Source organism: Caretta caretta, chromosome 14 (genome assembly GCF_965140235.1).
Source record: "Caretta caretta isolate rCarCar2 chromosome 14, rCarCar1.hap1, whole genome shotgun sequence".
Taxonomy (NCBI): Eukaryota; Metazoa; Chordata; order Testudines; family Cheloniidae; genus Caretta; species Caretta caretta.
Window position 1 is genome coordinate 5,371,559 of NC_134219.1, and position 144,179 is coordinate 5,515,737.

Sequence of the window (144,179 nt, forward strand, 5' to 3'; positions counted from 1 at the left end):
CCCTAAAGCCCCTGTATTAATCCAGCCCTGCCTACAGGCTTAAAGTCAAAACTTGTAGAGTTTGGCCCTATGAAGCTGTGAATGTATTATTGGACTTATTTTGAGATGGGCTACTTTATGCAAACTGTGGTTTAAAAATATGAACCTATAAAAATAAAATATACATTTTCAACTAATTATAGAAAATGTTTCAATAACTGATAATTATTTCTGAACCCTAATGAGAGCAAATAATGCTTGTGATTTTTCTTGAGAGTTGATGCTATGATAAAATCCCAGTTGAGTAATTTTGAAGTATCACCGAGAAAAAACATTTTAAAAAATCCAGGCTCTATTTGTCGCTGTGTTCTTCCAGTTTTATGCCAGCATAATTCCTCTCAAATCAGGCCTTCTATTCTGAGATGTAGTCAATAAAAATAATTGAAGGAAATATCAGTAATTTATAAATCCTCTGAAAAATTTCTTCCAAAACCATTCAGCTAAAAACATTTGACTTACACAAAGCCATGTGCTAACAAATAAAAATATGCAGATCAACGTCAGTATCTCATTGACATCTGAAGAAACAGGATAAGTTCATTTATAATTCTAGTGCTATTCAGCACTCTGAAGTACATTTTATAACGAGTCTTTTAAAGAGATTATATCGCACCATCTGCAGGAGCTGAGGTGCACACATATTAAAAGATTTTTTTTTTAACGCAGTAACCATGCAGCTTATTAAAATACTAACATTCATCTTCTATTCCAGTCCTCATCCACAGTGAAGATCTTATCATTCATTTGACTTGTGAATGCGTATGTAGCTGACACATTACTAAATAAGAGAAGGATTCAATTATGCATCAGATGTTGTGCTTTTTACAGTTTGTGCCTGAAATGGTTCATATTCAAGCTAGTTTGACAAAACTTTTTATGTATCCTGCAGATATCTCATAACTTTGGTGTAGCACATATATTCAAATATTCAAAATTTGGAATTTACTATGTAAAATATGTAGTAAGGCACATGGAACTAATTTAGTGTCTCACTTAGGGTTTGTGTACATGGCACTGCAGTCCATACTATAGTGAATTGTAGCACACCGTAACTTGTTGTACTGTAACTGCCCCTAGAAGATCCTGCTGGCGCGGATTAAGCAGAACCTGGTATGCATCAACATAGTCTTGCTGGAAATTTGCGTGGTCACTTTAACAGCTTTTTGTGCATATGGGTTCAGCCAGTTAGAGAGTGGGGATAACACCATGTGACTTGGTAATCAATCACACAGTGCAAATCTGGAGCAGAACTTTGCTGCTCAGTTTTATACGTAATTTATATGAGTCCTCTCCACAGAACAGTGACCTCACAGAAAGCCACATGGGCCACTGAAGTCCCACATGAAAGGCTTATGTACAGCTCTAGCGGTGGTATCTCAGACCAGTTCAAGCCCTGCCTATATGCTTTGCAGTACAGCTCTGCATGGGCTGTGCACAACTTGTATACCACAGAGCATACCTTCCCCTGGCGTCTCTGAATCCTGTCATGGAGGTTACCTCTGGGGAATTAGCGCAGCTGGGGCCGGGAGATGCAGAGATCCACCTCCGTGAGAACCCGGTTGTCATTTCCCTCTGTGGTATGGGGGAGCAGGAGTGATGCACCCTCAGGAACGTAAGTGGAGACACAAAGCAACTCTGCAGGCATACCATACCTAGAGGGAATTCCTTCCCACCCTCCCATAACCCCCAGAATCTGTTGGTGCTCAGCCTAAATACTAGGGCTATGTATATGGGGCAAGATTTGCCCCACGGTGCATGCCTTTCACATACAGTGTGCCAGGTGAATGTGTGTGAAATGTTTCAATTACTTCTAAAATAATGTTTAACATATTCCAGACGTACGGCATTAAGCAAATGCCCAAGCAGTATTCGAAGCATATTCTGTTTTTCATTTTAATAGATTGTAAGTGTATTAAACACATGTTAAGAATATATTTCATATACTGCATTTGTAAAATATTATCAGATTTATATAGGCGGAAGCCACAGAGCCACCACAGGATGGGCCTGGGAGTAATACCATTTTGTAAGTTAACCTTTTCACACCATTCTATCATGGTTTTTTTAATAAGAATATATTAGTTAAAACTGAAAGTATTCTTTGACCACAATTGTGAACACTGCTGGCTGCACATGGTGCAGTGTCTTGATAACTGGCACCCTAGCCCCGTGAGTTCAGGATTCCTGGGTTGACATGCTGCCACACAAGTGAGGATAGCAGAATATTGCTGCTAACATCCTCCCTGTGGCTGTGCGATCCAAATTTTGCTCTGCAGTTTAGGCATTTCATCAAACAATTGGAGACTGTGAAGCAACTTTACAAAGAGGGAATATTGTACCGCTAGCAACCCAAAGCGGTATAAAGATCATTGTGAATTCAGAGATCAGCTCAGTCTCATTGTTAAGGTTTGTAAACTGTTGGAGGAAACCTGGATGGCTTATGGTTTTGCATAGAAGCCATGAGGAACAGTTTCAACTACTGCTGGGTCCTGGATCTGGAAACCTCAAGGCTGCTTTCAATCAGAATCCATTCTGGACCTGGATCTGATCTTTGGGCTCAGTCATAATACCAGATATCAAAACTCAACTCAAGAAAGCAGCATAGGAGAACTCTACGCAACCAACTTGCAGGACAATGCTCAAGCTGCTCCAATATATGGTGATATTGCGAGGGAGAGGACCCAGGTTCAGAATTTACAGGAATGACCTCTTGCTCTTCAGAAGTCAGGCGTGCTATTCAAGTGGTGTTTGCTACTGCCATATGAGGACGAAAGAGGTGTCTGGCTCTGTTTGTGATCTCTATTATCTGACCATTGAATGTCACTGATGGACAGCTGGTTGGAAATTTTAAAATTCAACATTTTTTAAATTAAAAAAATGCCATTTCTTCCAAACTGACATTTTTCACGGGAAAGAGTTAGCTTTGATGATTTTCTTGATTCAATTAAAAAAAAAAGGTTTCAAAATTGGCAAAGCAATACATTTTCAAAACTAAAAAAAAAAATCCAGTGTTCTGGGTCAAAATGGTTCAAAATCCAGTTTTCTGATTCATTTAGAAATTTAAGCTAATTAGAGTAAACAATTAATAATGGTCATCATCCAAATAAAGCATTTCAAAATGATCAAAACCAAACATTTAGATTAACCTGAACCAAAATATTTTTGGGTGTTCAATTTGAAAACAATTTCAATATTTTGACTTTTCATCACAATTTGGGTTGGGACAATTTTTTAGCATCTAAAAAAAAAAAAAACTGTAGGATGAAAAACTGTTTCCTGCTCAGCTCTGATTGATGAGTTCCAGAAGAAGCTCAGTCTAGTCCTACCTACTGGGAACTGAAACCCTATAATGGGCCTGGTTCTGATACCACATTGGTGTAATCCCTGTAATGCCATTGGAACTACTTCTGATTTACATCAATCTACATGAAACTGGTGTGAATGTTTAATGCAAACATATAGCTGCACAAATATTCCTGTTATGTTTGCAACATTTTCCCTCTCCACAGACATTCCTGTACACAACACTGCACTCAGACCAATGTTCACAAAAAGGGAACAGAACATGTAGTAAATAGTGACGGAGAGAATCTGTGGTTTTCACTCAAATGAATATTCACAAACATTTTCCCACCGACCTGCATATGATTATTTAATGCGGCTGGATGGCTAAATGAATGTGTTAGCTGGCTGTGAGAATTTAATGTTTCTGAGAGGTCATCATTGTTACTGAGAGGCAGTAGGTTCGAATGGATAGGACCCTGGACTACAGATATGGGTTGTATTCCTAGCGTTTCCATCAATCTAGTCTGTTACCTAGGGCAAGTTACCTCACCTCTCTGAGCCTGTTTTCCCTCTTACCCTTTGTCTATCTTGTCTATTTAGATTACTGTTTGGGGCAGGGTGAGTTTTGTGCAGCACCTAGCACACTGGGGCCCTGGTCTTAGTTTGGACCTCTAGGCACTATTATAAAATAAATACTAACAACAATGTAAGTTTCGTTACTTGTTTAGGTGTGTAGACCTTCTTGTTTTCCCCTTGTTTACATCTCAATTAACAAATGAAATAATAAATGTTTAGGGATGCAGTAGCCCCACTTCCACTCAGGTCTTAGAACCAGCCATATCTGGTGTCAGAGATTTGCCTTCAGGGACCATGCCATTTGTGTAGAACGCTACATTCTAAAGGTGAGGAGTCAGGGTTTTCCTTGCCTGGGTGTTTTGCTTAGTATTTGGAATCCAGTTTCTTTAGAGTTAGGGAAGCAAATCCATGTCTTCCTCCCCCACCTTGGAAAAATACAAGAGAGAGGAGAAAGGGAAAAGGGAAGGGGGAAGACGTGTATGTTCACCCAATGAAAATACAGCTAAGGAAGCAGACAACAGCAGAAGTCTTCGTGCATTTCTGTGCCTGTCCAGGAAAACAGCTGGAGCCAAAAGAGCTGAAACGATTTGCAGTGAGCCGTAGAAGTGTGCTCTTGTGTGTGTGTAATTGGTGGGGTTTTCACAAGGCTCTTTCACATGCCAAAGGAAATGTAAAAAAAACCCGCAGTGATGTTACTGTCCCCACCTTCAGTTGGCTCTCCTGCGGACCCTGGCTCTAAATTTACATGTGATGCTTCTGCTTGTTTGTCTGGGGGTTCTTTTATATCCACTGCCTCCTCCTAATTATTTTCATCTTTTTAAAAATCCTTTTCCCTTGCCAAGTAAAGTGGGCTGTTATAAATTTATCCTGGTGGTGGTAAACTGCAAGCTCTTTCTCATCTGAGCTTTGGTTAGGACACAAGTTTTAGCTGGGAGCCAAAAGAAAAAAAAAGCATAAAAAGCCTAAAATAGACAAAATTAGGTTTAATTTGGGTGGTTTGTGGATATTCAATAATTTGTACATGATCCCTTTTATATTCAGTGAAATATCTTAATATACACATTCAAGAAAGGTGCTCATGAAAATCAATTCAGATGAGAGGGCAGCCTGTTTGCTTTTTAATAATCTACTTCACACTAGAGAGCAGAATTTGGAATTTCTCTCTAAATATTGTATCACATTATCATCTGTCTGTATGTTTGGGCTACATCTCAGGCAATAAATTCATTGAGCAGAGGCTCTAACATGCTTTTCATTCTCTTCAGAGAAAATACTTTAATTCCCCATGTCCCCATATTCTGTGAAGCCAATGATCCTACTTTTGTACTAAGAACTGTCACCTGGACAAAAATTCTGTGTTCAGATTAGTGGACTCCTCTGGTGTTGGCATCTGCTTCAACAGATGTTCCATCATGACTTTGATTGTAAGTTCTTTGAGTCAGGGACCATTTGTTCTGTGACTATATAGCCCCTTGCACCATGGTCACTAACTACAGTAATACCAATTTCAGAGGGGTAGCCGTGTTAGTCTGTATCAGCAAAAACAACGAGGAGTCCTTGTGACATCTTAGAGATCACACTTTCTTGTCAACTGTCTGAAACGGGCCAATCTCATTACCACTTCAGAAGTTATTTTTCCTCCCTTGGTATCCTGCTGTCAATTGAATTGTCTCATTAGACTGACCTCACACTTAGTAAGGCAACTCACATCTTTTCATGTATTTATACCTGCTTCTGTATTTTCCACTCCATGCATCTGATGAAGTGGGTTCCAGCCCATGAAAGCTTACGCCCAAATAAATTTGTTAGTCTCTAAGGTGCCACAAGGACTCCTCGTTGTTTTGGTAATATCAATTGTTATTATTTTTGTTAAATTGGACTGGGTCAAAAATTAGCACGATGTTTCATTGCGGGAAGCGGGAGGGAAGTATCACACATTATTCAAGTCATATTCTTTTATGTCCTGCCTCTTAAAATGAAAATAATAATAATACAGATACTAAAAAGGGTAAAAAATGTTGTTTGCATTGCCTGTAAAATGGGGAAAGCCACATGATTTGCATCCCTGGCAAGCCCTTTGGTCTATTTCTAGTCAAAAGAGCATATTTGAGATATCTAAAGTCAAGGCCCTGATTCTTGTCTCACTTGCTCCTGTTTCAAATTGGTGAAACTCCATTAACTTCAGTGATGTTAACTCTTCATTTACATTGTACAAGTGAGAAGAAAACCAGGCCCACTCTCTAAAGAGCCCTGTGCAGCAACGAGCTAACGTACCCAAAAGCTTCCTATGTCTTTTTACAGCAGAGTTTATTCAACTACAGGAGAAGCACAGGCAAAATGGCTTTGGTAAAATAAAGAACTGCCCTTCCCAATCACACTCATTAAAAAGGCAAGTTTGCATTTTTTGGTTGTTGTTTTTCTTCCCAAAGGCTGCCTATATTTCTAATTTCAAGCTGGATCAAATGTTAGAAATTCTGAAACTCAGTCAGGCTCTCTCTATTGGTTGACTCTTGCTACTTTTGCAAAGCTAAATATTCTCCTTTAACTCAAGTGGGAGAGGCCTGCATTTTCTGTGCTGAAATCCCTGGGTTTGACATTCAATGCAAATTTCTCCATTGACTTTGATGAGAATATGAATGGAGTTCTTATATTCACTCTGTGGACAATGCTGTCATATTCCTATTAGGCATAATTCATGATTGAAATTAGAGCACCCCAATGGAAGTCCATTGAAGGTAGGATGAATACATGTCCCAGTTTATTTTTACAACATCCATTAGGCTATCTCATCTATATCATAAACTAGTATAGTCATTTACAGTTATAGTAGCTAAGTAATGAGGAGTCCGGTGACACCTTAAAGACTAACAGATTGATTTGGGCATAAGCTTTTGTGGGTAAAAAACCCACCCACTTTGGGTTTTTTACCCACGAAAGCTTATGCCCAAATAAATCTGTTAGTCTTTAAGGTGCCACTGGACTCCTCATTGTTTTTGTGGATGCAGACTAACACGGCTACCCCTCTGATACTTAGTAGCTAAATACTATTTAATACATTCTGATCGCCTACTTGATTGCTTTTTGATGTTTACCAAAACTGACTAGTGGGGCAATCCTAGAATGCCTTAGAAATTATTCCCAAATGTCTCATTTACATACATTAACTCTTTCTTTTTTTTTATTTTTTTGTTCTGACCATGATACATTTTTTCGCTCTGTGATTCCATTAGAGGTCAACCTCCCTGGCATTTTCTCAGCATCCTCTTGGGCAGAAAAGCAGGTGGCAAAGTCTATATAATTTAATTTGCTTCTAGTTTTAAAATTATACAGTAATCACACCACTGTGAAGTAGAGACATGGCACTCATAGATCTTTAGTTTATATACCTTGTATTTTTGGCTTGTCGGGTTTTTTCCCCCTGTTCCATTCAGACCCAATTTGCCCTTTTCAGCTTCATGCCCAGAAGCTTAAAGGAAAGTTTGTAGATTACAAATTTGAGTAAACTGCTTTTCAACAGTAAACAAGCAAAAATAACCACACCGGTGCCAGTACCTAATAAATATTAGACCTGACGTAGGTTGGGGTTTTAACTTGGACTTCTGGGTGTTGTTGCGTTCCAGTAATCAAGTTTTGCTAGGTTTTTTTTTTTTTTTTTTAATTAATGACTTGGCTAGTTTGATGTTGTACACTAGGCTTCAAGCACAGAGCTCATTGTATTCACGATTAAATGACAGAGTCTGAAACCTGATTGGTCTGACTGTAACCATGTCTTAAATAAACAGAACAACTCACTTCAATGTATTCATTTTCCTTTTCTAAGGAGGGGCGTAAGTTGAGGGGGAGCAAATTTTACAGAAAAGAATACCTTCAGCATGTTTCTTCTCCACCCCCAAAATTTAGTACCGCTGATGTACTCAAAGGTAAACTTTCTGTTTGAATAATAACCAGACATTCATCGACTGTGCAACGCATTGAGAAAGTTCCACATTAAAAGTTAGAAAGCTGCCAGAGCAGGAATTATTTTGCTTTAGGCAAAACTTTGGGCTAGGTTTTTTGCCCCGTACTCATGCTGCGTAGTACCTTACTACATAAATCTTGGGACAACTTTCAAAATAAGGTACTATTCACTGCACAAGAAATAAGGGAAAGGGTAAATATTGGCCTTTAGAAACTGGGGGAATCCCCCCCCCCCAATCCAATGTGTAAATGGCACAGAGGGAGGGACAATACCTGGGATAAAATCCTGAGGCAACGCAGCATAGTGTTCTGAAATCTGGGAGGGCTCTGACTATTTACACCACCTAAGTGCCCTGAGAACTGTTCCTCAGAATAGTGGCTAAAATAAGAGAGTGTGAATCATAAAGAAACCTGAGTGCACACAAACTATTTCTGAAGACAGCTTTGAGTGCCATGCTCTAAAAACAGGTGATTCTACTGGTATGGAACAAGAGGCTTTAAAATCTGTTTAGCTGCTGATTCTAAAAGAAATACTAATCAGGACACGGGACCTCTTCATAAATCTTCCCTGCTCAAAGGGCCAGATTCTGAAATCTTTACTCAACTTGGGTAGTAGTTTAGTCCTCTGGTAGTGCCATTGGTTTCAGTGCGATTATTCATTCGAGTTGGGTCATAAGAAATTAAGGGTTATGGGCCCAATCCAGCAAACTCTTATTCAACAGAGTAGTCTTTACTCATGGAAGTGGTCTTATTGATATAAATGAGATGCCTCAGGGGCCTCATCCAAAGCCCACTTGAAGTCAATGGAAGTCTTTCCACAGAGCAGGATCAAATCAGGAAGTAAATAATTCTACCTGGACCTGCCTGTACTATAGTCAATGGCAAAAATCACATTAACATCAATGGATGCAGAACAAAGGTTCATTGTGTCCTGAGATAACTTGAAAACCATTTGGAATGTTGAAAAATAAACACTGAATACTACTGAGATTATCTACAATATATATCATAACAGAGTTTCATAATACTATTGGCTGCGATGAATCTTTATTGCTTTGTTTAAATTGTAATTTAAAAAAAAATAGAGTTGGGGAACTTCTGCAAGAATATGACAGTGAATATTCATTTGAATTTTTAAATATTGTCAATACGATTTCCTTAACATTGTTTCCTTGTGCTCCCCCATCAGTCGGTCTCTATCAATCTATTGTTTCTTGGCCCTGCCCCAAAGATCTGCCAATCTACGGCTATGACATCTTTTTGTCATTTTTGTATATTTCCACTCTAATAGGGTCCTGGACCTAAGTATTACCACAGTAGGTAGAAAGAAAGAAAGAAAGAAAGAAAGAAAGAAAGAAAGAAAGAAAGAAAGAAAGAAAGAAAGAAAAGTTGTTTACTTCAACTGTATGTACTTCCAATTTCAGAGTAGCAGCCATGTTAGTCTGCATCCGCAAAAAGAACAGGAGTACTTGTAGCACCTTAGAGACTAACAAATTCACTTTCTGTGAATATTCTAGCAGGCGAATACACTGGCTTTGCAGAATAACAGTGAATTTTAAGGGACTATTGGAGAATTATTCATTATTCATGGAATGTGAATTCTGAATTAATAAATGTCAGGAGACTGGATAAAAAGAATTATGCTCATTCATTTGGTATTGTGTGACCTATGTAGACAATGAAATCTAACCAACACAGCTTCACCAGTTTTGAATGTCAAGTTCCTTTAACCAATTGATGAGGCTCGATCTCAATTCCAAGAACTATTTCTTCAGAAAAAACGAGGAATTCTTAAAAAGAAAAGGAGTACTTGTGGCACCTTAGAGACTAACCAATTTATTTGAGCATGAGCTTTCGTGAGCTACAGCTCACTTCATCGGATGCATACCGTGAAAACTACAGAAGACATTATATACACACAGAGACCATGAAACAATACCTCCTCTCACCCCACTGTCCTGCTGGTAATAGCTTATCTAAAGTGATCATCAAGTTGGGCCATTTCCAGCACAAATCCAGGTTTTCTCACCCTCCGCCCCCCCCCACACAAACTCACTCTCCTGCTGGTAATAGCCCATCCAAAGTGACCACTCTCTTCACAATGTGTATGATAATCAAGGTGGGCCATTTCCTGCACAAATCCAGGTTCTCTCACTCCCTCACCCACTTAATTCTTAATCTACCCATAGGAAACATAGTACGGGGGGGGGGGGGAATGGGGAAATTACTGAAGAAACTAATCACTGGGAATCATTTGCCCTAATTTTCTGACAGCCAGAGGTCTCTCATCCCAGCATTGCTTTGTCTTCAGGAAATCTGCATCCACTCCACATAAGGCTGTGGTCTAAGAAGGGTTGGGCATGTTTATTTGTACTTAGACTGGAAACCTCCATAAACAAATAAAAACCCAGGTGCAACAAGAAGTGATGCTAAGTGACTCAACAGGTGGCTCCTAGCCGACTGAGTCAATACTGGCCCGGCAAGGTGCTAGGACACACTGTGCTTCTGTTGGTGCCATCTGCTAGAGGAGACATAAAACAAGTGGTTGTTTGTAAAGCAAAATAGCATGGGACCATTTTTGTCATATTTCCTTTTTTCCCCATTGTCAGGTTGCATGCTTTGGGCATGCACAGGGGGAAATGGGGCTGTTGGAATCCACTCCACAGTGGTAGAAAGAAAGTACACCTGGTGTAATGGAAAAATGAAAGGAGTACAATCTGCCCACAACCCCAGCTCTTCCAAGTATTCCCGGAGCCTGCCCAGTGAGCCCAGAAAGTGGGCAGGGCCAGGGCATGCAGGAGATGGGCCGATTCGCCTTTGATCTTGGGAACTGACTGGAACTTAAAGCTGCTCCCACCTGGTGGAATCATTGGGGAAGGGAAGCAGCAGTAGCTCCATCTACCTTTCACTGTGGTGTAATTTCCCTTCTGATGTAACTGCCCCTCCTGGTGGAGGAAGTAAAACATTGCACATGCCCTGCAACCATCAGGGGTGAATCAAGCCTCATACTGATGTTTTTTGCTGCACAAATATTGTCCAGACAAAACACAAATCATTACCACTGGTTGCCAGGATGTCTCATCCACTCCAGAAATGGACGTGGCATCTCATTTGGTGGTCAAGCTGCAAATGGGCAAGGAACTATCGGTATGGGTGTGATCTCAGCCTTCTGGCTGGTATTGACATTGGCATCCCTGAGATGGAAAAGCAAGGGGCCAGTCCCACCTTCCTTCTGCATACAAAACACAATGGAAGCTGAGTTGAAACTGCCGGTGTGCAAGGAAGGCAGGCCTAGGCCCTACATTTCTGTTCTGATATGGACTGGTCACAGCTCCATTCACGCTGTCCAAAGCCAAGCTGTGACACTGATTGCCAGGGTGAGACATGAAGGCTAACGTGGCTTGCAGTGTGGCTGCCATGCTGTTTTAAAAAGATGCTTCGTGCCAGCACAACTCCATGACTCTATAAATCTATTGTCATACTTCATTTATTTGCCATTACATAATTTCCAGCTGCATAAATCAGCCCTCTGCGTAGAGACCAATTTTCCAGAAGCCTGGCAGATTCTAGTCGACTCTGAACATCACTGCTGGTCAGTTCTTTATTGCTTCCTCAAAGACTTAAATCTTTTTACTTTTAGAAGATACCCCTTGGTCTAAATAAAGTCTCCAGTCTCATTCAAAATTGCGTATCCTCTTTTTTTTTTCCCCAACAGAGGCAAGATCTGTGTGCTTTCTTATTAAACCATTTCATTCTTGGCACAGTTTATAAAAAGGCCGTACTTCAGCAATTTAAGCTTTTCTTCCTGGAGGCACAATACCCAGACAGGAGGAAAAGTAAGTCAAGAAGACAAAATAAACACATTTTTCAGAAGGACTCTAAGCCAACTGGAACTACCAGTGAAGGTTTGAGAGACTAGTTGCTTACGATATGTGCAAATGCCTGCCTGCAACACACACACCACGGAAGCACACACAAGATTGCTGTGTTTCAGAGGACTGAGGAACTGTGAAGGCGCAGCTGGAAAACTGAGGCAGACAAAATAATTCTGCCCCTTCTGCTCCACTAATAGGCCATGCACAATTCAGGAGCAGTTGTGCAAGCCTATCTGAAGGGAGAATTGAGCTCCTATTGTTCAGACAAGACTAGCTCCAGGTTGAAAGTGTAGCTTTTAAAATAGTCTAAATTACCCTCCCTCTGGGTGAGCAATCTTTAAGGCTGTACACAATTTTTTCTCTCCATACTATATTTAAAATAGTAGGTAGTGTGTATGTCTTCACCCACTTAAACACAAAGGTTCATTTTGGAGATTGCGCCAAAGCAACTTCATCCGTGGAGGTGATCCACATTTCCTAAAAAAAACCCCAAACCCTAAAAAACAGCCCAGATGCGTACAGCTATATATTAGTTTTGGAAATACACTGGTGATAACTGAAACTAACCGTCATTGACTTCAGTAGGACTACTTGCATCTCACTCATTGACTTCAGTGGGAGTAATCACTGTTACCAGATCTTCATCTGAGAGGAGGAGAAGCAGATTCCTACCAAACTGTGGGTGGAAGAAGGCATTTCTGATTGGCGTCACTATCAGGTCATCCAGGGTTAATGAACTAGCAGAACCTCCAGGCTCTATGCTACTTAAATGAATGGGGAAATGGGAGGGAGCTGTCAGCGACCTCAAACCACTGTAAGCAAACTGAGGGTGTTTTGGTCCAAGGTGCTGGGGGCAAAGGGAGGAGTGAATTCCAAAGTAGTGGTCCCTTCAAAAGAGAACTGAATGTCAGCAGCTCCCTCCTTTTATAATCCCTTTGTGGAACAGTTTGAGTTCTTCTGGTGATCACAAATATGGCAGTGCTGCAGAGGGTGCTAATGCAAGCCGTGCTCAAGTTTTAACGACTTTTACTGAAAATGTGTATGTGCATGTGTAGTTTAGGCCTTAGAATCTTATTCCATGTTCCAGTGTGATTCACAAGGGAGGCAGAAATACAATTATGGACTCAAGCCCAGTTTGAAGTGAACTGAGAAACATTGTCTATTTAGATAACTCTGCAAAATAAAAGGGGAAAAGAAACCTACCTCTGCATCCTTTCTCTTCCTCTATAACTGAAATTGAGTTTGAAGTTCAGGTTATGCAACAACATAGTATTGTCTCATTTTATTAAGGCCATCAGCTTCTGGAGGTCTTGGGCTTGTTATTGCTCTCAATTAACACACTTCTCCTCTTTCTCTCTGGAATCCTTCCTGCTGGTTTGCATTGTAAGAAAAACTCCATCTCACAACCTCCGAGATATATTTCAATTTGTGAGGCTGTAACCCACCAAACATTATCCACGGTCTCCATCCCAGCATGCCATGTTAATTAGAGCGAAATTAACAGAAGGAAAAAAATCACATTGCTTTTTATATTTTCCTTCTTATGGGCTCGTGTGTGTGAAGAAATCTTTTCTTTTACATATTAAGAAAGAAAAGAGTCAGCAAATGAAGCCAGACAGTAGCTGTGTCTTTTGGCAATGGGAGTAATCTAATAAAACATCACCTTTCAGAGACCAAAAAAAAAAAAAAATCACCTCTCTGGACACCGGGTAACGTCACCTCAGCACGAAATATATTCCACTTTTGGTTTGTGTTTTTTGGACCAATGCAGCTTAGGATGGTTGTTATCCCAAGACCATGCCACCAGAGTTGGAATTAATAATATAAACGGTGAGCCCGAGCTCTGATTGACAGCCCTGATTCTGTTAATACCCTCTAGTGAGTCTTCTACCACGGTCAGAAGTTAAAATTTATTTTGACAAGCTTTCTGCTGGTTACGGAGGCTAGAAGCTTTATACTGGGGTATCCCATGATTAAATATCTGGCATACATTATCAAAAACTATAGGGGTAGGCAACTAAGGCCTCTTGATGACAAACTAGAACCTACAGCGCATACAACTTGGTTTTAATTAAGTTATTTCTTTCTTTAATGGCAAGTAGCTGTGCCTTTGTTCTTGTGCAAGTCAGCAGACAGTTACTGAGCATGGAATGTAAGCAACTCAATTAAGTAAAGGCTGCCTTGATGGGTGCTGGGATGGACATGGAGTTCGCCCGCTAAAGTACCTGCTGGTTTCTGTTTCACTCAGTGGCAACTGCCTCTTTGCTGAAGGATTCAGGATTTCTGGGGTGACAATGTCAAGGCACATGAATTTCAACCCTGTAGGGATCAGAATGAGTAATTCATGATTAAGATGGGAGCTACTGGGCTTAATCAATGGAACCATAGTAATTAAAGACAGAACGATCTATGAGCTCATCTTGTTTATTCTCCAGCCGTTGCGGGATTGCTCTTCACAGTTTCTTTTCCTGTCCTCTGTCCACTCCTGTTTCCAGTGCTACATCAAACAAGATGGGTATTTCAAAGAGGAATCACATAACAGGTTTCTGTATTTTTCTCTGAATAATCTATTGGACTGATGGATCCAGCTATAATCTATGGCTAACAGGTGATACCCCTCCCAGTGAAGAGAGGTGAGAAAGGCCTGTTTGTCCATTAACTATCACATAATAGAAATACTGCAGGGGTGAATTTCCCCCAGCTTGTCTAGAGAACAAGCACTGACCTAGCAAGCGAGGATGGCCCTCACTATCATTAAGAAATACTTAGCCTGATTCTGATTTTGCTGACACCCAATTTACCCCAATGTAACACCACTGACTTCAGTGGAGTTACTGCTGAGCTCAATCCAATTGTCTTTTTTTTCCTTTTATGAAAAATAAATAAACAAAAACGTAACTAATAAAAACACCAAGCAAGCACTGAGGGACCAAAGCTGCAGGTGAGTTCATAGAATCTCAGGGTTGGAAGGGACCTCAGGAGGGCATCTAGTCCAACCCCCTGCTCAAAGCAGAACCAATCCCCAATTTTTGCCCCAGATCCCTAAATGGCCCCCTCAAGGATTGAACTCATAATCCTGGGTTTAACAGGCCAATGCTCAAACCACTGAGCTATCCCTCCCCCAAGTTGAAGTCAATGGCCCATTGAGCCAAATTTGGGGACCCAGAACATCATATTTGGGGCCCCATTTCACTTTATTCACACAGGTGTTACAGATGTTTGGGGGGGCCCTGACCTTGGGGCTCTAGTACAACTGTTCGCTCTCCCCCGACCTTGTCAGCCCTTATACCCTATAAGAGCATGTCCTAAATAAGCATTTTAAGATTGATGGCCCCTGTGAAACCTCCCTGCTTTTGCGGAATGGTTTAAATCAAACCCGTATACTCTATTCTACATGCTGCTAAAGAAACTCCACTGTTTTATTCTTAGTTTGAAGAGTCAGAGTTATTGGTCAGTACTGAACCTACAGAGAGTCCTTTCTCAGCATACGGAGAGAGCATTATTGCACAGCAACAAACAGCCTAGAATAAAGCAATACCACAGCACTATTTAGTGGGGATCTGGATGACTGCACTGAAGCACAGATTTCACATATGGTCACAAGAGTCCCTTGTGCAGAGAGGTAGCAGCCCAAATCTTATTGCAGACTATACACTTTACATTTAATTCATCAACAAAGAAACAACTTCCATGAATAGTTTACTGGAAAAACAAGGAATCAGGCTGATTTCAAAGCCACAAATGGAAGAATTGCCTCGATGATAGTCTACATATGCCTAGATCTTTAGGCTGTCTCTCATCGCTTTGCTTCACAAGGTATTGTTGAACTCAGAGCCTCTGATGTTAGAACCACTGAGGCAATAGATTCTCTGCATATTCACTTATTTAAAAAAACAGCAAAATCAGTTTAAGTGGCAAAGGCAAAACCGCACAAGTGATGCTGAAGGAAGGCCATCCAGGTGCTCTGCTACACTGAGTGACATTGACACAGATTCAAATACACTGGAGCCTGGAAGGGAAATTCAAAACTATTCAGGGCAGCGCAAATCCACATTCACTGCTCTGAATATTTAGAGTGGGAGTTGGCTATTATCTGCCTTATGGTAGGGCTTGGATGTCCCAGTCAAGATCAAAGCCTCATTGTGCTAAGCACTCTACAAACACACAGTGGCTGCCCTGAAGATCTTTTAATCCAAATAGACAAGAGAGGAAAAAAGGCTGGGGAGAAAGGAAGTACTATTAGTTCCATTTTACAGACAGGAAACTGAGGCTCAGAGAGAAAGTAAGTGGTATACCCAATAGGGGGTTTGTAGTAGATCCAAGAACTGAAGCCAAATCTCCTGCATCTGAGTTCAGTGCCTTAACCATGAGGCCGTCCTGCTTCTGCATGGGCCATAACCAATACCAACAATGTTCAGATGGAAAATAGATGATGGGTAAACATGGGACTCAGGTACCTAAGGACATGTCAACACTGCACACTAATCCTGGGATCTGACTCAGGTTTGAGCCCAAGCCCACCTTCTGTCCACACACAAATCAGTCTGACACTGCTTAGCAAGCACTCAGGACCTGGGTCCTAGGACCCTGCTAGAGGGGTGGATCAGAGCCTGAGTCACATTGAGACTTGGGTCCACTCTCTGACATTTCGCAGTGAGGACGCATCTCAAGCCACAGAGGTGAGTCAGAAGGTCTGTATAGTGACATATGGATGTGTTAGCATGGCTGTGAGAACTGCGTTCAGCAACTGTAAGCCCAGGTTTACACTCCATGTGGACTCTCAAGAATGGGCTCGGAAACAGAGCTCACAAGTCTTGTCTTAGTGTGCATTGTAGACATGCTTTAAGTGACGTAGGAACTTTTGAAATTTTTACCCAAAATGCAGGGCTCAGCTTAAAGAGGATCATGTATGTGCTTGAACAACTTTTCCAGTATATTAGACATTACTTGTTTATTAGGATTATATAAATATCTATAGAGATAAATAGAGATATCTCCATTTTTATATTATAAGCTATTAGATTCATTGCTTACCTGTGCCTGTTCCCTTTTCTTTATTTCTACTTGCATTTTGGTTACTATGATCTTGTACCAGATATTAGCCTCCTGTTATCCAGGTATAAACTTGAATTGGCCAGGTAGTTTCCAAAGAGAATGGAAAATTAATGGAAAATGCAGTGTCTGAAAAATTTAAATTTTCCACAGGAAAATTTAGATTCTGCCAAAACATTTCAATTTTCCATCAGGAAAACCAAGAGCTGAAATATTTAATTTGAATCATTTCAACATTAAACTTTTTCTTCCCCTAGTGCCACTTTGTCTCATGGGAATTGTAGCTCAGGTACTTCTTGGCTAGGTGACAACCTCCCTGAAGAAACATGGTCTCCCTTATCCAGTTGCATGGTGCACCATGGGAATCACATGACTGTAGGTGCATCATGGGAGATGTAGGGAATGTCAGGCCTGTTTATGAGGAGAAATAGAGGGACCTGGTTAAATCCTCTGAGATTTATGGCCAATACTCATCAAATTTCACCTTTTGACAGGGCTTAAAGGTTTTGCACAGCTGTCATAAATACTCAATACTGCTGAAGAAAAGCTATCTAGGTCAATGTTATTTGCTCTTCAAGCACCGTGCTTGATATTTTACTTGGACATTGATTAATATTCAGGTATCCTTGAAGCAATTATGAAATTGCACCTTTAGTATGGGAAATGAAAACCTGATCCCTAGATACTACTAGACTATGTAAAAGGAATACGTTTTAAACTAAATCCTTTGTTGGCCCTGAGACTGAGGTTTCTCATAAAAGACAGCAGCTATGGGATCACTGCAATAGCATGGCTGAACTAAACATGCTTAACAAAGTTTCCCTTTGTTGACAGCGTTTTGCTGAAGTTCCCTTGTAACAGTATGAGTATCAGACTTCAGGCCAATCTCCGTAATTCTTTAACTAGAGATTTGCACATTATTAAACAATGGTTTTCTCCAGGGCTGAAAAGTCATCATACGGTGGAATGTTCTTCATCATGGAAAATTCAGACACTCCCTTCTCCACATCAGAAGACCACTGTGAGGCATGCCAGTGTGGAAGAACAGAAATGGTAACTGAAGTCAGAATAAATTTCAGCTGAAATACTTCTTTTACCACATCTGCCCACGGAGTGTGTGGGGAAAGGCACGTTACTTGAAGTCAGCTCAAACTGCTTTCCTAACCATTAATTAGCCTCTAGTTATAATTATAGATTTTTGCAGTGGCCAGTGTTGTGTCCCTTCTATAACTGCTTAGTGCAGGCCAGGAATTAGCGAGACACTGTGTGATGTATTTAGTCTGTGTTAAATTAGTCGGGGAGCTGGAGAACCAAAGAGAACCACAGGGTCTGTCTGTGTCCAGTGAGCTCAATAAAGAATCCCCTTTATGTTCCTCTTCTCTACCAGAAGACACACTGCACTCACTACATTTAATCATGGTAACCCTGATTTGTCACAGTCCTTTTGCTTTTGGCGAATGTTCCCCTTTCATAGTTTGGAAGAGAAAATGTATTTGTCTGCTTAACTCTCTCTGATTTTCACCTTGGGATTTGATCAGGACTATCACAATGCTGATCTCAAATGAAATTCTTCAATGTGCCTTTGGCAATGCACTAGCCTTAGAGATGGTCAAAACTTTGTCATGGAAATATTTGGCTTTTGAACAAAACTTAAAATTTTCGTGGAAAATTTCTTTATGACAAAAATGTTCTGGGTTTTGTTAAACACAGAACCAAACATTAAAAGAGCTCTGTTTATGGCTTTCAGTTTCTTTATTTCTTCTCATATTTCATTGGGGAGGGAGGGGAGGGAGTGAAGGGGAGAAACACAAAAGGCATTTTTTATTTGAAAAAATGATGGGGTTTTTTTGGGGGGGGAGAACAAAATTATTTTTGGTTTTCATTTAATCAAAAAAAAACGCATATTTTGTTTGTTTGTTTTGCCCTTAATTTTTTTTCAGAAAATATATAGCAGTTTCAAAAAGTTCTAACTGGGCTGAAGAATGGGTAAGGTGTACTTTTCAAAGCTAGTCCTATAAATCCCTTAAAATGTGCTTCCTAAAGCAAAGTAACAGTGCAAAGAAAGCTATGATGGGCCTAACAATTAATCTAATGCCAGGTTGAACTGTAGATATGTGTTTTAGATCATTAAGATGGAAGCCCAATGAATTATGAAGAGTGTTTTCCAAGGAACGCCACTACGTGGTTGGCAATCGCAAGGTTGCAAAAAGCTTCAGTGTCATAAGATCACCAGTGATGGACATAAACCCTCTTAAGGACCCAGATAGACATAGACCAGGGTGGTGCTCGATCTGTAGGGAGGCTAGATCCCTTTGGAATTTGCTGTGGTGATGATGGTGATGATATACCAGCACAATACCATGGATATTTAAGGGTCATTGGAACCTCAATGTGTCACAATGAAACAATGCTCAATAGCCCTCAAAACTTCTCATTGCTTACTGATTGTGTTGTGGTCTAGTAGCTACCAAAAAAAAAAGAGACATTCTATGTACAAAGCACTAACGTGTATTAACATAGTTCATCTGCTGCACCAACTGACGATCTGGCCCTCTACATTTTATCATTTTGTAATTAAATCTCATCAGTTGAAAACTTCCTGCTAGTGGTAATGATTGCTGGATTTTGGCTCTTTGATCTTGGTGCGTTAGGTGTTTAGCCGAAGCATTGAATTATTGTTGAAGCCTCAATTTATGAGCACGTGCTTCATATCCTCATTTTAAGTCCCAAGTGAAAATGAGTTTGTTGGGTCCTCATCTTATTTTGTAGTGGATATTGGTTCACATTAAAAATATTGTCAAAACAATTGAAACATCTGGCACTATTGAGAGTCTCTGAGGATCAAAAGAAGCTCACACCTGAAATAGCAAAGTTATAAGACAGATTTAAGAGGATCTATATTGAGTGCTTGTCTTCCTATTAGGAGTGTTATCTGATCATCACTCTTATTTGCAGAAAAATAATAGGAAAACTAATTGTTTTATAATTTATTTGGGAGAATCTACATGAAGTGAATAATTGAAACTATCAGTGCAAAATTCATATCAGCTAACAACTCTTTGTGTCTTGACTATCTATTTGCAGGTTACCTACACTGCAGAATGAATCTCCAAACCTCTGGGGGATATTTTGGGTGCAAAAGTAGCACATGACAGGGCATAGGAAATGTGTCTAAGATATGAAGGAATGTTACACACTGGTCAGTATATGCAATTGTGATGTGACAAAGCAGTTTCAGATTTTAGGAACTTATTCAAAGGTCATTTTGGCAACCGTTCTACTGAGCCTGTTCTAAAACAGTTGCATCAAGATATCTTTTTTTCTTTCTTTAAGGTTGCATCCACAACTTCTAATGTTATCTTCTTTCTCTTTCATGGACATAGGTGCAAACATAGGCCATTACAATGGTTTTGCTTATAGGCAAACTCCCATTGGCATCAGGATTTGGCGTTGAGGCTTCATCTTGAATTCATTTGCGTGTGGCATTTGCATGCTGATTTCTTTGACTCCTGAATGGTTCAATTTCAAAGCACATCTTTCCCTTTTATCTTCAGCTGAATGAGACATCTCAATAAGCGCCAGATAAAGACGGAAGTCCTTTCTCTGAAATCACACAGGCATGGCCAGCTGTGATGAAAACTGGCTGAAGTTTCACAAGCTGCTTGTCTGCCCTCAAGCTGGTGCATTAGTTCCTTTCATTTTGGAGGAACAGAGGGGGGAAAAAAGACATTTCTTGCACACATGGTAGCCAAAACAGCTGAGCGTCTTCTACTGTTTATTTTTCCTTCCAGAAGTTATTTTTGATTAAAACACACACAGAGCATATGTAGTGACTAGTAACAATTAAATACATGATTTGCATCAGATAGGTTATTAGGTGATAAAACACTCATTATATTGGGGATAAACATTGCCTTTTGCTTTTGGACCTTTGAGTTGCATTATTCAGTTGTTTGACAGTAGAATGCCCTTGTGCTATTTTTTTGACTTCAACAAGTCCTGCTTTTATGCCTTTCCCTTCAGATATTCTGTTGAATACAAGCAACGAGCTGTCTGGCACTGAAAAAATAAAAGCTATTTTTGAACCGATTATCCATGAGTGAAATTCTCTCTAGTTTATAAAATAGTCAGCAGGCCCAACAGGATGGTTTTATAAAGGCAAGGCTCTAATTCAAGGTTAACAGAATGTTGCGTGTTTAAAATAATACCACGAAGAGCATTAGAAAGATTGACCACTATGGGCATACCATAGAGGGTTCAGTCCTGGGCAAATAATAATCACACCCAATCTGGCAGTGACACTAGAAATGGGCCAGAATCTTAACATCCACATATGCCAAAAAATCTACACAGTGAGGTAATTCCCCAAATGATCTGCCCTGGAGGAAAGGAGAGATTAAACTTTTTTTTACAATATTATTGAAAACATATTGCGATCCAGCCCAAGAGGTCTTGACACGTGGAGAGTAGTTTAAAACCTGAAAGGCCAAGGTGCTTGTTGGGATTATAGCCTGTGTAGACTGAATAGTATTTGCTGATTTTGGTCTCGTTACAGCCCTGTGTTGCGGTTTGCACAGATTCTAGTTTGGCATGAGCTGCTCTCTATAAAATCAGTGAATTAGACCCATTGATGCATCTTTGGCCTTGTTTTGCACAAAGGTTTGGGTGTAAGCACAAAGGCTAATGATGCTGCCAGACCAATGCCATTTCACGAGCCATTCGGCAGGACAATAAGGATACATGGTTCCCCAAGGAACTTCAAGTGGTTAAATTCCTTGGAAGAGGGAAAGTCAGATGGGCTCATCTCAAATAAGCTGCCCATCTGGGAAATGTCAAGGTTTCTCCTAATGTTTTTAAGGTTTTGTAATGTGGGTGATCGTTTGCATGCATGAAAATAGCATGGGAATGCAATATTTCCTAAGGTATGTGTGGTGAAGCCCTCTGGTCCAGCTGTATTTTCCTTGTCATGTTCTTGAATTCTGACACCATTTAGAACATGCCAGTTCCTACTGTAGAAAATGCATTTTCATTCTGTTCCTTGGATGAAAAGTGCATTAAGGCAGAAGAGAGAAACAGCAGCTTCTGGACCTATCAGTGAGGTCTCCTTTTTATAACATATCATTTCACCAGGGGATGGTGGAGGTGGGGGTAAAACTCAGCTTGACACCATCCTAAAAATGAGAATGTGAAAGTCTGGGCTGGATGCCACAGAGGAAGAAAGAGAATGATGACAACATTACTGTCACTACATTACCACACGCTGTAAATTAAAGTTAGCGGTAGGGAGTTTAAGCACTATTCCTGTTTGATTCATTAAAAAAATACAGTAGCTGTGTGGGCACAAAACTGTTTTTTATGTATCTGATATATGATTGGAAATGTGTATTATGCTCTATCCTGAGGGTGAGAGTCCTGTATTTTCGGTTACTCCTAGATTTGTATCCATTGCCTTCTGAGGGCAGAACCCCACACCTCTGAATTTTGACATGCTTAAGGGGAAGCCTCTTTGAAATCTGCAGGCCAGATCCCCAACTGGTATAAACTGATATAGATCCATTGAAGTTATTGATTTACTCCAGGTTAGGTTCCGGCGCTATGTCTGTGAGTGTCAGGAGGAGAAAATATTAACCATTAACCCGGGGTCCTCGCTATTTAGCCCTGGTGGTTTTCAGGGTCCCAGGGTAGTTAAAGATCCAAAGGAACTTCTTCAAAAAAACCAAAAAACGATACAATATAAATGAGTCATATGTCCACATGGTGGTTAGCATGACCATTCATGGAAGTTGTAATTGTAGTATTACTTAGTACAGGCTACATGATCCAGCAGGAAATGGGGTGTGGGTGGGTGGGAAGGGGAAATAAAGTATGGTGGATTGGTATGTATCTGTTTAACTACCTGCCTATACGGTCAACCATCATAATATTGGAGTGTCTTCTGCTCGCTGTCTGTCCTCTCCCCTCAAAATCCCATGTGTGTACAATATGCTACAAAGAGAAGCTGCTGAAAGAACAGGACAATAGCAAAATGTATCCATGAATAATTATCTGGCTGCCCTTGCTCCTATTTATGAGCTTTATGCTTGGGTGGTTGCTGCCATGTTTGATTTTACAATACATGATGCTAAGGGAATTTGAAAAGGAAAGCAAAGCAAAGAAAAGCAAAGAAAAGCAAAGAAAAGAAAAGAAAAGAAAAGAAAAGAAAAGAAAAATTGCTTTTTATATTATTTTTGAAATGATAAGAAATCTGCTATACACAGTGCCCCCTTTTACCTTCTTTAAAATATGTCCACATAAATAGGAGGAGAAAGCTCATCTGGCAGTGAAGCATGGAAACTAAAGTTGGAAAATTCTTCTTGTTATTCTTTACGTCTGCAACTAACATGATATTTCTGAGCTATGTGATTCTAAGGAACAGCGGTGGGCGCTTGCTGGGTGTCTGACCCATTTAAAATAAGCAGCTGCAAGCTTCCTTGCTCTGCACATTTACACATCCTGTCCAGAGACACTGCTGCGGCAGTCTCCAAAATGTAGGCTTTTTGGTGAATAAATCTTTACTTGACCAGACGAATGTTGTTGTGAGAGTCTATAGTGGGATTTCACAAGGGATCTGTCCTCTACCTTTCCCGGTAGCAACTTGTCTGCTGAGTCTCAGTTTGGATCTTCTGAATTCATTTTTACAGAGGAGTATGTAAAAAGGAACAAAATCCAGGAGTTAGAGTAAGAAACCATGAGAAAAGTTCTGGGTCTAAATCATGGCTCTGCAGGTGCATTATCCAGGAGAGAGCTCAGTGGAACCTTATTCCCTCCTATCTGATGTACCCACACAGGGACAGTGTTGTAGGACTGCAGTGAGAAAGACATAGGAAAAGGCCACCAACAGGTCTGATATTAACACCAAATCACCTCCAACTCTATTAAAGGGTTCTGGGCTCACCCAAAGAGTTTTTACCCGAAAAGGGCCAGAGGTTCCATGAAGTCAGCTGGGAACTTCTCTACTTGCCATTGATTTTATGTGGAAACTAAGGCATTCAGATACTATGATGATCTGTGGCATTATAAAACCCTAATCTAGATCCAGATTGATGCCCCTCCATTCAGTCTAGGTTTTTGTTTTTACTATTTGGCATCCTCCTTTTGTTGTCCTTACACGCTATAGCATTCAACAGTATTTGTCCAGAACACTACTCCTAGTAATGCTCTTACTGAAGTGTTTTGAACCCTGTAGCGTAGTACTATTGATATCATTGGACTTTACCCCCTTGGGAATAATGCATTGCAGGGGCTTGTAATGGAGAGTTACTCACTTGGGCTTGGAGTGCAGATGAGCTACACAAAATGCAAACTCTCCAGTCTTTCTGGTGAATCCTGGACACACTGGTCATTTACTTTGTCAGTGAAAGCAAGTTCATTCAATAAAAATGCACAAAATCCAAGATACCATATGAAGACCCTCCCCCCACTTAATTTAAACAGTGTGCCAGATTCTGCTCTCTTACACTGGTGACACCTCACTGAAATCAATGCGTTTGCACCAGTCTAGCTGCAGAACACAGTTTGTCTAACAGTACTATTTTCTGGTGAGCATGAACAAAGAAAAACATCATGCACACAACAATCTCACAATTAGTAACTGTACAATACACGAGACACCAAGGTTTCAGACAAAATAAATACACACATGAAGGAACAAGACAGACATATTACTAATCCCATCGAATGCCCTCTGCAATTAGATACTTCCAAGAAACAGGACCAAATTTCCTGAAGTGTCTTACACTTATCATTGACTTGTCATTTGAGATTTTCCAAATACACTTCGGCTTGAATACCATTCCCACTGACTTCCAGTTCTTGATGATTCATCTATTAACAATCACTCTAACCTTTGGAAAGGAGCAACCTGTGTGCCGCTCATCTCAAAGGGATGAGGTTTAGATCCTAAAAATCTATTCTAACCACAAGTAAAAAGAATCTAGGATCTAAAGAGCTAGTTCTCAGCATCCTCAGTGCTATGTTACAGAAAAGCCCAATGGCCTGTGTTAATTTTTACACACACAGATATTTTTAACCTGCAGCCACTGCATGATTCGGGCCAGAATTACAAGTGCTCAGGACCCACAATTAGCACCAAATTTTCAAAGCTCAGCTCCCATTTAGGCACCGAGATAAGGGCCAGGTTTTCAAAAGAACTTTAGCACTCAGTGTGTTGAGCATTTTTGAAAATCCAGATGCTTATTTTGGTGTCTAAATGGAATCTGACCTCTTTTAAAAATCTCACCTGGATTGGGGTGAACCCTTCCGAAAATTCTGAACCCTTCCGAAAATTCTGCCCCTAATTTGCAATCTAATTTTGCCTCTCTGTAAACTGTATCTGAAAATTCTACATAAGACACACTGATGAAGTGAGCTGTAGCTCACAAAAGCTTGTGCTCAAATAAATGTGTTAGTCTCTAAGGTGCCACAAGTTCTCCTTTTCTTTTTGCAGATACAGACTAAAATGGCTGCTACTCTGAAACCTGAGAAAAAGATGATCATGGACCCCACAGAACCAATAGGGGGATGCTGTGGTAGAACACACCATGTAATGTGAAATCAGAAATATCTGAGTAGGGCGTGTGTAGACAGGACTCACCTTTTTATGCAGGATTAGGAAAGTTAAGTGTTTATGGACAAAATTAAATTTATCGCTTGGATTTATTTATGTCTGCAATGGAGTATGTAGAATTCCATATAAAACAAAGTGGGTTATATGGAAAAGAGTTTCCTTATTAACATTTTATGGGATTTCCGAACAGCATGCATTCTAGGCATTGTAATATACCATTGAGAAAAGCAAGGTAATAAATGGAATAACATACACAATGCTTTGTGTATGCTGTCTAATCTGATTGTCTGGGATTAATTTCAGCGCTATGGGATAAACTATATTTATCATGCACCTTGATGCACCTCACCTGCATATTGGTACCTAAACATACCTTGTTTGCACAGATTTTAACATTCCAAACCTCTGAGCAACTTCAAGCCACCGCCTTTTAAAAAACCATAATACAAAATAAATTGCCCAAGCAATGCTTCCTTCTTTCTACTCCAAACATGGAATTTCCCTTAAAATTATTGTGTCCTTAGTCCCAAATCAAGAAAGATTCTGCATTAAACCAGTTGCAAATTTACCTTATTATTCACAAATGTGCTATAGCACAAACAAAATAAAATAAAATAAAATAGGACTTCCTCTTTATAATGGGATATAGGTTTTGGGTCAGATCTTCAGCTGATATAAATCAGCATAGCTCCACTGAAGTCAATGGACTCGTGCCAACTAATTATATGTATTACAATAACAAATAAAGGTCCTAATTGAGATCAAGGTGGCAGTATGCTAGACATTGTTCGTACACATAACAGGAGACAGCCTCTGCCCCAAAGGGCTTATGGTATAATACAAAAGACAGACAAGTAGAAGGAGGGGTAGCGGAGGAGGATAGATGTGAAATGATTTGTTTGTGTGTAAATGGTAGAACAGAAAGTCGAACCCAACTCTCCTGTTTCCCAGTTTAGTGTCCTGGTGAGTGCTGTCTCTACTGTCTGGCCCTTTGTTTCTTACCCTGGGAGACTGTGGGACAGTGGACCCTAAATGCACCCCGTTAGGTATGGAACAGGAATGGAAGCAAATTTTCATCTTTTTTTCAAATATCATATGCTTTTTCTGAAAGGCACGTACAAAGCGCTCAAGATATGAAAGACTTTGCAGGCAAAGGGATGCAAATAATAGTGCCAATATAATGTTGGAAAAATGTTGAAAACATTTATAAAATAATGTTTCTCAAATGTAAGTGTCAAATACAGCCTATATTATGGCATGAACTGGCCTAATCATTTAGATGACTCATATGACTCACATATCACTTCACTACTTGTGAATAGAGCTGAGGGGTTAGAAGAAGGAGGAAAAAAAGTGAGGGGGGGGAATTTGTGAACTTGTTTTGCAGTCTTCCCCCCCCCTTTTTTTTTTCTATTTCAGTCATTCAACATTTTGAAATTTCAACCAGGTTTTATCACTGGTTAAAAATCCCAGGGGGCCTGGGGAAGGAGGGGAGAAATTTGAAAATAGTCATCAGTTTTCCTGATTTTTTAAAAACTTTGAAATTTCATCAAAACTCAAAATGTTTTGCCCAATTCTACATGTGAATAACATGGCCAACCCACATCCAAGCCAATAAAGTCACATAATCTTTTCTTTTTTTCTCTTGCATGCTTACATTCTCTTGAATGCATATGCACATGGACACACACACTTTTTAAAGGGCTTGGAGCAGAGAAACTCTGTCCGCTGTCACGAAGATAAAATTAGAAAACGAATATTTGGGTCTTGTGCCAGTTCCAGCTCTTAAATCGGACTCTGTTCAGAAATGTGTTATTATGAATGCTTGCCCGGGGTTAATAAATGAGATATTTTTCTGAGATTTGATTTCACCAAATGTCATTTGAACGACTGCTGTGGAATTTTTAATATGGCATTGTTCGTATCAAGCTGCTCAGCGTGAGACAGCTTCTTGGAATCATCAAATACATTCATGAAAAGCATTCGGAAGGTCAAGCACATTAAAGTAGAAGGTCGGACATAATAATAGCCATATTTAGATGGCTGAACTGCTCTAGGCTCTCCCCCCAGCTGAATGGCCTAAGCAGCCAACTAAGAGTTTCTGTCACGGTCAATGTGCCTCTCTTCTATTACAACCTGTAGAGCTGGTAGAAATGAGCCAGCATGCACAGCTTGAAGAAGAGGCATCTGGTGGTGAGGAAAGAAATAAAAGCAGCTGTGGAGAGACCACTGAGGAACATCCTCAAGGATGGATCTCCTATGCTATGGTGTAATATACAGTGCATTCCTCTCTGCGCTATGGACACTGCACTTACTTATACCTCTTCTATAACAGATTTCTAGGAAGTGATGGGGTTTGCATATACTAGAATCCCTCAGTAATATTGACAGCCTGGATTCACTCTGATATCCATTTGAACTCTGTCATCTGTTGCAGGCAGGTCATCTGTATACCAAAGTGACCTGGGAAGCTGACATATAGGGAGAGGACATTCAGGAGTCAATATATCAAGGGTGAAGGAAAACCAATGGGACAGATCTTCAGATGGTATAAAAACATCATAGCTCCATTAAAGACAATGATTTCTAATCAGCCAACTGAGCATTTAGGGCAAGATGAACATACTTCTCTGTTGCCGCCTGGTAAAGATGAACAAGCGTGTGCAGCTTTAAGAGAAGGCATTCAGCGGGGATGAAAGAAATGGAAAGAGCAGCTAGTCATGGATACAGGACAATTTTCTCCTGCTAAGGATCTACCCCAATATCCTTAAAAGTCGTTGATGAGGTGGGCTATATAACAATCTCCCTTAGAGAAATCTGAGGCCAGCTCCACTAATTCCTGAACATAGAGACCAGGGAGAAGGATCTTGCATCTTGATGAAGCTCCTGACTTAAGCTTGGAAGAGACAAGGATTTGATCAGCACAGAGTTATTATCTTCCCCACTCCTTCAAACTCCAGTCCTGCTGAAAAGCCTCAGATTCAGAACCTGGAGCTAAGTGCATATGACCAGAAATGACCTGGGATAGTCCCCCTGCTGTCCCAGCAATGATGAGATCCAAAATCGGTTTTGCAGCACCCTCGTTGCAATTGCAAAGTTTTAGAACAAATGTTTACTAACCAGGAGGTATCACTCGATTTCTCCCCACCCCATTCTGAAATCCACAGTATTTCAAAACTGCAAAAACAAACACTCAGATAATAAAATAAAACCTGGTAAAGGGGAAAAAAATAAGTCCAACAAGATTAAAATAATTTTAACATTTTTTTTTAAATCTTGTCCTCCAAAATAACCCTCTACTGCCACCTTGAGGAAGGGAAACATTATTGTGCACCCTGCTTGCTAACAATGCTTATATAATTGTGTCAATGTCCAGGAAAACTAATGGCTGATTACTGGGATTCTTTTATATTGCTACGTCTATCTACATATTAGTGTGGAACTGAGGTATTTTATTTACTTATCATTAGGGGAATGGAATGCAATGGATAATATTTTGTGCTCCAGAAATTAAAAATTGTTTGAGCCTTTCAGGTGCAGATGAGATCAGATTTAGTCCTATTTCAATTATCTGACTAAGCCTCTGAGTTATTACACCAGAAGAGTGACTTGCCAACAATGCTATTAGACCAAATCTTCAATTGGTGGCAATTGGCAGAGCTCTACTGAAGTTAACGGAGCTATGCTGTGTGATCTGGCTATTGTTGTCAGTGGTGTTACGTCATGATACAGTGACTTATCTCATAGTATTGGAATCATAATCCAGCTAGACATTCAAGAACAAACTGGGTACATTATAGGGGTGTATGATGAAGAGGAGGGAGTTCTTCAAAATATGGGTTTGAGAGAGAGGCTAAATTATCCACATAGTTGTTTTTTTTTCTCTAGCCTTCAGATCTATGGCTGTATTACAGCACTCTGTTCTCTCTAACGTACCCATCAAACATGTCAGCTAGCTAACAGTGAAGGCTCTTCCTTTTTACAGTCCTATTCCTTGTTGTTGGTGTGATTTTAGTGCTTCTTTCATACAGCATTTTCTCCACAGATATGTGACACTGGTGACATATGGAGGGTGCATCTGAATCTCATCTTGCATATTGTGAGATGACTTGCAACTTGTGGGTCACAAGTCAATGCATAGTAAAATTGGCTAAAATCTGATACATCCAGTTAGATCACCATTCACAACACTTGCAGCCCAGCTCTTATGAATAACCCTACTATAACAAATCATTGTATGTGTAATTCCTGGTAATATGTTTATCACTTTTTAATTTCAATCTTGTGAGGAATAGACAGAAACAAATATTTAAAATGACACAAAAAGTATCTCAAAAGTATCCTTTCCACAGGGCATGGAGGGCAGGTAATTAGTTGTAGAAAGTGATTTTATTTTCCACTTAAAGTTGAGTTTGCAAGAAGTAAACAGCTGCTAAAGATGGCCTGTACTAAATGCTTCCCTAGTGAATAAGTGTTAGCACAATAATTGGGTCCTAAGCAAAAGGCCTACATAACGTTGGTGTCTTGGCTTTGCTATTATAAACTGTCTGCTTTGCTTCATTTCAAAACACTGGTGTCTGAAATTAATCACTGTTTTCTTTTGGTTGATACTTGTTTGCTCCACTTCTTAGCTTCTAATGATTCACGGCATTGACTCAGAAGTCTGTGCCAAGAACTGCATCACATTGATATGAACAAAACTCTCACAAATTCAAGCTGGCCCTCAAAATCCATTAGTGCCCTAGGAAATTCAGGAGTTGGAGTCGTGGCAATGGAGAGGTATAGATTTGGTTTACATATGTTGACATGAGGATCTCAGTTGCACCACTTATGAGAGTAACCGCACTTGGTGATGAGTGAGTAGGTTCTCTAAGGGGGAATGGAAAAATCAGAAATGGACCCTGTGTGGGAGCAATACACTAAGGTGCTGACAGCTTAACGAATAACTAGACTGTTATGACAGTAGGACACCTTGCAGTTCCAAAAGCAAATATTTGAAATCATATGCAATGCAGGAAATGTATGTATGTAGAGAATATGTGGCTTACCCATATCACTAACAGATGGGCTATGTTTTCACTTTAGAGGTTTTATTTTGCACAATGGTGAGTTACCGGGGTAAGAGTGAATCCATGGCTAGCAACATACGACCTAAACATGGGACAATCAAAGTCCCCTTTTTATGGTAGCCTTGTAGCTCAGAGGGTTGGTAAGAGCTAATGAAGCCATTTGCCTCTAAGCCACCAGAACAAATCTGACCCTGATCCAAAAATTCTTGCCAGCTTGTGTGATAAATGACGTGAAAAAAGTTGGGGCGCTCCATCCAGTTTATTGAAGATGTAGTTTCAAAAAAAGGTCAGCATAACTTGCTGTATTGAGAACTGCATCAAGTGATTTTGCTTCCTGAACAAGTCCAAGGAAAGGCCTTTGTTAAGCAGAGGTCAATGGAATTGCACCATCAAATAAAGAGGATCTCTTACAAGCACCATGGGCCCAGGCTGATTACTGAATACGACAATGACAATTGTTACCCACATGGTCATTTTCCTGGAAATCTGAGGATTTAAATAGACCATGGAGGCTGAACTCACCTCTTACACCAAGAGGTGTTTCCCCCAGGTCATGTTTGAGGAGCATTAGCAGGGAATTGTGTGAGGGTCTTTCACTATGATTAATGTATGAGTTTGGGGAATCAGTGGACTTTGCTTTCCAGGGTTATCATCCAGAACGTTTTTCCCACCTGAAATGTACTGACACAAATAAAAATAAAGTCTCTTTTTATATTAAAGCTATCTAGGCAGATGATCTTACCTGCAGTTGTTTTCACTTCCTAGTACGAATGAATGAACCTTTTGAAGCCAATGAATTTTGTGATCTTCTTGGATTATTTGGGGGTGGGGATCTCATAGGTTTTGCAGAACTAGCTGGATTTGGTGAACCTTTTCTCCCTCACATTTTAAACCTTTGGATTTTTCAAGGATAATGCAATTTTTTAATCGAGAAAGGCAAGTTGATTTCAGCTTGACGTTTAAAAAAATCGCATATTGTTTTGCCATAGAAGACTTTGCTATGTGTTAGGAATAGGATAACTTCTCCATTCCCAAAAGCTAAATTGGCTACAGTAGGTGCCACATTCATAGTATCTTCTTTAAGAAGCAAATTATCTTTAGAAACTGACCCTGGGTGACTCTAATGAGTATCAGAGAGAACAAGGTCAACACCTTAGGAAGGTATAGGAAGGATAGATTAACCCAATGCAGGTCCTTTAAAGAGGGTACTGAGTTAAAAAGGAAAGGATGGGGATCATAGAAAAATCAAGGTGCTCCCATAAAACTACAAATGGAAGAAGCAATTAAAGCTTGTAAACATATCATTAGGGTATTTTATTACTGATCCAATTCTAATGAGTCAATTTGGGAATGGAGTTCCACGGTTCATTCAAATTCGGATTTTATACTGAATATAGTATACTATGCCAATAAAGACGTTGAGCAAATGTTCAATACCATGTGGCATACATCCTTTCAACAACAGGCTCATTCCCTTCCATTGCCTTGCTTGCAATTGCCTCTTCTTTACTTCTTGAATGTTATGCATGCCTCTGTTAGCCTTGTGGGAGATGGCTTTCCACTCCCACATGTATGATATGGTTGGGCTCAATCCCTGGGGACAGAAAAGTCCAACCCAAGCATTTCATATGAGGCTGGCAAGGTAATTGTCTCCTGCAGCTGTCAGGACTAATTATTCAATGCAAACCAGGTCTCAGCATTCATAGCTGCCTGAGGCAAGCAAAATATCCATTGGGCTACAAATCAAGAGAGCAGCATCCTGTTGCATCATGAATCAGTTAAATTAGACAAGCAATTCTAGTGCTAAGTCAACATGGCTTGTGTAAACATCAGTTTGGAAACTGTATTTCAATGGTTCGCGTCACTTTATTTTTAGAAGTCAGTTTAAAAAAAAATAAAATAAAATCTAAGTGAATAAACTGCTGGGGTTGGACAAACCAGTTTGGATCAAATACACACCAGCCTGAAGCCTTCACACAAAAAACTCCAGCTGAAAATGAAACCTTTTTTCTTTTTTCTTTTTCTTTTTTTTTTTTTTTTGAGGTTTGGAAATGTTTGGTCAACTTTTCAGAGCATGAAATGTGGAGATTTTCTCTCATTTTGTTACAGACCTGAAGCAGAAATATAAGATGCCACAAGAAAATCTGTTCTTACTCATCTGAAACCAGGAGACATTAAGAATCTTGCAAGAAAGCTTGTTCACTTGAGATTTCCAGACCAAAGAGGTTGGGATAAGTTCAGATAAGCCTTGGGAAAGCAAGCATCCAAATACAGAGATGCTTACACCAACCAAACTGAGCTACTGAACATTAAGAACTTGTTAGCACCTCTTGTAACAGGTTCTCTTTACATGTATTAATTAAGAGGCACGGTCTGCATTTCTGTGAAAGATTCGCCATGGAGCTGCAAACAGGGGTGATCTGTACCTGCCGATAGTGGGGGGCCAGAGCGAGGGCAGCGGTTTCAGCAGATGTTACTGAGCATGTTCAGTCCATGTGAGCATGCTCAGTACAGGCCAAGCAGCAAGTCTGGGGGGACACGTGACCCAGTGTGCCCCCTCCCCCATCACCTCTGGAACTGCACAAAACATTTGTTACGAAACATGATACCAGGCAAAAAGTTACCTGTTTTCAACTTTCAAATCTTGAAACTTAGCCCAGTTGTCTCAAAAGAAGAGACAGGCTGAGGGTAGTGGGCGAATAATATATTGGTGGGAACCAATGAAATCAATGGGATTATTCATGTGTGTAAAGATAAGCATGAGTTTAAGAGCTTTGTTGGATGAGGTCCAGAGTGCTCAGAATTTTGCAGGATCAAGCCCAAACCCAAGGGAATTTACTCAGATAAGTTTCATATAAAACCAAGGAGTTTTGCTCTGATCCTGGGGATTCATCGAACCTCAAATGTTCACTAAACCGAAAGAAAGTTCCCATGTGAATCCTTGGAATTACTAATTAATTGAGTAATTATGACTAATTACTTAATTGTTTTACTGTATAGCAGCAGTGTGCTGAAGAATTCAGTGGGCTTTGGATCAGGATCTTTTAGCCGATAATAAAAGCAAATAAAAAAATAAAATGTGTCCTTGATTTCAAAATGTTTAGTTCATTATCTCATGCTTTTACAGGTTGTTAGAATGGCTATTTGTTAGAACAAGTGCAGCGGTAAAAATTACTAATATTGTTTTTTAATTTGTAACCGGTGTGATTTTTTAAATAGACTGTGCACTGTATCTTTCAACTCCCTTTGTCAATTTTAGTGAAATATCTGGGGTGCTATCACTGCAGTTATATCAGGCCCTTCCACAATTTTAGTGGGTGTATTGAACTGATAAAATTTGTTGCACAAAAAGTTGCCATGTGGGCCTGAAAAGAATTGCATAGGGAGTAACCAAATACAGATATAGGGAGTTGGACCCAATATGCTCAGCCTCTAATATCCTGATATTAAGTATCATCTTATATAATACATAGTCCCACTGAAGACAATGGGACTGCTTATATTGTAAAGTGCTGATCAGCCTGAGATCAGAATCTGCCCCAAAGATTCAATTTCCTTATCCTACCAAAATATAAATGTGTGGCCAGCTTTTAAAATTATGTTAGGACTGTGATCTGATTCTCCATCTTGTTCTTCTCTGCTCTAGCTTCACAAGCTGCCAACATCAAAGAGTTTTTACATAGGGGGTCATGTTTCAGAAACTGTGTACTGCAGCTTCCCTTTCTCCCCATGGAGAGTGTCTAGCTTCAAACATCCATAAATCTGCTTCTAATTGCCTTGCCATTGGTTTGGCTCAATTTAACTAAATGTTTGGCTTGATTGTTAATACCTGTACATGGAACTCCTTTACTGCAATACATTTCCATGGGTCTGGTGGACAGAAATGTTCACTTACTGTAAGGTTTATGATCATCTATAAGTGTTGTTCATTTCTTTAAATAGTAATTTATCTCTAGTTCAGTATATAGGGTCTCAGATTTGGAACTGAACTTTACAACTTCTGTTAATCTCTAGCAAGCATGGAACATCAGCCATTATATTTCCATGCTGGTCAATAGAGGAGGAATATGGCCTGTTGACTTAAACCTACCAGTGCCACAGTGTCTCAAATTCATAATCATATTCCAGAGTTAACTATCGGCAGCTCGGTGGGAGTTACTGAGATATTTATAGACATATAGTCATGCGGAGCCAATAAAAGAGCACTTACTACCCATATTTAGTCATCAATAGACTCAAATTCATATCTGACTTAGCATTTCAGTTATGAATACAGCAAAACTGAAGAGGACACACAGGCAAAAATTATATAAATAAATGATTTTGTATAAAGACTAAGTCATGGAGGATGGAGGAAAAGAATATAATGTTGAGATGTTAAAAGGTAGTTCCCATATGAGTGTCCCCCAACAGCCTCCATCTGCATCAAATCATTCACATCTACCATCTGTCTGGCACCATTGATATTCTTTCAAGGTAAATATTTTCCTTCACTAACTGGTCCAGTAATGGGAAACTAGCCCATTCACACCATCTTAAGTAGGTGACATCTGTGTGTGTTTTTATAATACACTTTTGTAATACACATTAGTACTCAAAACTTATTCTCCTCTCACCTACACAAGCTTTACACTGATGTAACTCCACTGGCCTCTGCTACTCCTGTTTTACACTTGGAATAAAAGCCCAGTGTTTTCAGATATAACACTGCCAATAGACTACAAAGTCTTAATTGTATTTGCTAACTGTGCACAACAGCGGCATGAAATAAACATAAGCTTTGCATTATCAGCATTGCATTGTCAGATCTGTGTTTAAATAATCAAGACATTCTCTACCAAAGAGGAGATTGCTAAAAAAGATTGAATTCAGAGGTTTATTTTATTTGCGTCTGCTCCAGATGAAGACCAACGTCAATGATGAGCATTCATCTGGTATCATAATAAATGCAGCCTTTCTGATCTGAACTGGAATAGACTATAAGGAAAGTAATGGGGTATAAGAATGGATAAGGAGACAGAATATTTACATTATTTTGGAACATACAAGTGAGGCCAAATGTGTGTGCATGTGTAGCAAAATTCTTACCATCTTTCCCTCTCAGTGAGGGAAATTCATCCTTGAGCAGAAATCTGTCACACTACTTACACACAACAGCTGATCAAAATATTCTGAACTATTTTTATTTAATTAAATAATGGGGGCCCCACTGAAAATAAGCTTTTGCGGGGTGGGGGAAGGAGAGTTTTGTTTCATCATTTTTTCTCCCCAGCTCCTCATTTTTCTTTGCCACTATTTAGTGGCAAAATGGAAAAGAGAAAGAATGGAGGGGGAAGGAGAAATAAAGAGAACAGGGGGAGAAGGAAAAGAGAAAGAAACATGGGGGAAGAAAACTGAAAATTGTTGTTAAAGTATTACACTAAATGAAAAAATGTTCCTTTTTTGTAAATATATATATTTATATATTTATTCTTCTTCTCCAACTGGGCAGGCGCATATTAAGTTTCATGTAGCCCTTCTATATAATCCTAATCAGTTCTGTCATATACTTTTCACTGTCTAATGACAATATAATTTTGGCTTCTTTTGACAGCATTAATCCCATTAACTACTTGGTGAATACTATTTATGGAACTATGCTCTTTAATAAATGTAACCCAATTGCTATAGAGGGTAATCACTTTTCCAAATCTGTCTGCCAATAACTTGGCCCCATTTTTGAAGATCTTTATTCAATAATGAAACTAGCTGGTGAATAGCATGTTTATCATTAGGCTGGATGTCTTTAAAATTACAGTAATATCGGAGTCATAAAACAATTTTAGAAGATTATTCAGTCTTATGATATCACTGAAGATCCATTTGCAAATAGGAACCAAATTTCACGGATAAGCGTTTCCAAAACATTACACAAATAATTAACATTCTCTCACTTTCCCCTGGAGGCCGAGCTTTGATTACCTCTATAATTTCTCCAGCTTTCATTTCTTTGCTACATATTTTTTAAAACCAACTTTTACAATTTAATTGGAAATAATGTGCCTACAGCAGAATTCTATCGGGTGATTTGCAAATTCTATCAGAAGATATAATTCTCTATTAAATTCTATAGGATTCTTTTCCCCAGTAATACTGCTTAACCCAAATATATGTAGAAATGTATGTTTTACTTCTATATTTTTTAAACAGTATGTAAAAGCATAGCCTCCTCTCGGGTGCTTCCTCGTGGCAGTCCTGCAAGTGGCCCCTTGCCTCAGTTTCTCTTTTTTTGGTTAAACCAAAGGGGACCCTGCCAGCATGTACTCAAGTTCTTCAACATAATTTATCAATAAAACACAGTGCAAGCATCCGTAACCAAAAGTCCCACAACATAATCCATATCCCGCAGTGCATATCGTCTTTTTTAGTCCATGAACGTCGCAGAAACCAAACTTCGGCATCTTCCATCATCCCTGGACTCTTCTTCAAACCTCCTCTGTCCCTCTGCCAGGACAGCCACCCCATCCCTTCCTTCTGAGATGCAACCCTGCTCTTCCCAGTGGGAACTTCCATGGTCTCTCTCCTGGGAGCCTCCCATTGGTCCTCTGGGACCGAGCTACCCGGCAAGGAGACATCAGTGCATAAGCTCATCCACTCTTTCCCTTTCTTCTAGTCCTTAGCTCTGGCTCCTTGGTTTAGGGATGCCAGCTAGCAAGCTCCTTGCTGCTCATCTGCCTTCAGCCCTCTTCCAGAACCAGCATCTCTACTGGCAGCTCTTGTCTCCTGGTCTGTCTCCTGACTGACTCCATCTGCTTTTAACTGTCTCTATCATAGCTCCTCAGATGCTGCTCCAGCCTCTTAATTGGCCCAAACAGTGGTTCCTGGACAGGAACAGGAAAGCTGAGTTCAGTTTCCTTTAATGGGCCAGTGACCTCATTACGCAGTTCATAGATGCATGTGTTTTTTGAAGGGTAACATTTTCAAAAGTGCCTAAGTGACTTAGGATACCAGGCCCATTTTTAGAAGTGAGGTTGTCCTCCAGGAACTCTGGGGACCAGCTAAAATGTTTGAGGCATGTCCATTACTTGTGGCTTTGTTGAATTCTATTCTACCATATAGGGCACTTTGGAGAAAAAAGGGAAATTACCAGATCTCCGTGCTTTGCATCATCTAACCAATAATGAAGAAATATTACACAATGATCACCAATCAGAACTTGGAAAAACAAAGTTGTGATGCTTTACAAGCCCAAATCATTCATTGCAAAGAACAGGATGGAAGAGTACGCCAAGAAAATATCTCATATATCAGAAAGGAGAAGGACGATGAGTTTATTGCTTGCCACTTGCTCTGAGTTCTGGGAAAGTGGCAAAGTGTATGCCAGCAGCATTAAAACCTGATAACCAATCTGAGTTCACTCTCCCCTGTGCATCCCCCTCCCTACTCCCACTGTACCCCAGACCTGAAGTGCAGACAAAAAGTTATCATTGCCAGTGTCCTCAAAGATGCCCACACATTCTCCCCATGGAGCAGAGAGAGAGAGAAAAAGTCCACTTTGTCTGGACAGGTATCAGCTCCAAGCTTGTCTTATCTTCCCACACCCACGAACCTCTCCATGTGGGACCAGGGCTATCACTGCACAGTGTGCAGGGAGAACTCCAGTTCTCCCTTCTGGGAGCTGATAAGGGGGGATGCATGAATTACCCTTTTCAGCTGAGCTCAAGTTGTGCAGCCAATCGTTATCTCCAGTCTTAAGGAAGGAAAAGCAGAAGCCAGTCTGATATTCTGTAAGTCACATGGGGGAATTAATAATGGGGGCTGGGGGGGGGAAATTGTGAAAGAGCAGGCTGATAAACTGCCAAACAGATGTGAGGGGAAGGATGGATTTTAAATCTTTATTTCTTCCTTTCGAATTTTACAGATGCTGCTTTTTTGGAGGGGGCGGGGGTATTTTTTTCCAACTACCATTATTCACCCCACTGGTGCCTCTGAATTGGTTGCACGGTGGGCGGAAGGGAGAGCTGGGAACAATAGCCAGAGCTAGAAACTCTCAGACGGGAAGCTGAATAGAGCATTATTGAAGTCAGATTGTAACGGCCAACTCTCTTTACACATCCTCGGCTCTAGTGGGCAGGGCTCCCCTCTTGGTAAAGAGGAATATAATGTTGAGATGTTAAAAGGTATGAGTATCCCCCCACAGCCTCCATCTGTATCAAATCATTCACATCTACGATCTGGCCAAAATCTCCCTTAGATTGAGCTTCCCTCACTGTCTACCCCATAAAGTGGAAGAGTCCTCCAGTCCTGTTGAAAAGACCAATAGTTTCCCCCACACTCTCATTAGTCCCTTTAATCTCCCCCTTTTTAAAATCCCCAGGTCATCTTCCTACTTTAATCACTCTCCCAGTTTCTCCTGCTGACCTTTCAAACAGGAGTGACAATAAACACTGTCCTCCACCGCTCTAGGATCATCATCTCCCATTTTAACTTCTCCTTTCATCACAGCACTCATTGTCTCACCGGTTTTCACACATCTAGAATACAATATGGACAACCCCACAAAAGTTTGAAAAAATTAATCAGATCCCCCAAAATCATGAAATTATTTACAAATGAGTTTAAATCATGGCTTTGTTTTTTGTCTTTTGTTTTTTCGGCTTCCCTAACTAGCTCCAATGAGTATATTGGAATTACAGTGCATCACTTTTGCAAATGTATAGGACAAGGCAATTTTAGATCCCAATATGGGAGCTTTTCACTAAGCAAAATGGAGCCCTTGTTGTTCTAGGCACTGTACAAACACATAGTAAGAGACAGTACCTGTCCCAAAAAGATTACAGTCTGGTGCAAAGCATAATGTGAAGTTAATACTGTGGGAACTGGGACTCACCAAGCTCATCTCATCCAGAGGGTACCAAATATCCATTAGATGGGAAGATGGTCTGACCATCACTAAACTCTATGTTAGCAAACACCAACCTCGAAAATGTGGAGTCATTCTTCATATTCAACATCAAGAATGACAGAGGCCTGACCTCATGTGTATGTGTCTGACTACCATTGCAACCTCTCAGCTGGTTGCAGAGTAATGTGATTGCAAAGTTTTACCCTGACATCCATGAACAGTCCTGCATAAAATCCCATGGAATGATGTGGCACAAAATGAGGTTGGAACTGCGTGATGCATTCAAGTTATGCTGTTATCAATTTAGGCCACTGAATTAAGTCATCCAAATTCTGGTCCAATCCATCTTTGTTCAACTTTACTAAAGTCTAGAGTCTGACCCACAGATAACGGAGACCAAGATCGAGCCCTTTCCATTATCCCTTTTTCTTTTTGTTTAATTTCAGTTTAAGCTTCCACAAAGACACATGCCTATCTGTCCTATCAGTGAATACATAAATAACAACCAGTTATTATCAAGTTAAGACCACATTTTTTTCCAGTGAGATATCCACCACACTAAAGGGTGAGACAATATTCAGGAACCTATCGATAAAAGGAAAAATAAATAAATACATAATTTTATCTCAATGAGAGAAGTAGACTATGGCTTGGTAATATGGATTAATATTACTCCAATACTGTATATCTATATCTATCTATCGAGGGTCTGATCCAAAGCCCTTTCAGTGGAGGTCTCTCTGCTTACTGCAAGGAGTTTGGATCAGGTCCATTATGTTCTTTCTACAGGTGAATGATCCGCATGGAGAGACAGAGGAGAGAAAAACATGGTGACTGCTACTCACTCAGGCCGACAGAGGAGGGGAAATCATAGTAAGAGGAAACAGAAGGAAGAAACAGTATAGAAATGAATATCCTCGTTCCCATTGAATTCTGTGGTGTGGGATCAAAGTCATAACAAGCAGCTTAGTAGCCGGCAAGTCTGTGGCAAACTTGTTCCTGTACAGCAGGGGGAAAGCAGAGGGAGACAGTATGGTGTTGCGGGATGTGGGTGTGAGAAGTGGTCTGATGAAGAAAGAATGGGAGGAGGCAGTTATACAGGGAATCAGAAGAGAGAAGAGTGTGTAGCTGTGAAGTGAACGAAGGTGGAAATGTCAGAAATATACTCAGGGAGTTTCTGACAATCTGCTATATATTGTCCCTGCTTAGCATTTGTTACAACACGTGAAGAGACATTCACTTACCTCTGGAGGATGAGAGAAAACAGAAATGGGGAAGGACACACATCTGTGTATGTGGCTGGGAGAAAACCACAAGGCATTATAGCAGACACCGTGATTCAAGTCCTGGAATAGTGGATAGTGCACAAGACTGTAGCACAGGAGAATTGGGATCTGTTTCCAACTCTACCACTGGACTGCTGAGTGACTCAGGACAAGTCACTTCACTGCTCTGTGCCTCAGTTTCCCCACCAATAGAAAGGGGATAATGATACTGACCTCCTTTGTAAAGTGCTTTGAGATCTGTTGATGAAAATAATTATATAAGAGCTAGGTATTATTTACCACAGCATACATTTTCATATGTGACTAGCAATTTTGACCACCTACATTTTCAGATGGCAGCTTGAGACACCTTGAAGGGGACTTATTTACAGAGTTTGCTTAGTTATCTGAGGGATATGACTTTAAAGTTGTCTAGAGTTGATTAATTCACATCACTTTTGATGTAAGTCATCCAAATTCTTCTCTCATTCATCTTAATGTATCTTCACTGAAGTCGTACCCCTCAGATAATTAAGAGTAAAATCTATCCCTTTTTTATTTCTGCTTTTTAAAATTCCACTTTAAGCTTCCACAGACACCCATGCCATGTCCAGGTGAGGGGATGTGTGAACTTGGAGGACTTACTTGACATAGGCTGCTCCTGGTACCTGCTTGCTATATCAAAACACTTGGTCTGTAGATTTGCTTTCCTGGCTTTCTAGCATTTTGTGCCTGTTTTCACTCAAGTATTTATTTCTATAAACAGACCTAACCTTAGAAACAATATAATGACATCCTTCCTAGGGGAAAAAAAAAGTTTCCTCAAATTACTCCGGAGGGTTTCCGCTGGCTTTTTATTTTCAATAATCCTAGAGGTAAGTGGCCACTTTTGAACTCTGCCCTTTGCCCTTTTTATTTTGCAACCTGGACAAAGATCAAGCCCAGAGTCAAAAGTGTCAGCAAAAATGGCTGTGATATGCGTGTGCTTTGCTTTATGAAGGTCTCCCTGATTTTGTTTACAGAGTTCAATATAAACGCTGGGTTCAGATTAAAAGCAAATGTTTAAGTGTCCTGTGGGGAATTCCATTGCAGAGGATGGCAGCTTCTAAGGCAAGATGCAAAGGGCAAGAATCAACAAGGGAAACCTGTGCAACAAGTAAAAGATGGGGGTAGGGTCATCATCAGGATGATGGGTGGACACTGGGGTCAGAGAGAGGTTAAGGGGTAAAGGTGGAGAAGACACAGAGGAAAGGGAAGCAGGAAGAAGATCCATATTTACCATATTCAAAACAAGAGGAAAAGATCAGCAACATACTCATTCAAAATGACGGTGTTTCATGAAAATCCACTCAGTGAAGCGGTCAAGGCAAAATCCAGCTATGAGCAAAGCAAAACTAGTGTTCTGTTGAAAATAATGTAATTGATCATATTAAAAATGTTATTCTATCAAGAAGAAGAAGAAATCAAGGATGTGTTCTGGGCAGGTGCTGGAGGTATTGTAGGAGCTGGTGCTTCTTACACCAAACGGCACAAGCACTGAGAGAGATGAAAAACCATTTACTATAAATCAACGTGATCCAACTACCTATCTACTTCTCCATCGATCCAACCATCTCATTTATGATTTAGATGCATGAAATTCTACATCCTGATCTTCTTTTACTTGTTATCAAGGCCCCCGTGCAGCAAAACATTGAAGCAAATACTTAACTTTGAGCACATACTTAATTATGCACACTGTCAGCGTTTTGCTGGATCAGGGCCCAGGAGATTAAATAGTTCCTTGGGTAAAATAGTCTACTAAAGATCTTTGTACATTGGTGATATGTCTTTTTAAATGGTTTGAGTGCATTTTGCTGTTCAGGGAAGGCTCTGGGATCACTGGACATAGAAATGTTCCATTTATTCAGTGAACAGGTACAGAACAACTAATGCAAACTTCCCTCCAATGTGCCTATCCCCTTTTCTGGGGGTGCTCACTCCCCTCAGAGCTGGCTAGAAAATGTCCATGAGAATGAAATGTCAACAAGAAGTGAAAACCCATTTAATGATGATACCAGCTACATATTGTATCATGCCTTTGTGGTTAATAAGTAGGGCCCTGCCAAATTCACGACCAGGAAAAAACGCGTCACAGACAGTGATATCTGGTCTTTTGTGTGCTTTTACCCTATACTATACAGATTTCACAGGGGAGACCAGCGTTTCTCAAGTTGGGGGCCCTGACCCAAAAAGGAGTTGCAGGGAGCTTGCAAGGTTATATTAGGAGGCTCATGGTATTGCCACCCTTACTTCTGTGCTGCCTTCAGAGCTGGGTGGCTGGAGAGTAGTGGCTGTTGGCTGGGTGCCCAGCTCTGAAGGCAGCGCCCTGCCAGAAACAGCGCAGAAGCATGGCGATACCGTACCAAGCCACTCTTACGTCGGTGCTGCTGCTGCCGACGGCTCTGCCCTCAGAGCTGGGATCCCGGCCAGCAGCCACTGCTCTCCGGCTGCCCAGCTCTGAAGGTAGCGTTGCCACAACCAGCAGCGAAGTAGTAACCACCCCCTCTCCCCCAACTCCTTTTTGGGTCAGGACGCCTAAACTTACAACACCGTGAAATTTCATCTTGAAATAGCTGAAATCATGACATTTATTATTTTAAAAATCCGATGACCGTGAAATTGACCAAATTGGACCCTATTAATAACCATGGACTTAGAATCATAGAATCATAGAATATAAGGGTTGGAAGGGACCCCAGAAGGTCATCTAGTCCAACCCCCTGCTCGAAGCAGGACCAATTCCCAGTTAAATCATCCCAGCCAGGGCTTTGTCAAGCCTGACCTTAAAAACCTCTAAGGAAGGAGATTCTACCACCTCCCTAGGTAATGCATTCCAGTGTTTCACCACCCTCTTAGTGAAAAAGTTTTTCGTAATATCCAATCTAAACCTCCCCCACTGCAGCTTGAGACCATTACTCCTCGTTCTGTCATCTGCTACCATTGAGAACAGTCTAGAGCCATCCTCTTTGGAACCCCCTTTCAGGTAGTTGAAAGCAGCTATCAAATCCCCCCTCATTCTTCTCTTCTGCAGGCTAAACAATCCCAGCTCCCTCAGCCTCTCCTCATAACTCATGTGTTCCAGACCCCTAATCATTTTTGTTGCCCTTCGCTGGACTCTCTCCAATTTATCCACATCCTTCTTGAAGTGTGGGGCCCAAAACTGGACACAGTACTCCAGATGAGGCCTCACCAATGTCGAATAGAGGGGAACGATCACGTCCCTCGATCTGCTCGCTATGCCCCTACTTATACATCCCAAAATGCCATTGGCCTTCTTGGCAACAAGGGCACACTGCTGACTCATATCCAGCTTCTCGTCCACTGTCACCCCTAAGTCCTTTTCTGCAGAACTGCTACCTAGCCATTCGGTCCCTAGTCTGTAGCTGTGCATTGGGTTCTTCCGTCCTAAGTGCAGGACCCTGCACTTATCCTTATTGAACCTCATCAGATTTCTTTTGGCCCAATCCTCCAATTTGTCTAGGTCCCTCTGTATCCTATCCCTGCCCTCCAGCGTATCTACCACTCCTCCCAGTTTAGTATCATCCGCAAATTTGCTGAGAGTGCAATCCACACCATCCTCCAGATCATTTATGAAGATATTGAACAAAACCGGCCCCAGGACCGACCTCTGGGGCACTCCACTTCACACCGGCTGCCAACTAGACATGGAGCCATTGATAACTACCCGTTGAGCCCGACAATCTAGCCAGCTTTCTACCCACCTTATAGTGCATTCTTCCAGCCCATACTTCCTTAACTTGCTGACAAGAATACTGTGGGAGACCGTGTCAAAAGCTTTGCTAAAGTCAAGAAACAATACATCCACTGCTTTCCCTTCATCCACAGAACCAGTAATCTCATCATAAAAGGTGATTAGATTAGTCAGGCATGACCTTCCCTTGGTGAATCCATGCTGGCTGTTCCTGATCACTTTCCTCTCATGCAAGTGCTTCAGGATTGATTCTTTGAGGACCTGCTCCATGATTTTTCCAGGGACTGAGGTGAGGCTGACTGGCCTGTAGTTCCCAGGATCCTCCTTCTTCCCTTTTTTAAAGATTGGCACTACGTTAGCCTTTTTCCAGTCATCCGGGACTTCCCCCGTTCGCCACAAGTTTTCAAAGATCATCATCTTTATTGATGATTAAAAAAACGCTCTGCACTGAATACAGAGGAGTCCCTTAAAGAGATCAATTTACTATACTCTATTTGTAATCAGCATACCCCAGTTAAGCTATATTTGCCAATGGCTCTGCAATCACAGCCGCCAATTCCTTCAGCACTCTCGGATGCAACTCGTCCGGCCCCATGGACTTGTGCACGTCCAGCTTTTCTAAATAGTCCCTAACCACCTCTATCTCCACAGAGGGCTGGCCATCTCTTCCCCATTTTGCGATGCCCAGCGCAGCAGTCTGGGAGCTGACCTTGTTAGTGAAAACAGAGGCAAAAAAAGCATTGAGTACATTAGCTTTTTCCACATCCTCTGTCACTAGGTTGCCTCCCTCATTCAGTAAGGGGCCCACACTTTCCTTGGCTTTCTTCTTGTTGCCAACATACCTGAAGAAACCCTTCTTGTTCCATCCACTTCATTCATGAGCTCAGCCACAGCCCAGATGCCATCCCCCACCCTAGAGGAACTCCGTTCTCAGTGTCCGATGTCCATGATGGGGAAGGTGATGGACATTGGGTGCTCTGGAAGCAAGCTTAGGGTCAAGTGTGTGTGCATTTCTTATGCCGTTAACTAGTTTACTGAAATATCTACAGGTGCCCCCTGGTTCCCGTTTTACTATGAACATTTTCATGGCTCTCGGATCAGCCGTCCTTGGAATGATTGTTGTCGGAGTGGAGAGAGTTGGAATGACACCCAAACTTCCACTGAAGTAAGAGGTAGATGTCAACAGGAGCTGATCATTCCCCAGTAGGGTTGATCATCCCACAGGTTTAAGGAATTACATGCATCAGCGTCTGCTTGCATGGGTGAAAACGCTGCGGGTGCAATGAAGGGAAAATTTGAAAATTTCCTCTCAAGTGCCTTAACGGTTAACATGATTTTAAAAAAGTCTGCTTCAGTGTGGTATGTGTACATTATTCTGTGCAAAAACTTGTAGATATTGCAAGCAGACATCCAACTCAACAACTGTTCCTGCAACAAATGACCTGGAGCTTACTTCTGATTACAACACAAATCACTTCCCATTTGATACAGTTAAGCAAGTCTAATGTCCCATGTACAGCTTAAAATATTTTTTTATTCCCTTTAAACGAAACAGGCAACTGCAGAGTCCCAAGAGAGTCTTTAATGGGTCACTTAACCACCAGGTGACTGGGCTGCGTGCTGCTTGCCCTTTGTGAATTGTTTCCATTTTCATAGTGCGGCATCCATTCACGTGTCCCACGAGCCTGGTTTGAAAAGTCCAGCATTTACCAAGGATATTTGCAGATTTCATTTTACCCTGGCTGTCAAACTTTGTGTATTTTTCCAATGTCAGAAAGATTTTTAGATCGAGGAAAGAGATAATGTGATGATAAGAAGACACAAATGTTTTAAGGTAGCTTTTAAAAATATATATTATGTATCTAATGTAAGACACTTTGTGTTTTTCTATAAAGCTCAGTTGTGTGGTCATGGAACACACACCATGAAATGCACCCCGCTCCCCAAAATATAAAAGCACACACACACATACACAAACACACACACACACACACACACACACACACCATGCACTGTTGGAACGTTTGCTTATGCTAAGGCACAATCTTTACTTTCTTTCCCACCAGATTGTAAAACCCAATTTTTATTCTTTCTTTAATGGCATGTGCTAATTATACACAATGACCTTTGACCTTAAAGTGCCTTCATTTGTGGTCACACATTCCTTTCAACAGCAACACATTGTCTCTCAGGCCTTGCAGTCCTATGCCACAGTGATCCCACCAACGTGTACAGTATGAACCCTGATTAGAGGAGTCAAACTTCCTGTTCTCACTTAGGCAAAACTACCGTTGAGGTCAATGGAAGTTTTGCCTGGGTAGAAACGTTAGGATTTGTTTTATATATTGGCTCCACCACTGATTTCTCATATGGAAATGGGTAAAACATTAGGACAAAGAACACATCAGGTGAGAGAAATTCAGTGTCTGTCCAGGAGCCATACCAGGTCAGAAGTAATCTTTTATTAATATCTCCAAGATTCCAAGACAGCTATGAAATCCAGAAAATTCACAGCTAAAGTTAAGATCAAAGCTGTCCTTAGAGTCCTCTGAAAATTCTCACCGTTAAAAATCTGAGTCAGAAAAGGTCGCTCTGCCTGATACAGGAAAGTCCCTTCAAGTTCTGTCTGTAGAGAGATCAGTTAAAGAGCCAATGGTAACAAAACTTCTGGACGTGACTTTCACTGGACTCCACATGGCTTGTAGCTAAGGCACTTGCTCAGAATCCAGGAGATCTGGGTTCTATCCTTGCTTCTGCATGACCTTGGGCAAGTTACTTGGTACTTGATCCTGCAAGCCCTAGTTCAGCAAAGCACCTAGGTCCTTTAACCTTAAGCATATGAGTGATCCCATCCCAATTCAGCAAAGCATTTAAGCAAACGTTTGATTTCCTGAAAAGGGGATTGTTAGCTGAACTGGGGCCTCTATACCACAGGTTCCTATTTATAAATGGTGGATGCCACTTCCCTACCTCCCTGGGAGGTTGTGAGGATAAACTCACTGGCACTTGTAATTCACTGAAATTCTGTGGTGGTGGGGACATAGAAGTGACTACACAGACAGGTTGAACATACGGGTACTTAACCCCCTCCCCCCGGCTTTTTTTGCATTAAAATTCTTTTCCTTTTGTGTTGCTATTTGGGTTTTCTTTGTTTTGTTTTGTTTGTTTTTGTGTGATAAACCTACTAAGTAGATGCACAGGACTGGCATATATTTATTCAGGAAAGAAAAGGAAAGCAAAGAAGAATGGCAAATGAGAAAAATGTCTTTCTAGGTGTTTTGTAGTAGTAGCCTAGTTTTGATGATAAGCCTTTAAGCCTGTGGGTTATTTTTCTTGGGTGTGTATCTTCCAATCCGCTCCTTCACCACCTATGCTGTACTGATGCAGGTTCTCCGAAAAAGGCCATTTACTTGCTCTGTTGTCAACGCATCTGGACGCCTTGTCAAAACAATATAATTTTACTTTGTAACTTTTTGACATTGGTATTTATTGCACCTGTCTTTAGTCATGATTTATGACTTGTCTGGTGAGTATTACTCCACAGCTTGGAGTTTACAATATGAGATAAGTGAAGTATTTGAAGTCCCAAATGGGCTACAAATTTATAGATGTATATTTCCCTCTCCTCTCCCAATCCTCTCTTGCTTCCCTGCTCCCCCCCCCCACAAACCCCCACCAAAAAATTACAGGAGCATTTTCTTCCATTCTTCTGTGTGGTAGCACTCAGGATAACCTGTAGTTCTTTGGGGGGAAAAGAAGATAACAGATAATACAATCTCCTTCTTCTTTTATGGGGAAAATGTCTCAAGAGGCAGATGTGTATCTGCTTAACTGGGAAAATATAGCTTAACTGGGGTATGCTGATTACAAATAGAGTATAGTAAATTGATCTCTTTAAGGGACTCCTCTGTATTCAGTGCAGAGTGTTTTTTTAATCATCAATAAATAATACATGCCTATGCAACATTATGAATATGTGGGTGACTGTTACTATGACACAGTAGGTTACCACAATCCTGGAAGCACATGTGAGAACAAGCAGTTTTAGTCAGTTTCATCTTCTGGCTGACTGTGTTTGTACAGCTCCTTGTAAATTGGAGACCCGATCCTGACTGTGGTTTCTGCTTGCTACAATATTGGGTCCTGATCCTACATGCACTTATGTACTTGCTTAACTTTACTCATGTGAATAACCTCGCTGAACTCAATAGGACTACTCACATGTAATTTTAAGCATATCTGTAAGTGTTTTCAGAATTGAGGCCTAAATATTTAATAACAACTATCTCAGTTTCTGGAAAACTTTTTTTTTTTTAACAAAACCTAAATTTCAGGCCTAACTGAACTTGATGATATCTCTTGAAAATATAGTATCTTTGAAAGGTAGTTATTATTCTATTTTTTGTTAAAGTGGGGCTTTCAAACTTGCTAGACTTTAAACAAATCCACGCTTCCTTCCCAGGCTATAATCTCTTTCAATCTAATTCTACATTGCAGTTGTAACGCAGACCTGTCAACACTGTTTTCAGAGTGTGATGTTGCAAACACAGGTATGACTCCAAATCACTGTAAGTAATCTCGGCTCTGAGCCAAGTCGCAAAAGCAACACAGAACGACAGAGGAAACTCCTTTGCAAACGTATGTCCCCTTTTTAGTTTTTTCAAGCTTGCTTCAGTGTAAAAGTTTCTTTACTGGGAGTGAATTTAAACCACTTGGGAGATGTTTATTAGCAAGTTCCATGTGTCCATTGTATATCAACACATCCATATCAAATAATGTGATCCAGCATTTTGAAATAAAATGACTGTAATCATTGAGGACTTCAGAAGGAAAAGCTAAGTGCTTCCATTCAGCACAAGCCTCAGTGTTCTGAGAGCAAAACAAGTTGCTTTGTGAAGGGGTAGGTGGAAAATGATTGTATCTGAGGGCAATTAAAAATGCCACCAATCAATCCATTGTCTCCAATATGGCTAGAGAACCAAACATGTCACAGCAGTAAAGGCCGTGACTTCCGATAACAAAGCGGCACAAGGCCTGGTATCACAAGACAACGCATGTCGCCTTTTCTGCCCCAAACCTTGCACGGTCTCATATGCTTTGATAAGCTGCCAATGAAAACACTGGGCAGGCGTCAACAGTTCGGTTGCCATGGTCACCTAGTAAGCTGTGGCACTGGGAGCACAGATTGAGATCAATGGAGCCTTAACAAAGGCCCTGATTCAGTGGCGAGTTCTTGGATTAGATACCTTACCAAGGCACATTGAAAACAGCAATAAATTTGCTACTGAACTCGCTAAGAGAGAGCAATGTGTTCCCTGAGTGGGGAAAGAACAGTGTTGTTGTTTTTCTGCTTCGAGATTTTTTTTTTGGAGGTCGGGGGAAAATGAGGCTGCTTTTGTGATAGCCAAAACGAACTCAAAGTCATTTAGAAGTGGCTATTTAGAAGGGGGGGGGGGTTAAAAAGATGATGACAAAGCTTTGGAACCATAAGAAGAGAATCCATAAAACAGAATGTGACTGGTGGCAAAACACCCAGAGACTTCAAGGCCAGAAGGGACCCTCATGATCATGTACTCTGACCTCCTGCACATTGCAGGCCACAGCACCTCACCCACCCACTCCTGTAGTAGGCCCATAACCTCTCGCTGAGTTACTGAAGTCCTCAAATCTTGCTTTTAAAGACTTCAAGTTACAGAGAATCCTTTACCATAGTTCAAACCAGCAACTGACCCGTGCCCCACACTGCAGAGAAAGACAAAAAAACCAACAACCCCAGGGTCTCTGCCAATTTTACCTGCGGGGAAATTCCTTCCCAACCCCAATATTGCGATCAGTTAGACCCTGAGCATGTGGGCAAGACCCACCAGCCAGATACCTCAGAAAGAATTCTCTGTAGTAACTCAGAGCTCCCCACATCTAGTGTCCCACCTCTGGCCATTGGAGATATTTGCTACTAGCAGTAGCGGATGGGTCATATGCCTTGGTAAACAATTTCATCAAACCATCCCCTCCATACACTTACAATGTTTATCTTAAATTATTAGTAAAATTAATCCTCCCCCACCCACAGTCTACCTTACTGTCTTTTATAATGCTGTAAAACTAAGCCGATGCACTCCAGAAATCCATTGCAAAGAGCAGAGAATATTTCTTACACATCCCTTATGAAGCCATCCTGTAGCAACTCTTTAGACGACTTTTGCAGCAGACTGGTCCTTGAGGAAATGTCTACAAATTCAGTAAGGTGTTATTTATTTTGTTGGGCCAACACCTCAGTTTTGATATACATGCTGTGAGCCCAGAAAGATCTCTGCTTAAGATGTTAAGAAGTACACAGAACTATTTCTCATTCCTATTACATTTTAGCTGTAGACTTATGTTATGTCTTATCTATCAGTACTGGCTTTCTAGCAAGTCATTAAAAATGTCTTTATGTAAAGCTGATTAATGTCACATATGAAGATGAACCGTAATGTGAAGGGGAAAATAATGTAGTGTGTATCATTGGAGATTTAAGCGACCATGCACATCTGAAGGTGCTACATTGTAGAAAAACCAGATATCAGTAATACTATATTGACAATAGAGTGAAGTCATAAAGTAAGTTACTTCCAGGATAGTAATTTGGTAGCTAATTCTACTTTCCTCTTCCTTTTAGTTTTGGCTTTCTCGGCAATGGGTCCAATTGTATTTTCCACGCTGTCTTCTTCTTTGTAGATATAGATATTAGAAAATATTTTTCAACTAAAGATTTTATTGATGAAAAATGGCTTTTTGACCAACATTAAATGCTTTGCAGAAAAAAATACCAAAAATAATGTTTGAAAACTGATTTTTTTTTCAGTTTCGGTTTTTCATCAAAGAAAGAACAACCATTTTGAGAAAGGCTTTTAAAATTATTTTATTTTTAATTTCCAACAAAAATAATTCACAATTTTTGACCAGCTATAGTAGGTATATAAGGTACCTGCAGAGTCAGAGAGCTGTTGCTAGAAAACACAATATAAAGACTCTGATCTAGGTTCCTATCTATGTCATTTAAAATAACTCCCTAAATTCATAAATTCAGGGCATGCATCAAACTCCTTATATGCACTAACAGGTTTTTTTTAGTAATAGCCAGAAATTAGAATCCAGTTGGGTCTGGGAGAATTTACTGCACCTAAATAGCTGCAAATAATGGAATCTCAGTTGCAAATAGTTGGTTCTACATTTAGAACAGAACTTTAAACTTTTATGATTTCAGTTCCTTAAACATGATGAGGCCTGGACTGCTGCATTTAGAAGTAAAACCAACATTTTACTGTCTTGTAGCACCTCAAGCAGAATGAGAATGACTTTAAAGGAAGAATCTTGATTGTTTACCCAGGTCAGGTTTGCATCTAGCTAGAAACACATTTTTAGTCACTTGAAAGCATAATCAAATTGTGGCCCTTGGTAAACAATGACAAATCAAATATTTTACAAAGCTTGAAAACGTTTAATGAAACGCAGTATGTTTACAAAATGTACTAAAGGTTTTTATGAAACCCCAAACACCAGTAACTTCTGGAAAGGAAATTTATTCCATGAAAATCTGGTAAATTGGGACCCTTATCCTACAGTCAGGAAAATCCCAAAGAAGTCCAAAGAGAATTTTAATTGACTTCCATGGGATTTTTTTGACTGTAGGATAAGGGCCTAATCTACAAGACCTTTCATGCAATATATTTCCTTTTCAACTTGGTGCAGTTGAAATCATAGGCAAAATTCTTATTGACTTCAGTGGCAGAATATCCTTCAGGAGTTTAGAAATGGGAGAACTCCAAGAAGTCCAAGAGAATTTCAATTGACTTCAGCCTGCAAGATTTGGCTGTAAGTGAACTACAGTGAATCTGAATGTCTTAAAACCAATGTCCTGCATGCACAATAGATTATTTTCCCTGACAGAGTATGATGCTTCCTTACCTATTGTTCCTTCTTGTAGCCAGAACACAAGGAAAATCTCTTGATTAGTGACATAATATCCTCAATACCTACTCATCCTTTACGAGCTGGGCTCTGCCAGTGAGTTGCCAAAGCCTGTGACATCATCACTGGCAGAACATTAGCTTCAGATTAGAAATGGCCCAATGACATCACCACTCAGCTTTTCTATCTAACAGATGGTTTCTGTATATTGTGCAATTTTAGATCATTATTCATGGTTTGGGTCAGTATAATTCAGGAAGCCAAAAATCTGCCAAGAAAAATTGACCTGGAACAAGTTCAAAGAGACAAAATAATTTTATTGATTAGACTCCTTAGTTTCCATTTTCCTGCAGGGCCATCATGAATCATCAATACATGATAATACCTGAGTCATTTCAGCGTCAGCTGAATTAAGTACTTCAAAACAAGGTAAGCTTTGAAGGATTAGACTTTCAAGCAGTCTGAAAACAAGATAGCTAAGAAGATTTGCTGGGCAGTGCTGAAAATGGGCCAGAAACTATTTACTGAGGCAAGTGGTTTGTTTGAACTGGAGTTTTATTTATTTTCATATTATACTTGTTGACTTCATATCCTCCTTCAGCTCGACTCAGGGGCTCAGGAGAGGCATGGTTTTCACCAGTGCGAATGTAGGCCAGAAAGGAAGTACCTTTTGAGAGGCCCCATTCAGGCACTGGACCAAGGCTGAGATAAAGCACCATGCTGGCCGAGGAAAGCCAGCTTGGAGAAGGAAGCGGGAAAAAAGGAGAGTGGTGAGAGAAAGAGGAAAAAAAAAAACCTTTTAATAGGAAAGTTTACAAGAAAGCACAGCCATACAGAAGCTTTCATGTAACAAATATTCAGTGGGGAGCGATGAGTGAGAGTCTGCATAATTTGGGACTCATATACATGTCTGTCAGACACATGCATGAGGCACAGAAAGAATAGGAGTGCTATTGATGTGTGCTATGATAGCAGTCGCTTTCCTTTTGACTGATCAGCTCCAGAATCCGCCCCTAAAGCAAGAGTGCTGTTCACCTTGAAAGGAAAGGGGAGCAAGGGGGGAGAGACCTTTTCTTTCAGATTGCCCCATTCACACCAATTTCCAAGTAACTCTCACCTCTGCTAAGATTTGCCAGAATGAATACGGCATGTAGGAATAAACAAAACACAGCGAGACTTCATCCTTTTAAATACAGCTTTCAGAACTCCTTTAAATGTTTATTAAAATCAGTCACAACATCACTGTACAGTAGGTAGTATTATGAAACACACTTTCCAGATGGGTAAACTGAGGCACAAGAAAGTTGTCAGCAAAAGGTCTTTGGTAGGAAGTAGCTATCAGGGATCAGATCACATTGGAACTATATCCATTCCATCATTGGTGGATCTAGCCCAGGAGTTCTGACTCACAGTTTCCTGGTTTAAGAAAAGGGGTGGAACTGGGGAGGGGCAGGAAACAGGTTTTCTTGGCATTTACTGATCTGGAATCCTTCCCCTGGGCCATTTAAAATCTGGATTTACAGCAGCTATTGGAAGGAAGACTCCCACCTACACATAGAATTATGGTAGAATAGTCCCAGATTTGTAAAATTGACGCGTGAGGGGAATGCTTAAATCGTTGATAACAATATACTCTGAACATTTTCCTGTCATTATTACCTCTTTGCCCAGCTAACTATACCACAGAAGCTATCACTGAAATATGTGATTTCAATCATCAGTTTGGTCTTCATGCTTGTGTTCTAATACAGATAGGAGTCCAATGGGCTTGAATACATTCAAGTAGCTTCCAGTGCCAACATGGCCAGAGACCTGCCAGCAGAGAGCATTTATTACCCCCAAACCACGACCGAAGCGCCACTGGTGACCCCACATGAAGTGGTTTGGCACAGCACAGTCTGACCACTTCGTCTATAAAGCAACAATAAAACCAGCACCTCTCCTGCCCCAGCCCAATCACTCTGTGGGTTGCACCAGCTGGGTCTGGACTTGCTGGCGTAGCTTATGGGCAACATGCACAGAACGGTCTGGTGGCTAGAGGATGGCAGTCTGAGTTACTCTGGTGGAAACCAAAGGGTGAGGCAGGTTGCCTGGCTCTAATTAAAACAAAAGCTTAGACTGTGGGTCCCCATCGTAGTAGATGTCCTTAGTTCCAAAAAAAATTATTAGGTAAGAATACTAATACATAACATACTCTAGAATGCATCTGATGAAGTGAGCTGTAGCTCACAAAAGCTTATGCTCAAATAAATGTGTTAGTGTCAAAGGTGCCACAAGTACTCCTTTTCTTTTTGCGGATACAAACTAACACAGCTGCTACTCTGAAATACTCCAGATGCAGCATTTGGCTCTTCAGTAAGTCCTTTGGACTATCTATGGGCATTGTAAAAAGGCAATGAAAGGAATCCCATCCAGCCCTCCTTTTGACAAAGGCAGAAATTAGAGGCAGAAATGCCATTTAAATAAAGCAAAATACCAGGTAGACTGAGAAATTTAAGGGAAAACCCAACACAAAGTGGAAGGGTGTTCATTTTCTTACTCCTCTATTGATGGAGTTCAGTGCTCTCCCATTTGTTTTCAACTAGAAAGTGAGTTATGGGTGCAAAAAACAAACAAACAAAATTTCACCAAGTAGACATTAAGGCCTGTGATGGTTATGATTGATCACATGATGAGTTGCTGTGTCTGGAGTAACAAGCACAATTTGGTGAGTTTCACAGGATAAAGATTAACTTCTGCTGTTTACTTGCCTCCAATGTCATGAAGAAAAAGAGCTTCTGTGTTTTGGGAGCCCTACTCCAACTGATGTGACTAAGACTAATCAAATCTTGGACACAGAACCTCATTCCCATGTGTAGTTTTGATAGATTCATTTTAACTGGCACATGGTATTGCAATGCAGTTTGTGAAGAACTTGAGAACTAGAAATACAGACAACTCTAATGAAAACCTAAATACTCTCCTTCTTTTCCATAATTCTGTATGTACCATTGGACTCCTACAAACCCCCAAACTCCAGTGTTTGAAAATGAATTGAGATGCTTAACAGTGGTCTTTCAAGGATTCATTTAAAATGGGTTTCTTCTCTTTGATTTTTTTGTGATTTAAAATAAGGGTTGAAAAGACTCAAAGAGGCAGAGTGTGTGTGGGGGGGCATGGAGGGGGGAGAAAAACTTCATTTATCATATCTGTGCATTAGTTGTTGAAATTAAATAGGGGTAGCAAATAACTTGCAAATAAAAACTGAATAATCTGACTAAACATCCATTCTCTTCTCAAATGTTCAATTTCCATCTCTTGTCTCTAGTGACATCACAAGTTCATTAGTTCTCTAGTCACCAGAGAATGCTACAGGGTAAGCAAGACTTGAATTTTAAATGTACAAACCAAACAGAACTAGCAAAACTATTAACAAATACCTTTCAGTCCTTCTTTCTCCATCACAATGAAACACACTAGAGCACAAATCCATTGCCCCCATTACCCCCTTTTGCTGGTCGCATTAAATGAGTGGATATTGTGATGGTCTAATTTTTAAAGGGTTTTCAACCTGTACTCTATTTGCATACATGTATCTATTGTGTGCAAGGAATCATTTATGAACACACGATAGAATTATCTGTGAAAACTATTTGCAAAACAAGGTATACATTTGTAAATGATTTCCCATGGACAGCTATGTCCGCACAGTTGTCTGTGTGCAAATAAACACTAGGGCCAAGATTTTTTAAAAACGCCTAGTAGAGCTGGTTGGAGCATTCTGGACAAAATGTTTTTTTCATCAAATATGCCGTTTCATCAAAGTCTAAACATGTTGTGGTTTCAAATAATTCTTTACCTTTTTGATCCAGAGACATTTCAACATAATTCCATTTTGCAAAAATGTTTGAAGGGGGTTGGTTCCAGTATGGACCCCCCAAAAAGTGAAATTTCAAAACCTTGAAACCTTAAAAGTTGTTGCGAAACAAAATTGTCATCCGCAAGTAAGCTCTACTGCCTAGTAATTTGAGGGGCCCAACTTGAGACACTTAGTTTAGAGGAGCCTGATTTCCAGAAGGTTAGCGTGAAGCACTTTTTGAAACTCTGATCTCTCTAACATCATTCAAGTTGGACACCCAAAAATTGACAGGTTTCAGAGTAGCAGCTGTGTTGGTCTGTATTTGCAAAAAGAAAAGGAGGACTTGTGGCACCTTAGAGACTAACAAATTTATTTGAGCATAAGCTTTTGTGAGCTACAGCTCACTTCATCGGATGCATTCAGATGAAGTGAGCTGTAGCTCATGAAAGCTTATGCTCAAATAAATTGGTTAGTCCCTAAGGTGTCACAAGTACTTCTTTTCTTTCTTCCAAAAATTGAGATACTTCGGGTTACTATTCACTTTTTAAAATCTTGGTCATACATATATATACAAAATTGGCCTTGAATGTCCAGTGGGTCAGGTGAGGCCCGTGCCACTTATTAACACTCTGCAATGACCTGGTATTCATGACCTGGTATTTCAATCTCAAAGGAAAAGGTATGCACTCCACTTTTTCAGGTGGACTGACATGGATATAACTGTGTGATCACCAAAAAACGATGCTAGGTCCCTGAAAGAACAAGTGGGCTTTGTCCAACATAAATGCCCGGGGTGACCAACCACTAACCATTTACAAAGGCAGTGAGAAAATGATTAAAACACTTGTGTCGCACATTTAGGATTATCGCTGTATTATATTTCATGTGTATGTGATGATTATGACACTAATTACCAGCACTGACTAGACCCGGCATAATAGTGGCTGGTTCACTGGAGTTCTGCTATTATAAAACATTCTGACAATGTACATTCATCCTACCACAACCCTGTACTGGAACTGCCTGAGCAGAGATTGCCAATTGTGTTGAACTACCCTGCATTCTCATGTTGTGATATGGACAAATGTACACTCAAAACCTAAACAAGAGATCAAAAAGCTCAGTCACATCTGACCTAAATCTGGATTTTTAACCCATGTGTCCTAAGGTTGAATGGTGTTGCATACAATTCACTGACATGCAAGGATTTTAAATAATCTAACTTAATGAACGTTCATCTTAGACATTAAAATATGATTTTTGAGGTGATTTCACTGCTTCTTTCTGTCTGTCTAAAAATAGATATATCCAGATATATCTTTAAAGTATGATTTTCATAGTCTAAAATACATCTGATAATTCCTATAATTATGAAAATATTTCCCCTTTCTGAAGAATGGATTTGCATAGATAGTTTACATTTATCATTCGGAAATACAACTTTTTTTAATCCCTCTGTCCATCTTTGGATTTTGTACAGCAACTTTTGCTGAGCAGGGCAAATGCTACTCATTTGAATAGCCTCAACAATATCAATGTGATTACTAACATGCAGAGGGTAAGCAAGATGTAGTTTTGTTTTGTTTTTCTTTGAAACATCATGCCTCATACATTAACCACTTTGCTAGAGCATCAGCAAATGGCTTTCAAACTGGACAGCGGCCCTTTCAGAATGTCCCATTGCAGGAAGAAAACAGGAAAAAAAAAGGTTTTTCTTATCAGTCGCATGAGGATCAGCCCAGGATTTCTGCAATATTTAACACACCACACCAAGGAGACAGCATGGATTTGGAAGAGGGATGTCTACAGATAAGGAGTTTCCCTTGGCTATTTTTGCCAAACTATGCAGCATGCTGACAAATTTTTGCTTTATCTCCCGTTTCTATGTGTTTTGTCTCTGTTTTCATGCTCTTAAAGGAAAAAAAAAAACCTTGGGTGGGAAATGGAGACAGAATATTCATGTATACTTATATACTTAATGTATCCAGATATTTGCTGTTGCCTTTGAATCTGGTGAAATATTGGCCAACTGGGGGTTCTTCTTGCATGCCTCCCCAACAATGACCCTTGAGAACTGGAACAGAGATGTATTAGTTATAACCGAAAGGGAGCACTCTGTCTCTTGAATCCCTTGGAATAAGTTGGTTTTTCTTGCCAGTTTGTAATTGATTGAGTCATCACAGGTCAGTGATGCCTCATGTGGATAAATATTTCCTTTGAAAACGTCAGCCTTTCAAAAACAGCGTAATAAATTCCTGCGTGTTGGGTCGACGCAAATTAGCAAGACTTTAATGCTAGCAGCTGTTTTGGAAGGTGCTCAAAGACCTAAAATGTTACTAGCTTTAACAGATTCCCCATTCTGCAGCTCTATAATTGACATGCATAAGAATCTTGCTCTTTTCAAGAGCTCAGCCATCTTCCCTAGAGGTAAGTCTGTTCATTTCTATGTGCCTCATTACCATCGTTTGTAAAATCGACATACTAATACTTATCCCCTCACAGGGGAGTTGTGAGGCTCACTTGTTGAGGGGTCTGTTATGGCTCATAGAACCGCACCCCATGTTACTTGCTGAGAAAGGAGGAGGTTCACTACCCAAACAGTAGAGGTTAGAGGTTTTGTGTCTATGCAAGTATCATAATGCCTCCAGGAGGTGTGCTGGCCAGTGGAATTTACAAGAACTTGAGTCTGTGTGTTCAGAGAGAACAAAGACTCCTCAGGTCTCATGCCACTTCTAGCACTAATCTTTGCAAAAGGTTGGGGCAGAAGCCATGGTCCCTCTGCTCTTGCCAGTTGAATCAGACAAGGAAGAAAAGATGGTATACCACCACTCACACCTTTGAGCTCTATAATGCAATGTGAGAAAATGTGGCTCCATCCTACAATTGGCATGTACAAGATATTTTATGTATCATTCTTATCGGATGCGTGCTGAACATCAAAATGATGCATGAGGTTTATGATCCTTTTGTGGGAGAGGGAGAGAAATTTCTTTCTGATTGTGACAGGACCTGGCATTTGTATATTTTGGGAGACAGTGGAAAGATGATGTCTTCTTTAATTGCATCAAAATTAACAGTTATAAAATTCAACACCAACGCTAGTCAGGGAGTCAGAAATTACCAAGCAATATTTTTTCAAGGCTTATTTATTTTGGTTGCTAATGGATCAAAATGGTTCCCAGCTGTGCAAAGTTCTCATTATGCTCATTACTTATAATGCACCTCACAATGAGATGATTAATTCAGCACACTTGCAGGCTCTTGGTTGAACACTGTTGATTAAGCAATTACGTTAATCCACTTCTGTTTGTTTTCTCAGGGAGCTGAGAATAGCTGGGGCCATTTTCTTTGCAGAATTATTCCACGCACAGAAGAGAGGTTTCGCAAACATTTACAAATGCCAAATCCGTCATTACCAAACAACATGAAGGTGAAAATTGCAATCGACACATCTCTACTGTATTTGTGGTCTAAGAATTTTTTTGGGCTAGCGTGGTTTTCATTCCTCACATTTTGAATCAGATCCTTAGCTACTGTAAATCAGCTTAACTCCAATGCTTTCAAGAGCGTTACGCCTATTTGTACCAGCTGGAGATTTGGACCCTTTCTTAGAGCTGTTTATAATTTTGCCTTTCTATAGTGAATCCTAGCAGCTGACCTAGTGGACTAGTGGCAGCATAGTATATCACCATGTAAGGACTCTAAATACAAGGAGAGATAGCAGAATCAGTTCTTTCTAAATACAATCCTTTCCAGCTCCGCTACTGTCCGGCTGGGCAATCTTGGGCAGGTCAGTATCACCTCTCGGAGCCTCCGTTTTCTCATGTGTAAAGCAGAGTTTATGATACTGGTTTCCTTTGCAAAATGCTTTGGGATCTACTAATGAAAAACTCTCGCTAAAAGCTAAGCATTAGCACTAGTAGTTGTATTTCCCCAAAACTTTTTTGAGATTTAAAAGATTCACGTATGTTTTTCTGCCTGCCCTAAAAAATATTCCGCACCCGCTACTGATCTTTGTTTTTTTTTCTGGGTTGCCTGCAAAATTAGAGTTTCTGAAATGCCCAGAGAAAATCTGGTTCTACAGAACTGTCTGGTGCTGGAAGTGAAATATCCTGAGAAAGTTTGTTGCTGTTGTTTTTGTTAATTTTGCAAACTAGGGTTTTCTGCTTTTACATGAAAGGATCTTGGGTTATCAATAAAAATGGAAATGGAAATATTGTGGAGAGGAAAAGTACGTATAAAGTATAAAGAGTATAAAGAGTATAAAGTAAAGTAAAGTATATATTTTAATGACCTTTACTAAGCTTAGCTGAGTGTGGCAGTGGTTTTTTAAGTATATTTGTTAGTTACCTTCAGAGATGGATCTTGGAAATGATTCCAATAATCCAAAAATGGCCTGTCCTATTCAAGATACTTGACTCTCTGGGTGTTCAAGGAATGGCTAGCGTTCATTTGTAACAGTTGTCATTTACTGTTACGCCAGCTTAGCAAGCCATGATGGTGCACTTCTGTACGAAAAAAGGAAAGACAGATCTGACTTCTACCTCAATAGACTAAACAGTGACTCCGCAGCAGTGCCCAGCTTTAGGCTGGCCAAATACTTGGCAGATCTCATAAATAATAGACACCTAAAAATGTTAACAGTCTTCCCACCCATCAGAGCAGCCAAAACCAAAATGCAAAACATTAACCCAGGCCAAATCTGCACAATGCCGGCTTCTTATCCTAAAGGGCCTTCGATTACTTTTGAGCTATCTGTTTTTTTGTGTTTTTTTAAAAAACATATAGAAACAAATCAGCAAGATTTTGGGCTACCTTCTCAACATTTTTATGTTTCTGACATTATTCTCCTGAGCTTTTGCATTTAAGCCTGGATCCAAATCAGCGTAAGTCTCAGAGATGTGATATTTTCTGAAAATAGATGGCCCACTAACTTTATTTTAGGAGGACTGATTTACTAGCTACAAATGAAAAGGATAGTAGCCTGTGATATCCTGAGTGTGGTCTATTCTATTCTGTTCAGGTTTACATGTAGCCCTTGTCACTGTAACGTCTGAATGCTTTCCAGAAGTTCATTAAGCAACAGGACTTGCAACATGAACATGAGCTTCATTTTTTCTTTCTTCATCTCTCCAGGGGAAACAGTGTGGGTATTTTTTAATTTAATATATTACATGTACACTGTGTCATGTGATTGTGTTATCACAGGCAAAGCTGAGGTGCACCTTCCAACTCGAGAGGAAGGTGGTGGCACGTGTGGTGGTTCTTAGATCATGCTGCAATTCTTCCACCATCTTGGACTGACCGTGAGAAAGCTCCATCTCCTGCACAGATGAGCTTTGCTCTACTGTGCCTGAGGAGTGAAGATGTCAACCCACAGTTCTCATCCTGAAGCTTTAAGGTGTCTTTGAGGACTGAAACCTAGGCCATTATTGTTTTCCATTTTAGACCTGAGCAGCTAGTCAAAGTTCAGGACCCTGGGGATGGAAGAAGAAATTGGTGGGTATTTTCTTTGATGCAATCTTGGTTATGTACAAAGTCCAACCTCTCCGAATGCTGGAGGAACCAAGAACAAAAGGAGCAGTTACTTAGCTTATGGCCCAACACCTCTTTAGCCAACCTCAAGATATCTCTCCAGTTTTCTCTAGGGTCACACTGCACTTACAGTCTATTGTGTGGCTTTCTTGCTGGTGGCTTCTGTTTCTCTCAGTTTTCACTCCTCTGCATCTGTGTGTTCTGCTGCCCCCCCCCCACACACACACACTCTTATCCAACACAATACTCACTAAAGCCCATCTGCCCACACAGGCCAAACTCCTGGTTGAATTCATATAACACTTTTGTCTGAGATAGGGGCTTGTGATTAATTTATCCTGACTGTTATGTTAATTGAAGGGTGAGTTCACACCCATCAACCTCAGCAAGATTTAAACTCCTCACATAACAAGGTTTCACCCAGCTCATAACATTATTTTTCCTTGAAGATATGGACTGGGACTAATTTGACATGATATTCTATGGTAGGGCAAGATCCTAACAGAGAATCATTCCCAGAGCTGATGGACATTTTTTTATTTATTTTTTGTGTGTGTGGGAAATGTTCATTTCTATAGAAATATTCCTGCTTTGGGATGAAAAGCTGAAAACAAAAAGTAAACCAAAAAAAGTCAAAATCCCACACCATTTCTTTCCAAAAAAATGTACAAGAGAAAAAAAAACACTTTATTTCTTTCAAAATTCCACCCCTGCAACATATTTGCCATTTTCTGACTATTTCTAATAAATTTTAACTTAAAAAATAATAATCACCACATGGAGTTATTCCTTTGCAATCCAATTTTATGTTCCCCTTTCTTCCTATGTTCATCTGGACCTCATGTCCACCTATCTTATACTAATATGTTTTATGTATGTTTGTGAGTTAAATATGCCCCTCTCTTGTGTTGGGATTTTCAACCGTTTATTTGTTATCTTCTTTCTTTATTAAGCTCAATACTAAATTGTGTTCTCAATTTTGGATGACCTGGGGAGAAAATATTGCCAGCATTCCAAGTTAACAGCCCGCTGCAAACCCAGTGGCCAAACTCCTGTTGACTTCAACAGGAGAAAGATTTTGCCCTAATGTAATACTAGAAATCATGAAAGCTCCAATGAGCATCAGAAGGTGTTGAAGGGGGTCAAGAAGTGTGACAGACATGAAAGGTCTTTTTTTTTACAGCTGGCTCTTTTCTCCTATCGACTGTATAAAAAGGGAAGGGGGGCTAACGAGTGAAGCAGGATTATGAAAGAGACACGCTTTCCATCCATGTTCAGGAAACCAGCGAGACAAAAGGCACACAGCAGCGACCACATGGCAAGGGGGCTTCAAAAAACAGGCTGCTTCCTCTGAATCCCAGGATCCATCGCCTGGTTTGTTTTTCCAAGGAAATAATTAAAGCTGTGGATTACAAAAAAAAGCCTTAACAAAAGACTGACCCTTCCTCCCTCTCTCCCCCCCCCCTTTTTTTGGTTCCTCCCTACTTAAGAGAAAATCATTTTCATATTCCCTCTTCCCCTCTCCATACAGAATGTCAGACCAGACCCTGTAGTTAAGATTGGTTTACATCCCAGTGGAGACAAATATTTAAGGAAGCTTTTGGCAGTATTATGGATTATCGTGCAAGGAGATGGTTTTATCATGAGGCTTCTAGGACATTATTGTCCAAACAAACACGTGCTCTGCCAGACTTGATCTACAGCTGCTGTTTGGAGACTTATGAATTCCATCCATATTTTAACCTCCTTACACTCCTGACCTCCGCTCCCCCCTGCCCCACCCCTCCACCATTTTGAGCCCTGAATAGCCTTCTGTACTATATAACTTCATTTTTTCCATCCTAGAAGATATCATCACTGGGCTCTGAAGGCTGACTTTCTGTCCATGACTCTAGTTCCTGCATCATCTGGATTTAGGAAACTTTAACATGCCCCCTGTTCTTTTTTCCAGTTGCTGAGAGACAGGATGCTCCTCAAATTTTTGATTTCAGGCTATAGCACTTCACTACTGATCATACCTCTGGTATTTCAGCTCAGCACTGTGAACATCCCCAGAAATATCCATGTGGATTTTTGCCTCCTCCCTCATACACAAACACACATGGTCTGCTTATTAGAGATGGACAAATTGGTTTGGATAAAATAAGAATGGGACTGAATCAAACCTGTGTGTGTGTTTAATAAAAAAAGCTCAGTTGGTCCTTAGCCATTGTTTTCTGCTTTCAGATCATTCTGTTCATCTGGGTTCTAGCGGGAAGAGGAAGCAGAAATGACAAAATGAAGAGAGGCTGTTTTGGCAGTGTTAGTGGCCCATCTACAGTGGGAAGTATCAGAAATCTCATTAGACAATCGGTTTTCATGAGATTTCAAGAACTAGTTTGCAGAAACAACAGTCATGAATGGTTCTTTCTTTCTATCCAGTGTTTTAAACTATGCTTATCACACCAGAGTATTGGAAAGTTTCACAAGAAAATCATAACCTGCAAATTGGCCAGTAGTGTAATTTTCCTTCCTACTTCCCATGAGGCAGTTAAGAATACTCTCTTTTTGTTATCTCTTTTCCTTTCTTTAATTATTCTCTCTTGTTCTACTTCTCACTTTGCTCTTGGTTCAGAAAAGTTATATGACCTACAATTTCAAAACTGCCTCATGGATGTTTCAGCTTTTGAGTGGCCAACTTGAGAGAACTTAAAAGGGCCAGATTTCTAAAAGCATTAAAAAACAGGCTCCTGTAAGTATATGTCTTCCTGGCAGTGTTAGCCGAGGCTCTGAGCTGGGTGTTATCCTTAACTGCCCTCTCATCCACACTGAAAAAACTTCTCACCTGAGTCAACAGTGCTTTCAACCTAGGCTAGCTAGAACAGCTAAGGGTATAGCTTAAACCCACCCACTTTACAGTGAGGACGCAGGCTAAATTACTTGAGTAGTGATAATCTTCCAATGCCTTACCATAATTCTCCCAGTGTGTACAAAAAGAAAGACAAGTTCTCCCATGATTCACTGGGAAAGACTGAGAGCGGCTCACCTTACAGTTGCATAACCCCCTTGCCCCCCCACCCCCATGGGATATACTCCCAGAAGTCCAGCTTCACGCAACAGGGAGTGCATCACCAGTGTGGATGCAGGAACTCTGGTAGGGCTTAGCAGTGTGGCTGCTTACACCTGGTGAGGCTAACCTGGGTGTCAGTTATCTGGGTTAACTCTTCAGTGAAGACATACCTTGAGTTGTTTCATTTTGACCACTCAAAATTTGAGGCACACACAATCATAGGGCATTTAATGTTCGACCAATATCTCTAGACACCTGAACTTTGAGAATAAAACATCATTCTGGAAAACTGGGTATGAAAGGGAAGGGAGCCAGTCTTGTTCCCATTCAGATTAACAGGAACAGGAGAGAGACACAGAGGAAAAGCAGAACTGTGAGAAGTTCTACAATTTAACTTCTTAGGGGTTTGTGCAAATATTTTATTTGGTCTCAAGCCACATGGCTTTACACCCCCAAATTAACAGTTAGGTTTCACTTGGTCTCTCATGGAAACTATGCAAAATGGTACATTTCTCCCACTGTCAATGAGAAGCCCTCAGTCTTGGCCTGCATGACTTGAAACTAGGTTAGGTTCATTTGAAATGTTTATGAATTTTTGGAAAGCCCAATCTGAGTTTCAGGTTTGTGATCAGCCTTCCAACCTGATGAAATGGGAAATTGGCCAGCGTGTAGACATAATCTGCCCCTCAGATTTTGTGTTGTTTGTTGCCCTAATTCGTCCCTTGACTTTAATTATGCCCTCAGATTTTGCCAACTCGCCAAACTTTTCTCTTTTCTAAAGTAAACATAACAAAACCAGGCTAGTCCATGTGATACACAAATACTCTTACATACGTTGCTAAGCCAAATGCATCAGCAATTAATGCCATTGTAAATTGAAGGGGCCATAAATTGCCCAAATAAGAATTAGGATTGAGTGAACAGGTCCAGATAAAATATAAATCCCCAGCCGTAAGCCCATCACAAATTAAAAAAAAAAAAAAAAAAAGATTTCTAAGATACATGTTTGATAACTTTTTTTCTAGCTATGGACCTGAGCTGCAAAGTTCAGATCCAAACCCAAACTTTCCCCTAGTTCAGTGGTTTTTGAAGCCAGAGTTTTCGCATGAACCCAGCACAGATTGAGATTTAAGAAGGTCTGATCCCGATTTCGATATAAACCTTCTCCAAATCTGAGGGGGTTTGGAACTGGGATTCTGCTGTGGAATTGTAAGAACAAATCAACTCAAAATACTAGGTACTAACTGCTCAAGGCTTTTCAGGTTTCCCTTTGCTTGGAGAAGAGAAGACATACACTTCCCTTTAAGTAGCCTTCCTGTCTACGGCTATAGAGACAGCCACAGTAGCACCCGTGTAGGTCTCTCTTATTTACTGCCACTGTCTAAGAAGTAGGAAGCCTTATATTTGGTTTCCTGAAGGTCACATGACTTAGAGGAAACATATGACCTGTGTCTACAGCTCCCAATTTTAAAGAGCCCAAGAGCCATAACAAGTGCACTGGGATGTGCATATTTGCTCCAAGGTCTGGTGATTTGTCTCTTGTCCTTGCCTAGTTATGACATCCTTTGCACTTGTGTCCCAGACCAGAAGCTGGACATCCAATATACCATGAGAAACATTGTTCTTTCCATATTTCTGACCTTATCAGCCAGGAAGTTTCAGAGATCTTTCCTGCCTGATTTTGCTGACCCAAGACTCTTGAAGAATTCATTTAAGGTTTGGTTGAGCAATACAAACTCTTCAGGACTTATTTAAATTGAATGAAACTCAACCTCCAACCCCTTTGAGATTCACATATTTCAATACTAAGTGTTACAATCTGGATGTAAACAAGGATCTCTTTCACTCTTTCTGGTGCTGGTCCTTGAAAAATGGACTTTCCCTTTATCATCAAATTACAACTTGGAGCAATGTGTATTTCTCCACATTTCCCAAGGGGGAGAGGAGCTGATAATAATAAATTTGTTATTCTTTTCTCTTAATGGCTGACTCCAACAATAAATCCCTTACCCTGGTCAAGAATCTATAATCTCTTTCAAGGTGGAATGAAGAATATTTATATCCCCACATATAAACTCTGACCACCACCACACTGGCCAGAACAAAGAAATAAACAACAACATAATCAGTGACCCTCTTCCCTTATTTCTTCCCTCCACCCCTTTGTTATTAATTTCTTCGATCACATGTTTTGGAAAGCTTCAATCATACTTAACATATTAGGTGCTAGTTTAGCACATGAGGCACTAAACTAAGCCGTAGGAAAATTAACCTTTTGCCTATAAGAAAAGGAACTGCAGAAATATTCACCGGGTTCTCTATATAAGCAATGGAAGTTGGCATTATACAGGACTTCATAAGAGTTTGCATAGAGGAAACCAAAGTGGTAATTGCTTGTTCTGGTTCATTTAGTGCTCCATTAAGTTTTTGTTGTTGTTGCCATTGTTAAAATTTGCTACCCAGATGTATGCATTTGCCTTTTAGAAATTATACATCTGGTTACAGATTGCATCTGTATTACGGTATCTGAATGTGCGTCCTAGTAAACAGGTGCATAGCTGACACCTTTCAGAGGGGATAGGGACTGTATGATATCAAGGATATGTCTACACTACGAAATTAGGTCGAATTTATAGAAGTCGGTTTTGTAGAAAGCGTTTTTATACAATCGTGTGTGTGTCCCCACACAAATGCTCTAAGTGCATGTAGTCGGCGGAGTGTGTCCACAGTACCAAGGCCACCGTCAAGTTCCGGAGAGTTGCACTGTGGGTGGCTATCCCACAGTTCCCGCAGTCTCCGCCGCCCATTTGAATTCTGGGTAGAAATCCCAGTGCCTGATGGAGCTAAAATATTGTCGCAAGTGGTTCTGGGTACATATCGTCAGGCCCCCGTTCCCTCCCTCCCTCCGTGAAAGCAAGGGCAGATGATTGTTTTGCACCTTTTTTCTTGAGTTATCTGTGCAGACGCCATACCATGGCAAGCATGGAGCCCTCTCAGCTAACCGTCACCGTATGTCTCCTGGGTGCTGGCAGACGTGGTACTGCATTGCTACACAGCAGCAGTTTATTGCCTTTTGGCAGCAGACAGTGCAGTATGACTGGTAGCCATCATCGACGTAGTCCTGGGTGCTCTTTTAACCGGGCGCCTGGGCAAACATGGGAGTGACTCAGCCAGGTCATTTCCCTTGTTTCGTCTTATGGCGATTGAGTCCTACCAGCAGTGCACTGTCTTTTAATCTGCAGCTAGCAGAAGATGATGGCCAGTAGTCATACTGCACCGTCTTTGCCGAGCACCCAGGAGATGATGATGGCTAGCGGTTGTACTGCACAGTCTGTTGCCAGCAAGATGTATAAAGATAGATGAAGTGGCTCAAAACAAGAAATAGACCAGATTTGTTTTGTATTCATTTTCTCCTCCCTCCCTCCCTCTGTGAAATCAACGGCCTGCTAAACCCAGTTTTGAGTTCTATTCTTGAGATTTTGAGTTCTATCCTTGAGGGGGCCATTCAGTTTCTCGCAAAGCCACCCCCTTTGTTAATTTTAATTCCCTGTAAGCCAACCCTGTAAGCCATGTCGTCAGTCGCCCCTCCCTCCGTCAGAGCAACGGCAGACAATCGTTCCGCGCCTTTTTTCTGTGCAGACACCATACCACCAAGCATGGAGCCCGCTCAGATCACTTTGGCAATTAGGAGCACATTAAACACCACGCGCATTATCCAGCAGTATATGCAGCACCAGAACCTGGCAAAGTGATACCGGGCAAGTAGGCGACGTCAGCGCAGTGACGAGAGTGATGAGGATATGGACACAGACTTCTCTCAAAGCATGGGCCCTGGCAATGTGGGCATCATGGTGCTAATGGGGCAGGCTCATGTGGTGGAATGCCGATTCTGGGCCCAGGAAACAAGCACAGACTGGTGGGACCGCGTGGTGTTGCAGGTCTGGGATGATTCCCAGTGGCTACAAAACTTTCGCATGCGTAAGGACACTTTCATGGAACTTTGTGACTTGTTTCCCCTGCCCTGAGGTGCAAGAATACCAAGATGAGAGCAGCCCTCACAGTTGAGAAGCGAGTGGCAATAGCCCTGTGAACGCTTGCAATGCCAGATAGCTACCAGTCAGTCGGGAATCAATTTGGAGTGGGCAAATCTATGTGGGGGCTGCTGTGATGCAAGTAGCCAACACAATCAAAGATCTGCTGATATCAAGGGTCATGAACCTGGGAAATGTGCAGGTCATAGTGGATGGCTTTGCTGCAATGGGATTTCCTAACTGTGGTGGGGCCATAGACAGAAGCCATATCCCTATCTTGGCACCGGAGCACCAAGCCGGCGAGTACATAAACCGTAAGGGGTACTTTTCAATCGTGCTGCAAGCACTGGTGGATCACAAGGGACGTTTCACCAACATCAATGTGGGATGGCCAGGAAAGGTACATGACGCTCGCATCTTCAGGAACTCTGGTCTGTTTCAAAAGCTGCAGGAAGGGACTTTATTCCCAGACCATTGGGGATGTTGAAATGCCTATAGTAATCCTTGGGGACCCAGCCTACCCCTTAATGCCATGGCTCATGAAGCCATACATAGGCAGCCTGGACAGTAGTCAGGAGCTGTTCAACTACAGGCTGAGCAAGTGCAGAATGGTGGTAGAATGTGCATTTGGACGTTTAAAAGCACGCTGGTGCAGTTTACTGACTTGGTTAGACCTCATTGAAACCAATATTCCCACTGTTATTACTGCTTGCTGTGCACTCCACAATATCTGTGAGAGTAAGGGGGAAACGTTTATGGCGGGGTGGGAGGTTGAGGCAAATCGCCTGGCTGCTGGTTACGCACAGCCAGACACCAGGGCGATTAGAAGAGCACAAGAGGAGGCGGTGCACATCAGAGAAGCTTTGAAAACCAGTTTCATGACTGGCCAGGCTATGGTGTGAAAGTTCTGTTTGTTTCTCCTTGATGAAACCCCTCACCTCTTGGTTCACTCTACTTCCATGTAAGTTAACCACCCTCCCCTCCTCCCTTCGATCACCGCTTGCAGAGGCGCTAAAGTCATTGTTGCTTCACATTCATGCATTCTTTATTAATTCATCACACAAATAGGGGGATAACTACCAAGGTAGCCCAGGAGGGGTGGTGGAAGAGAGAAGCATCAGGAGGGGTGGTGGAGGAGGGAAGGACAAGGCCACACAGCACTTTAAAAGTTCAAAACTTTAAAACGTATTGAATGCCAGCCTTCTGTTGCTTGGGCAATCCTCTGGAGTGGAGTGGCTGGGTGGCCAGAGCCCCCCCCCCCGCCCCCCACCGCATTCTTGGGCGTCTGGGTGAGAAGGCTATGGAACTTGGGGAGGAGGGTGGTTGGTTACACAGAGGCTGTAGCAGCGGTCTGTGCTCCTGCTGCCTTTCCTGCAGCTCAACCATAAGCTGAAGCATATTAGTTTGATCCTCCAGCAGCCTCAGCATTGAATCTTGCCTCCTCTCATCATGCTGCCTCCACCTTTCAGCTTCAGCCCTCTCTTCAGCCCGCCACTTACTCTCTTCAGCCCGCTACCTCTCCTCCCGGTCATTTTGTGCTTTTCTGCACTCTGACATTGTCTGCCTCCACGCATTCGTCTGTGCTCTGTCAGTGTGGGAGGACTGCATGAGCTCAGAGAACATTTCATCACGAGTGGTTTTTTTTTTTTTTTCGCCTTCTAACCTTCGCTAGCCTCTGGGAAGGAGAAGATCCTGTGAGCCTTGAAACACATGCAGCTGGTGGAGAAAAAAAAAAGGATAGTGGTATTTAAAAAGACACATTTTATAGAACAGTGGGTACACTCTTTCACGGTAAACCTTGCTGTTAACATTACATACATAGCACATGTGCTTTCGGTCCAAGGTCGCATTTTGCGTCCCCCCAGCGTGTGGCTAGCCCCTCCCCCATCCCCCCTCCCTGTGGCTAACAGTGGGGAACATTTCTGTTCAGCCACAGGCAAACAGCCCAGCAGGAACAGGCACCTCTGAATGCCCCCTTAAGAAAAGCACCCTATTTCAACCAGGTGACCATGAATGATATCACTCTCCTGTGGATAACACAGAGAGATAAAGAACGGATGTTGTCTGAACGCCAGCAAACATACACTGCAATGCTTTGTTCTACAATGATTCCCGAGTATGTGCTACTGTCCTGGAGTGGTAAAGTGTCCTACCATGGTAGATGGAATAAGGCTGCCTTCCCCAGAAACCTTTTGCAAAGGCTTTGGGAGTATATCCAGGAAAGCCACGCATGCCAGGGCAAATTAATCATTAAACATGCTTGCTTTTAAACCATGTATAGTATTTTAAACGGTACACTCACCAGAGGTCCCGTCTCCGCCTGGAGCCCTTCTCCCTTCTCCGGCGGGTCCGGGCTCCAGGTCCAGGGTGAGAAACGGTTCCTGGCTGTCGGGAAAACTGGTTTCTCCACTTGCTTGCTGTGAGCTATCTACAACCTCATCATCTTCCTCGTCCCCAAAACCTGCTTCCGTGTTGCCTCCATCTCCATTGAAGGAGTCAAACAACACAGCTGGGGTAGTGGTGGCTGAACCCCCTAAAATGGCATGCAGCTCATCATAGAAGCGGCATGTTTGGGGCTCTGACCCGGAGCAGCCGTTCGCCTCTCTGATTTTCTGGTAGGCTTGCCTCAGCTCCTTAAGTTTTACGCGGCACTGCTTTGGGTCCCTGTTATGGCCTCTGTCCTTCATGCCCTGGGAGATTTTGACAAACGTTTTGGTATTTCGAAAACCGGAACATAGTTCTGATAGCATGGATTCCTCTCCCCATACAGTGATCAGATACCATACCTCCTGTTCAGTCCATGCTGGATTCTGGGACTCCATCTTTTGCGATTCTGGGACTCCATCTTGATCACCTCTGCTGATGAGCTTTTCATGGTCACCTGCAGCTTGCCACACTGGCCAAACAGGAAATTGAAATTCAAAAGTTTGCGGGCCTTTTCCTGTCTACCTGGCCAGCACATCTGAGTTGAGAGTGCTGTCCAGAATGGTCACAATGGAGCACTCTGGGATAGCTCCTGGAGGCCAATACTGTCTAATTGCATCCACAGTACCCCAAATTCAACCTGGCAAGGCCGATTTCAGTGCTAATCCCCTTGTTGGGGGTAGAGTAAGGAAATTGATTTTGAGAGCCCTTTAAGTTGAAAAAAAGGGCTTCGTCGTGTGGATGGGTGCATGGTTAAATCAATTTAGCGCTGCTAAATTTGACCTCAACTCCTAGTGTAGACCAGGGCTTAGAAAAGTTCCCAGGTGATGCACTTCTCAGTTGTGTTAAGATATAGTTCCAGTAGACACAAATCACAGTCGAGCTCTGTGTGAGTTTATTTGTTTTTGTACCTGAAAAGCAAGACTACTTGTGTCAACAGTGGAGATTTAAGTTTCAAGGCTTAATCTTTGGGTTCTTCACTTTCTACCACTTACTCAAAAACTGAATGCAACATTTCTAAACCACTTCAACCTGATATACCCCATTTAGCCTACTAACTCTAAAGAAGCCTTTCACAGTGCTCCCAAGTGATGGGCATCAGCACTAAATGTAGCATGAGGTAGCCTCTTGCTTTGAATTTCCTTGGGGGCCTAGAGAAGTTACGTTGTTCCTGTTGGCTGATGAAATGATGAGACAAGAAGCTGCCTTGTCTAACTCAGCCAAACTTGGGTCACAGCTTCAGAAGCTGCTGTCAGCAAGAAAGAGTAGATGTTCAGACCATTAAAATGGCAATGTGGGAAAACAGACAGCCTTCCTTTCATGCTAGCAAATGCAAATGCAAAAAAAAATCAACTTCTTTCTGCATTGCAGTGCATTACAAATAAACAGACTTATCCCACACAGACGTACCACAAACAATTCTCAAAAGGTATCACAGTCTAGTGGTTAAAGCAGAGGATTGGCAAATACCAGATCTGGTTCTAATCCACTTCCACTACTGTGTCAGTATGTGACCGTGGGCACCTCTCTCTGCCTTGGTTAATTTCTCTGTAAAACTGGGGTAATATTGAAGCGTTCAGTGATGAGCGCTAGTACAAGAGAAATAATAACAGAGACATCTAATGTTCTTTAGAGACTCTGGGACTCTACCAGGTGCAGGTCTTGGCTCAAGCTTTATAAAAGGTCACTTTGCAGTACCTGTGTTACAAATAACAATTTAGAATACTGAACAAACTTATAAGCATTGACATCTAATTTCCCTTTCACTGCCCCACAGACACCTCACTGGTGCGCTCTGAAAGCTATCTATTTTGCTTTAACACAGTCCTGTTTGAAACAAGGTGACACTAACACAAACTAGGTACCTTTCACAGTAGGCCAGCAGGGTCTACACAGGGCAGTTAGAGAGTGATATGTTAAAGCACTTTACAAATCAACCCCTTGAGTGTGCTTTGCTGGTGCTCTGCCGCCAGTTGTTTCTAGTCAATTTCCATTTTCTTATTTTCAGCTACCAGTAGAACAATGCTTTTGAGAATGAGCCATTCTATTAAGATTTCAATAATCCAAATGTAGAACATAATAATCTAAATGTAGGGCCCCAAACTAGATCATAGTGCCCATCTTTTAAACCTCGTCCAGTTGGATACTATTAGCACTGCTTCTTTTGTTGCATGGTCTCTTTACTCCTTTCTCACTTTGATCCAAGAAAGCTCCCATCTTGAAAACATCAAGCTTGACCTGAAACCAACAACAAGCCACATCTGATAACAAGTCTCCATGTACCTGTGTGGTCTGATGTCAGAGAAATAGCTTGGAAATGGGAAATCAGATGCAATTACATGATCCTTATCTCCCCCCACTACCCCATAGAGGGCACATGCTACTGATCCAGAAGTAGCACGAAGTAGAAACCTGCAAAAGATTTTTCAAGAAAGCTTTCAGAACTTGTAGCAGAAATTAGCGAGGGGCCCCAACCTAGTTATTAACTATGCAAGCCTATTGTTTATTTTCTTACAGGAACTAAAGGAGAAAGTATCTGTGATTATTTTTCTTTACTTAGTTAAAGAAATTGTATAGCTTTTTGAAAGGGTTAAATAATTTCCTCCCTTCCTGTGCTCCTAAGGTTTTTCTTGTATGTATGTGTGAGGTTCCCCACTAACCACAGCTCTGTCCAAAAGGAAATTAAAATGAAATACATCAGGCATGCTGGGACTTCACACTTCAGAGACTTATAAAGCAATATCGCCTGTTTAAATTGATTGTCACTTTAACTGCCCACAGCTACTCTTCAGGAAGGGAGCTTAAGGTTTTACTATTCTTAATGGGACAATATCCCTCTTCCAGTGGCTTAATTTAGGTTGTGCTGAAATTCTTCTGAAGAACAGAGCCATTAATATTTCATTAAAGATACCCATGATGTCAGAGGTAGCAATGCAAAGTTACTTGGTAAGTTACAAAGAAAACTCCTTTTTGCCTTTGGGAATCACTAACATCCTGCTGTCTGTTAACATTACAAGAACCACCATATGAATTCTCTGCACTGGCCATGACTGTGTGTCTCCCAGGCCCCTCTACGTATCCTCAGAGACTATATTGCTACTTTGTCACTCTAGTTCATAAAGCTGTGTCTTAGTGATGGAAAGTTATCAACAAATAAAGAAGCCAATGACTCAAATATTGCATAGCCCTCCTTTATACAGTTGAAAGTGTTTATTGCACAGAGGGGATGTGCACAGGATGTAATTAAAATATTTGTGTTTCAGCAATTCCCCTTTCTAAACCTATCTTTTACAAATATTCAATAGAAAAATGTTAATATAATGCATGGAAAAGGAGAACAGAGAAACCACAGTGGTCGTAATAGATGACTGCCTCTAATCTATAGACATGCCGGTAAATGGCACATATGGTATGAAGGCTGCAAGATACGTCTTTAGCTGATGTAAATTGTCATAGTTTCATTAACTTAAGGGAACTATGACAGTTTACACAAGTGAAGGATCTTCCACTAGAATTCTTCTTTAAAATCAGAGGCCTGTACTTCTTGAATTAAAGGAAAACCTCCATTATTAATCAGCAGAATTAAAGCTATGTGCTATGTACTGCCCAGCCACTAGAGAGCACCATAAACCAATGAGGAGGCCAAACTCCATCCAGCATGGGGCTTTGGTGCACAAATGCGCTTTAGTAAATTGCAGAGTACAGCAATAACGGAGGCTCCCAATTCCAAATAGCTTATTTTCAGCAGCGATCTCAGGTCTAACACTAAAACTCTGGCGCAGGTTTTCTGAAAGTCTGCTCTGTAACCTAACCTGCTGAGGAATGTATGAACTGAGCAGATATTATCACATCTATGCAGCAAAGGGTTTAGCTGATCATTTGTAGGTCAGATGAGTGGTCACAAGAGTAATAATTGGCAGAAAATGCTGCAGGCATGGTTACTACTGAAAAGTTTAGTTTTAAAATTTAGAAGGCAGCACTGTTTTATGCATACTGGGGGTTATAAAACAGCATTCATATAAATCACAATTATTATAGAAACAAGTTATATGCAAGATGTTTTTAAGCCTCTAGGCCTAGAGGGTCAGGAAATAACATATATACGGATCCCAGTAGAAAAATACAATGACAATGTGTTCGGACAAGGGCCAGGTACAGAAAATATATTTAAAGAGAGAGGATATAGATATAGATATTGATATACTGCCAAAGTGAACTTGTGTGTCAAAATCAGTCAAAGAACACGGAGGCTCTTGGGTTAATGAATTTCCTGGGAATTCCCTATGTCCTTATTTGAAGACTCTGTTAAGAAATCAAACTCTAGATGGAGTTACCAGCACAGTGGCCCAGCAAAAAGTGTTTATGGAGCTAACTTTGCCCTCCACATTGAGTGCTGGGTTGGAAAGCCTAGCACTGCTTTCATGGGCTGTTAGTGAAATAACCACATGATTGATAGGATAAGCCTGCTAGCATGGTTTCTTTGGAGGTGGGATGGAATGGAGAGTCTTTCATAAAGAGAGAGTTTTTAACTTAACTTCTGTGTGCTGCTCCTTTTGCATTGGTTCTTTATTGTTGTTTGCTTTCAGCAAGAAGGAATCATGGGAGCCTTATGCAACTGATCTAGAAAAAATATTGTGATGTTATTAAAGGGGAGAGGGAGAGTAATATCGTTAAGCAGTGACCAGATTTGCTCTTAGCAATCAATTCATTCTCAGTGAATTCCTTTAATCTGAGCCAATGCATTGTTATATGGTCCCTTCTTTCTCTGTATGTGCTTGATTCAAAGCCCATTAATGTCAATGGGAATATTTCCATTGACTCCAGTGGGATTCAGATAAGGCCAAATATGAGTCTTCTTGGGAGCTAAAGATGCTGTAAGTTATATGGATTATAAAGGCAGGTTGACTGGAGTCTACAGTGAAATTAAAAGCTGTCCGTTCAAAGTGGGCATCTGCTTTTCTTGGGCTAGTGCAACTGTCCATTGCCCTCCAAGGCACAGTTACATTTTAACAGCACAGTCTGGCTCTAAGCAGCATAATTTTACCCTTCACCCCCTCCTGGGTTGTTGGTACTATCTCCTTCTTAGAGTTGAAGAAACTGTGGCACAGAGGGATTAGCCACTTGCTGAAAGCCAAAGAGGGTATGTCTACATTGCAAAAAAAACCAACAACACAGCAGTCAGTCACAGAGCCTTGGTCCACAGACTCAAGCTCACTCTATGGCACTAAAAACAGCAGCGTAGACTGCAGCTTGGGTTCTGAGTGTGGGGGTGAGTCTCAGATCCCAAGCTCCAGCCAAGTGGGAATATCTACACTGCTGTTTTTAGTGCCCTACTGCAAGCCCCAGTCTGTAGACCTGGGTTCTGAGACTCACTGCTTGTAGCCATCAGCCAGAATCTGTATCTAGACTGATTTCAAGGAGTAACAGATCCTTTGAGGATCAACAATTTGTTGCAGGTTTAACATTTTAAAATAAGTAAAGGAATGCCATGATTGTTTTCTTTTGCATTGCAACTTGATGTTCCTGTTCAAAATGTTCTGTGTAAGTTAATTCTGTTTTGTGTGTGAATGAGGAATGTGTGGGTTAAGAGATAAGTGTGACGGCCATTGCTGAACCAGATGGTCTAGGGAGGAGCCGGAGACAGACCCAAGGGCGCCAGGAGGCTGCAATACGCCCCTATTGAAATGTCAGAGGAGGGCAGATTGACGACTCTAAAGATGAGACAGGCACCTATCAGTGGGGACAAGATAGTGGTGATCAAAACCAGCATGGAATAGCTCCCTGAGGAACTTGATGTAAAGAATGAGAAGGACAATTTAAGAAAACAAGCACTCGTCAAACAACAATTGATTACAGCATGACGGTGTAAAACTCATTGGTCCCAATGAAGGAAAATCACTATATAAACAGGGGGCCTTGCCATGAAACTTTGGGTTCATTCTGCCAAGACTTCCTCAGAGCATCGTGTCACGACCGACGGAACCCGGTTCCTGCCTACCAGAGATCAACCTAGCTGGCCACTAGGTTGATCCAGACTCTGGACTGGTAGCTATAACATCGACTGGGGGGGACAGTGTGTGTGTGGTGTTATTGAATGCATATGCTAATTGTTGTCTCTTCAATAAATGCGGCATATTGCCTTTTCCCCTAAAAAAGATCTCCTGTGCTTCTTATAAGCATAACACTAGCTCCAAGCTAGGGGCCAGGATCCTGCAAAACCTCCCACGCATTTATATTTCAGTTCCACAGCAATGTGAGTAAAAGATGTGTCATTACTCCAAACGGCAAAGAAAAAGAATCCCAAATCAATGATATTGAAATAATTCTTGTGATTTTTAAGCCAACCTCATGATTTTTGGTGTCTGGCTCACGATTTTCTGAATGCTTTGGTATGGCAATACTCTGTTTAAATTTCAGCCTCAAGGCGGATTCTAGGGGCAGGAAAGCAGGGTGGTCGCCCTGGGTGCCAACTTCCAAAGGGGTGCTGCCAAACCGCTGGTCTTTTTAATTTTATTACTATTATTTTAGTATTATTAATTATTATTATTAGCTCTGCTGTGATTGGCCAGCTTTTTTTTTTTTTTTGGCTCAGCCATTGCAGGGGGAGGAGGGGAGCGCTGCATTGAAATTTTTTCCCACTTTGGCCAGAGAAACAACTAAGATGGCTTTTGTACAGCCCATTAGTAATATAGAGGTCAAGAAGATCTGAATTCATATTCCAGGTTCAGGGGGGTGCAACCATTTTTGTGTTTGGCTCAAGCCCATGTTCAAAATGCATTGTGTCCGGGGTGACTGTTAAGATAAAAAGTGAAAATGCACTCGAAAGCCGCAATCAAATGCAATTTATAATGCATATTCAAAGCCCAATTATCTTTAGTGGGACTCTGAACAGAGGACTGCTGGTGCAGGACAAACTGAAGGAGCAAGCCCCAGCAGGGACAAAAGGAAAGGTTAGGTAGGACTGATACAGCACTCAACACAGAAGACTGCTCTTGCAGGACAAATTGAAGGATCAAGCCCCCACAGGAACTAAATGAAAGGCTAGGTAATCGTGATAAATCCCCATTTGCTGAAAACTTATTTCTCTCCACCACCCCAACAGAAAACAAAAGCTGAATATATTAACCAGCATTTAAAAAAAAGAAAAACATCAACTTTTCTCTCAATTCTCCTCTATGGCAGAAAAGTAATTAAAATTCTAGCTGCTGACTCTTTCCCCTGGGAACAAATTTTTACTGGAAACTGAAAGGAAAGGTGGTTCAACTGTGGAAACATTTACCAGCTGCAGGTATAATACTGTGTCTGTTGTCAGAGTGAACATTTCATTGGTTTATTTCTGGAGGATTATTTAGAGGGTTGTGGTCTTACATCCAGGCCTCAAGAAAAAAAAAAGTACAGCCTATGAGGTGTGCCTTTGCACTGCAGAATAGTGATTTGTTATGTGTTTGTCTGAGTTAAATATAGCAGCAAGTCATTTTGCGCAGTCCGATATTTTATCCTGTTAACTAAAAAAAGAAACTCTTGTTTGGATAGATGAAAAAAAAAAAGGCTGAAGAAAACCCACAGCTCCTGGGTTTGCTTTTCAGGCAGGTTCAGGTGCTTAGCATTATAAAATTTACCCATCAATCAATAAGCAACTCAATAAGTTTGGACAGCTTCAACAATCCCATTCTGATTTTCTCTTTTGATTATTATCTTGATGGTTATTATTATTGTTGCAGTGGAGAACGTTACCTTTGGAGATGGATTTATGTCAGACTTGGGTTTCACTCGCCTAAATCTTTTTTTTTGGAGGGGATTCAGGAAACAATATATATGGGTCTCATGGGAAGGATTAAAATCCTCCCAGTGTGGTGAATGGTTCACTGAACATAATCTAACCTGCACTGCCTTCATGGGCTCAGGATAAAAACCAAAGTGAACCCACTAATGCTTCTGTTTTCCCATTTGGAGACTAGAAATGATCATTTGCAGTATTCTGAAGCAAGGTCCTGTATGTCAGACTTGTGTAACTGCTGCTCAAATTGGCTGCCAAGTAATGCTTCTGCAGACTAAAGGCTGCTTTCCCTTCCTAGGAAAAACAATGGACTGTAAGTGTTGATATTTCAGCAAGAGTAAGAGGGACTTAGAAAGAATCATGCTGTGGATAGGGCACTGTACTCATGTGACCAGGGTTGAATTCCCAGCCACTTGCTCCTTGTGTGACCTTGGGCAAATCACTTAATCTACGCTGTACCTCAATTACCTATCTGTACATTGAGGATAAAACTCTCCTACATCACAGGAGTTTGGGGAGGGTAAAAATCAATGACTTGTTGTGAGGTGCTCGGACAATATGGCAATGTGGGCCAGAGAGATAAACAGAGCACACAACCTGATATTTCCCTCCCTTCATCTCCATGCTGCTGTGGCAGAGGTGAAGTTGTCTGAAAAACATGCGGCAGGACTTTTGTGCTGGACTGGAATTTCTGGATAAGGCTCAGTACCAGTGGCAGGTCTGTCTTTTAATAGTGCTCAGATAAAATTAACCTTCCCTTATGCCCTGTTGTCATGGCATGTAGAGTGGGTGTAACATACAGCATCCTTGTGACTCTATGGACATTTATGGAGCACCTTTCAACTGAGGAATTCATAGGGCTTGGAATGCCCGGTGTGTGGTAGGTATTAGACAATTCTAGAGATGGGTAAACTGAGGCACAGATTGAGAACTCAGAATTCAAGAAACATGACTCCATTCATCCTCCTGATGCTTGTATGTCTTTCAAATTCACTGCCAGTCGCTTTGGTCATTTGAAAGCCTCAGTCAAAGAGTCGTGTGGGCACTACACTCGTGTCTTTCAGGAAAATCTAGAGGGTTTTATTTTATTTCATTGCCCTTTAACCTGAACATGGCCTCTGTTTTCTATGACTGGTGCAGCAGCCATTGGTTGGCTTCACTGAGGAATACCAGCTTAATCCCAGTATCTCTGAAAGACATCCAGTGAAGATATTTATTTTTCCTCAACAAGATTTCATTTGGCTCTGGTCCAGGGTTCGGTCTTTTCCCTGTACTCCTTGTATTTTCCTGGAGTTGCCCACTTTTCTTGACTGCCTGCATTCATGCGTCTGACCTGACTGTACACACAGTGAAGTTCCTCTCTCTATGAAGAGGGGAATTACCCATTATTCATCTCACATCATTCTGCTAAAGGGCCATGTCCACTGTTTCGTTTTATATCTTCCCTGTACCAGTAAAGACAGCTATAAATGAAAGTTTAATCCTGGAGCTACTTTGTGCTCTAGTCAGCTTCTTAAATATTAATTCTCTTTACAATTGGTAGAGTGATACAGACACATATAAAACACCCCCTGTCCATTTGGCATGAGAACATTTACTGAGCGAGCTGAATTATATATTACTTTACAATCAGCATAACTATTGTCCCCTGAACAATTCAATGAATCCACAGATCTACTGCCAGTGAATCCAAAAGAAGAATTTTAACAATTCTAGGCTTCCCAAATATAAAGTTAATCGTAATGACCTTCTGCTCATAGAGTGTGGTTCCTTAAGAGACCCTTGAAATCAACAGGAGATTTTCATTTACTTCAAGGATCTTTGGCTCAAATCCATAGAGAGAAGACAGTGTGAGACTTCTTTCCTCAGTGGTGGTACTCAGTGTACGTGTGTGTTTGAGAGAGAGAGAAACAGGGAGACAGACACAGAGATGCAGTCCGCCTCTGAAGAACACAGATGTATCTTTGCCCTCTGCTACAAAGCAGAACAAGTGATCGGGAATAAAACCATGAGTGAAATCTAAGAACATGTTAGCTTGTGTGAGGGTGAATATGAGGCATGCATTTGGAGGTATCATTTACACATGTAAATCCGGAGTAATGGCATTGATTTCAGTGAACTTACAAGGTGTAGTGGAGAAAAGAGTTTGGTTCCCTGTGCCCAATTCTCCTAAACCTAGGAGAAGGTAATAAATTGCCATATTATAAAATGGAACAAGAAGAATCAGTTCTTTGATTTCGCAAATCATAGAATATCAGGGTTGGAAGGGACCTCAGGAAGTCATCTAGTCCAACCCCCTGCTCAAAACAGAACCAATCCCCAACTAAATCACCCCCAACTAAATAACCCGCCATGAATATAGAAAGGAAGCCAAATGCAGACAACGTCTACACATGAAGCTGGGGGTCTGATTCAGGTAGATGTACTCGCGCTAGCTCTCGTTGAGCGAGCATGCTAAAAATAGTAGCATAAATAAGCAGTGTCATGAGCTAGCAGGCCTGAGTACAAACCCACCTGACCCTGGGATTATGTACTCGGTGCAGCTAGCCCATGACACTGCTTGATTCTGCCCATGATATCGCCACCTCATTATTATTTTTAGCCCTCTAGCTTGATGACAGCGAGGATGAGTATATCGACACAAACTAGGAACTGCACCCCCAGCTCCCAGGGTAGAAGTAGTCAAAGACTGTGGATGGAATTCGACTAAAAGGATTCTCTGGAAAGGAGCAAAGAGACCAGACTGACTTTGAATCTGCAAATTAACGACACAGCCACCGAGTTTATGACAAAACAAGAGTTATGCACCAAGCTAGTGACACTGTGACCATACATGTTGTGAAGACAGTTCAGCATCTGTTATATATTTAGGGGGAATAGAAGAAGATGCAGCATTGAAGCAACTGAATATTTTTATCTGCCTAAAAAACTGGAAGGGTAGAGTTAATTATAACTTCCATGGTGAGAAGATGCGGTTGGTAACTCTCATTCACCATGAGCTTCTAAGTCTTTGATGTTCACATATCACTTCAAACTATCCAACTTACCCAAGTGTAATGGGGTTCACTGCTCACTGCTGGTGTGCCTCCACATGGCTCGTCTGGGGATTAGCTCACCACAGGTCAGACGCCCCTTCCTGCAGCCACTCAGCCCATTGTCTCAGTCTGCTTTACAGGACTCAGGGTAGTCTTCTTTGTGACTCAGCCTTCCAGCCAGCTCACTTTAGTTACCCCCTTACAGGGGTCTGTCAGTGTCCCCCTGGACAAACCATCCCTCTGCCATTCCAGATAATCCTCCATTCTACATCCAAGGTTGTGCCGCTTCCCTGGTGGCTGGTACGGGAACTCTGGCCCACCCTCTACTCTGGGTTCCAGTCCAGGGACTCTATGCTTTGCAACAGTGGTCTACTTACTCCCAGACCTGGTTGCTCTTTCCCTGGGCTCCACCCTACTTCTACCTATCCTCTGGCACCTCTGGGTTTACCACCCATCTAAGATTCCTCTGCTCACTGTAGCTACTTCCTCTGTTGGGTTCTTGGCAGATTCTAATCTCTGACATACCTCCCTTTTGTCAGGGAATGACTGCAGACTGTTGTCCTCTGCAGTCCCCTTCTGGTCTCAGCTTCTTAGCTTTATCGAAGTCCCACCTGTTCCTGCCCAGGTGAGCTTCATCCTTAATTAAGCATTGTTGATCCTTGGCTCCTCTCCAGGTGCAGCCTTTGTGGATAATTGGCCCATCTAGCCTACCTTAATCCCTTCAGGACTGGTGTTGGGCGAACACCCCATCACAATAAGATGGATAGTTTTTTATCTCCATCTTTAGAAGTGAATGTTCTTTAGAGGTACCTATGTTGTTGAGGCCAGATGGGACTCTCTTAACCAGTGAATAAATATACTTAATAATGAATTCAATAAGCTGAAAAAATCCCTTTTAAAAGTTGTGCTGTGATGGCAAAAAGAATACTGGGAAAACACTGCTTAAAGTTGGTGAAGTTACTGGTATGCACTGGGCCAGTGTGAGATTCTTTAAATAAGTGCATTCATCAATGAAATATTAGGGTGACACCACCAAGAAGGAGTCCAGAGAAGACTCAGTGGTTAATAAAATCCAGCTTTTGTACACTCCGTAATTTACAGTTAATGGCTAAGGCTTGTAACAATGCAGGCGTGAGCACTGAGCTTTCACACTTTTCCCCTATTCCACAAAAATGGCATGAGTTAGGTTTTTTCTTAGGCTTTTTCCCCCACATTGATCTCCCTTCTGGCACAAACATGTCAAAAATTATATATAATGTATTTTGTTTTTGCCCACCTTTAAAAAATACATGGTGTCTTGTGCACTAAGCCACACTGACCACGAGTTGGAGAGAAAACATATTAATATGAATTCAAATATTTTGCTGAACGCAAGATGTAATTACATTTACTTGAGTGCACTTACACCCGGGAAGGAACCCATACTTATGGAAAAAAATAAATTTCAAAGGTGTTTTCATGGCTATCCTCGGGGAGAAGGGGCAGGGGGAGGGAATCACTTTGCTATAAATATAATCACCTTTGCTCCTTTTAAAAAAATCCAAAATTTTACATGCCACATTCAAATCCTATAATTATAAACAGCCATTGCAAAGCAATAGTTCATTAAATGAATGCACAGGGGTTCATGGAATAACTTTTTTACTAGGAATGCTTTTTGGAGAAAACATCCCAAAATAGGGGACTACAGATTTGGGTTCTTCAGATCCCTGATCAACTCCACCTCTGGACTTCTATTCACTTGTAAGCAATTTTAACACTTCCCAGATGTTTAAGATGAACCTCACTAAGAACAGTGCAGTGTTTCCTTCCTGGGGAATTCATAACTGTAGAACATAAGAGATATGACCAAGTGAGATGCCAACATTGGTTTCTACAAAGGATGGCCTTTGAAATAAAAAAAGACTGGAGTATCAATAGAATTGTTACAAATGGCTGGATCCAACACTCATTGAAGTCAGTAGAAAGAGTCCTATTGACTTTACTGTGTTTTGGATCAGGCCCCAGTGCAGCACAGCATTTGAGCATATGCTTATCTTTATATAGATGAGAAGTTCCATCAACTTCAATAGGGCTACCCATCTACTTACAGGTAAGCATGTGCTTAAGTATTTTGCTGGATTATGGCCTAACAGAGTAGGAGGAAAGAATCTCTATGAGAAAAAAATACTGCTACTCAATTTTTCTAAATGCCTAAGGGCTTGTCTACATGAACAACTAGACTACGGCAAGCTGAAATGTCAATCTAGTCCACTCTAGCCTGCCACAGAGTAGCTGTCTATGAGCACCCTGCTGACCGCATGTTAACAGTTGGTTAGAGAGCTTTGACAAAATATTCTTTTAGCGTTTTGGACTGCCACTGCACATCAAGTGGATGTTTTCAAAGAACTATCCACAATGACTCCAAAACCTCTTACTTGAGCAGTAACAGAACTTAACTATGTTGAGTAATTTTATAGTGTCAGCAAATTTTGCCACCTCACTCTTACCCCTTTTTCCAGATCACTTATGAATATGTTGAATAGCACTGGTCAGTGCAGATCCTTGGGATACCCCACTATTCACCTCTCTCTCCACTGACCATTGATTCCTATCTTTTGTTTCTTATCTTTTAACCAGTTACTGATCCATGAGAGGACCTTCTCTCTTATCCCATGATTTACTTTGCTTAAGAGCCTTTGGTGAGGGACCTTGTCAAAGGCTTTCTGGAAGTCCTAGTATACTATATTCGCTGGCTCACCCTTGTCAACATGTTTGTTGACTCCCCGAAAGAATTGTGATAGATTGATGAGGCATGATTTCCCTTTACAAAAGCTATTTTGACTCTTCCCCAACAAATCATGATCTCTACATGTCTGATAATTCTGTTCTTTTCTATAATGTCAATCACTTTGCCTGGTACTGAAGTTAGGAGTATCGGCCTGTAATTGCCAGGATCGCCAGTTGAGCCTTTTTTTAAAAAAATGGCGTCACATTCGCTCTCCTCCAATCAGCTGGTACAGAAGCTGATTTAAATGATCGGTTACATGCCATAGTTCGTAGCCCTGCAATTTCATACTTGAATTCCTTCAGAGCTCTTGTGTGAATACCGTCTGGCCTAGGGACTTATTACTGTTTAGTTTATCAGTTTGTTCCAAAGGTTCAGATAAGTGTCAGACAAGCCTTACAGATGGCATAATTCAATCTGCAGTAAAAGAAAAGTCTATCATGTTTGCAGCGGGTTTTTTCCTAACCCAAATAAATGACTGGAGTTTCAGAATGATCATGTTATTGTTTGCATTTCTTATAGTGTTTATGTAAGTCCAATGTTCCAGTATTACATGAATTTAGTGCCTGGGAATTGTCAATGTTTTTTAACTTTTCTTTGCTTTTACAACCACATCAAGTTGAAATAACCTGTAAAAACTAAAAAGAGATTGTTGGTTTTGATATCTATGATATTTCTGCTTCATCTCTAGCTACCTAATTTAACGACTGTTTTCTAAGCTTCATGTGATATTCAAGAATGGAATACTGATTCCTGATTTTCTATGTGGGGGTGAATAAAAGTTCAAAATTTGTTTTGGTGCAATTCACATGGGCATATAGTTTGTTGTTTGTGAGTAATGCGATTGATGGATGTTTTTTTCATAAAAATCAAATATTTATTATTTGTGTAGTGGTGGCGCCTAGGAGTCCCAGTTATGGAACGTAGACCTGTACAAACACATCACAAAGTCCCTGCCCCAAAGAGTTCACAGTCCAATGCTTATGGGATCCTGAAAGTTGAATGAATTTTAGCACAAATGACCATGCACTTTCATTCTTACAATCTTTGAATCATCCCGTTAGGTATCTGAAACAATACCAAGCGACCAGTCAATCATCAGGAATAATGAAACACAAATATGCAAATAGAGAATGGTAGCTGAGCAACCAAAAAATTGAAATTGATTCAACAAAACTCTACGATGGAAGCGTCTGTAGAAATCAGGATTGGTTTGTGAACCAAACTGAGGGGCTAAGCTTGTATCATCTACCATTCATCAGAAAGTTTTTTTAAACTCTGTTCATGAATCCTAATGAAACTAGAAGTAACGGAGGAGGAAAAGGACCTTGGAGTATTGGTTGATCATAGGATGACTATGAGCTGCCAATGTGATATGGCTGTGAAAAAAGCTAATGTCATCTTGGGATGCATCAGGAGAGGTATTTCCAGTAGGGATAAGGAGGTTTTAGTACCGTTATATAAGGCACTGGTGAGACCTCACCTGGAATACTGTGTGCAGTTCTGGTCTCCCATGTTTAAGAAGGATGAATTCAAACTGGAACAGGTACAGAGAAGGGCTACTGGGATGATCCGAGGAATGGAAAACTTGTCTTATGAAAGGAGACTCAGGGAGCTTGGCTTGTTTAGCCTAACTAAAAGAAGGTTGAGGGGAGATATGATTGCTCTCTATAAATATATCAGAGGGATAAATACCAGAGAGGGAGAGGAATTATTTAAACTCAGTACCAATGTGGACACAAGAACAAATGGATATAAACTGGCCACTAGGAAATTTAGATTAGAAATTAGACGAAGGTTTCTAACCATCAGAGGAGTGAAGTTTTGGAATAGCCTTCCGAGGGAAGTAGTGGGGGCAAAAGATCTATCTTGCTTTAAGATTAAACTCGATAAGTTTATGGAGGAGATGGTATGATGGGATAACATGGTTTTGGTAATTAAATGTTCATGGTAAATAGGCCCAATGGCCTGTGATGGGTTTTTAGATGGGGTAAGTTCCAAGTTACCCGGGAAAGAATTTTCTGTAATATCTGGCTGATGAATCTTGCCCATATGCTCAGGGTTTAGCTGATCGCCATATTTGGGGTCGGGAAGGAATTTTCCTCCAGGGCAGATTGGAAGGCCCTGGAGGTTTTTCGCCTTCCTCTGTAGCATGGGGCACGGGTCACTTGCTGGAGGATTCTCTGCTCCTTGAGGTCTTCAAACTACAATTTGAGGACTTCAATAGCACAGATATAGGTGTGAGGTCTTTTTTAGGAGTGGTGGGTGAAATTCTGTGGCCTGCATTGTGCAGGAGGTCAGACTAGATGATCATAATGGTCCCTTCTGGCCTAAATATCTATGAATCTATGAATCTATGAGTAGTGATGAGCTAATTCCAAATAAATGGTTGAAAAGATCACTTGTCAAATTGCAAATGAGCTAGGTAGAAGGTATATCTCCTGTACTGAGTCCAACTGAACCGGATATTATATCATTGCTAAACAAGCAGCGCTTTCTAGGCTTCATTCCGACACATCCTTTTTCTGTTCAGTGAGACTCTTGCAACATAGACAGTATAGAATTCTACCTTATAGCAACATCCGGGATCTGTTTCTTTTTGGGCAGGGTGCTTTTTCTTTCCTGTGATTTAAACGGGATGTTCAAAGCCTGGGAGAAGGACTAAAATAATCAACAATTTATCTGACAGCTGAGACTACATTTTCCTACCTGTCAATCAACTTCTGGAAAGCCACAGACTATAAGACTGAGGCAATGTGCTAAATGAGACACATGTGTGTAAAAAGTACTGTCCCTAAGTGTTTTCAAAATGTTAGCATGGCTGAATGTACTCAGTCCTGGTGAATAAACTTCAGTTCCTAACTTGTTTTAGGTTTCCTAGCAGCTTGAATGACTCATGAATGTTTAACAAATGATAATACTGTGCACTTGTATGGAGCCTTTTGCTAAAAGATCTCAAAACATTTGATGCACATAAATTATCTAAGCCTTGCAAATGCCCCTGTGTGATACATATTATTATCTCCATTTTACACATGGTCCAAAGTAGCCCAGATCTGTCAATCTTCAAGGCACACTGCAAAGGTCTTCTTTTCCCTGAGGCTTTTGGGTAAGGCACAAGCTGAGGGCTGGGTATATTATACATTGGGAACAGTAGTAGAGATGGGAGTTTTTATTTTCTTCTCATTTATGGGAGAAGCTGCTTTGTTTGTTTGTTTTGGTTCACATTTTTAAAGCATGGCAGAGCTATTTTGAATTAGGTGACTTTTTATGTCACATAAATAAATAAAAATATATGAATGTGGAATATCAGAGGTACAGAGAAGTTATGATCTCCCTGGGAGCTGCTAGCGTTCAGTACCTCTGAAAAGTCAGACCACTTATTTAAGTATCTATATATTTATTTAGGTGTCACCTGTTTGAAAATGTTGGCCAAAGTGACTTGCCCAAAGTCACAGAGAAAGTCTGTTCCAAGAGCACCCAGAAGCCATGACTTCTAGCCTTGTGCTTTTAACCACTAAAAAATTCTCCTTCCTTTTAGGAATAGGAGAGTAGTGATGTTTTTTCAGATGCTTACACCGTTGATAACCACAAAGGGAAAGAAGAATCAATGAGTTAGGCTACCCAGTAAATGATTAAGTGTTCTACCTACTCATAGTTAGGAGGGTAAATGCTTGATTTTTCCACACACATACACTCTGGTACTTCTTCATAATAAAAACAACTGCTAGTTTTAACATTGTACCATAGAGCTGCATGTGTAGGTGAGGGTTTTCAAGGGTGCTAAGACACTGAACTCCAATGAAATGTGGGCACCTGACTCCTGAGCCTTTAGGACTACCTAACAATCAACATTTAACAAGACAGAAAATCAAGGAGGGTGAATGTGTGTCTTTTGCTTTTTACACAACAAGAACAATATAGTGAAATCACACCAGCTGTTGACTATCTATACACAGGTTTCAGAGGAACAGCCGTGTTAGTCTGTATTCGCAAAAAGAAAAGGAGTACTTGTGGCACCTTAGAGACTAACCAATTTATTTGAGCATTTATTTGAGATGCATCTGATGAAGTGAGCTGTAGCCCACGAAAGCTCATGCTCAAATAAATTGGTTAGTCTCTAAGGTGCCACAAGTACTCCTTTTCTTTTTATCTATACACAAACATTCCAGGCTTACCTACACAGATAACAGCTGCTCTAGTTGGCTTCTGTAGCATAGAACCAAACGAACATCACTAGATGGCTCGTGTATTGAAAATATACTATTTCTATATACTACCATGTATAATGCAAATTATCATCTTAGTTATTTTATGAGTAAGGGAAGCTATTATGGAACACACCTGACACGGTGAGTTTGTGCCATCGTTAGTATAATTTATTATTTGTTTCTAGCAGTGCCCACAATGTGCTATGTGCTTTCCTGACAGAAAAGAGGGTACAGACTGTGACCAAAAAATCCAGAATAACTCACCACCACTGTTCCAAATTTCTTCAGGCATGGGGCCAGCTTCATAGGCCATTAAAGACACTGGGAATTCTTCTATTGGCTCACTGACCATTGGCTCAAAGCTCCAGACTCAAGTTGGTCAAAAATTTTCAAATAAAATATTTTTCTGTCTAATTCCATTTAGACAAAAATCAAAACTTTCTGTGGGAATGCGTTGATTCTGATGAAATGTTGTTTAGAAAAGAAATCAAAACAGAGAATTTTGTTAAAGTCTAAAGGTTCCATTTCAACATTTTCAGAAAGGAACATTTTGATTTTTTCAATTTGAAATGGCATTTTGTTTTGTAATATATTTTACATAATATAATATTGAAATGATCACAGTGTCAGACTGCAAGCAAAAATGGCTGTTTACCTTACTGTCGTCGTCACCACCGTCCTCCATGGCTGAGATATGTGGACTATTTATCAGCGCCACATATAATGCTTGGACCAGTTCTACCCATGATGTCTACAGTGGATAATGGGAATTAAATAGCAGGATCTGGTTCCCAATGGTCCTTGAGTGCTGTAACATCACAGGCATTGTATCTTTTATAGTATGAGTGCAGCTGAGATGGTGTGGTCACGTGGCCTGGATGTGTGACAGTAGAATACAGAAGCTACAGAAAATTGAAAACTGGACCTCATTTTAGGGGTAGACAAAGCAAATGTTATGAAGACACTCTCAAGTCCCACCTTCCATCTTACAATGTTGACCTCAACACCTGAGAGCTCTTAGCCCATGGTGAGACCCAACAGTGGCTGCTCCGCCACCTCAGGCTGAAAGACTTTGAGAGGTCACGGACTGCTGTAATCAAGGAGAGATGTGCCAGGGGTAAAGCTCAGAGCAGCTCACATTTATGTACAATTGGTTTCACCTGTGGCACTTGTGGTGAGGACAGCAGGTCCAAAACTGGTCTTTGGACTCATCTTAGGACCCACAATAAGTGACTGTAGCTCATCACTGAACTCAGCATAAGACTCCTTTATCATCATCATCATTATACTGTAAATTGAAATTGAAATGAAATGTTTCAATTCTATCAAAATTGAATGTTTTGATTAAGCAGAAATGAAACTTTTCCTCCCAAAAATGTAGTTTTGCAGGAAATTTAAGAAGTCTTTTTTTTTCCAGATTAGAACAAAATCAAATTATGAAATTGCTGAAGTTCCGGAGAAATAGAAAATCCAGTTTCTGCACAGCTCTACTCCCGACACCGACACGCCTGTGCCTCTTCACCCTTATTACCCTTCTGGATCGTACAGCCATAATTTAACTGGAGTATTGAATCCACTGGATCACCAAAACTCAATTCAATGCAGCTGAGGAAGGGGAAGGCAAAAGAGGCTTTTCTGTAACCCCTAGCATCCTGGGGTTCAGCTTAGAGCAGCCATAATAATACTTTAAGTTGTGCCAGTTGATCACATCCCCCTAGGGGCTATTATGCAGCCAGGGATCACTGGAGAACTCTAGCTCCACACCCTCTTGCCATGCTCCCAATATAGCCCCTACCCCGGAGGGTCAAAAGGAGCGGATGCAGTGTCAGCCACCTCAGCTTGTTTTCCCCCATCCCAGGAGAATCCTCATCTTGCTTCTTCGTTCAGGTACAGGTTCCCTTTTGCACCATGAGAGTGGCACAGATGGGACCAAATGGGGCTGGGATCTACTCCCTCATGTGACAATGACCTTGGCTCTAAAATAAGCTGTAGCTATTTTTTGTTCATCTGTTTTGCCTTTTACATTTGACAGTTCAAGCACTAAAGGCAGGTTCCCTTCAGAGGCCAATATTTGCTGTGGTAAAGTCCAGTTTGCAATTTCTGTTTTTATTATATTTATATTATTTTGTCTAGTTCATCTTGATACTGGGCTAAATTCTCAGCTGGCATTAAATGGTCCTTGCTCTGTTGACTTCAGTGAAACTACACCCTTTTACACCAGCTGAGAATCTGTCTGCCCAAGTCTTATTTTCAACCAGAACTGCCTGTGACAGCTTTCGGAAAATACCTAAATCCCATAAAGAATTTGTTTACAAACACTACAAAGTAATTACAGCTTATTACAAATACTAAAAGTGGTTTAAAAATTGTATGTGCATATTTGGGGAACAGACAGTCTATACTTGAGTGAAGATTCAATGACATTTTACCTCAGACTAATATATTTTGTCAACTTATTTATTTGTTTATATATTTCCTAAGCTATGTGTCTGTAGCTATTTCCTGCAGTCCAAATACCAAGTGTCCTTCTTCAGCACTGTAATGGTTTCTGACGGATTCATGGAAAAGCACTGCAGCTAATGTCACAGCCAGCCAAAGGACCCTGACATTTTAGCAGAACTGCTCTCTGGTGACATATTCCTTGTGATTTGCAGTTGCATTTATTATGTGTTATGACCATTTCCAGGTTCGCACAAGGAAGACTCAGAAGGAACCCACTGTTGTTGGGAAAGCATTTGGTGTGAGATCCTCCTCTCAGAGATTTTGAGGTGGTAAAATTTCACCCAGTTACTCCTTCATTGAGCTGAATAATTTGTGTTTTACTAAAGCCTTTCTTTCCAGTCTTGATCTGATGACCTCATGAGATGGAGAACCCACCACTTCCCTTGGTAATTTGTTCCAGTGTTAAATCATTCTCACTACAAACAATCTGAGCCTTATTTCTAATTTGAAACCATCTGGCTTTATGTCCCAGCTATTGGATGCATTCGTGCCTTTCTCCTCTAGATTAAAGACCCCTTTAGAGCATGGGGTTGGGCATACACCTCCACTGCGCTGTGCCCCTTGCAGAGTTAGCAATGTTAAGTGATGCAGGCTATACAATAAACTCTTGGAAAGTTGCTACCTGCCCTCACATCATTCAGAGTTGTTATGCTTTGACACATCACATCAAGCCATAAGCAATATAGTAAGCTCTCAGCAAGAGTCATTTCACAGGCCAAAATTGGATTAAGTGTTCCTGGTCTTTCTGGAAGTACACCACTTTGTCCTTCTAACTTCCACAGATTCTTCCCTAAATCTACCCAGGTCTCATTCTCTCACCTCTGCGTTTGTACAAGTTTCTCCGTCTTTTTCTACTCTCCCTTAAACCTCTTTTGAAACATTCTTATTTTCTCAGGTCTCTTTCTGCTGTTCTTTGGCATCTTGAGAGAATGTGGTGTGAACATCTGGGGGAATAATAAGGGCTTCTAGATTCAGGTCCCACCTCTGTTACTGACTTTCTTTGTGGCCTTGAGCAAATCATTTAGGCCAATATTTTCAACCATGAGTGTCAGAAGCATGTAAATCCACATGTAGGAAACATAAATACCATTAGGCTGCAAACATTGACCTTAGCTTCTCTGTGTCTCAATTCATTCACCTGTAAAATGGTTATAATCACCTTCTGTGGGTCGGTGAGGCTTATTTAATTAATTAATATTTGTAAAGCACTCAGATTTGTAGATGTAAAGTCAGAAGGGACATCTTTAACTATGCAGTCTGATTTCCTGTATAACAGAGATTTTCACATAGTAATCCCTGCAGCAAAAGTGCTGAAGAGAAGAAATTTATATTGTTGTAGTTGTTATATCATTTCACTCTTCAAAGCTCTCTTGGCTTTTCTCAGCGCTTCTTCAGACTTTACCAATCAATGCTGCCACAACTAGCCAAAGTTACCAAGAGTCTTCTGGTCCATCTTCATGCTCTTGAGCAATTTGTTCTCTAGAATATCCTGTATTCCTCTTAGGTGATGTCCCCAGGCCTTCTTCAGGGCTGGATTTCTGGCTTCTTAGTGACCCTCTTCCATATGGCTGGGCTTTTGTGACCCTCTAGGCTCCTTCCCTATATGACATTGTCTCTTATTCAAACTTCTTTCTGAAGTTAATCATATATATGTCCGAAGGTCTCTATAACTTTTGCATGGAACTTTAGAAGGGGTAATTTTTATATTAAACATGTGTGTCTGATCCTTGACTAAGTAAAGATCCATGACAAATCCCTAAATATTTCAACTAACATCCCTTAAAGTGATAAAATTTGCTTGCCAGAATTTTCTTTGCTTGTTTTCCCTTCTTTTACTTTATCTACTTTAACTAAGAGTGCATGGTATATTGAACCAAGATAACAACAGTGCACGAAGTTCAGTTTCTGAGCTGATCCCACAGCAGCCAACAAACATTGTGCCATATTTAACTCATTGTAAGTCAAAGTATACGCAAGCTACAAATACAGTACGTGATCTATTTAACTTAAATTAGGTCTTCTTGGATGGTTCCTTCAATCAGAAATATATACCCATACCTGAATAACTCAGAAGGATAATATGAATTAAGAACTGAATTAGAAGTATTAATTCTAAATCTGTGCATGTTCAAGTTCGATTTTTACCATTATATTAAATTTATAATATATGCTATTAAAAAAGTAGAGATTCTTGGACTGAAGTTTTTAACTGATAGACTCCGGGTCTGCAAACTGTAGGCCATGGAATTTATAATGAACAGCAATTTACAGGCACAAGTACATTCATGTTTTGGGTACCAGCAATATTAGGTATGAAGCACAAATTATTTTCCACAGTGAGACACATACATGAGGTAGATGTTGACCAGATAAGATAGGACTTGGGTAATATCCACCAAAGCCATGAGCATGCCATTCATAAATCTAACTGTAATTTCCTCAAGGGCTGTTGGCTGTTGTTTCTTTGGCCTGATGCTTTGCAGTATACCACTGTTGGCATTTGTGCTGTGTATGTAATTTCAAGCTGGATAGTCTTGAAACCATTTAACTTGTGGAAGTAAATTGCTTGGAGCACTATGAAAATATCATTGAGATCATGTGGTTTTTAAACTCTTTTTCTCTGTACAGTGTTACCGAATTATTTCCAGCTGCTTCTAGCCACTTAGGGCATCCATGGCCTGCTGTCCTTGCAATGGTAGATCTAAGCGTCATGTGCCATTCAGGTGATGCTTATAAGGGTGGATGGGTTTGAATAAAATAAGATAGCTCCTAAAGTTCCACTCTGAGTGTTTTTTTTAATCCTTGAAACATGTCTGACTTTCTTTTTTTGGGAGAGAGACAGGAGGGCATTTACATTTTCTCAGACATTTCGACACACTTCTTTATGTTGGCTTTTGTATGGAAATAGAAAGTGGAAATACTTCAGGCAAGGCTATCTTTATTTATTTATTTTTTGGTTTATTTCCAACTAAACACAAATCAGATAACATATGAAGTTTGTTCTTATGCTACATCTATACTAAATGCATAATTTTGACTAAGCGTCAGATTAAAGAAGGCTTTGAAACTCCTGGATGCTGATCCAAACTAAATAAAACTTCCAGAAATGTCAGATTCATTGAAAACAGGCTAAATTCATCCCGAGCGATATGTCACTTAAATCTCCAGGATGGAGTTACATCAGGCATAAATTTGGTCCAGTGTGTTTAGCATTATTCTAACCTACCCATGTGCAAGGTTTTGAGACTGTTGACATAGGACACACTGTACAAAGCTCTGAAAAAGAATCTTACTGGCACTATTATGTCAATGGATTGATAACTTCTAAAGATATCCACATTATTTTTGGATGTTTGTTCTGTGAGCAATTAAAAAGATAGGCCCTCACAATATCTGGTTAATAAGAATTTTGGACACAACCCAAACTACCAGTATGTCTGTTTCTACCTCTTTAACAACAATCTTTTTTAAAAAAAATGGCAAGCTGAAGTCCTGATGTAAATGGATATAGCTCAATTTTGTTGGGAGTGTAAGATGGGAACCAGAGCCACAACTCCACCCAAGTTAGGTTTAATCAAGTTTTGCCTTTATTTAATACAATTTCAGACAGAAATATGATCACTAATAGTGTTCAAACACATATTTATGTCAGACAACAAACAGATAAAATGGATTAGGTAGGGTGCCCAAGTTACTGCATTTCAGGGTACCAGGAAGTTCTTCTGTACTTCATGATGGTTGATGACATCTCTGATCTCTGGTCTGGTCTCTCTGTCTGGTTCCTTCATTTTTCTGGGCTGGTGTTTCTCCAATTTGGATCTTGTTCACCTGAGTCTTTGTATACTTTTTCTGATTACACATTTCTTAATTTTTCTCCAATCAGCTTCAAGCATGTTAAGCATTTTCTTGTGTAACCCATACAATATGCATGCACAAGTTTCAGTTCACACAATTTTGCTGTTTTTAGACAATATCTAGGACATTCTGTTCCATGTAATCCTGCCCCTGGGTTTTCCCACTAAAATGGGCTTCTCATCGGTTCAGGTTTGTGTACCTTTCATCTAAAATCTTCGAGCACAACAGATTACCTTTGTCCTGCCAGCAATAACATGATTTTAAACAAATCAGCAAATCCATATATGAGAAGAGAAGAATTAGTAAAAGCACAGTCATGCCAGCAAGGCCTTGGTTTTAAGTGTTACCTCGTCTAAACGCATTCCCCATTCCTAGTTATAAATTATTAAAATATAACTAACCAATTACTATTTAGTAATTCTTCAATTTTTATAATATACAATATGTGTATCATCATAGATAATTTTTATTTGAAGGGGGGAATTATGTAAAACACAATGACCCTTCTATGTCAACATTTCTTATCTTCTTTCAACATAGGTTTTTGGGATGTTTTTCACATAAAGTCCAACCTTATGTTTGTGAATCATTACAAAAAGCTGCATTAGTAATTTTGCGCTGCATTTTGAGGGCTGTCTTAATTTCAGGATCTTAATAATCAATTGTCCCTCAAGAGTTTACTTCAACTGAGCTGCACTCGTTTACATCAAATTTGAGTCTGACCCTAACATTCTATATATAAGAATAGCTCCAGAAAACACATGTTGATAAAGTCTAATGGGACCTCATCAGCCTTCTTTTATTGTTATTATACTCCTTCCTAAAACCAGATTATTTTAAGTTTCATGAGAGGCTTGTTCTCCTTGAGTAAAAATAAAATAATATTGATGATAATAGGAGAGGAACTGTTAATTGATTTTAAACGCTGGTGGTCTTGAATGTTGCCAATATTAATGATAATGATAATATATTTACATAAAACTTTTCATTCCAGAACCCATTAGGAAGTGACTACAAATCATTTAATGAGAACAGCAGCCAGATCTTGGGTGAAATGTGGCAGTTGTTTAACAGCCCGGACCAATACCTCATAGTACATCAGGACAGCTTTCCAAATGAAACTGAGGAGGAGTTTGGGGAGACAGGATGTATTATTGAAGTTGGAATTTGGCCAGGTTCCTAGGATTTATGCACCTCCTTTTCTGAAACTTACCATAAGATCTTTAAAGATCACAAATGCCCAGGGCAACCCTATGCAGAGTCTTTCTGGTGCTCTTACTGTGATCGAAGATGAATGTCAAAAATAGCATGCTAAAGAGGATACTTTTAGCAACCAAAGCTAGCAGAATATTAATAGATGGTAAAAGTCACTGCAGTCATGAAACCACTAAAAGCATGTTTTCAAGTGCAAGTGTTTTTAAGTGGTTTAAAACTTGGTGAGTTGTTTATAAAATGGGAACTTTTCAGACAGGCCTCCAAGACAGCCCACATCTCCTGGTCATCTCTTCCACTTCTTAAAAAAGGAGAAAATGCCAAAATGGTTATTTGCATCACAGGTTTTCATGTTTTCCTTTCAGAGCCATTACTCAGGGAAATGCAAGCTTCCTGCATGGGCAGCATATTCAGTGGCTTCTAGTGGAACAATGGCACAAACCATGCAAATTAGTCCTCAGCCACCACACCCTTGCTATTCCAGTGCTGGGCATCCGCCAGGCAGACACTAACAACCTTGCCACGTTTCATAGGCTTAACTGCCACTAATGGTGAGGGTGACATCACCCTATGCTTACGACCCACCCAAACCCAGACTTTAACTTATTTCTCCTGAGATAACAGACTAAGGCACTACTTGTACATCCTGCCTACTTGGAGCTGTGTAAATAGCTGATTTTTCAGTTTGATGACGGAAGCAAAACATTTATTAAAAAAGAAAAAGGTTCGTTTGACCTAAAACCAATTTAAAAAAAAAAGAAGAAAAAGAAAAAACATGTTGTTTCATTTATTTTTAGAGAGGGTCTTTTTGTTTTGTTTTAACTTTTAAAAAAACAACAACATAAAATAGCAAGTATAATTCAAAACAGAAAGTTGTTTTCAATAAAAAAAATTGAAACAATTTGACTTTTTCCACACACAAAAAAAAGTGTTTGCTTTTTTTATTGGCCAAAACAATTTGGCAAATTCAACATGAATCCACAAAATGTTTTGGTCAACCCAATGAACCATTTATCCAAAAATTTTCAACCAGCTCTACTCCTGGTGAGAGTGACAGCTCTCATCATGGACACGTCATTCGGGTCGCCTTAAGACATTTGTTTATTCTCCATGCAAGGCCAGGGCACTGGAGGGCTAGAGCATGGGGAGGAAAGGATGCTAGATGAGTCTGTGCTTTTTAAACACAGAAAAATGTGATGACCCATTAATTCTAAAATATCAAATTGATGATAGTGGTTTCCAGTGGAGCTCAAGGGGCGGATTCAAATCCCACAGAAATCTATGGGAGATGAATGTAGATTAAAAAACAAACAGACAAAAAACCTTTGGTTTTCAGGCCCTAATACTTTGGCTGTCACTATTAGCTCTTGTTAAAAATGTAAGCAGCATGATCTCAGCCTACCTTGAATATAGTTGAGAACAATCTCCGTGGCCATATTTAATTTACCCTAGGAGTTAGAGGAGAGGAAGAAGGAAATAAGTGGAGTATTAATAGTGAAAGATGTATTTTGCACTCCTGTAAGTTAAGGACAGATGGCAAAATTCTGCCCTCATTTTATCCCTGTAATCTCATTGGCACAGTGTGTATCAACCTTAGTTCTAAATGTTCCTTCCTTGACTGGTTTGCATCACAACCTTAAAAAATTATTCACATTTTTTTTAAAAGAGCAACATATTTTAGGCACAAATGAATAGCACTTTGCTTCTGTTGGAAGCAATGAAAACTTGATTAAGTTACAGGGTGATTCCCTCCCCTCCCTCCTTGTTGTATTGTTAACATGGGAGATATAGCCTTCTCAGTGTCCCCAGCCAAATGGAAATGTTCCTGGGACTGGAAATCAAGCAAAGGACTGGGAATCAAGGCTTCTAGAATCTTTTCCCAGCTTTGCCACTGACTCAGCATGTGAACTTAGATAAGCCATTCAACCAATATGTACCTCAGTTTATTTATCTATTAGGAGTGTATAGAGATACACTTAAAGTCCACATAAAAATACACTTAATAGTGAGCTACTGTCTCTCGTAGTGATTATGTGAAGCTTAGTTTGTAACATTTATAATGATCTTTGAGATCTATAGATAAAAATTGCATTAAGTTTTATTCTCTTATTAAATTTAGAATCCCGCTTGGAGGACTTAAAAATTAAAAATAAAACCAGGGTTTAAGTCAAAGTAAGGCTTCCCATGCAGCTGCTATTTTTAAAATTACGTTGGGCTATGAATTATTGAAATGGTTTCAGAAGAGTTGGGCATTTTCTCAGCTGTACAAAATCGGCAGAGTCCCATTGACTGTTCCACTTATTTCCTCCTGTTATTGATTCCAGCCACAGAGTTCCATCCTGTTCTTCCTAAAGCGGGGCTAAAAAAAGGGGTACTAATGTAATACTGACACAGACTCTTCCAAACACTCTAATCCTCCTTGGCAGCATTTGGTAATTATGTGGCATTTCTGTTTATTTTAACAGACTCTTATCTCCAGGAACAACTCAGTTAATGACCTCACTCTCCCAAAGGCCAGCTGTGACATCATCAAGTATCCCTCATGCTTCCTGATAATTTTTAACCCCTGCCATAACCAGTTATAAACACCACAGAGGGACTTTGGCTTGCTCTGAAATCTTCGGAGATTCTGTCACTTTCCGTTACGGGAAGGCTGCCGGAAATGTGGTCGTCGTTGTTTTAGTTATAGATACTTCTTGCAGAAACTGGAAGATACAGAGTGAAATTATCTTTCCTTTTACCTGTGGGGCTGAGCTTGAAGCAATCCCATCAGACTATCTGTTGTGCTTTCAGTATTACCTGATGACGTTCTAACTATAAGTACATCTGTGACGTTACTGTTACATTAACTGATTGCAAAATACCATTCCTGCTGCTAACCCGGTTGGCCTGGTCCAGTTCTAGTTTGTGTACTATTATAGTCTGCCTGACTAAATATTCTTTGCAGCTCCAAATGGATGCAATATTCTTTACTCCTGAATAAGATTGCTATGTGCTGCTCAACTATTGTTTCACCAGATCCTGAGCTGGGGTAAATGGGCATAGTTCCATTGACTTAAGCTGAAAATGCGAACCATTTCTTTTCACCATAGAAGTGGCTTCATATCAGTGGCCCATGATGTGAGCTCTACTGTACATTTGTAAAGTACGTTGGGATGAAATGTGTTGTATATAAATGTTGGCTGTTGTAAGTAAATTCTTTGGGTCAGAGACCAATTTTTTAAAGTACAGCACTTAACCCAGTGAGGCCCTGATCTTGATAGGGCCACCTCACCCTACCACAGTGTAAACCAGAAAACTAATTGTGTTTTAACTTTTCACTGCAAGCTATATTGAAACTCTTTGGAAGAAATGCCCAAACTGTACACTCTACGTTCAGTCTCAATGCCAAAATCTTATTTCTCCCTTCCTAGAAGCGGCATGAGGACTTGGTATTAAAATATCCAAAGGACGCTGAATGAAATTTTGTTACTGATATACAGTAAAGGCTGCTCCAATGGGACTCTAAATCCTCAGCAAGTTTCCCCTATAGCCAATGTACTATATAGGGAAGTTAATGTTCTGAATGTATGTACGTTCTTTTTCATAAAAGTTTGGCACCTTGGAAAGCTGGAGATATGTAGACCCACCAAGATACTGAATGTATTTTGGGCCTGATTTTGACCCAGTAATACTAACCTATTACTGCCATAGAACTACCACTAGGGATCATGACTTGGAAATCTTCCAATTTCTGGATACGCCGTTCCCGGCACTGATAACCTGACTGCAGTTGTAGTGTTGAAGGGAAGCATGCAAGTTCTGATGAAGTAGCAATCATGGAGTAGACATAATATACACCCTTCGTTACCAGGTTGGTTACAGATTGTTGGCATTGATTCCTTGATCATATTTTGCATAATTCAAATCACCTTCTTTTAACACTAGTGCTAGGGGGCAGGATCATCGGACATAGTATTTAAAAAAATTGTCTGATTAAGGATTAGATTACATTTGAAAAGTTCCAACCCTATATTATTTTGCCAGTTTTTATCTCTGCATCACCTTTATAGGGCTCTGGGGAAAAAATAAGCATTGGATTTTTTTTCTCCTCACAGAAAAGATCCCAAATTGTTCTGCTGTATGTAAGTTTTGTTTATATGCACATTCTACACCGAGGATAACATTTTGTGTCTGTGTGTGTGTTGGCATGCAGGTGGAGAAGGATACCAATGTCATCTAATGAATTTATACAACTACTCTACCAAGATCTAGGTCATATTCCCTATAATCATGTTTTGCTTTTGTTACTGTCTTTTGGTACTAAACAGGTCAAATTCATTCCAGGAGTATTTCATTATTTTAGTGGAATTAAACCAGAGACGGATTGTCTTCAGCCATTAATTGTGAGAGTCAATAATATTGTAACAAAGGGGCTTGGAGAGCTGGGTTGCTTAGTGGTTGGAGAGCTTGATTTCTGGCCCCCGGTTCCATCAAAGTGCCTCAGTCTTTAAGGTGGGGGAGGGGAAGTAGGGGAATCTGGGCCCTTCCACTCCACTGGGTCCCAGTTCAGGGTCATGTCTAAATCAACCCCTGACTAGAGGGGCCTCTGAGCGGGGAGTCTATGTCTGCTGCCTTGGGCTACTTCCTACCACTGTCTCTTCCATTTGGGGCCTGGCCTGTATTCTCCAAGTCACTGTGGTGGCTTGTCTCTAACAGTGCCCCCTCATGGACCTTGTGTGTTGTCCTGTTGTAGTCCCTGGTTCCTCCAGGAGTGGCAGCCATAAGTTTGCCAGGGTTTCTGTGCTTCAATCTCCTGGTTTTCTCTTAAGCCTAAGCCTCTTCCTCAGTCTTCTCTGGCCAAGTAGACACTGCTTGTGTTCTGGTGGCTGCCTTGGCTGGCAGGCTACTGATCCTTCTCCTCAGGTAGGGAGGCAGCTAGCTCCTGCCTCTTTGGCCAAAACTGAGCCAGTTCTCTCCTTTTCTCGCTGCGCCAGGCCTGGCACTAGCTGCAGGTATAATGGGGTGGGGCTAGCTGAGCCCAAAGGCTCTCTTCAACGCCTTCCATGCCAGCAGGCAGTTTCCCCACTTCACCACAAATACACGCACTGCAAGGGACAGGTTTTCAGCCATTATCCTCCATTTGTGCATGTGGAAAATTACAAACATACACAGCACTTTCCCTTAGCAGGGAAAACTCCTGTGCATGCCCTACCATTTGAAGACGTCCTTTAAATAATCTGACACCTGCTCCCGAGCAATGGTGAGCATTTGTATCTAATGGACCCAAGAGGATCAATGCATTTTGCAGGTGCAAATGCTAATACTTGCATGCACACAAGAGATAGATTATTTGAAAGGGGTTTACAGCTGTTAGAACTTTTTAGCAGGTGTTTGCAGTAGTAAAGTACAGGAGTAATTTTATGCATGAGCAAATTTGCCAATACAGAGTTGGAAGCCAGATAGAGCCCCAGTAGAAAATTTACCCAGAATGTGTTTTGACAAAGCTGCATTCATTCATTCTTAGAAATGCCTTAGAATCATTACCTTTGCCTTCTTTAAAATATATCATATTATCCAATTCAAGAGCATGGTGGAAAAAAAAAACCCTAATATGAATCACAAGTACAAACCTGACTTTGGAGTGGACTAATAGCTTTAGGCTCTCGTGATTGAAATTCACATTTTATAATGACACATGGGAAGAAAAACAGCCACAGGTGTGGAATGTCCAGTGACTGTATCTGTTTCTTGGTTAAGAACATATGGCCCGAGTTTGCTAGTTAAATTTATTATTACTCACTAAGGAACACTTTTCATAGGATTTTAAGATAAAACTGGTTCAGAAACATCATGATCAAAAATACCGGCTTGCGGTTAGAAACTATGACCAGGGGCCCGACATAATGTATGGTGTTAGTTATTCATAAGTGTGCAATGGTGCATGAGCATTTGGCACTAGAATATCAAGTGTTAGCGCAACTTTGCTGCAGCTGAGAGTCATTATTTCCAGTGGCAATGGAAAACCGTTGCGGGATCTCATGGGATATTGCAGAGAATGTTGTGGCAGGTACAAAAATTTAACCCTTGCCACTGCTCTATCTGAAATTTCCAGCCAAGGCCAAACTCTACTGGGAAATGCCTGCAAGTTTTGGAAGTTCAGGACCCTTTTGCCACCAGTAATATTTATAGCTTAGAAACCAAATAAGCATTAAAATCTCAGCCCCTGAACCTATGATTTCTAGGTAGCCTAAAAGATGCTGGCTTCCCTGATGGAAAGGCAGGATGAAAGCTAGGGAAGCAGCACAGCCCAAACAAAAGAGTCAGATGGACAGATCCACTTTCCCAGACACACCATTCTTTCTTGGTCACAGAAAACAGATAGCAAACGTCAGCATGTCAGAAGAGCTATTCCCCCGTCAGAGTTTCTCAACCCAGCCTTGATTTCAGTGACCAGCCCTCTCCAAGGCACACTCTTATTCCTGTAGCAGCTGCTGAGAGGTGCTCCTTTGTGCAATATCTGTATGTCTGAGTTTCTGTGAGCTCCTCGTTTGCTGGGGAGAGGCTACAGGCTCTGCACCCCACCATACAGCAGTTTGGGTTCCCCACAACTGGAGCATAAGAAAGATGCCGCCAGGTTTTTCAGAGCAGCCAGGCATATGAATAGGTTGTTGAACTGACACCACCTTGGTCCCTTCCCAAAAGCAGAGGTTAAAGACACTTCTGCCAGTCATTCTGTTCCCATCTACCCCACTGCAGGGAGATACAGGAAGAGCTCCCATTTCTCCTAACTTCTGGACATAGGGAGAGCAAGCGAGGGAAAGAGAGAGAATGCAAAAGCACTCATTGTAGGAAAAGAGTCCCAGAAGTAGGGAGGAATAAGCAGGAGGCAGGAAAAAAATAAGGGGATACAAACCAGATTAAAAAAATCAGGACTCTAAAATACTAATACAGTGATCAGTCTAATACAAACTCCACACCAAAGGACACCTAAGGCAAAGATTTGGGGTGCCCTTAAGATACATTTAGACCCTAAGACTGGGAAATGTTACCTTGTGATTCAATCAAAACTCTCTGTAAGTTAACTGTGATTCGTTACCCAGTTTATATGGGAAATTCACTGCCTTACATGGGAAAGAACATAAGAATGGCCATACTTGGTCAGACCGATTGTCCGTCTAGCTCAGAATCCTGTCTTCTGACAGTGGCTGCTGCCAGTTGTTTCAGATGGAATGATCAGAACACGACAATTATTGAGTGATCCATCCCCGGCCTTCCAGTCGCAACTTCTGGCAGTCAGAGGTTTAGGGACACCCAGAGCATGGGGTTGCATCACTGACCATTTTGGCTAATAGCCATTGACGGACCTCTCCTCCAAGAACTTATCTCAGTCCTTTTTAAACCCAGTTATACTTTTGGCTTTCACAACACCTCCTCATGAGAACACTGGACACATATTATTTTAAATAGACATCTGTTCTATTTAAGTTACCCTCTTGAAAATTAATAAAAATAAACAATGGATATATTTTCTAAAGAAGTTGTATTAAAAACCGTCCAAACATTAAAATAATAACATGAAAAATAACCTAGAAAATGACAGGTTTCAGAGTAACAGCCGTGTTAGTCTGTATTCGCAAAAAGAAAAGGAGTACTTGTGGCACCTTAGAGACTAACCAATTTATTTGAGCATAAGCTTTCATGAGCTACAGCTCACTTCATCGGATGCATACTGTGGAAACTGCAGAAGACATTATATACACAGAGACCATGAAACAATACCTCCTCCCACCCCATTCTCCTGCTGGTAATAGCTTATCTAAAGTGATCACTCTCCTCACAATGTGTATGATAATCAAGGTGGGCCATTTCCAGCACAAATCCAGGTTTTCTCACCCCCCCCCCCAAAAACACACACACACAAACTCACTCTCCTGCTGGTAATAGCTTATCCAAAGTGACCACTCTCCCTACAATGTGCATGATAATCAAGGTGGGCCATTTCCAGCACAAATCCAGGTTTTCTCACCCCCGCACCCCCATACACACACAAACTCACTCTCCTGCTGGTAACAGCCCATCCAAAGCGACCACTCTCCCCACAATGTGCACGATAATCAAGGTGGGCCATTTCCAGCACAAATCCAGGTCTTTTCACCCCCACACACACACACAAACTCACTCTCCTGCTCGTAATAGCTCATCCAAACTGACCACTCTCCTTACAATGTGTATGATAATCAAGGTGGACCATTTCCAGCATAAATCCAAGTTTAAACAGAACGTCTAGGGGGAAAGGGGGTAGGAAAAAACAAGGGGAAATAGGCTACCTTGCATAAAGACTTAGCCACTCCCAGTCTCTATTTAAGCCTAAATTAATAGTATCCAATTTGCAAATGAATTCAATTCAGCAGTTTCTCGCTGGAGTCTGGATTTGAAGTTTTTTTGTTGTAAGATAGCGACCTTCATGTCTGTAATCGCGTGACCAGAGAGATTGAAGTGTTCTCCGACTGGTTTATGAATGTTATAATTCTTGACATCTGATTTGTGTCCATTTATTCTTTTAAGTAGAGACTGTCCAGTTTGACCAATGTACATGGCAGAGGGGCATTGCTGGCACATGATGGCATATATCACATTGGTGGATGTGCAGGTATACGAGCCTCTGATAGTGTGGCTGATGTTATTAGGCCCAGTGATGGTGTCCCCTGAATAGATATGTGGGCACAGTTGGCAACGGGCTTTGTTGCAAGGATAGGTTCCTGGGTTAGTGTTTCTGTTGTGTGGTATGTGGTTGTTGGTGAGTATTTGCTTCAGATTGGGGGGCTGTCTGTAGGCAAGGACTGGCCTGTCTCCCAAGATTTGTGAGAGTGTTGGGTCATCCTTCAGGATAGGTTGTAGATCCTTGATAATGCGTTGGAGGGGTTTTAGTTGGGGGCTGAAGGTGACGGCTAGTGGCGTTCTGTTATTTTCTTTGTTAGGCCTGTCCTGTAGTAGGTGACTTCTGGGAACTCTTCTGGCTCTATCAATCTGTTTCTTCACTTCCGCAGGTGGGTAGTGTAGTTGTAAGAATGCCTGATAGAGATCTTGTAGGTGTTTGTCTCTGTTTGAGGGGTTGGAGCAAATGCGGTTGTATCGCAGAGCTTGGCTGTAGACGATGGATCGTGTGGTGTGGTCAGGGTGAAAGCTGGAGGCATGTAAGTAGGAATAGCGGTCAGTAGGTTTCCGGTATAGGGTGGTGTTTATGTGACCATTGTTTATTAGCACTGTAGTGTCCAGGAAGTGGATCTCTTGTGTGGACTGGACCAGGCTGAGGTTGATGGTGGGATGGAAATGGAAAATGTTTCACTTATGCCTCTTTGTAAAACCAGCTGAGGATCAGAAATATCATTTCACAAACTATAAACTTATTTGCATTTGCAATCTGGGTTTTTTTAAACAAGAGTGATTGCTGCATTTTCTTTTTTCGAGAGACATGCTTACTGTGTAGACGTAATAAATAATAATAAAAACCTTTATAAGGCTCCAATTTTGTTATCATTAATAAAGCCAAAATGGAGAGGTGGGGCCACATATGGTGTCAATACACTTTTATTAAGTGTAATAATTCCCCTTTTCCTGACGTAGATGTGCTAAGACAGATTTCTCTTCAGAGATTTATGCATTGGCTGGTGTATTTCTCAGCCCTGCTGTTTGCCTCATCTGTGGAACACAAGTGCCCTCTTTGGGAGGACCATGATACTACAATAATAGTCAAGGGTGGTGGTTTTGTGATTTTATTTACTCATTGCTTTTTAAAGTGAAATGTGTAGAGTAAAATTCACCCAAGAACAAGTGGCCCATTCAAGTTTATCTAGCATATAAGCCCCACTTAAGCTCTATACTAAGGATTGCCATGGAACTTAGCACCCTCTGCAGCAGAGCTGATTTTTGGAGGGTGTGATCACTTATCCCCTTGTTTGATCTACAAGAAAGTTTGCTGCTTGTTAGTATTTGTTATTTGCAAGTGTAACAGGAATATCCTGAGGGCAAATAGATACATGTAAACAGTCAGTTTGAGTCAACCTTTCTCATTCTTCTTGGATTTTGGCAAGAAACATTCCTCAGAGTGTGGCAATATCACTGCTGAATGATATGTGCTAGACATAATTTGTCTTTATTGTTGACAGCCTTGTGAAGTAAGGTAGGGAAAATGTTAGTCTGGGAAAATATGGTCTCTCAAATTCTGATGTACATTTAGGTTGGGGTTTTCAAAGCAGCCACAAGGAAATTAGATACCCTACTCCCACCGAATGTAATTGTATACGGACACCTAACTGCTTTAGGTTCCTTTGAAAATTCCAGTCTCGCTATTTAATTGCCGCCGAATTTAGCAAGCAAGCATACCAGGCAGATATGCCTTCTGTGCTGCTGAGTGTACCAAGTATGTACAAGTTTCCCTTCAATGTCTAGTTTTAGTTTGCAAGAGGAACATGCAAGGAAATCATTCAACGAGAGGGTTAATTATAAGTGTACAGTGTACAGATTGGCAGGATCTAATGTCAAAATGCAATTATTTTTCTTAATTCTTGAAACTTTTTATTAAGGCAAAATTATAATAAAATGTTAACATAGTACATTGTACATTACTTGCTCAGGATCAGGTTCATATTGAAAGAACCTGGCTAAAATTCTGGCTTGTCAGGTGAGGAGCCCACCTCCTCTGAGCACACCAGAAAGGGTGGCCAAAATTCTAAGTATCTATCCTCTTTTTGGTGCTTGTCTTGTATATGTATATGGGGTGAAAGCTTTGCCATTACAAGAACAGCCCATATTTTTCTATAATTCAATTCCATAGGAGGCGGGGGGTCAAATTCTTCCAATAATGTGTAATACAGAGTCTAGCTGCTGATAAAAAACACATTAATTGGTCGTTCCGTTTAACCTGAAGATCCTTTACTGGAGTACTAAGTCAGCCAGTCGGGATATCTAGGAAGTAGGCATTTTGTCATAAGATGAATCTCTTTAGTAATTTCCTCCCAAAACTGTCTAATTCCTGAACACAGACACCACATGTGTAAGTATGGTGTTTCCCCGCAAACCCTCAGACAGAATGTCTCCCTGGTACCAAAATATGATTGATCTTAGCTGGAGGCAAATGCCATCTATACAGTAATTTATAATGCTTGACTTTTTGCACATATGAACTTACTGCTAGTGAAATTGCTGGCCAACATCCTTCAGCCTTGGAAATTAGGGTTCCCAATTTATCTTCCGAACAGTTAGAATCCAGGGATTGACAGTGCTACTTTAACTGACCCAGAGGTACAGTCTATAGGAATCCCAGCACAGTGTGTGTGTGCGTGAAGAGAGAGAGACGTTATGGTGTGGAATTTACTTGGAGGGTTAGTAGTGGACAAAACTATGGGTTAAAGGCAATACTGCTCACTGATGGTCACTTTCCGTCCTGATGGATAATACTAGCCTGCTGTACATGAAAAGCTCCAGTTCCCATTCAACATCTGCTTTAGCAATCTCATCAAAACCAAAACAATATTCTGCCAGTGATTGTGGTACAACAACACAACCCCCTCCACTCCCTCCTGATATGGGGAAATGCCCCACTGTGCTGTAAACCTTGCTCTCAGCTCCTTCGATGTATTACTCCCTTGCAAGTCAGGGGGCTCTCTCAGTTACGTATTAATACTCTGAAAAGATTCACCTGGGACTCTGAAAATGAGCAACTTTGCTGAAGCGAAGAAACTTACAGGAAATCATTAAAGAGATAGCCATGACGTTCACTGAAGGAGTATGCAGATACAGACAATGCATCAGATAAGAAGGAAGCTATAATATTTAGACTGTATTAGTTATTGAGCAGAGGGTGAGCATCTGTACAAGCTAAGTGGAGCTGACAATGGCTAACACCGTTCGAAATGAAGTGTAATTCAAATTACTGCATGTAATCTAACTAATATTGTATAACCCAGTGGTTCTCAAACTGTGTGTTGGGACCCCAAAGTGGGTCGCAACCCCGTTTTAATGGGGTCACCAGGGCTGGTGTTAGACTTGGTGGTACCTGGGGCCAAAACCCAAGGCCTTCAGTTCTGGGTGGCGGGGCTCAGTCTACAGGCTCTGTGCCTGTCTTGTCTACTTGAATTGTAATTGCTTCAGGGCAAGGACTTTCTCTTACGAAGAGTTTGTACAGCACTTGACACTTATCACATGTGAAGGTCCATCTGTAATCATTGTGGTACTGTAATAAACATAATAAATAATAATAGTAACTGCCACCCTTGTGACAGTTTGAGCCATAACATGTAGTAGATGCTCTCTTAATAAAAAGACAAAATGATTATATGGCATGATTGTTTCATTAGAACAAGAGGAGTGGGAAGTGAGTGAAGGAATGGAAGAGAAATATATACACAGGGAGAACTTCCTGCTGTTGAAATTGTCAGCGAAATTACTGTTAAATAGCTAGACTCCCATTCCTGAAAGAGAAAGCAATAATCAAGGCAAAACTAGCCAAGTATGGTTCAGATTTTCCTGCTGTTAATCTCACCATGAAGCTTTTGTACCCCCCATGTAAGATCCCTCCCCGTATTTTAAGGTCACATCTGCTTAGGGCAGGGGTTCTCAACCTTTTCCTTTCTGAGGACCCCTCCCCTCCCCCCCCCCGCACCAACATGCTATGAAAACCTCCATGGCCCACTTATGCCACAATAACTGTTTCTCTGCATACCCAGTAGATTCAAAGCCAGGGCTGGCGTGAAGGGGTAGCAAGCCGGGCAATTGTCTGTGGCCCCACCCCATAGGAGGCCCTGCAAAGCTGAGCTGCTTGGGCTTTGGCTTCAGCCCCACATTGTTAGGGTTTCAGCTTTCAACACTGAGCCCCAGGGGGGTCTAACGCTGGCCCTGCTCTCTGGTTTATTTTGGCGGACTCTCTGAAACTTGCTTGCGCCCCCCCCTCCCCACCCGTTGCTGAGAACCGCTGGTTTAGGGCCCATAATGTTTTTATGACCGTTTTTGAGAGCACTGGCCAGCTAGCATCTGAGGAAACCTGCACTGAGACCACTGGATATTTGGGTGATGATTTCCTCTCTCTTAAAGAAGCAGAGAATTTGGCCCCAGCTAAACCCATGATCTACACCACCACAGTCAGTATCTGATCTGGAAACCAAAGAACAGAAAGCAGCCTGCAGCTGCACTGGCAGAGAAGCAGAGAATCTCGAAAAATAGCTGCATATATTAACCTTTCACGCCAAAATCCATCCACGTACCTTGAAAGTATCAAAGCCACTTCAGGGAAAATGAAATAAAACATATTTTCAAAGACGTCATGCATTTTAAGGGCAGAAGGACCCATTGTGATCCTCTAGTCTGACCTTCAGCAAGCGCAAGCTATAGAATATCACTGAGTGATTCCTGCAGTGTTTGTGGATTGCTCTTCTGTTCTGCCACAGTACTGCCGTGCTGTCACAGGCTCTCTCTATAGTATGAAGATATTTGAGGGATAAATCAAGAGGTCTCTTTTCTGCTTCACCTGGTCCAAACTTCCTCCCTAACCGACTGAGTGACATGACAATGCAATGTTTGCAACTTCATACAGCTCACCTCCAAGCAGGTGCGAGCTCATGGGGCTGACCTGGACATTGCTGAAGGCGTCTCAGACTAGCAATGGTATTTAAAAGCAGCAACAAGAGGCTGGTTACAGCTGGAGCTGCTATTTATACAATTGTCTGGGCAATGCATCAGCAACGGAGGATAAAGAAGAGAGAGAGGGGTGTGCTCTTATCACAGAATTGGCAATCAGGAACATCAGGGCTCTAACTGAGCCCTGGCACAGGCCCTCTCTTGGGCCTGCAGCAAATCGGTGATCCTCTCCTTCCTCAGTTTCTCCAAGTGGGGATATAATACTACTTCCTTACCTACATCACAGGAAAACTCTGAGTGTTCATTATTTCATGGGCTTGATGCATCCGTCCCTAGGAGGGCAAATTACATTCCCTTGTGCAAATGATGATAGATCTGTCTCAAGGATGTTTCAGTTCTGGGGAAAAGCAAGTACTATATACGCTAGGGACTTCCTTGGGACAGGACTCCATACTACCCTAACTGCCAGGGCTGATGGGGAATGCACTGGTTTAGTGCATCAGCCTGCCACCTTGACAAGAGCCACATTTGTGGTGTGTTGTCAGGCTCCAAGCCCCATGACAGAGTTAGGGCTGTGGGTACTGTGTATGTCTGTAATCCTATTCTAGGCAAACCTTCAGTCATTGGTTCTTTGTGTGTCTGCTAAATCTCTTGCAAAGAACTTTCTATAGGACAAGTAAAATATAGTCTTCAGGGGAAATTAAGAAAATGTGCATGGCATGGGTCTGTGAATCAGATCAAATGGGTCAAATTCTCCTTTCTGATAAAGCCCCATTCATATCAGGGAGGACTTGAAACTCAGCCCATTAAAAAACTGCTGGAGTTTGTGGTTATTTAACATGGTTATGCAAGCTTGAAGGTTCTTTGCTTTGAGCTGGGTTTTCGTGTTTTTCGTTGTTGGGCTTTGGGTGTTCTTTTCTTTGAAAAAAAAATCTGTGTGTTTCTTTCTTCTTCTTGTTTTGAATGTTTTTTACAAATAAAAATACTTAGCTCCTACGTAGTGCCGGAAAGTGTCATCCCCACCTTGCACACTGAGGCTATATCTACACTACAGACATCTGCTGGTATGGCCATGTTAGTTCGGGGCATGAAGAAGTGTGGTACCTGAGCAAAGCCCCTAGTGTAGACGCAGTTATACCAGCAACACTACGCTTTTACTGCTACAGCTGTTTAATTTAGGGGTGGGTGGAAGAAGCTATATTGACTTTGCCAATATATACTGCATCCACACTACAAGCATTTTGCTGATAGAGTACTATAATATGCCTAGTAGACTCATGGCTTGCGAACCCAAGACAAAGAGAGGTCATGAGGCTGCCCAGGGTCACTCTAAAAGGGCAGTGGCAGGAATAAAACCTATTATTGCAAGGAATTGTGCCCAGCTCTGCTAACCCTACTGCTCTATGAACTTCAATGTGCTTCCTCACTAATTTTTAACTCTGGTTATTAACGGATATACTGTTTCAGCCCTTCTTTAGACTGATAAAATATATGTTTAGAAATTTATAGAAAGATTGATCACCTTTCGCTCTGAACAAAATAAAAATTGCTTTTTCTTCTCCTAAAACCATTTACAGGCTTTGCTGTAAATTTAATCACTGGTGAGCTTCAAACTAAAACCAGGGAAAATATAAATCACAAAAGAACTGCTGCCTTTCACGAAGCATAATCATGTATGTTCATGTTGTGGTATACATATGCACAGTCTATGCAGTCTGGTGAACATATTTTAATATCAGAGAAATTATGATCTCGACTATTTCATTATTAGAAACATGTTGAATTCAGTGCTTCTTTAATTGTTTGTGATCAAAATTAAATGAATCTGAATTGGAGCTGAACGTATCCTCAGAACACTGGATTAGTCAATTGTTAACTCTTTATATTCAGAGTAAGCTGTATTATTGTTACACAGTGAACAGTTTGCTTTATGAAGAGCAGTGGACATCTCATGGAAAACTGGGAAGAATCTTTCATCTGGGTACAGTTTTGCATAGAATTTCTATGTTTATTTGTACTTGTCCTTTATTATAATTAGCATCTGCAGAGATCTTTATATCTTCAGACATCATGCAAGTTTTACCTTAGACTTAAATAGAGACAGGATATCACCCAGAGGCCTCAGCTTCTTTCCCCCCCCCCCCCCACCTCTATGTGAAATTATGACCATCTATGACATTAGAACAAATGTGGCCTGGTGGAAAAAACACAGGTATAGGTGGTAGGAGCTCGAGGTTCTATTCCTGAATCAGCTATTGATTTGTTGCATGGTTTTGGGGAGGTCCTGCTGGGATTTCTTTGAGAGAGGAAGGATAGTTCAATGGCTAGGGCACCAGTGTAAGACCTGGCAACAAGGTTGCTGTAAAATGTGGATAACAGCACTTCCCTACCTCACAGCAGCATCGGAAGGATAAATACCCTAAAGACTCTGACACAGACTGTAATAAAAGGAGTGATATAAATACCTTAGATGAATTCTGTTAAGGTTTTGTATCTTTCTATCTCACAGGGCTGCTTGGAGACTTATGGATTATGATGTGCCCTGACGTTCTTTCAGATGGAGGGTGCTATGGAAGTTTAAATTGTTGTCACCACAACAATTTTCACAGCCACTGACAGATTTCATGCAGCCACAAACTGAGAGTTTCATTAGGGGAATAAGGAGCAAGGGCAGAGAAACAGAGATTGAGATTTATCCCATGAATCAAGGATGTTTGTAACAGCCCAGGTCAGACAAGGCTAACTAAAAGAAGAGCAACCCAAAAGTATGGGGTTCAAATGGTAAAGGTAAAAGAGGCCTCTGACAGCCAGCGCTCACTTAAAACTAAAAATACTTCTTGCAGCTCAGTGTAATAAACAAAGGAACTAAAAACAGACTCTCACTAGCTCTCTCCTTACAAACGACTTCTAGCTCCATGCAAACTCAGAGAAAATATGACCAACAAAGCTCCCTCTTTTTATAATCTCTCTAAACTGTATGAGCCCAGTCATAATTATCATCAAAAGTAGCTCACCTGGGAATCATTGCAGGGAAAGGAAGACACCTGCCACAGATACTCTATTCAAAGCTGGAGCATTCATCCTCCCCCATGCCAATCACTTAAGGAGGTGTATACTCTCCTTCAGAGACCCAACAAAGATCTTGCATCTGATTCTTTATTACCCTGCTCTTGGTGTACTTATTTACAAAGTGGATATAAAATGGCAGCAGATCACAACAGAATTGTTTTGTGCCTACTTTGCACGAGTGTAAATGATTGAACAAGGATGTGAGCTGTAGCTCACGAAAGCTCATGCTCAAATAAATTGGTTAGTCTCTAAGGTGCCACAAGTACTCCTTTTCTTTTTGCAAATACAGACTAACACGGCTGTTCCTCTGAAACATGTCCAAGATATTTATTCCAGCCCCTTGTTTACATGCAAATATCCCTCTTATTAGACAGTACAAGAAGAGAATAACAAAAACACAGCACTATCTCATCTATGAATTCTCTCAGAAGTTTTCCATTCAGTTGCTCTTTTAGGTAGACAATCAAAATTTGGCGCCACTCATATTTTAGGCTAGCCAAATATTATGGAACAGATCTGGAAATAATTCAACCTCAAGGAGTTAAAGTAACAAAGTTGCAGGGCTGCTAAAGGGGAAATTAAGAGCCTCACCACTATGACACAGAATCTGGGCCTGATTCTCTATTGGCCTCCGCCTTTTGGAGTAATTTACACCAGTTCCAAGTTAGTATAAAGTTGCTACAAAATGATAATGGTAGCATTTAAAACCCAGTGCCTATCAATTACATCACAAAGTGCAAAGCGACGGAGAGTCAGGTCACCCTTGTCGAATTCAAGTCAACAGAGGGTCAAATTGGATGCATCAAATTAAGAGAACTGACGTCTGGGAGTCATACTGGTAGTGCTATCATTTATTTTCAGCCTCCTGTGCGTACATTTTTCAATTGATATTCCTTAAATAACGTTAATTTAGGGTATGTTCAAGTACCTATTAGAGCAGGGAAAATTGAGGAAGACACTTATTAAAAAGAGGCTCTGGCACATGTGGTATTATTTTTACAGTCACTCAGTGTGTTGATATAAAGTATTACATTTGAGTCAAACCTCGTTTACGTGAGCAGTTAAAGTGAAAGCTGAGCTGTCTTTGCGTTGTGGCTCAAATGGCTGGCCAATTAGCGGAATGATTAGCCAGACTAATATCAACAGAACCATTCCTGTGTCAGTTTGACAGTTACATCACCACACAGGTTTCAGCCAGTTCCTGAGGGCTTCTGAATCAGACCCACGCAGATGGCAGCAGGGCAAACTATCTCTCTGGAGAAGGCATATTTTGCAAGCTTCGGTTTAGAAAAGCCAAAAAGTGATTTCTTATGGAGGCCAAATATTTGTCTGGACATTTTTTCACCGTTTTCTAGCGTTTGTTCTAAATATGTGAGCTGTTGTTTTCAGCCTCTCCTTGTGGAAAGGTGGCTGAAAAATTGTTTGTTTTTATGGGGGATTTACTTGACCTTGAATGTAGGGCATTACAGGAGCTACTGAATAGTGGTCTATCCTTTCGATATGTTTGCAGTTAATCATCGCAAAGGAGTCTTAAAGGTGCACTGAAGTATTTATTTGTCTTGTGTTAAAAAAACATTTAAGATTCCAAGTCATTAGCAGAACATGCCAAATGCTCAGATATTTACAAACATACACAATTTTTTTAAAAAATCAAAAATTACCTCCTTTTTCATTGACCTTTCATAATTTGATTTGTTTGGGGTTTTTTTTCTCTCCCTTATTGTTTTAATTTATTTTTTTTCTCTTGTCATATGGTGCTATCTATCTAAATATGACTGTGTCCTCTTCCTCTGGGCAAGTTAAATAATTTTATCTCTCTTTGGCTTAAGCTGAAGATGTTAGCATCCAACATTTCCATCACTCATGTGGTTCTTATTGCACATCAGCTACAAACCACTATTTTGAGCCCAACTGATAGCAAAACTCCCACTGATCTTATAAGTCTACGAAAGCCTGTCTAATCAATGGTGTCAGAATAGTCAGAAGTGACTGCTGATTTGGGGATCAGAACTTAAGACATGTTAAATGGCTCTGCTTTTCAGAAAGTGCTGAGCATCCCACCATCAGAAAATGAAATGCCGTTTAGCAACTACAGCACCCAAAATCACCAGTCACTTATCCAGTTGCATTTTGTCAAGGCTCTGATGTGGATACTATCATATGCCAATATATGGAAGAAAGCTGTAAATATCTCTGTTGATATAATTAATTACACCTAGGGTCAATGATTCTATGTTACAGAATATGAAATGGGTTTTGTGTTTTTGCTGGTGACAGAAACTTAAACAGTTTCGTCTTGTGTGTCCTACCCAGAGTTCATAAAGAAGATCCAGGATTCTGCTCAGATTATGTTGAAGAGCAGGCTCATTAATGTCCACTGATCATATATTTCCACTGAATTGTTTGCATCCAAAGGCACAAGATCCACTTCGGGGCTTTATCTATATGTTTTTCATTTTGTCCTTCAAGATTAAAACAAGGATATTGGTGGAATGTAGGGGATGCCGCTTGCCAAAGTAAACCAGAGTAGATGTATCATTATGTATGTCAGAAATTCCACCCGTTCCTGAGAATTTAGCATGGAAGGAAATTGTAGCCTTTGAATATGGCTGAGCAACATCATGTGGTAACTGTTCTGTTCAAAGTGGACAGGTTGCAGATAGCTTTCTGTCTGACTAGTCGGGTCTTAGACTATTCTGTTTCATGCAAAACTAATGTGAGAATTAAAGTGTATCTCCTGTGATTTCATCCCGGCTTCATTAGAGAACCCACTGAATTGATGTTAGCTGAACCTTCTTCTGTTTGGAGCTGGAGATCTCAATCAGAAAACCGAGAATATCAAGCCTACAGTATTTTATTAATTTCAGAATTGCTCTCTGTCAGTTTAAATTCTCCCCACAGGCTTTAAAAAAATCCACATTCTTCAGCGACTGAATTGCAAACAATTAGAATGGTGGAAAACTCGCAATAGTAGCTTCTTGAGAATCTTTCAAGCTGCAGACAAATTTCAACTGAAAATCTTCTAAAATGGGGATCTGGAGAAATAAAAGCAACAGAAGAGGTTTACATTTCACAATAGAATCTGTTGGAAACAAATCCAGAAAACAAATGTGTATGTTCTTGGTTGATGAGTCTAGCTAAAAAGTGGTAAATGATCTAAAGTGATGGGGAAAAAAGTTCCCCATCAAAACCTATAAAGCCACCAAATGTCTTCCTTCAAATCCTTCTTTAAAACTAACGTAAGCCTTGGTGCTAGCAAATCACTTGCCAGTGGCCACGCAACTGATGTGTCAAGAATGCTGCTCGTTATGTTGATGCCACTGCTTGTATTGTTGTCCCACCGCATTTATTTGTTTTATTCACCTGCTGTGTCTCCTTCGTAGAGCTGATTTCTAAATTTCATATCTTCAGTGACTTTTTTTTTCCACTGAATATTAGATTTTTAACAAAGAGAACCAAAAATTGGTGACAAGAATTTACATTTAATTTTTAGGAATACAACCAGCTCTAAATCGTCTTTTCCAGAAATTGATTCATTTTATTGAAATGTTGACTTTTTTAAATTTTAGAAAGTAGTAATTAAAAAATCCTGTGACATTTTTTACTGAAAAAAGAAAAGGAGTACTAGTGGTACCTTAGAGACTAACCAATTTACTTAAGTATAAGCTTTCGTGAGCAGCACACAAAAGCTTATGCTCAAATAAATTGGTTAGTCTCTAAGGTGCCACTAGTACTCCTTTTCTTTTTGCGAATACAGACTAACACGGCTGCTACTCTGAAACCTGTCATTTTTTACTGAGTTTTTTTAACCAGCTCTGTTTGCTAGGGGCCTGATCCAAAGACAACTGAAGTCTGTAGAAGGTTTCCATATATGTTTAGATAGAAGTCTTATTGGATCAAGGGTTGTCTTTTTCTTAAACTCAATGAGACACTTGAATTTATTAATTTCCATACAGTAATGGATTGATTGGTGTATTTGTGTGAGTGAAAGGGACAGAGCTAAAATTAGATTAGTTCATATTAGGTAGAGGTGAATTTAATGAAATACAATGATTTTTAGAGTAAGAAACAAACACAGGGTCACTGGATAGTGAAAGCTGACAATGTGTGGCTTGTCCTTTCAAACAAAATAGAGAATATTTCCACATTGTCCAGATGGGAAGAACTAATTTTCCCAAATCCAGAACCCATTTGAAAAGACTGAATTATAGTTTGAAGCCTGATCCTGCAAAACATAAGTCCTAGGCTTAATTTTATATACACAAATACTGTGATTGAAGACAAGAAAACTTTTCATGTGCCTAACTTTAAGCATATGCATAAATGTTTACAAGAGTGAAGCCTTAAATCCAGAGCTAGTTGAATATATTTAGATGAACCAACTTTCCATTGGAAAATAATGTTTTATCAACATCACAATGTTTCATGGGAAACAGACAATTTCAATTATATTTTGCATGAAAAAAATTCAAAATGATTCAAAATTGAGTGTTTTGTTTAACCTTTCTCATTTTGTTTCAGCTCTCTAGTCTCATGTCATTTAGACTGTTATATTATATTAATTATACTATATTTAATATTATCTCTATATACATCACATTCAATATTTTATATTACAACATTTTCACATTATCAACATGAAGCATTTCAATTCTATGGTTCTCAACTGAATTGTTTCTAAATTTCTATTGCACAAAAATTACAAAATTTTGACATTTTTTGTCCCAATTCAGGGATCCAAATTTCAAGATGTTGGAATTTCCCATGGGAAAGAAAGTCTGATCTTTGACCGGCTCTACTTAAATCATGGTGGAAAGCAGTGTGTCCTTGTGGATATGGCACAGAACCGGGAATCCAGAGACTTGCTCTTGATTCCCAGCTCTGCCACTGATCTCCTTTCTATGCCTCTCCCCCGTCTGTCTTGTCTATTTAAAGCCCTTTGAGGAGGACTTTCTCTCTTCCTGTATGCCTGTACAATATCTAGCACTGATTTTGGATGGGGAAATTAATCAATATTTTTATATCAATAATGCTGACTTGGAACTTTTAAGACTTGAGTTCATGGCAGACTTATCTGAAGTGACAACAATGTTCAGGGGTAAGTCCTATGCAGAATAACTCAATGAATAAATGATTCGGAGCTCAGTAATAAAGAAGTATCTGGTGTGAAGAAGATGAATATCATTCAAGGGAAGACAGAAAAAATGAAGAAATCTAAAAATCGCTGCATCAATATTTATTACTGAGAGTTACGGGCAATCCCCACTGTGGGAGTTATGAGGAAGCAGAAGCTGGTTTAGAAGGTTACAATATACTTACTTTCCAAGAGATATATGATGTGGCCTTCTTGTTCTGATTGCTCACTACCATTCATGTCAATGTCTTTTGCAGATAAAATCAGCTACACTGACATTCTAAAGACAATGCCTAACCATGTTGTTGTATCAAATTTAAACCCTTTGTCACCCTCTTCAAATTTCTACAAAAATCTGCCTTCCCTCTTTTCCAAGCTTCATGTTTCCAGTCCTCCTGGATCTGCCAAGGCTACCAGTCTTCCCTTCACCTTTGTCTACTTGTCTTTCTATCTTTACCAGCTTCTTGCACTATCACTTCCATGCCATCTTTAATGTAGGCCCCTGTGGTAGGCTGGCTTTCCTGAGCTCATCCACAAGGTCTCTACCCTATACATCCCTGTTGAAGACTCATTTCCACAATGCTACTTACAGGGAATTGAGTTGGCTTTTAAATAACTTACCTCTTGTTTCTGTACTTTTCCTTCACCTCTGTCTATTTGTCTATCTATCTTTAGATGTTGAGATCCTTGGAGCAGGGAGGAGGCTCAGGAGCATCTTTTGTAAATAATAAATTATAGTCATAATTAATAATGACTCTGATAATGACACTTCAGCATGTGATTAAAACTGCCCCAATTCAGGACAGTACTTAAACACATTCTTAAATTTAGTCAGCTGCTGAACTCCCCTTGAAGTCAAGCCCATGTTTAAGTGCAATAAGGATGCTTTTCTGAATCAGGGCCCAAAGTAGTGACACATGTCCATTACATTGCACAGTCTTTTCTGGTACCCACAGCTCTCCTTCAACACAATTAACAAGAATTATATGTCAGGTGCCAAGAGAGATGCTGGGTAAAATTTTTGAAAGTGTCTAAGTGACAGGAGTTTAAGTCCTATTTTCAAAAGACGCTTAGGGCCAGATTTGCAAAAATATTTAGGTGCCTAAAGATGCAGATAGGCACCTACTGCGGATTTCAAAAGCACCTAAGCAGGTTAGGCACCAAAGTCCTATTGAAATGAATAGGACTTAGGTACCTAAGTTGTTTAAGTGCTTTTGAAAATCCCACTCAGTGCCTATCTACATCTTTAGGCACCTAAGTACCTCTGAAATTCTGACCTTAGGAAGCCAAGTTCCATTGACATTCAATGAGACTTGGGTTCCTAAGTCACTTTTGAAAGTGAGACTCGGACACCTAAGTCATTTAGGTGCCCTCCAAAAATGTATCCATTGTGTTTCTACATTACAAGTAAAAATTAAACTTGAGTCCCTCTGAAAAAGAAGGTATAAATGTCACTCCCAAAGCAATAAAATAGAAAACAACTGATGCTCTGCAAATAGCTTGTGTTATTGGCACCATTTTCAAATAGTCTATTCTGCAATGCTCTGAAAGAATTAAGGTAAACCATTGGGGAGCTCCATGATGCATTATCACTTCCATGTAGTTTATCATGAGCATCAACATGGATGTCTGGAATATCTTCTATGGCATTTGTCTTCAGGTCTTCCTGTTAGGACCCAGTCTGGATTTTATACTGTCAGATTTGGAAAGGCTGGTTTTACAGCACTATTCTGGAACCAAAATCTGGAGCTAGTAGTTCTTGAGGTTAGGTCATTTTCATGCACCTTGAATGTGTAAACTGAAGCCAAGGAGGCATTTCTGACCTCCTTCTCCTCCACAGTGGAAAAAGAGAGGATAAGTTTATGTACTAATCAGAACTGAATTAGTATAATGCCATGATCAGTATTTTGGACACAGGTTCCTCATTAGTAAACTTCCTTTTCATTGATACACATCTATTTTCACATGCAGTAGATCTGAAAGTTGACACATACAAATTACCTTGAATCATATTTTTACTAGGATGTTCTTCACCTTGTCATGTCAAAAAAGATAACTTCACATTAATGTCCTTTGGTAAGATAGGAAGCTGAAAGCATAACTGAGCTCAGAGCATAGAACCAAAAATGGCTCACAATTCATAAACTAACTCTTATTTAGAAAGTTGCTAACTGTGTTCTGTTGTTAGGCAACAAGCCCAATTATGTTAGAAATGTCTGTGAGCCATGTTCTTTTTTTCCCCCAAACTGACATTGACTGAAATCTTTCCATTAGGGGAGTTTATAACAAGCAGAATTAGGCTGTTGCTTTTAGTTCAAACAGATACCCCTTCATTTCCTCTAATTTTATACAATGTAAATAAATACTCAGTGGCGATTAGAGACTACTAGAAAGCACTGGATGCTGATCATGTGTTCTAAATAAGGCACTCCCAAAAAAAGCAATGCCTTTGGGCTGAGGAAGGTAATTGTCAGTTTCTGAGCAGAAAGGTCGAGGGGAGCAAGTGGGCTTTTTCCTGTATTTGTCTGAGAGAATAAACATAAGGAGAGAAATGCTCGGCTGGAGTCAAAGAAATCTTCAAATAAAGGAAAAGTATGAGGAAAATAGGGACTCTGCTGTTAAATCTTGAAAGATTTATTTCAACTTAAAACTGCTGTGTGATATTAACATTCTTCAGTCAGCTGTAGTGTGTGCTTCTCTCCCATGGACCCGTAAGGCCTTTCTGAAAGTTGAAAAAATTACGATCTAAAGAAAGCCAATGGTTGCCGCTGAAAACTTTTAAGTTGTTGAAAATGGAGGTACAAACTAGGGAGATATTCATTCTCCAAATGTTCAGACCTCTTCTTCCAAGTACTAAGAACTGGCTTCACCTGACAAACATGAACATTTACTTCCTATAAATGAGGTTCATATGAGATTTCCAACTGAATTCTGAATGAATACACCTACAATTAATAGTATGACTACTACATGGATAAGCCAGTCTGTAGGGTGGTCCAGAGATGTCAGCTCACAGAAATGTTAACTGAGGATACCAGGGCGGTCCCTTTTCATATATATGCAAAATAGATGAGGGCTCAGTTCTAAAAGCCTTATTTGAAACTGCCTGGTAATTAATAGCCCTCGGGAGGACACACGACAGAGTCAGTTCTGAAGCTTGGCTCCAGGGAACCTATGGTTTTCAAACCTGAGCCTTAGATATCTATGCCATTCCTCTATACTGGGGATAGTGTGGAATCACAGACTTCTATGTTCTTATTCAAACTGCAGCTTTTGACATGATCTGTTTGCCAATTCAAATATATGAATAATCAATTACTAATAAAAATGGTTTTATTGACTGTAATGCACATGGAAGGTAACATCTTAAAAAACTTCAGAGGTTGGAATGCTCTGTTTATCCACAGACGAGCAGCAGCAATGCAAGCTGCCCCACTCATAATCTTCAAACCTTCACTTTGAAAGGTGATAGAGAAGTTCATTTTCCAACCCCACTTACTCCTTGACTGTTGTGCTGAGCCTCTCAACAAACCTGCTAATTGTGGTGGCTCATGTTGTGATATGGACCCACTCCTGCACATCAAGGCCCCAGTCCTGCAAAGATTTGAGGATGCACTTAATTTGAAGCCCCACAGAGTTTGAGCTCGCACATATGACTGCGCAAGATTGGGGCCTAGGAAGTGAACTGAGATTACAGGCCCATTTCACAAAGTCTTTTCTACAGCCATCAGGCAGTAAAATCTTTGGTCACTTCCGACCTAGTCTGGATTTGAATAGGTGGCCTAAAGGCACAAAGGCCAAGACTATAACATGGTTCAAAAAAGAACTAGATAAATTCCTGGAGGATAGGTCCATCAATGGCTATTAGCCAGGGTGGGCAGGGATGGTGTCCCTAGCCTCTGTCTGCCAGAAGCTGGAAATAAGCAACAGGGGATGGATCACTTGGTAATTACCCGTTCTGTTCATTCCCTCTGGGGCACATGGCAATGGCCACTGTTGGAAGACAGGATATTGGGCTAGATGGACCTTTGGTCTGACCCAGTATGGCCGGTCTTATGTTCTAATACTCTATGAGTAAAATCCTGGCCCCATGTAAATCAATAGACAAATTCCCATTGACTTAAAGGGGCCAGGATTTCTTCTGATATCCTGTTACCAACCTCTTGAGTCATCCAGGCCTCCATTGACACATTATGTAAATCATGTGGATTTCATAATCATGATTCCACTAGCAGGATCAGCTCCTCCGGGTCAGCAGATTTAGTCATATTTTGGTCATCAACAGGGATGACAGGAGATGGTTTGGGAAGATTCAGGTGCTTCACAATATGTGGATGTTTGGAGCTAAACCTCACTGTTTTTACTTGCAGGGAGCCAAATACCTTCATGTTGAGAAGCACCTTTCCAAATCAACCTTTCAGACTAGCCTATGCATCAGTGGTCTCCTTGTCTTCCCTTCATTTCTTCCCTTTGTTCTGCCCCAGGTTCTTTCCTAGGGGCTTCCTTCTTCTCCATTGTTCACACATTCTTCAAGCCCTTCTTGCTGTCTCTTCTGCTTACAATGGTCTCTCAATCAATATATGCTACTTCTACTTATCCAATGAAGCATTCCATCTAGTCCTATGACTCCCATGATGTACCATCACATTTGTTGATTTTTAAGAAATAACGGGGCACTGGGGAAGTTCCAGAAGGCTGGAAGAAAGCTAATAGTGCACCAATTTTTAATAAGGTTAAATGGGATGACCTTGGTAATTATAGGCTGTTAGCCTGACGCTGATCCTGGGCAAGATAATGAAGCACCTGATACGGGATTTGACTAATAAAGAATTAAAAGAGAATAATACAATTAGCACAAATCAACATGTATTTATCGAAAATAGCTCCTGTCAAACTATATCTTTTTCTGACGAGACTACAAGTGTTGATAATGAATGTGTTAGGTTTCATAGTGGTAGCCGTGTTAGTCTGTATCAGCAAAAAGAACGAGGAGTACCTGTGGCACCTTAGAGACTAACAAATGTATTTGAGCATAAGCTTTTGTGGGCTAAAGCCCACCTCATCAGATGTATGCAGTGGAAAATACAGTAGGAAGATATATATATATATATATATATATATATATATATATATACAAAGAACATGAAAATATGGGGGTTGCCATACCAACTCTGTTGGCGTGCTAAACTTAGACTTCTGTAAGCTGTTTGACTTGGTACTCCACAACATTTTGATTAAAAAACTAGAGTGCTATAAAATTAACGTGGCACACATTAAATGGATTAAAAACTTGATAACTTTTAGGTCTCAAAATGTAATTGTAAATGGGTAATTGTCACTGAGAGGGTCTATTTCCAGTGGGGTTCCACACGGATTGGTTTTTGGCTCTATGCTGTTTGCAGATGTCACAAAAATTGGGGTAGTGGTAAATAATGAAGAGGACAGGTCGCTGATTAAGAATGATCTGGATGGCTTGGTAAATTGTGCACAAACAAACAATATCCATTTAAAAATGGCTAAATGTAAACGCATGCATCTGTGAGCAAAGAAAATGTATTCATACTTACAAATTGGGAGACTCTATCCTGGGAAGCAGTGACTCTAAAAAGATTTGGGATAATCAGTAGAACCTGAGCATCTTATGTGATGCTGGGATCAAAAGAGCTAATGCGATCCTGGGATGCATAAACAGGGGAATCTTAAGCAGGAGTAGAAAGGTTATTTTACCTCTGTATTTGATACTGGGTGTGATGGCTGCTGGAATACTGTGTCCAGTTCTTTTGGCCACAATTCAAGAAGGATGTTGATAAATTGGAGAGGGTTCAGAGAAGAGTCATGACAATGACTAAAGGATTAGAAAACATGCCTAATAGGGATGGACTCAAAGAGTGCAATCTATTTAGCTTAACAAAGAAAAAGTTAAGTGGTGACTTGATCACAATCTAGAAGTATAAACACAGGGAACAAATACTTAATAATGGGATCTTCAATCTAGCAGAGAAAGCTAGAACATAATCCAATGGCTGGAAATTGAAGTTAGACTGGAATAAGATGTAAAAAAATGACAGTGAGGGTAATTAACCATTGAAACAATGTATCAAGGGTCATGGTGGATTATCCATCACTGACAATTTTTAAATCAAGATTGAATGTTTTCAAAAAGATTTGTTTTAGGAATTATTTTGGGGAAGTTTTATGGCCTATGTTATACAAGAGGCATGACTTTGATTCCAAGACAAGAAGAAACCATTGTGATCATCTATGAATCTGTGGCCATGGGGAGATGCTGATGCATCATGGGAGATATAGTTCAGTGAATGAAAACGTGAGGTACCACAGAAGCTGATTTGATGACAGATTTATGTCGAAATCACCCTAAATGAAACAGTTTGACAGATCTTCATGATGGGGGAAGGAAGGGGAAGGAAAGTCAACATTTTCCTGCAGAATAATTTGATTGTACAGAAACTGCATTTTCTGTCACAATAAAACAAAACAAAACATTTTGGTGGGAAATTCTTGACCATCTCTAATTTTCATTTTTTAGTTAATAAAATAGAATTCTTTGAAGAATTGAACAATTTCATATTAGACAAAATGTCATTTTCTTCTTTTAAAATTATTATTATTAATTTATTATTATTTATTTTGACCAGTTCTAGTGTGTGTCATTTCTGAAAATCGATCCCATAAGCCCTGATCCTGAAAGCACACACATGCTGATCTTTACTACCATGTATAGTCCAGTGGGGTAGGGTATCATGTTTGCATGGTATAAATGTTTACTGAGTTGGGGCCTTAAACAGTAAGCTCCACTGAGCACAGTTCACTGAACATCTGATTTTCAGAAGTTCTAGGCAGCCAAAACACCATCCTAAGTCAATGGGAGCCGAGATTCATGGACACCTCTGAAAATAATGCTCTAGCTATTGTACAGTTTGCCATACAGTGTACAGATAAAAAATAGGTCCATATAAATAATAGGAATGCTACTTGCGGAAAAGTTTTCCAGTTACAAATAAAGTCCTGCCCTTCAGCACCCAGCTTGGTACAAACAAACTCAGAATCATTAAAGAAATTCATAGTTTTCAAAATAAAGATGCAACATAAACCCAACAGACTGGCTCTACTGTATTTCCATTTGTTTTCCAAATTCTTTAATGCAAGGCACAGCCTTCCCTTAATTTTAGTTTTCTTGGCTAGCTCTAAGAATTTTAAAGAGATCATAATGATCCTTAAATCACAGATAACTGAACCCATAAAATGCAAACTCTGGTCTCCTCATAATGTAATCTCTTGCCAGCTCTCTGTCGGGAATGATATTCAGTCAATTTGATCTTCAATAAATAATAGCCTAGGTAAACAGGTGAACTCACAGTAGGCAAACTAATCCTCTTAACTGTTCCCTAATGTATATGTCTCCCAGGGCTAGCAGGACAGGCAGTTATGAGATTGGCAGGCCCTACAGCTGTGTCCATTGCACTTTTTCAAGGACTTAAATAGTCCTCAAGTGTGATTTTAAACATCTAAAGCATCCTAAAATATTACCACATCCTAAATGCAATAAAGATTGTTCCAGGGCCCTGCAGTTAAATGGAAGACCCAATATCCTTTAATGGCTCTACAAACAGAAAAAGAAAACTACATCACATTTATAGGAGAGTATTATAGCAACTAAGGGTACACCTCCATTTTACTTTGTGCCAGGGAAGGAACGTAAAAGAATAAATGGACACAAATCCGATGTCAAGAATTATAACATTCATAAACCAGTCGGAGAACACTTCAATCTCTCTGGTCACGCAATCACAGACATGAAGGTCGCTATCTTACAACAAAAAAACTTCAAATCCAGACTCCAGCGAGAAACTGCTGAATTGGAATTCATTTGCAAATTGGATACTATTAATTTAGGCTTAAATAGAGACTGGGAGTGGCTAAGTCATTATGCAAGGTAGCCTATTTCCCCTTGTTTTTTCCTACCCCCCCCCCCCCCAGATGTTCTGGTTTAACTTGGATTTAAACTTGGAGAGTGGTCAGTTTGGATGAGCTATTACCAGCAGGAGAGTGAGTTTGTGTGTGTATGGGGGTGGGGGGGGGGGGTGAGAAAACCTGGATTTGTGCTGGAAATGGCCCAACTTGATTATCATGCACATTGTGTAAAGAGTTGTCACTTTGGATGGGCTATCACCAGCAGGAGAGTGAATTTGTGTGTGTGGTTTTTGGGAGGGGGGTGAGGGGGTGAGAGAACCTGGATTTGTGCAGGAAATGGCCCAACTTGATTATCATGCACATTGTGTAAAGAGTTGTCACTTTGGATGGGCTATCACCAGCAGGAGAGTGAATTTGTGTGGGGGGGTGGAGGGTGAGAAAACCTGGATTTGTGCTGGAAATGGCCCAACCTGATGATCACTTTAGATAAGCTATTACCAGCAGGACAGTGGGGTGGGAGGAGGTATTGTTTCATATTCTCTGTGTGTATATAAAGTCTGCTGCAGTTTCCACGGTATGCATCCGATGAAGTGAGCTGTAGCTCACGAAAGCTCATGCTCAAATAAATTGGTTAGTCTCTAAGGTGCCACAAGTACTCTTTTTCTTTTTGTAAATATTTTGTCTTTTGCATGCCAATATCTGTTCATTTCTTGCCATGATTTGGGACTGGAGCCAGCTAATTAATGCTGGAACTAATTGGATCAGTACAAAACTAAACTTTGGGTACTTCTAAAAAAGAAGATATAAATGTCTCTCCCAAAGGTTGGGCATACTGCTTGCCAGATTGGAAAATTCAAACTGACCCTGGAAGAACTTAGCTTAACTCTAGGCTTCTTCTTGTCTCAGAAGCTGATCCCACTGTGATATGAGTTCTCTGTGATTTGCTGATAGCATCACATTTATTTCCCCTAATAGCTGATACTTTAGAACTGACATGTCCATCAAGGTCACTCCTTAAATTCAGCATCACATTTTCCCATGTTGTGTCTTACCCAGGTGACCATAGGCACACAGATGGTAGAACTCTTATACAGACAGCTGATCCTTAGGAGAGTTTCACATGAGTGACAGCATGACGAGTGTAAAGCTGGTTCTGTGCACACACTTTTTTCTTATTGCATTCTATATGGTTTACCTAACGGGGTTGCCTATTTGATGATTTGTGTACTGTCTGTCTTGTACCAGTAAAGGAAACTGATACAGTATGTTGAATCCTGTACAGTGTCAAAGACATCCAGGTACACCAATTAACATTCCCCTGGAAATAAACCAGGGACAGACTTCTGTGCATTTTTATGAGGTTTACTTTTAACAGATGAGAAGGGAAAGCATTAGTTTGGTGGCTGAATATACCAAGATTATCTTTCAAAATGCGTAAAAATGCATGTTTCTCCTAGATCTGAGCCCAATAAAATTTTGATTGATGTGACTGATGTTTTAAACATAAGTTTGACAAAACGTATCAGGAAAGCCGGCCAAAGTCTATTTGAAACTGACAATCAATCAATCAATCAATCAATCAATCAATCACTCTCTCTCTCTCTCTCTCTCTCTCTCTCTCTCTCTCTCTCTCTCTCTCTCTCTCTCTCTCTCTCTCTCTCTCTCTCTCTCTCTCTCTCTCTCTCTCTCTCTCTCTCTCTCTCTCTCTCTCTCTCTCTCTCTCTCTCTCTCTCTCTCTCTCTCTCTCTCTCTCTCTCTCTCTCTCTCTCTCTCTCTCTCTCTCTCTCTCTCTCTCTCTCTCTCTCTCTCTCTCTCTCTCTCTCTCTCTCTCTCTCTCTCTCTCTCTCTCTCTCTCTCTCTCTCTCTCTCCAGAAGACGTGACTGACTCTGGGTTATCGTACCTTTTAGAATTTTATACTCTGCTGAAGATTTGAATGAAAATACGTGTTATCATAACCGACGGAGAGCTACCTTCCTTCATGAATGGAGCAGGTGACTAGCTATTATCACCTAACTGAGAAGCACTGTGTTGAATATTCTTTATCATAAAATTTTAAGAAGTGTGTTTGAAATATAAGGTTAAGTTGCTTCATACTCAATACATGTGAGATTTAAACCTCATTCCTTTTAACTTTCCACCTCACCACCTTTTGGTGACATTTGTCCTTTAGGTTTAAGCCGCAGAAAGGATTTGCTTGGGTATCCCAAAAATAATTATATAAATATTGTGTGCTATATCTGAGTTGGTGGAAATCTGAACCAGGCTAAACAGGTTGAATTGGATAAATGTTGGTCAAAAAGTTGTGGGTTTTTTGTGACCTTTTTTTCATAACAAAAATTCTGAAATGTGTCCTTTCTTGACCAGTTCTAGTATTTGAATCTGCTGATCCCAGTCAGAAAATTGTTACCTTGAGTCTGCCTGATGAGTGAAATTCTTTGTCACTTGTCTTTGTGCTCCCGAACCTTAGGCAATGGAAGCAGTGTAAGTGCACTCTTCTTGTGTGTTTCCTTGGCTGGCTGAAGGGCCAACAAACATTAGAAGAAAGCATTGCCCAGATTCAGGTATTGGTCAAGAGTTAGAAGCATCAAAGAGAGAATCGCAACCTTAATTGAACAAAATGAAAAATTAAAATCCCCCCCCCCCCCACACACACACATATAAATAAATGATGGCTTGATCCAAATTCCATTGAAGTCAACGGAAAGACTCCAGTTTGCACAAGGCCCATAATACCTTGTTTGCAATAATTACATTCTTGAAACAATTGGTTAATAAGGCCTGGCTTGTGATGTTATACTCAGTACCCACAGAAATGTAGTGTTTAGCAGCCAAGCTTTTCTAGAAAATTCCAATAGAATTTAACAAGGATCAGATTAATTGAAATTTAATAAGATTCTACAGAAATTACTCTATTAAACTATAGAATCTAATGATCTTCCTATAGATTTTTAAACCTTCATTTATTCCTAAAGGATGGTATAAAAAACCTATTAAAAGATTTCTATTTTCAATCACAAGATATAGGATTTTCCCAGAAAGGAAAAGATACTTTCATCAAGGCCATTTATAACATTTATAAATGATCACTGCTGTTTCAGGCAGAAAATAAACTTCAGATTCTGAGTGGAATCCTTGGCTGTATTAACAAAAGGGAAAGATTCTAATCTCATTTACACCAACATAAATCCAGAGTGCATCCACTAAAGTCAATGATGTTTCATCATTGTTACAGAAAAATCAGTTTGAGAAAGAAAGAAAGAAAGAAAGAAAGAAAGAAAGAAAGAAAGAAAGAAAGAAAGAAAGAAAGAAAGAAAGAAAGGTTATAGCCCCGATGCAAGTTTCTCCCTGTGGTTCACAGTAAAGCATCCTCCCCATCTGATTTCCCTTTTGTTCACATATTGGTTACATGATTTTCTGGATCCTGTCTCCATAATTTCCCTCGTTGTTATGTGCTCAGTATGTTGCATTAGGGTGAAATACAGGTAGAAAGGGACTATAAACCTGAGCTGGGATGGAATTTGCCAAAAGTTATCTCCTTGAAAAGCTGATGAGATATCAGGGAGGTCTCATGCATTGGTAGGTGGCATGGTATATATAACACAGTGTTGGCCATTGTAAATAGAATAAATGCAAATGATGGAATAATTTGGCATAATTCTTTCACATACCTCCCATGTGGTCTGAAAGAAAGCCATTGTTAGAACCAAAGCAGCACTGTAGCAGATAAAGAGTATAATAATTTGCTAACAAATACTGAATAACATTAAAAATAATTGCAATTTTTTATTATTATTCCAGTACAGTCTTTGCTCCCTGGTGTTCTACAGACAAGTTCCTGCCAACAAAGTGAAATACTATCGCCCGGTATTTTGTTTAGTTGCTTGCCATAGCAATGAACATTGAGCAAAGCTCCTACTGAGGTTTGCTAAGCATTTCAAAAGCACAACGACATCTATTAATGTCAACTTTCATTTTCATGTAACTGCAACTAGGGAGTCGGACTTTAAAATGGATTGATATTATTTACCAGCAAATGACAGATTGACAAAAACAGGATTATTCATAAATATTATTTTATAAGCTTCTTCCTTGTCTTCTGAGCTTTCATGTAGCTCCTGGTCTCCACATCTTCAACTGTTAACTTTGAGTCAATTTTCACAACAAATTGTAATCAATTTCACACCAGTTTTTCATCGTCACAGAACCAGGGATTTTCTTACTGATGGTTCGAAGATGTGACAGGAAAATTGAGCTTGGTTAAGAAAGTCCTGTCTCTTTCAGAGTCAGATCCTGGCATCCTTTGTTCCTCCAGAACTGGTTTAAACAGCCAGCTGGGTGGTGGAATACAAAGGCACAGACAGTTCTACACCACCCACTCCTGGCCTCCAACCATAGGGATGAGGAGTGGGTGTGGCCAGAGTGCAGTGTGCTCTCTGGATGGTGTACAGACCTTTTGGGGCCATAGTCAGGCAGGTGTAACTTAGAGCAGCCCCCAGGTTGTTTTAAAATTCTGATGTGGCCAAAACTACACTCGGGGTGCCATCACATCCTAGGTGTGCCAAGGAGAGTTTTGGTGCATCTGAGAATCTAGCCCTCAATGTGCAGGACTTCTGTGGATCATTCGGTGACAGATACAAGTTCCTTATGGAGCCAGTTAGCACCCCCCCCACTGCTACCACCCCCCCACCCCCCCCATGAGTGCACAGCCGAGCTTTCCTTCCCCTAGAGCACTGCTAAGAAGTGCTAAAAAAATCAAACTGGTGAGGATCCCAAGTGAAGACTATTTCTAATCAAATTACAGCTTTCAATGGCCAGATGCACCAGCACTAGAGCTGTTCATGAAAATATCGCAAGGGTTTTATTCTTTCATCCTTGGCACAGTGTATTTAATTCAAAAAATAGCTCAACTACTTATGCTTAAACTGTCAGGTGGTTTTTGTTTTTTTTTAATCTAAACCACAAAACAACATTCCCCCTCCTCATACTTCCATCTTCAGGCACATACCAGGCATGGATCCTTTCACCCCGATAGAGGAAAGTTTTGGAAAGAGGTGAGCAAATGAAAAATCATGAGATTTAGCCACAGTTGTTCTTCTCTCTATTATATTTTACTGGGCTATGGAGCAGACTATTCCAACCAAACTGGCTTGTTTCTCATTGGATGGCTTGTGTTAACCTTGGCGTCATGGGGGACTGCATAAACATTCTTCCTTTTACAGGTCTGGATTTTGTAGCAGCTTTGATGCTATATTATCTAATTCACTAGTGAATTCCCCTGTCTGCTCTTGATTCCCCCCCTCTCTTTTACTGTAATCTTCCCCACAGAATTCTGTGTGGTTTCAGGGAATTTGCCCTGATCCTTCCTCCTTCTATTCCAATATAATTCAACAATCCCCTCTTCGTTTACTTACACCATCAGTATGGCTCACATCCTTTCTCTGCGTCTCCCTCTTGATTCATTATATAACTATGACTCCCTCTTCAAACACAGAACATCTGGGGATGGAAACGAGTGGGCATAATTACTATACCATGTGATAAGAGCAGAAAATTATGTTGTTGTTATCATGGCAGCTTCCTTATGCTTCTCTTGCTTCCCATTTGGCAATAGAGATTATAGAGAAATATCTGACAGAGGCACTAAGGGCAACTGGCCCCAAAGAAGCAAGGGTCATATTCTCAAGATGGCACTTTATAGATGACCTTACCAAACTAAGGCCTTCCCTACTCTAGCTATGTAAGTCAATCTAAGTTACATGAGTTAAGTTACGTAACTCAAGTCCATGTAACTTACATTGACTTAACGAGTCTACGCTTTGCTGTGGCGACAGGAGACACTCTCCCATTGACATAGCTTCCACCTCTCATTGAAGTGGAGTACTGAAGTCGACAGGAGACTGCTCTCCTATCGCGTTATCGCGTCTTCACCAGACCCACTAAATTGATGCCCGCTGCATCGACTGCAGCAGTGCCGATTTAGCCCAAAGGGAAGACAAACCCTAAGTGTACTACCTTACAAATCCATCATGCGTTGGGTTGGTTTGATGGAAAAGAGATAGTATCATGGGCTTGATCCTGTAAACCCTTTACATAAAAAATTTTCATTGAAGGCAATGGGAGTTCTGCAGAGACGGCTTCCAAGATCTGTCTCCATACTTTCTTCATGCTCACAATGAACAAACCTACAGTACTATAGATACCCAGTTAACCTGTATGCATAGCCAAATTATCAGGACTCAGAGTCACCCAGCATTGCAGATAGCTTGGCCACCACAGAATTACAAAGCAATGTATGCACACTGGTGGGGGAAATGTTGAATAAGGGAGAAGATTTAATATTTAAGCTACCAGGGGACTTTTTCTACACAATAGTGAGAAAGATATAAATGATTATTCTGTGATGTTCTTCCTTTTTCAGCATTCACCAGGGTTGAAAAAATTTGAATATTTTTTAAACAGAGGGACTGACATAAAGACACATTCTTCCCTCGCCGAACGTTAATACTGTACATTGACTTCAAGAAGACTCTGCCTTCGTAATGACTGAATCCAAATTGAGTAAAGAGCTCAGGTTTTAACCTTTAATTGTTACAGTGAGATTTCTTGACATAGTCTGTATCCATTTAAAACATTAGATTACTTCAGAAGACCTGCATAATTTGCACATAATGTAATGGTCAGTCTGATGTATGAAAAATGAATATTGGTATATTTCACATACCAACTAAGTGACCTGTCAGGCTTACACATACACAGATCTCAAAGACGTGTACACTCCAGATGGCCACAGATCTTGACTCCTGACAAGGCTCATCTTGTTAGAAGAAAGAACATGCTACATCACAAAACTAAATGGAAACTAAAACCTCCTTTACTGTGCAGGTGATGTTTGTGACAGCGGAGGAGATAGAGCATTCTTGCAAAAATATGTATATATTCCCAATTTCCCGCCATCCGGTACTTGTTCTCAGGAACCACAATCCCCTAATCATGAGGACAAATTCTTCAGACTCCACACACATTCAGTGGGAGTCTCGCTGAATTAAAGTCCGCAGAATTTAGCCTAGGGTCATTAAACATGGGAGAGAATGGAGAACTAGGTTGTAGGGATCTTACAGCCCTGTGAGAACTTAACAGAGGGATTGTGAATGCATCCTCTGGTTTCAGTTTGTTTTAAGAATGTACATGGGAATCCACAGTTCTGGTCTCTACTATTTCCATCCAAGATGAGAGAATTGTGAACACAGGCATGGCCTCACAAACCACACAGTGATACATTTTTCGCCTCTTTATTTGCTGTACAACTCTGGCTTCTTCACTAACTTCAGGGGTGGATGCAGGGAAGCAGTGACCCCACATTAATTGGCAATTAAGCTTTCTACATTAGTGCAGAAGAGAAAATCCTCTCTTAGGAAGTCAGATAAATGTTCATCAAGACAGTCATGAAAAAACCGCTTCTCAGCTTCCCTCCATTGTACTGCACAGGTTCCGTTGATTTTAAAATATTACAGGCCAATTTTACCCTTGGACATGCATAAGTCTTTTTTTACCATAGGAATTTAGTTCTCCATATCACTGGGAAGTGTGTGCATGCATTATCTGAGGACAGAATTTAGCTGCTGAAGTGTGACTTTCAGTGTAACAGTGAATATGGCTTGATCCCAGCCAGATCCCAGCTGTCAGATCCCAGCACCAAGAAAATGATTTCGTACTCTAGATTCAGTGCACTAGGCTCTGGCATGTGTTACCAGCTGCTTTGTATGTTATATCCAGAGTGTTACCTATGTACCCAAGAGCCCTACACATACCAATAGATGTTATTGTAAATTGCACTCAACCCAAGACCTGTTATTGTAAGTGACATTCCATTGCATTCATTTGGCCTAAATGTCAAGATAGATTAAAACAAAAGCACCATTATAAATTTCAATCCTATTAAAAATAATGGCACCAAATCTATTTAAACAAACTCCCACTGAATGCTCATAAACTAAACAGCTGTGTGGAAACTATTCACATCTTTATGGTAAGGTCCGCTACTAGTTCAAGGGGAGAGAGATCTTGCCAGCCTCCACTCTACAGGAGTTTGATTGGCCACAGGCTTCCTATTAATTAGCAGAAACATCAGTGATCTCGTAGGTTGCCCTTTATTTCTGAGGTGTTGCTCACTATCCTTCTCTCGCAGAGTCTCCCCTGATGTTAAAAAGTCTGACCTCAGGCTTTGGGGATTCAATAAATCAATAAATCTGTTACCACATTCCTCTGATAAATACTTTCTCAGGATGTTTAGTAGAATTGAACAGCAAAAGGAACTGCGGGTAGCAAGAGTGGCCAAATAAACATTCACATTAGTGCGCTGATGTTCCCGCAACATTGGTGTTACCAGAGCTGGCCTCTATGGGATGCAGCCTGCCTCCAACCACGTGTGTGCTTAGTTATGCCATTAAAGGTGCATTGACATTCACAAGATCAAAGGTGACCTAGAGAACTCACGAGGAATAGATCTTTGTGAAATGTTTTCTATGAAACATAGGAATTTATCAAGCCAGGGGCCCATTTACTCCAGTATTCTGTCTCTGCCAGTGGCCGGCACCAGATACGGGAAGGCTCAAGACATGCTGCAGTAGACAATATTGGAAAATCCTGCCCCTGCAGAAAGTTTCCTCCTAATGTCCAATATTAACAAGTTAGTTCATGCCTTGAAGCATGGGGGGTTATATCCCTTCCAAACCTTATTTTTATTTTTAATATTTTTGCTTAGAACTGGATATATTTGCTTTCCATTTAAATGTCCAATCCTTTTTTGAATCCTGCTGAACTCCTGGCCTCTATGAAACCCTGTTGTGATCATAGAATCATAGAATATCAGGGTTGGAAGGGACCTCAGGAGGTCATCTACTCCAACCCCCTGCTCAAAGCACGACCAATCCCCAACTAAATCATCCCAGCCAGGGCTTTGTCAAGACTGACCTTAAAAACCTCTAAGGAAGGAGATTGAGTTCCACAGTTTAATGGTTCATCATGTGGGAAATTATATATCAGTTTTAAATCTGCTGTCTTCTACTTTGACTGAAAGTCCCCTTGTTATTGTATTATAAGAAAGCATGGTGAGGCTTAAAACACTCTTATGCAATTTGCATTTCAATGCCAAATAGAAAATTACCCTGTTCTCACAAAGCTAAAATTAATTTTGTATTTGTAAATGGACTCATTTTTCCTTCAAATAGATATGTTTGCACCTCAACTGGTGAAATTTCATTTGTAAGCATTGAGCAAAAGTAGGTCCATTTTTACGCAAATACATAATATATTTTCAGCAAAGAAGTGCAACTAATAAAAATTGTATGCCCCTTTTAGACATCACCCAAAACAAAATCATTGCCATTTTGTCAAGACAATGTTCACACTCAGTCCCTCTCCGAAATGTAGCCACATAAGCAATTTATATCTTTCATGCTGCAGTTCCCACAGCTTTCACTGGGGAAAAGATGGTGTGTTTCTTCACCTTCTATGTAAAAGTACTAGAAAAGACACCAGTCACAAATTGGATGTGAATCCAGGCTGTGAACTACCATAAATTCACAGATGTTCAGTCCTAGTATTTTGGTTTGGTCCCAAATCAGACTTGGATCAAGATTTCTAACACTGCCAATGTCAGTAGGGTATGTGTTGGTGCATGGTGTATGTGTTTCTGTTGAAATCAATAGTGAAATATCAATGGGAAGAGGACTGGGTTACTAAACACTTGGGAAGAGTTGGAAAAGGTAAGAAAGCGGAGAGAAACCTAACACACACTTTTTACTGTTTTTCTACTTTCATACAATGTTTTACCTTTTTCTCCCCTGTTCCAGAGAGGCAAAGGGTTGGGGGAAGAGAAAGAGGGGAAAATCCAATAAGTAAAAATGGTATACCATTTTTTTCTGTTTCCTAAAAACCTGAACGAAATCACATTTTAAGTTGAAATTAAACTAATATTTTTTGTTTCAAAATGTCCTTTTGAAATTAAACAAAATGGCAATCCTTGTTTTGTTTTGTTTCAATATTCCTTGGAAAGCCTGAAATGTGTTGGTTGAAAATTTTCAAAAAGGGATTTTTCTCATAAAAATTTCCATGGGAAAAATGTGGGTTTTCAAATCTACTCTAACCACAATCCTTCTATTAACTAGAAGCAAAAGAATGAAAAGCCAAGTGGCTAAAATGGTATGTATGGCCAATGGCTAATAGTTAATTATGGGTTAGTAGTTAGAACTGGGATCCCCAAGGTCAGGTCATGTTTCTGGCTCTGCAACTGTGCTGCCATGTTGCTCTGGGCTTGTCATATGTAAAATGTATATAATAGCCATGCTTGCCTATAGTATTGGGGTGTAGTGGAGTTTTATTAAAAATGCCTGTAAAATGGTTTTAAATATTCAGGTGAGAGGTGCTGGAAGCACACAAAATATGCACATATTTTACCAAAGGAGTCTCAAACTGTCAAAGAAGTTACCTTCAGCTAGCTCTGCTTCACTTGAAAATCCTCAGAAATAGAAATCTGGTAAAGAAAGAAGCTGATAAATTGGACGTAGATATATATAGAGAAAGGAAACCAAAGACCTACAAGACACATGTCTTTATTTACTCAGACATAAATCAAACAGACCAGGAACTTGTGCAAGTAAATTGGACTCCATTTGTATGTTTTTCCTGACACATAAATCTGGCTGTAAGCAGAATGGCATGAGCAACAGAGGACTCGAACTCCCACAGTGACTAATGTATCTGGACTGATAACTTACCCTACGGAGATGGACCGGGCACCACTATAGCGTGTCCTGGGAGCACCAGAAGTAACGTGTGTGCATGTGTGTGTATGTATGCATGTACGTGCAAGGGTGTCTCAGACGCTGAAAGTACAATAGCATGAATAAGAGATGTCATACGTTATTGTACGTCCATCATTTCTTTGCAAGGCTTGATGTACACTTGCCTTGAAATACTTCAGGTAATGTGGTAATATGCCACGATGCTGGAGACCTAAGGAGAACACTGACTGCATGCAGTAAGAGAAGACAAACACGTGGTAAATACAGGTTTCAGAGTAACAGCTGTGTTAGTCTGTATCCGCAAAAAGAAAAGGAGGACTTGTGGCACCTTAGAGACTAACCAATTTATTTGAGCATAAGCTTTCGTGAGCTACAGCTCACGTCATCGGATGCATACTGTGGAAAGTGTAGAAGATCTTTTTATATACACACAAAGCATGAAAAAATACCTCCTCCCACCAGTCGGAGAACACTTCACTTCAATCTCTCTGGTCACGCGATTACAGACATGAAAGTTGTGATATTACGACAAAAAAACTTCAAATCCAGACTCCAGCGAGAAACTGTTGAATTGGAATTCATTTGCAAATTTGATACAATTAACTTAGGCTTGAATAGAGACTGGGAGTGGCTAAGTCATTATGCAAGGTAACCTATTTCCCCTTGTTTTTTCCTACACCCCCCCCCCCCCCGACGTTCTTGTTAAACCCTGGATTTGTGCTGGAAATGGCCCACCTTGATTATCATACACATTGTAAGGAGAGTGATCACTTTAGATAAGCTATTACCAGCAGGAGAGTGGGGTGGGAGGAGGTATTTTTTCATGCTTTGTGTGTATATAAAAAGATCTTCTACACTTTCCACAGTATGCATCCGATGAAGTGAGCTGCAGTTCACGAAAGCTTATGCTCAAATAAATTAGTTAGTCTCTAAGGTGCCACAAGTACTCCTTTTCTTTTTACGTGGTAAACAGGGCATACAGTCTCTGGGAGGAATTCAGGACCTGTATAGCTCAGACAATGTTCCTGAACATCTCAGGACCATGAGATGTTCTCTCAAGATTCCCAGCTTCATGAGAATAGCAGTTCTTGCTGGATTTCAGTGTGTGTGTGGGAAGGTAGGAGGGTGAAGTCCCTTTCTAGTTCTGGATGCAACAGGAGCAAGACTAGGCCCACGGATGTGAATCCATTGGCTGGTGTGTTGTCACTGCACAACAGTGTTACCCAATAGCTCTTTGGTGGCCTATGAAGAACGAGCTGGACATTTCAGTCCCATTCTTCACAAGTTGGACAGGTGTCTACTTGATAGAAACCACCATCAGTCAAGCACTAACTGGCATGACTATTGTTAGCCAGGCAACCTTTATCTCCTTTCAGGTTTAGCTATGAAAGGTTTGCACAGCCAGAGTAACAAGGCCTTTCCAGGAGAGAAAATTCTCCTTTATTTACTTGTGTTTTGCAATCCAAGCTGCTGAGACCACAAATCTGACCATTTTATAATTTGAGGAGACCTTAGGTGAATCCAGTCTCTCTCCCAGGAATGTTATTTTTTCAATTTGGCAGACAGAAATTATTTTCATAGAGATTCCTCTTGCTTGCAATAAGATGGAGAAAGATGGAACATGAGAGAGGTTTTACCTTCTGGCTGACAAAGTCTGCCTTGAACGAAGAAAAAAAAGAGATCATACAAAATATTATTAATGATGAAATCCACAGTTTTTATTAAGCCAGAACATTACTCAAGGTCACATCCCCTGAAATCCTCCTTTGACTGATGGAGTGGTTTCTTCCAGTTTAAACGCAGTCACAATATTATCCCTAATGTAAACTGGCAACATGTATATTTTTGCAGTTGGTGTTGGTAAAGCATTCCCAGGAGTAGCAAATAACTTTCCACCATGGAAAAACAAATTCTACCCTCCCGACCATCAGCTCGAATTCCACTCACCTTTTCCAAATGGTACATTCAGGAGGAAATCCTGATGATGTTATATCTACTTGCATTGAAAATCTGGCTACCTTATTTGGTCCTGTTCAGTTGATATATGACATTTTTTAAGTTAAAGTTTTCCAGTTCTGAGTGTTCATTAACTATGTCTCCAATGAGGCTTTCTGGTACTGTAGCAAATCCATTAAAAACTATCTTGCAGTAACGGAAAATGAGTATGCAGGTCCATTAAGAATAACAAAACAGGAAGTTCCTCCAGGGTGCATTAAACACTACATTAATGCAGTCGGACAGGATATTGAGGCCATGGCATTCAATTGCTGTGCAGCTTTGAAGGTTTGGATTTGGGAATAGACTTACAAGTAGTTTTTTTGGGCAGCAGGCTGACAGAGGTATCAATGGGTGATCACATACATTAGATCATTTGATGCTGAGTGTCTGGGGAGTATCTTATAAGTACCCCCAGAATGTAGCAGCCATGAGGGTTAGTTAGAATATTAAAGTAGCTCTCGAGAATAGTGAGATCTGGTCACACTGTCAGCGACAGAGAAGGGATTGTCTGATACAAGTTTCCTAAATTATGAAAATGGACACTTCTGGCCAGTGGTCCTGGAACAATTTGTATAGTGGGGGTGCTGAAGGTAGAACCTATGCATTTGGTTATTACTACTTCAAGCCAGGGGGTACTACTTCAAGCTCCCACACCTATGGTTCTGGATAACTTGGAAAAGGAAAATTTGAGCATTGATGGGATTGAGAGGAGAGTGGAAAAGAGTGGAAAGGGTCAGGGGGAAGGAACCACATTTAAAACGCAGACTGAGTATCATCACTGAAGCCAATGACAAAGCTCTCATTGACTTTAATAGTGCAGGATCTGGGCTTAGAAGAGAGATATAAAATTGATATCTTTGTAAATGATTGTAGATAGTAAAGGCATTTGGAAAAGTATAGTATTATGGAAACTGATGAAGCCTTTTTTTCTGGAACTAGTAATACAGGTTAATAATACGTCGATCTTCCATAATATCCCTTGATTGGCAATGAGAAGGGCACAAAAACCAAGTATTTGTATCAGTCACTGGCTGATGTCTTTAGCAGTACATAGACACACACAATAGCCCATATCTTGCATGACATCTTACAACCCGTACGACCACAACTGATTCCTAAAAGGGACCATGGTAGACATTCATTTCAGTTGTCTGATTCTGCTCCCATTAAAATAAATGTTCCGTATCATGCGATCATTTATTTTGCAGAATTCCCATTTGAGGTCAGTGAGGAGTTCTGCTTAAAAGCTTGCTGCAATATGGTTTATTGATTTTAATGAAAACCACCGACTTCAATTAGAATAGGATCTGGCCACTGGACAAAAATGTGATTTTTTTAATCAATAAAAGTTGTATCATAACCCAGTTTGCTTTACCGATACCTTTTAGGGTAGAATTTTGAAAAGCATTCATCAATGACCTAAACTTCCACTTAATGGGAGCAAGGGTTAGACTAACACTGAATGGATTTAAAAATCGGTCCCTTCTCCTATGCTCAGATTTAGATAGATAATTGATATATCTACAATGACTGAATGATACCTATACAAGATCCTATGAATGTCATTTGCGATCTGAAACTAGGAAAACATGTACAGTGTAAGCTTATAAAATCAGATGGAATCATATTTATGGTGAATATCTAATCTATCTATCTTTTTATCTATCTATCTATCCTAGTGTTTGTACTGTTCATATAGCATGTTCATATCTATCTAGAGATATGGATATATACTAAAAATGGTTAAAATTAGCCAATGATTGTTACGGAGTTTTTAATATTTCACTACCTAGTTATCTGTGTTAATTCAGATAAAACAGGCCAGTGAGGGAATATAGTCCATGTGCTAAAACTATCTGTGAATGATGTCATGGTCAAATTGAGTCCTCTTTTAAGAGTTTAAAAGGTAATTGAAAGGTTATTATTTTTTTTTTTTAAGGAGTTAGCATCACTTTTTCTAATGGGAAGTAAATGAGATTCAGGTCACACTCAGGCCAACTCAGGATGAAGTCATAGGGTGAAGAGAGGGAAGATGGAGTTGAAGATTAATTTGATTAGGATTTCTTAAGATAATATTTGATTTTATGAGGGGTTTAAAAGCAACACAGTTCCCTTGCTTCAGCTCTAAATCTGAAGTGCAAACTCAGGCTATGCTGAAAAGGACAGAATTTTGTTTTGGAGTTTGATGGTCACAAAAGGGAGACAAAATTAATACCAGTTACAAAAAGAGTCTGTAAAGTGTTAGCAGAATAAGGAGTGTGTTTGATCAAATATAGATTTAACAAGTAATTTGATATTTGAGGTATTACCCCATTATGATTTTGCAATACTCAGGTTAAAAATTTTTATTTAACTGGGGAATATTCTGTTGTGTTTTAATTAGATTATTAATTTAATTATCTAACAAAATAAATATCCCTGTGCATTTGTGAACATATATTATTTGGCTGTAAAACAATGATCTGAAAACCAGTTTGCAAGAAAATAGAAAAGAATTTGATCAAAGTGATCCACGTCTCAAGCTGAACTTTGAGTTTTGCTACTGACTTCAGTGAGAGTGGGACTAGACACTAAATTTGGCTGGGTTATAAATCAAATTGAAAATGACAAATTTCTTCAGAAACAAACTTGTCACTTTCAGTTCCCTTCCAGAGTTGGGATTTTAAGAAACCTCAGATTCAAAGGTTGGTACAGTTCCTAAATGCTTGCCAAATATGTTTAAAACTGACATCAATTTTCTATGCTTTTGGGACTAAAAGGATAGAGGAATATCTACTATAATAACTAGAAACACCATAGATAGATAGATTAGATTAGATTAGATTAGATTAGATTAGATTAGATTAGATTAGATGAGGCTTGAAATTTTGTGACAGTATCACTTTTACAGTAGCTATTAATGACTTATATGGAGATGCCTTTTCAAGTAGAACTGAGTCAAATGGTCACAATAAAGCCCCACAATATGCAACACCCAGGTTTCATGTGTTTATCCAAGCCTAAAATTCTGTCCATCTTTTTCAAGAGTACCACTCAGATACACTGGCCATTCAAGTGATTCAGTTGGGAGCAAACATGGATCCATTTACAATCAAACTTTTTGAGTTTGCATTAAAAAATTAATCATACACAATTTTCAGATTTCCATAGATTCTTTGCAAAAATCAGGGGGCCAATGCCGGCTTCAGTGACTTGTTTTTTTTTTTTTTTTCCTTTTTATTTTGAGATAATTTGTTCTTATTTTGTCATTCACAAAGAGAAAACTGTTCAGAAGCCTTCGGCTGCAAGAGTAACTACATAATGCACTGTATTTCGTAAACTAAAACAGTGTTCAAAAATGCTTCCAAACCAGCCTTTTTGGTTTTTTAAAAGTAATATTTATCTTTTTTATATTTTAAAAATAATCAACTATCAAAAATATTTTCAAAGACAGTGAATTCACTGTTAAAATTGAAATTGCTTTGCTGACCCACCTGGGTTGCCCTAGGGTTCAAAACTACTGAGATTATAAAATCAAATTTTCAAAGGAGTCTAAGGAATTTTGGAACGTAGGTGTTGCCACTGTGGGTCAGACCGAAGGTCCACCTAGTCTTCTATCCTGTCTTTGCCAATGGCCAGTACTAGATGCTTCAGAGGAAAGTATAAGAAACCCACAGTAGGTAGATGTGAATAATCTGCCTCTCACATAGGTCTCATCCTGATCTGTATTAGTTAGAGACTGGTTTAAGCCTGAAAGCCTGAGGCTGACTATCCCTTCCAAAATCAATTATAACAACTCTGAATATGTTTGATATTCATAAACCTAGATGCTCAATGAGGTACCTTTGAGAATCCCACTCATGTTGTTTAATAAGACTATCTACTCTGCTGAGCCCTTTCCCACATTCATGTCAGCTCCCAGAACCCACTATTCATACAGCTACACTGACTGCCAGTCACTCTACAATCTTTTTTTGTATTCAACATTCTTCATTCTTTGGTTCCTTTGTTTCTGTGTAGTTCAATTCAAGTTTAGATTTCTGCAAGGATATATACCTTGCTCTTTACACTATTTGTGCCTAATGCAGTTTCAATGCATTAGGCGCCTCCTTCAATTTGGCTCTACTTTAGGAATTTCCTTTCAATGGTACTCCAAAGGCCAAAGAATGGCTTTCCTCTCTCCTACACTGCTTTCATACTGGTATAAATCCATTTACTTCAATGGAGTTACTCCTAATTTACACCAGTATATGTGAGATGAACCATGCTCCACCTAAAGTCCTTTGAATGTCAGGTCATTCTGAAGAGACTAGATCATAATAGCTTTACTGGTGGCTGGCAGAAAGTCCCATATAACAGTAGTAAGGCTTTTCAGTGTGATTTATTTTAATTTAAAGTGGTGACAACCAGTAAACAACTCAGATGAAAACTACATCTCACAGGAACACATGAGAACAAAAAGATCTTTCTTCCAGGTATACTAAGTGCCTCTTGTAACTTTTAAGTGGTTTCCTGAATCAACAAAGTGAAGCAAGGATGTTTCAGTTAAGTAAATGTGCAGTGCAAATTTGTAGGTATCTTGCAAAGAGGAAAAGAGAAGAAAAGTGAAGATTCTAACTGAATCTGTTTTTACCGGAAATGAGCCTGAACCCGACTTTCATCTCTGAACAACTGAGAATTTGGGGGTAATTTGGATCCAAATCCAAACGTTGCCACTTGTCCCTCTCTGGCTATAATGGGCTTAACAAATTCCTCTTTCTGAATACCACAAATTGTAGTGAAATTCTGACCCAGCTTGAGATCCAAATTTCATAGCATGGTCACAGCTATGTGTTCCTATAAAAAGAATCACCAGTTTAACCTTATGCATCCCACCCAGGGTGTGAACAATATTCGAATATATGAAGGGCACAAATGTGTTTTCTGATGGTCAGAACATTACCTCACCTTGTTTAAAGTTCAATAACAATTGGAACAATTATCCCCAATAAAGAGAAATTGTAGGGCCCCAATCAGGAAATCTTATCCAGTGTTCAAATGCTCATGTTTAAAAGTTGCAAAAGGTAAATACAGAATCGTCATCAGTATTGTCCAAGCTCAGAT